The sequence below is a fragment of the Electrophorus electricus genome, chromosome 13 (assembly GCF_013358815.1).
Source record: "Electrophorus electricus isolate fEleEle1 chromosome 13, fEleEle1.pri, whole genome shotgun sequence".
Taxonomy (NCBI): domain Eukaryota; kingdom Metazoa; phylum Chordata; class Actinopteri; order Gymnotiformes; family Gymnotidae; genus Electrophorus; species Electrophorus electricus.
In genome coordinates, this window is record NC_049547.1 from 12,215,708 (window position 1) to 12,359,886 (window position 144,179).

The following is a 144,179-nucleotide window of genomic DNA, read 5'->3' on the forward strand; positions in this document are numbered from 1 at the left end:
CTTTAGATGTAGGCTTTTCCTGCTATTGCTCAAGTGTAAGAGCAGGTCACTAAACACTTGCCACTGTAGCCTATACAAGCTGTTTTTTAATACAGCAAACACATTTCCTGTATTTTCTGGTTGTATTTTAATAAAGAGATGGAAAAAATTATATATGGTCATTACCATTGCTAAAACAACAAATATAATGGTGGCCTAAGGCTTTTGCACAGTATAGTAAAAATGTGTGTGTGTGTGTGTGTGTGTGTGTGTGTGTGTATATATATATATATATATATATATATATATATATATATATATATATATATATATATATATACACAAAGAACATTCCAGTAGCAATTTACCTGCACAGATAATGAAGGACCTCTGTCCAAAACCTTGTGTATTTCACTACAATTTTGAATATAGGTTATACATACATAAAGCAGATGAAGGACCTTTGTCCAAACTAAATTGTCCTGTTTCTCTGATGTGTGTGTGTGACCACATGTGTTTTAATAAATGAATTTTAATATGAATTTTAATAAATGAATGGAAATGAAATAACATAGCTTATTCACTTTTTTTCAGTGTACATTAAGTATGTACTGTACATAGTGAGCAATAGCCATTAAGCTCCACTAATGTGACTCTTCTCTCAGGAGATATACGATGTAAGCAAATCTTGTACACTCACCTTTGAGCAGTATGACCCAGAATCCCTGGTTGAGGTTTCTGTCCTGAATATTTTGCTCCCGCTCCAGCACAACCCCAAGCGGGGGTGTGTGGATTCATGGATTTGTGATGTCCCAGCACTGTGGCAGGGAGTACTGGGGCTTTCATCCTCAATCTGATGATGCTGAAGAAAGCAGACAGTGATCAGACAGCTCTGCGGCGGCACGTCCCCTGTGTCGGGAACGGAGGGGCCGAAGCAGAGCCGCAGACGGCTGGAGACGCCCACCATGACACAGAGAAGAGCAGCAGACAGGAGACACGGTGGGCTAGTGCTCCACTGTGGAGTAGTAGATAGATGTGACATGGTCAAAATGCAGTTAGGTGGTGCAAGCAAATATGAAAAAATAGATTTGCTGATACATTCTCTTGTTTGTAATGGGGAGGGTGATCATCAGTAATAAAGTTAGAGCTTGATCTGTAAGAATAAAAAGGGGTCATGAGACATGCATTTGTGATTAATAGGTGTTTATTATAGACCCATACAAATTATTTTTTGTTTTAGGTATGAATGTATTAAAATAGGCAAGCATCTCAGGTAAGGTTTTCAGGATACTAGTATACATTTGAACCTCAGCAAAGATTTTGGGGCGTGCAGGTTCAACATTTCTTAACTTATCAATCAGGAGTAACAGCTTGTAGCTTCTCATGGTATGAATGATAATCATTGAAATTCTCTAGAGATTAAGTCATCTCTGAATATTAGGTCATGTCTAGCACAGGCGCCGTGACTGGAACTAGACTTACATATTGCGAAGCCTGAAACGGACCCTTCCTCCATTCGCTGCTTTTCTCATTCTCAGTCTCTCACTCCCTTTCCTCTTTCTTTCTTTCCTTCTGTTGTGGTGTTTTAAACACATTTCGCATTATCTAGAGCGTCTGAGATTATGTAATGCACAGTTATGTCTAGGTGCAATTCCACAATCCATCATTCTTCTTAAACCATATCTCTAGCTCCTTCTGAAGAATACTACAGCTCCTGCACTTTCAGCCCTCTTTACCTGACAAATAAAATCTTTGTAATTTTTTTACTTATTAAATGTATTAGTAGAGTGAGACTGAGAGAGGGGGATGAAGAGAGAAGAACCAGAGTTACTACAGCTCAGCCCTAGTAATGGTGCCAGCTACCACAAATGTGCAGTGCCGCCCCCCAGGGAAATGGAGGCTGGGAGAACGAAAAGCGTAATTAAAAAGAGGGGGCCTGACCGGGGCTATCGGGAAGCAGCAGCGCTACAGTGTTCCTGTATGCTGAGCTGGGTGGAGAAAGAGGCCCTGCTGTAGCGCACTCTGGGTGGAGAAGGAGGCACTGATGTAGCGCACTCTGGGTGGAGAAGGAGGCACTGATGTAGCGCACTCTGGGTGGAGAAGGAGGCACTGATGTAGCGCACTCTGGGTGGAGAAGGAGGCACTGATGTAGCGCACTCTGGGTGGAAGTGATTGATCGCCCTTCTGCACAAATGTTTCCAGCATAAATTGTGCACACAGGCTGCAAGACGGCGATGGGAGGGCCGATGGCACATGAATCACACGTTAAAATGGAATCCAATAAACGGGAAGGGATGATGGGAAATCTTAGTTTGTCCCACAGGCTCTTCATTCCATGCTCCAATACTGCATGAAACAACTAGTGCAGGATCGCAGAAGCCTGCGGTTTTTTCTCCTCCGAGAAAAATTCCGGGACAGGAATATGGGTGTGGTGGGAGCAGAGCCTCGGCCAGGCACACAAGGCTTAGATTCCTGTCCCTGCCCCTGCATACCTGGCGATGATGGACGTGTGTGTCCATGACATCCTTGGAGGTGAATTACATGGTCGTAACAGACTGTTCCCATATCTCATGGACTGGCATGAAAGAAGGGTAGGAAATAGTGCATCTCACATTAACCATGTGGAGTGTAGAACTCTTCTTGGATTTTGTAATTAAGATCTATAGTTCTCTGTATATTTCTGTATATTAATCGATATGAATTAATTCTACTTTCACAGATATTTACACATGCATTAAATATGCCATCATAACCCATATGATGCATGATCTCAGACCTCCCCACTCCCCTACAGGACTTGGCTATGGTGTAGAGCACAGTACTGTGGCACGGGCACATCTATAGCTGTCCCTGCTCGTCATGTGACCCCAAAGCCTCCTTTAGAGGGACTCCAAAGTGTCCTCATCTCAGTATAACCATGCTCTCTCCGTGCTTCACTTTGTACATTGTGAGCAGTCATTGACACAGAATGTCAGCAACTAGTTAAATGCATTATGTGAGGTGTAATCTTTAAATGGCTGTTTTCTCTCTTTCGCCCTGTTCCTTATTTATTGGCTCATCTTGTTCTTTGGAACGAACCTGGTTTATTAATATGTAAAGTGCAACTTGGTCATTTGCTTTTGGTGGAACAGGCAGAAATGGCCTGGGACCTACTTTGGGACAGACCACGGGACATGTGCATGCAAGAATGCCATGAGGGATTCCTGCAGCACTGATTTACACAGCTGGAGGATGCTGGTTTCAGCTAGAACGTGCCGTGTCCTTTCCAAACAACTTTGGAATGACTTGTCCTTCTTTCCCGCTGCAAAGAATATAACCTGTTCAACCTTATTACAGCCACCCTCTTTTAATTACTCTGATTTATTTTTAAGGACACATGACCATTCCACTGCCTGTAAAATACAGCCAAACTTGCTTAAAATTTACAACTGATATCATTGTGGATGTTGTTGTTTACTCTTTGAGACTACACATCAGTGTGCAACATTTATCTTAACGTGCTTCATGAAAACACTCCTTGATTCTACTCATACGATACTTTTATTTTAAAGCTTCTTAAGATGTTCTTAAGATAGTGCCAACTACTGTGACACAGTCAACAATGCCATCTCACCAAGGTTTTTTACAGGGCCTTGTCAGACCTGTCATGGCTCTAGTGTGAAGGATATTGACCACCTTAGACATCAGGCCATACTTGGACATTGGACACCTCCAATGTGGATGGTAGATTATCCTAATATAAAACAATATGGAATAACTTCAGTATTAATGCATCTTTTGGCAAGCTGAGTTGGTATTTTGGTCCTCTATTTGTCTTAATGTAATGTATTGAGCATATACAAGTTTAGTGTACAGTAATGTACACCAGATAAGTATACCCGCCTTTTCTAAGTCTTACTTCATTTTAGTGTAATGGTTTGCTTTAGTATAGAATACATACCTAGAAGTTGTACTATATGATTTAGAGAAATTTTCTATTCATCACTATTAATTAATATTAATAGGAAAAATACACAAAAGTGGATGTTAAAACATATATGAGTTGTATCTCAAATCAATATGAAATCTGTATTAGTTCTATTGGCGTATAAATTACTCTAGCCCTGTATATGTTCATGATATGTGAGGACGATAATTTGCCTTTATTTACAACATGCACACCAGTGAGAGTGAGAATATGTCAGCAGTCATAACCTGAGAGTAGCATCTGTGAAGTGTGATTTAATCAGCTAGCCAGTGAGTCCCACAAGAATAAAGATCTTTACACTACAGTGTCTTACACAAATTGAGAGGGAGGGGTGCCCTAGTTCCAAAAGAGTAGAGGGACAAACACCAGTGTCATACTTAGATTTTAAAAAGAAAAATCTCTGCTGGGAGTCTGTGTGCAGATCACATCAATCAGGAAAAAAAATGTGGAAAGTGCCATATGTTGTGGGCTGATTTTACTAGTTCATCTTTATGCAGTTTTCTAGCGCTGTTTGTGCTGCAACCTCACACTAACTGTCAGAGCTGTGCTAGTGGATAATTAAAGCTCTCCTGTGCGCTCTCTCTCTCTCTCGCTCACTCTCCTCTGTTTCATTTGGCTGTGTTGGACCTAATCCCATTGGACAGGGAGTACTTTGTTACTGATGAAGGTTTGTCGTCCGGCGTTTTTTATTGGCTGACCAATGGTGCGTAGCATATACATTTATCAGGAACAATTGGTTATCCAGCCAGGGGTGTCCACCCCACCTGCCAGTTGGGTTAGAGAGAGAGGAAAAGAGGTGAGAGAGAGATGGTGGAGGTAGGGATCCCAGTGCAAACAAGCAACAAATTACAGATGACATCAAAGAAAATCACTGACTTAAATTTACTGTGTCAGGGTTCTGATCCCAAGCAGTCTAATTGGGGACTGCCTGCCAGACACAAATTTTCAGTGTAATGGCTCAATAACAAGCCTTTTTTATTGTCTGTTTGTAACTAGATCTCTCAAATGCACTCACATATCCATCTGGAAATTCAACTTTAGTTTAGTGTTGTGAACTCAGTGTTTGGTAATAGTGGTAGATATTGAACTCTTCCGGTTTTCTGGCTTTAATCCAGTCTCTGAGAACAGCTAATACTGTAAAAAAAAAAACTACATTTCATCTACAGTAATATATAGAGTGATAATGTAAAGAATGCATTAAACAATTCATTCATTCATTCATTCATTCATTCATTCATTCATTCATATGCATTTAAATAACCAAAGTAGTTGAGGAAACACCACAATTTAAATGTAATAATATAATTATAGTATTAAATTGTGAGACTGTATTTATTTATTATTATTTTGTATCATATATATCATGTTTTTTATGTTAAATCTCCCCCAAACACACAGACATTAATCACCATATGAATTGAAAAACTGTCAAACCAAAAGAGATTTGGAACCAAAAGAGATTTAGAAATATATTTTATTTTGGATAAAGAGGTCAGTAACAGACACAGTAGAATTGTGTGACTTCCTGAATCATTTTGGATTGTGTAATGAAGAACAGGGAGGTGAAAAACATCAACTTCATCCATGATTTCTTTCTAATCTGCGGGTGATATTAAATGTACATGCCAGTATGATTATTCTACTGTCTCTTTCCTCCTAGTAAACACTGACAATCAAAAATCATCCAAACACATTATGAGAGAGACAGATAGAAATAGTGGAACATTGACAGAAAGGCAGATTAGGTGCCCTGAGATGACAGTCTCTAAATTTTGTGTGAAATACATTTTTTGTAGATGAACCTCCTTCTCTTGGAATTCAAAATAGAGATGTGCAGTCTGAATACATGAAGTGGGTTTTTCTTCAGAGGATCATTCACAAGGATCTGAGAAGCAGGAAGCTTCTACGTACTCTGCCAGTGATAGGTGACCACACTGCAGTGCTTGACTGCATTGTAAGCAGACAAATTTCATAGCTGCTGGCTCAGTGCATGAAATATACCAGCTTTGGATTTTTTTTGTCTTTTTCTGTTTGTTTGCAAAGCTTTGAAGAAACAGTGTGAAACCTGATCTGGCCTGGGAACACGTGTCTCCCTTTCAGTGAGTTTAAAAGCCAGACAGAAAGGGCAGTGGGGAATGGGAAACAACACTTTTCTTTTCATCAATGTTACTATATGATGCTGGCTTTTTACGATTAAAGACGCAAATAAATGAGCTGGGTCAAACCTAAGGTCAAATTTGAGGGTTTGAATACTTCTCTAAGGTGACTGGTTTGGTGACTGGCCATTGCAGAGTTTGGGTTGTGCCTTCCTTTACATGCTGAGTTACCACTGATACTGTTAAAGTGCAGCAGACAGTGCACAGGCAGGGAATGATCTCAACTCGAGTTGTGATCATTTAAACTAGCAAATAAAATGGCAACAGGAAATGTACCTGCACCTTCTTTATTTGCTAGATCTGGCTGGGAAGGATTTTATAAGCGAAAAATCAAAGATGAATAAAAAGTACTCATGACACGGCACCTGCCAGTAGCTGAGACATATGACATTATGTAAGAATATCAGTAAATATTTCTGTTATGGTGATCTAATCTCCAGAATGTATTGTAGACTTAGTGTAGAATAGGAAAGCAAATAATTTATTTTACATCTGAGAGATTAATTATTTAGGGATTATTGTTACGGTTTCCTAAAAAGTCCTATATAGGTGGAGTATAAATAGTCACATGACTGTATGTATGTGGAGTATAAATAGTCAAATAACTGTGCATATGACAAGTTTTCAGTGATATCTTGAAATCAAAATCAACCTCCACTGACCATAAAAAGTCATTACAATTTATTTTCACTCTATAGACTGCCTTGAACCTTCATATTGCTCCTGTGTCTACCATAATACCAATTATCATTTTCTCCTTTTTTTTAATTAACATTTAAAGGAACACTCTGCTTATTGTATGTTTGACTCCTACAGATACCTAGAATTTAGTTGTGTCTATGTTAGAGCACAAACGTAGCACACAATACTAAACATTTCCTAATATAATTAGAACATACACCAACAAAAAAGTATTTTTGATGGTTGTTTATATACTGCTGGATTTATCTTCACCAGTATGTAAAAATGTCTAACAAATTTGTATTTATTTTAATGTGCATTCACTTCCAAGTGCATTGTAATATTTGATGTAATTCAATTAGTTGCATATTGTTACTACGGTTGTATGATGTGAGCAGTAAACTATAATAACATGCTTTTAATTGAAAAATCAGGATTTAAAATAAATTAATAATCTGTAAATAAGCAAAAAGGCTTGATGAACATTTAACATTTCTGATTATAATAAAGGTGTGCTTGTCAAAAGGAAAGAAAGAAATAAGTAGTTTGTGCATTGCAGAGTTTCATCCTGTAGTCAAAAGAATCTAAGAAAGGTTTGTGCAGGAACTCGAGCACACGTCTTATGAAATGACACCTCAGCGCCACCATATGCGTTCTCATCTGTGAGAGCCTGGATTTAATTCACACTACTTCATTCCATTTACATTTACACAGATGTCTCTACACTTGAGTAAAAATGGAAAGGACTGGAGGCTTGGTTGCTTAGAAAAAGGACAGTGTAGTGCTATCCAGTGTAAGCTTGCAAGGCTCTTTAGATCAGAATTAGGATAAAGTTACACTAAGAACTCCCAAAGAGTACCTGCAGGGGTTTAGACATAGCTATTAGACTGATTTTCTTTTCCTTTAACATTTGACACAGTTGCTCAGTAGACAGTCTCTGGAATAAATGAGCCTGTTTAATCTCTGAAATTCTGTCATATTTTAGGCACCTGCAAATTTCAGATGAAATTGCTGGAATTCCTGAGGATTTTGTTTGCATCTTAAAAGAAATGGCATTTCAGGAAGTTTAATATCACTCTTGGGCAGATCAAAAGATAACAAGTGTTTTGAAAGAATGTAGTCAGTAGTGTTTGTCAGTAATTAGGATTTGTCAGTGTCAGGAGCCACAGGATCATCTGGCTGTGTGCGGGGGTGGTGTCCTGTGTCTCTATTGATCTGTCCATGTTAAGCATCCTACATTGTGCCTCACAGATATGAATTGAAATCTGATGCAGAGAAACAAGTAGCACGGATAGCATTAAATATATTTAACCGAGCCTCGCAACACTCACATGATGTAAAATGCATCACAGCATGCATAATTGCATTCATACATAAACCAATCATTTTAAACCATGAAAATACCAGGATGAATATTGCAGAAATCTACTAGGGAGAGAGAGAGGGAGAGAGAGAGAGAGAGGGAGAGAGAGAGAGAGAGAGAGAGAGAGAGAGACTGCAGTACATGACCCATGTACAGTTATTTTCACATTTGGCAGGGGGGTTTGAGTTTATTAAAGCTTTTTTTCTTTGTTCCCATACACAATGAAATTCTCTCTGCTCTGTTCAGTGACATCTTCCTTCAGCTCGCTTCCCAGTTTATCAGAAAAGTCTGCAAGAATCTCACAGATTCAAGATCAGTGTGCAGTCTTGGAATGTTGGTCATAAGACTGAAGAGGGGAGCAGAGACAGAGGACTCGAGTATTGCACTGCGCTGTCCGGCCAAACAGGCATCATGCGTTTTCTGTCCTTTTGGATAGTCCTGCTATGGTTTCTGAGTGTTGGCAGCTGTGGTGGTCCCCTCTGAGGTGCCGAGCGACACGGCCGTGTCCGGCTCCTCTGTGCTGAGGCAGACCCTGCAGAATCATCCCGGCAGCTGCTGCAGTGAGCCCAGCCCCACGTCATCCTGGACGCTCGTTTTGCAAGCTGCAAGCCACAGTGTGGCTACAGTGTTCATCACTTTTACTTGATCCTTTCTGTTTGTGTTTTGTTTTTCCTCCTGACCTTCAGGAAGGGCAGGCAGTGGCGCCCACAGCTAGAGCCACTGCTCTGTGCTCTTTCTCTAGCAGCAGATAGGAACACCAGCGGGAAAGACCAAGTCCCAAGCAAATGCAGTGTAGGCCCAAACTTTCTTGACAGCATTCAAATACTCTCTAATATACTCTCTTAAACATGCATCTCTTTACTTGACTTTAGAATTCTGAAAATCATACACAAAACAGGCCTGAAGATGAGAAAACAAAGAATGCAAAATGTTTCAAATAGGCTTAATTAAATCTTTAGTATCTCTGGGCACAATTATGGATAGTGTTTGGAATAAATGTAAAAAAAAAAAAAAAAAAAATTCAGTGAAATATTTTCATAACCTATACTGACAGTTAATGCAGCACTTTTTTCTCAGCCAAGGCCTTAAAAAGACTGCACGCGCCTGAGAAGCATGCAAGGTCATAGGGAGCACGAGGTGCTCCTGAGTTGCACAAAAGCCTTGGGTCTCAAAACGGCACTGGTTTGCATTCCTTCGGTTTTTATTTGGAAGAAAATAGTTTTGTTCTGATTTGCCTGGGTTACACAGACTCAGTGAAAAATGTAGCACCAGAGCAGCTTCTCATTGTCCATGTTTTTGCTTGTTATAAAATTATATTTGTGCCATCGTAATTGAGCTAATTTTAATATGGTGAATAAAGAGATTACTGTACGTATATAAAAAGACCAGCATTTTATTTCTTTTCCGGTCATTTGCAAAGTTAAAAGAGAGAAAATGCTGTATATAATTTTCATTTAAATCACAACGAATACAGTTAAAGCAAACCTGTGCGCCGTTTAGCATAATCCAAGCAAGGAATACGTTTTCATAATGTATATAATTATCATTATTAGAGATTGTTATATGTATACATATATATTTTATGTACAAGTATGGCACTTAATTACACGAAAGCAATAAAAGAGTTCACAGATGAAAGCAGTGGGCGCTTTGGTGTGTTTGAAATGAAGGACGTCACAGACCTAAGCGGCTGCAGCAAATCCACCCGACAATGGTTTGCAGGTTAGCGATGAAATGGTGACATACGTTAAGGTCAGTGGTACAACATAGGCAACAAAAGAGGTTTATTGTATTAATCTGTTCTTAATCTAGGGTGATCCACAGCCTAGATACCATCATAGGCTAGATTAAATTGCGATCAAGATTCTCCTTCAGTCAACCGCTGTGCGTTGTGTTGCTAAATATGATGGTGTGAAAAAATCGGTGGAAAATCGTTTAAAAACACCGTTAAAAGCCCATCGAGACGCAGTTGGCTCCCGGTGTTAACTTTTTTTTTTAGTGCAAAACGTATTTACTCTCTTCAAGTACGATTGAGATCACAAGAGTAAATACGTGAACACATCAATATGCTCTCTTCGTGTAGCGCTTTTGTGCTACAAGCGTCGCTAAAAAGTTGCATCAGTGCAAGTAATAAATCGGTTGACAAACGTGCCATCCATCCTTGTCGCTTAAGTCCTTTAAAAGACTATCAAATAAAAATCTAACCACTCTTTTAGCTGATGAAACGTTAGTGGCGAATGGAATCGTCCATCTTATTGTTAGATCTTTATACATAGCATATATTCATTCAGAGTTGTCTCCTCAGTTACACATAGGCAGAGTCACTCGACTGAGTGCGACCGAAATTAGGCACACTCATACGGGGCAAGTCTTTATTTCTGATCTCATAAATTGACTTCCTCCTGGCCTGCACTCCTCTTACGGCCGTTTTGATTTTCCTCCATCCCAAATGGTTAAGTTCGGCCAAATTCAGCACCACACAAAAACCACTGACCGCAAACATGAAGACGAGAAAAACCGTTTTCTCTGTGGGTCTGGAGACATAACACTCAACCTCTTTTATGCACGGGTATCGATCACACTCATACACTGCGGGGACATTGAATCCGTACAGGAAATACTGACCCACCAAAAACCCGATTTCCAGAACGTTTCTGAAAACAACTTGAATGATGTAAAATCTCGAGATGCCCTCTTGTCGCCTCATTTTGGACTTTGGAGGCTTCGTGTTCGCATTGGGAATCTCTTTGACTTCCAAACAGTCGGGCTCGGCTTCTTTTGTCGAATTTTCTGTGTTCTGAAGTACTCCGTTTACAATTGTGTTTTTTATCTTTTTGCTGTCCTCGCGTTTCAGTGGATCTTGATCCTTATTATCCACTGTAAGATACACAGTGGAATACCGTCGGTCCCTTTTTGCTGACTGATGAACAGAGTAAGTGATAAAGCAAAGACTCGGCGTGCAAACCATTATTATTTGAAATACCCAATATCTGATGTGCGAGATCGGAAATGCTTTGTCGTAACAAGCTTGGTTACAGCCCGGTTGTAACGCGTTACAGATAAACATGGTTTGTTCATCATCATAAACTGTCTCTCCAACTATGGCTACAATTAGAATCCGGAAGATCACCACCACAGTTAGTAGGATCCTAAAAACAAGCACAAAAGGGAACGTATAAATGTTTGACCTTTTACAATGTATTAAATCAGTTTCATTTATTTAAATGAAAACGAGCTCATTCAAGAAACACTGAGCTCGCGAATGTTTGGGAGCTGTCCAGTGCTGAAAGTGAAGCGCTCTCGCTGATGTGTGCCTGAACGCGAGGTATATGGCGCACGGATGCATTCTATTCTTTACACATCCGCATAACTAAAATAATTTTTATTCAATTATGAATTCAGTAAATGTGTGCGCACGTGTTTCTGAGAACAGATTTGATTTGTACTTCTCTCTTTTTCTTTCCAAAATGAGTGAAGCAGGCGTTATCGCCAGTCTTGACATACATACGAATGAAAAACTCCTACACTCTAAAAACCTAAGTGTGAAATTAAAAATGTATTCACAGTCACAGACAAATATGATGGACTTTTGTCTTACCTTCCTATCATAGTAGAGTGCTGCTGGACAGCAGCTTCCAAGAGCCTCTCGAGTATGGTCCATTCCCCCATGGCTGTTCATTCGGAGACGGGAACACACTGCACGAAATCCACGGGAAAAGGTACTATTTCCTTTTTTTTTTACTCTCCAGAGGGCTCGATTTGATCTGCCACACGCATCGATCGCGAACCTTTTCCCCGCGCTGTGGCAGTAGCAATGCCAAAGCAGAACGCGGCGATCCCACGTTTACTTATCTTCGAGTCTGAAGCGCTGATTAATATAAGCCCTCCTATTTCCGATCTTCAGATCAAGTTTATAGGTGGCGCGGAGTCTGGGTGGCGGTAGGTTGGGTTTAATGTCTTGCTCGTGCTAATCCCCCTTAAGTAGTCGCCTCCTGCGTCACGCGCAGACAGGTTTGTGGATATCTGCCAAAAAATGTTATTTGCAATGTTCTCTAGATATCAATGTAACATTTGATGAAACAGAAAAAGCGAGCGGTCTCTGACTGGCACTGGTAGAATTACTGAGTTCGGCACAGCGATGCTGAAACTAAATAAACTCAAGGATGCAGGCTACGTATTCGGGGCTGAGCAGTTATTGTTTAGAAGACAGAAAGCGTCCCGTTTTTCTTGAAGTCAAATACTTGTTGCTATTATGGACACGACTGTCAGCAAAGGAATAAGGCCTTTGCTTCTGCAATCCTCTCACGGATTGTAGTAGTCTAAGTTATTGTTACTGCGACCATTGATAATGCATTTGTTGGGCCACCGCGAGCGACTCATCGCAAATACTACCTGAGATTCTTATCGCTTTACCACTGCCTCTTGTCTAAAAATAGAAGCTTCATCTCTGACCCCGCCCTTCGTTTCCCACCCCCCACTGATATATTCAAGTCTACCACGACGTCCAGATCACATCCACATGAATTTTCATTGGGCTATTTTAGAGAACGAATAAGTATATCAGCTAATGTGATTTGTGATGGTTTTGAAGGTATTAGATTAATTGCCTAACGAGGCCTACTGTAATCATCGAGTGGGGGTACATTTGAAAACATTTATAGAAATCTGGGACACATAAAGGTTTTAATGAACACACATTTACTGTATTTATCACTGAATTTATACAAACGCTATCGACTAGATACTATCTGCATGGGACCAAGTGGAAAACCAATCCAGCAAACCATTTTTATGTGAGGACATTACCATTTCAAGGACAGTATTAAGGGTAGGGATTAAAGCAGCTGTTCACGTGACATTGTTTTCCCCCTGAATTAAAGTCTGAGGTCAATTTGTCATAAGATGGCTTATCCTAGCACAGTTGGATAATCTTTTATAAACTCAAGTTAAGTCTTAAGTTAAGTTTTAACCTCCTAGTGAAGGCATTGCTTAAAAGACTTCAGGTACATTAATCCAGGGATACCTGAAATTTAAATATGTACAAACTGCAAGTTTTCATCCACCTGTTTTTTGTTTATACCCCAAATACCTGCAGGTTTCTTTGCAAGAGACCATTGATTTCATGGAGTAAAACTCCAACCTTCTTGTATATGCAGGACATTATAAATCCATATGTAAAATTTTAATTCAAAATGACATTTATGTCTGTAAATGTTTAGTTACTAAATGATGATGATAACTGCAAATGTAACAGAGACCAAGGTGCTGACTGTAGTAATAAAGATTCATATGGCTTTAAAAAGCAATTTTGAGGAACTTTAGAAGGTGTGATAAAGGCTCAGAGCAGCAACCACACCATATAATAGTATTATATCATACAGTGATTTCTGTATTATGGCATAAGTTCAATTGGATGCAGAATGTGTCTGGGCTGCCTCCCAATGAAAGAGGGCTGTAAGAGAATCTTGGGACAGTGGAATCTCATTTCTGATGGAGATCCCCTAGCCATCAGCCAGCTCATAAATCTTCTCCAGGGAGGAGAATGAGACAGCAGGAGCTGTCTCATTATCCAGGTCCAAGGCCAAAGAGCAAAGCCTCTCCTTAATGTCTCATACAATCTCATGCTCAGCTATGAATGGTTGTGATATTTAAATCCTTTCATGTATAATTTGCCATACTGTAAAAGATATTTTCTGCTGCAGCTATGCATAGTCATCCTGTCCAGACAATGACATGCAACCTGAAGGCACAGTCTCATGATAGTATGACCAAACCCATAACCCTCCTAAATGAGTACACTGTAGGTCACACCATATCCTGAGTCAAGGACTATACTTAAAATAGTATCATAATAGTAAAAACATTAAATGTCTAGTAGTGAGGCTATCTTGCTCGAATTTATCCCAATCGTGGCAAAGCATAACCTGTTGTATATCCAGAAGCATAGAGGGAAACTCCAGCCTGGAGAGTGACATGCATGATTGGGATGTTTAAGTTCTCGAACATGATCTGGGTCGTCTTCTCTCTGTCAGGATTGGGGTTGAGTGAGGCCTTGATGGGCAGAGTGTGGCTCCTCAGGGGCCATACAGACATTGCTATAAAAAGTGTGGTGCCAGACATCCATCATCCCAGCTGATGAGGCCATGCTCAGTCGAATACTTCATTATCTCTCTTGCTCTGAGCCTCATGTAAGGATCGTTTTGCCCCAAAGGGCTTCTCATACAAATCAAATGGAAAACATATGTGGTCAGAGACAATTCAGTTAGGTAAACAAAGATGTGATTTCCAGCTGGTAAAGACTGAAGATTAAAACTTAAGATTTCTCTGAAGTAGCTTAGTTAGGTTTATGGAATGAGTGATTGTTCGAAATCATGGTGCAAATCAGTGAATAAGGCCTACAGCTCACCGTTTATTTAAGAAAATTGTTTTGTTTTGTTTTTTGTGAGATGTGATTGTATTTTGTATTGTACGTCACGTCACTTTTAAAACATGTTTTTTTTTATGCAGTAGCTAAATTTGCTACGTAGTCTTGTTTCTTTCCTATGAAATGTTTAAAAGCACAAACTCTGTATTCGTATTAGCGTTACGCGCAGATATTCACTGGGAATCCTGTTAAACGTTTTGATGCTGTGATCCCAACTAATGTACTCGGCGCACTCAACGGATAAGCAGCGACAAAAGCCTTTACAAAGGACTGCGCTTCCACGCGCAAGTTCTCGGTTTGTGCTCTGATACCCAGCCGGCGGGGGCGGGTTCACTTCATTTAATTAGTCCGAAGGCCACCAGAAGATTCGCCGTAATGAATGGGACGCCATTAGATTACTTTACGCTTGCTAACGTCTTTCATTATAAAACTAGTCTTCAGACGTTTCGTTTGCTTCAATTGTTCAATTCGACACTGGATCCAGATTTTGATTGATGTAGTGTGAATCGGTTTCAGTTTTCCGAAGGCAAATTTATATATATATATCACTGTTATTAAAACACTGCAGGGAAACGAAATTCAATACGTTTTGCGTATTCGGTGATAACATGTAATATGAGTTATTCGGGGAATAAAATTTCCTAATTATTCTTTGATTACAGCATCTAAGTTCCCGTTTTTATACACCAGAATGAAGCTAGTAGGTCTACAAATGCCAGAGTCAAGGGTGGTTAAGAAACGATTTTGAGTAGTCGATGTTACGGTGTCTGTTCTTGTGGCCCTCCTTGCTCGAAAGGTTATTCCAAATTCAGCGTGCTATAGCGTTCAGATATACACAGTGCATTAAAGCTTCACTGTGACATACAGCTGTGTGCGGCATGAAATTAAATCAAACCCCAGGGCCTGTCTGTTATTACTGTCTGTTATACTGTCTATCAGTATGACCTTTAAATAAGCATACGTATCCCAGTGCGTGATTTGACACAGCGTTTGAGTCGATATGAAAAAGATGCTCAATCATCTATAGAAAGTATGAATACATTTCGTCCTTTGCTGAACAGTACCTGTGACTTGCACCATGACGTTTCCAGGACAGAGCATACTGAGTAAAGACATATTTAAACAAACGCATATTTAAACAAACGCCTAAAGCTAGTCATATGACACATAATTGGGCAGAATCTTTTGCATTGGTCCTACTGTGTAATTGTGCTCTGGCCTGACCTACGGGTGTCTGTGGTTTTAATGCAAGGAAGTATTAAATCTGTGAAGGACACAGGGGGTGAGGTTTTATTTATGTAACACATGCTCACACACGTACACAGGAAGTAAATTCCATTTGAAATCAGTAATTGAACTTGGGTGTGTATCACCACTGCCACCCTTCACGGTGGAGATGGAGGCAGCCCTAAGATTCCCTGAGCCAGCATTACACGTGGGTCCTCTCCTTGGCTGGTGCGCAAGGGCCAAATTAGAAAAGCAGCATGAGGTTAATTGGATGCTGCATGTCCCATATCCTTCCTGTGAGTCCATCACATATTAGCGCAGCAAGGCGGCCGGTCCTTTCTCCACCCTTGGTCTCCCACTCGAAAGAAATATCTATAGCCAGGGCCCAGTCTTAGCTCCCGGTCACACATGGCTCCTGCACGTCACACTGGGCCCTCACTGCATCGTCTGCCTTCCACCAGCACTACGTGGGGGGGAGAGTGGTGGTTAAAAAAAGAACAGACTTGAAACTGGGATGACTTTGGCCAAAATAATCTTTGCTTGGAGTATTTGGAAGCAAGAGCTGAGTCTGCACGCATGCCATCGAAGGAAGGCTCACAAGGCGCACCCATAAATATTGAGTTTTGTAAAACAGCCCGAAAGAATCATTGTCACTTACATCATACAGTAGTGACACGGAGAAACTAATGTTAAACAGCCCTTTGAAATGATCATGAAATATTCATGGGTCATATATAAAAGGTTTAATCTACAGCTGCCATGCTGTCTGTATGAGTGCAGCACATGTTTCCAGCATATTCTGGGTGAGTCTAAATGGGGGAGATTTGGAAGCTGGAATGCCATACTTTCAAAATGGATAACATGGCAACGGGTCTGTTAAAGTACAAGAGTATTAATTTAACTATATGTTTTGTGTGTCAGAACAGCCTGAATAATAAAGGAACTGCAGTGCAATGGTCATGCCACACACAAGCCCTTCAATATGTACCTAAAATGAAGGAGTTTTGTTCATTTTGTGTATGGCCCTTCAAACCAGTGCTAAGGAAACTTGGCCATTTTCGTAATCAAAGCAGGCATATGGGTGAATAGAGAATCCTCTTTAAAGGGATGCAAAAGTGAGTGGAGTTGGGACGATAATTCCATGAGATTCTCTTGCACTCCCACCGGTCAGCTTTCTGCCCTCTGCCTCTAGAGGGCAGGAGTGAGTGAAGCTTCAGGAAGCAGTCACCAGGATGACGACCCCACTCCATAGTGCGCTGAAGTAAGTAGCACTGTGTTATGTTGGGAATACTTCTACATGCAAGCAATGTTACTTGTCAACATTCACAGAGATTATATTTAGTCTGGGACAGGGATGCTGAAGTACATTTTTACTAACAGAACATGATAAAAAGAGCTTACGGGGCAATCTAAGAGTCCTTGAGTGGCAACTTTGCTTCTTCTCTCTAGCAGCAGTGAAAGCTTCTCAGGTGACATTTTTTGGGAACTGACTGTTTCCAATAACTTTTTATAGGGCAAAACAGCATTTCAAAACCTCATCATCTAGACAAAAGGTGGGGGATTTTTGTATTATTAGGTATAACAATACACAATAAATCTCAGCAAATATTTTGCCACAGAAACGGAGAATTGAAGTAAATATCTTTCTGGACCATTTACATCCAGTCTTGGATTAATTTCTAGATCAATAGGCCAGTTTCCCACCAGAAGCCTACACCTCGAAATTCCAGTGGTGATGCAATTTAGTCTACACTTAATCCATGTCCAGGAAATGGGTCCCAACAAGAGTTCTATTTTCAAGATTTAATTGGAGATAAAGACATAAAACCTTCCTTAATTTAGATTATTTTAAAATTTCTCTTGGACATAAATATATATGCTTTTATTTTCTGTATATTCAAGGAAGTACAGTCTACAAGAAAGCTGATCTACATCGAAATCTTTGCTTGTATTGGATTATTAGTGTTTTCAGGTTTCATTTTAACATTCTGATCACCATTCAGCTGACTGTTTAAATAAACAAATGAAGTTCAATTTTTGCAAGTCAAATATAAAGCAGGTGGAGCAGGGATGTACAAGAAAGTCAGTACAATAGTAAACTGAAGGACATGAGCAAATTACACAATTAATGCTTTTAAATGCCATCACAGCTTGTTATAAACTTCAAACAATTTCTAAGCTTTTTATAGAAAAAAAAAAGCAATAAAAAGGCTCTTGATGGTGTGCCTCTAGGGTGAGTAGGTGGGCCAGGTGCTCAGCACAGAGGTTTGCCATGCCTCATGTTCTGGGCGCAGGTACGGCCTAGGTTGGCGCCCTCCAGCAGCAGGTCTGAGAGTCGGTCCAGGCCGAGGCAGGCAGTGAGGGGGACGATGAGACCATACAGCCCTCCCAGGAAGATGCTGAGTGGCCAGCCCAACACTAGTAGCACGAGCAGCCAGATGATGGCCCAGAAGCAGGAGCTGCAGCTTGCCATCCTGGAGAATGAAGCAGATGAAGTGTGCTATAGTTGCAAGCTCATCTGTGAGGGCATTCTAGCATCACTTTGTTCCCCTTTACTTCACAAACAGACCAGGACACAAACTCCATCATTTACGCCTAAACTCTCCCTATTAATTTCACTCACAAATACTCTGGGTGGGCATATGTTTAGTGGACAAGGCTTTCCTTTACTCATTGTGTACTTAGCACATTACATGTGATACAGCCTTTGAATACTGATCCTTCACAATTTTGAGGAACACCGTTTTGTTGTCGTTACATGAAGCAAGGCATTGTGTTCCTTCAGTGAGCTTGTTAAAGACATTGCGTGACTATTGGGCAATTCTGCACATGTGCACTATGTATGTGACAATAAGTTCAGTCTCAGTCTGTCACATTCAAGTTCCAGGGTCTTTAGGATATGGCACCTGGGGAGTTCAAAAGGTGTGATGGTGTCAAACAGAACATTTGGTTCTCTATGCTGGCCTGTTGTAATTCCATTGAGTGTCAACAATTATTGCCCAACCGTTGCTGCCTAGGCCGTATGTGAAGAGTTTCTGGAATTATATGGGGCACATGTGAAACCTTTATACATTACACTGTATCCACAATGAAACTGAACCCTCTGAGACAATTAGTATATACACGTGTCACTATGTCCTGAACCAAGGTGTTAATGCAGGAGGGTCAAAGTTGCAAATCAAAGTGAAAAGAGAAGCACAATAACCATCATCACGTTGCATAAAATCAATGTTGGGAAAGGGTGATTTTCGTCAGTGATGGAACAGACTAGAGAAGTGAAACTGCATGTAGTTAGCCACTGCTGACACAGTGCTGTTTGTTTACACCCACTCAGCGGCAATCTTGTGCTTATCTCGTGTTTCTGGTTTATGTTCATTGTCCTTCCCCCCCCCTCCCGGCAACAGCAAAAGTCCATTTTACGAGTTATTGCTAAACACTGAAAATAATTTAGGGGGGGATTTATTATATATATAAATTTAAAAAAAGTGTGTATATGTATATAACACGCATTATATGCACACACAATATATACACATAAATAACTAAATTAACTTCAACAATGAGTGAATGACAAATACTTAGCTACACTCAAACCCAAAAGACACACGGACATTTACAACACTACCAGCTGGATTAAAAAAAAGGTCAAAGTCCGAGAATATAGAAAGCAGTACAAACCTAGCAGGAGATCCTTCCTGAGTCAAGAAGAAAAATTTGAAGATAACCCGTGTTTGATAAGTGAATAATTTCTGATCTTCAGGATTTCAGGACCCTGTATCCCAGACCGTACATAGAGATGGCTAACTGGATCTGCCCACGTGAAGCCAGCAAATTCCTTCTGGTTATGGTTAATGTCTTAGGAGGTACTGGACAGGCACAGACACGGGAGGGGCAGTGAAGCAGTAACCGTACTACACTATAAGGAAGGAAGACTTCAATGGAAAGTTGCACAATTCACACATTCATATATGACTGCATTCACAACAAAATGACATTGATGGTGAAAATGACAATAATGGTTTGTTAAACTGGCCCAAATAAGGCTCCATGTGGAGCCACGAGAAGGCTCAAATTTCACAAACTGAGAAACAGTATTGCAATTAATCAGTTTTCCAATACTGCTTGATGCAACGTGTGATTGATACTTTTTTTAAAAAGAAAAAAAATTAGAAGACAAGATCAGTGAATACAATGGACTGATTTTACCATTTCATTTTATTACAAAAGATCATTTGCTACAAAAGTTACAAAAGGCAAAATAATCACTCTATATCATCCCATTTCTCAATAGTAATCAGAACGGTAGGAAATTAAAGACAAAACCAATCCTCTCCGGTGGATGGAATGGCAGACTGACCAATCAGAATCACTGCGACTGGGCTAATTCTGAGGCTCCTCCTCCTCCTCACTGTCCCCACTGTCGCTGTCTCTACCTGGGTGTTCAGGCATTTTAGCATGCTCCTCCACCTGCTGCTCCGTCACGCTGGGCTCCTGCTCCATCTTCGCCTCTGCCTCATCACCTGCGTCCTCAGTCTTCTCTGCGTTCTGGCCTTCCTCGGTCCCCTCATCCCGCTCCTCCCCCTCCCGCATATCCACGTCAGGCTCTTCGGCTGCCAGCACCTGGCGAGGTGGGGGCAGGAGCTGCTGCTGCTGCCATACGTGCACAGAAAGGAAAAGAGGCAAACCGCACTCACTGTGGGGAAACACCAGCATCCAGAGGACAGGCACTATACTGAAAATTACGCTCAGTGGGTTTTCACCTTGCAACACTCAACTCTGACCCCGCCCATGCCCCAGATGGAGTGAGGAAGTGAGTGTAGACGGTATATGGAATGGATATGTCTCACAGGCTGAGCGCTCCTGATTTGGGAAGACTAATAGCTGAAAACCATTAACATTTTGCTCCAATGTGGAACTATAAGGCGGGGGGGAGGCACAGTCTCCACAATACAGCACATACAGCACAGCATGCCTTCATTAGCACTAATTTATTCCTCATCTAAAACTTTATGCTTCAGCATGCAGAGCTAAAAGAATTGTTACATCTCACCCAGTTCCAGCTCCATTAAACATTCTAAAAAAAATTATCACTTCTTTAAAAAACAAACAAACAAACAAAAAAACCCAGAGATGAACATATCGGTTTGATCTGATGTCAGGGAGAGCAGAATGCGAGGGAGCCTTACCTGTCTGTACTGCTGGCTGTTCTGTATCATTTGCATGTACATATTGTACACCAGGTTAGCCATCTCAGGCATGCTCTGTATGACTCGATCAGGCTGGTTGGAGCGCTCCTCAGTCTGTGGGGAGACACAGGGAGAGAGCGCGAGACACGCAGTGCTCCTTTACTCTCATTTTCCTTCCAGAAATTCACATGAAATTGAACAGCCTGTCTGTGTAGTGTCTGATGAGTGCACACTGCAGAAGAGGGACAGGAGGACACATCAAGAGCAGTGCATTCGCTTCACTGACAGAGGAAGAGAAGGAAGAGAGATCTTCCCACTGAAACAAATCCACTCAAAGACTGTTGCAGCACAACCTCCTGACACAGCATAGAGGCCACCTAAATGCATTTATTCCATTTATAATGTTTTCTTTCCAGTCGTATTTAAAATGCAAAGGACAGTGCATCAATGCCCCCACCCCCAATGCCACGTTCACCCGCAGCTTGGTAACGGCCATCCCACAGTGGCCAGCTCACGCCGATCTTCACCTCTCAACAGTGGTTTTCACCTTCAGACATTCAGGAGAGTGTAGTTTTAAAGCACACCTCTTATCCAGGAGCTGCACATGTGCCAAGGGATGTTTAAGACAGGCTGGGTGAAGAACAAAAGGTGTTCACAGTGCTGAGCTAATCCAGCCTGCTTGTGCTATGGAGCAGTGTGCCAGAGAAATTAACTGCTCCTGTAATTAAATGTTCTCAAACAACTCGTCGGGGTCGGCTTCATTTTCACTGTTAATTGCTGCAGCCAATGCACATGCATGTCCGTGTGTCTGGGCGTGTGGATACTCACCGAGGCGTAGTACTCGTGAGGGCGAATATGCAGCTGCAGCGGCCGGGCGGTGAGCTGGTTGAAGGCTGGCGTCAGCTCAAAGCAGTTCTGGAAGAGGGAGACCCGGGCGAAGATATACAGGCCCAGACGGGCTCTGGACATGGCCACCACCAAGCGACGAACGTCCCTGTACGCATGCGGAAGAGAGGACAGAGAGAAGAGAAAGGTAAAAGTCAGGAAAGGTGGTGATGGAGAGGAAGAGAGAGAGAGAAGAAATGCAGAGCATAACAGAGCAGGTATTTTTCTATCCATGCAGAGGAATTAAAAGACGAGCTGGCCAGGGATACACAGTCTCTCCTAGTAATAAAAGCTAGTTAAATTAAAGATGTTTTACAGTCTGGACTGAGAATCCCCATGGACATCCCCTTTAATGAAGGTAATCCAGTTCATTTAAAAAGCCTGATAAGACTTGTGCCAAAATTATTTTAACCACTTACAGTCCACACAGCAGTCTGCTCTCCTGTACATGTTCTTGGGCTCTGCAGCCCCTTGCGCCCACGCGCACACACACAAGCACGCCCAAAGTACTACTACCCTTACTATATGAGAGGACAGGATTATCACTGCAAATTTCCGACTCATCTGTGTGTGTGTCCATGTCTGTCTATAAAATAAAAAACACAAATCACTGTAATACAATTCGATGCTGTCTATCAATGAAAGGTAAGGATGCCGTCAATAAAAAGCTTCCATTGGCCAGGGGGGAAAAAAAAAAAACACAACCAAAAACTAAAAGGTGCCGAAAATGGTATTTACTAATTTGCTTAGCTGTTAAACGGCTTGCGTTGGAGTGTATGAGTGTATACAGGGTCTCCTCTGCAGGACTCTTCTGAGTCACTTATTTGTATCTTACCAGGTCAGCGGCGCAGCAAGACACTCTGTGGTGAAACGCAACACTAGCATTAATGCACGAGCACACGGTGCCTCTGTGTCTGGACAGAGGCTGCTGCCAAACCACTTCAGCATGAGTCACTGCTTCCCCCATCATTCAGAGGCCAGTGGAGAAAAGGGCAACTCATTATGAATGGAGCTGGGGCAGGTGCAGTTGTACGGGATTAGCACTGCGCTGCCTGCTTGATGATAACAAGATGTCTCACAATGCTAATGAGCTTCATAGCCACAACAGCTCCCTGCCGAGAAAAGAAAAAAAAAAAAAAAAAAAAAAAAGGAAAAAAAGCCAAACAGACCTCTCGTACGGTTTGACTGCTGCACGGCTATGAAATGACTACATCTACTCAAGACATCTTCACCAAGTCCAAGCTAAATGGAGTGCAGTGGAAATCATTTGGCAGCTGGAACCCTGCGTCTTGGACTGAATTAGGCCACAGAGTGTTTGGATGGACAAAGTGGAGCCCCATTTACACCCCAAGATGGCAGTCTGGATTAGGACTGTATAAAACATTGATTGTTAATCGCTATGATTACACAATACTGGTACTGTAGAATTACTGATATAATTCTGGCATTATGTGTGGCTCTTTACACTTCCCTTTTGTCCTGCACAGGGAGCGTGCTATCTAAGCTCAGAATGTACATCATGTAAGATAAAGCATGCCCATCTTTAACCATGTCTTGGCATGGGTTCACCAATTGTTTTTCAATCATTTCGAGGCCCATCACATTCGTAGTATGCGGTCTTGTGATCATATGTGATATTTGTGTGTTACCATTGCCTGCATGCTGTGGTTAGCTGAATGGTCCAGCTTCGCTGACAGAGCCAGGTGTGCTAGGCACAGGAAAACGATTTCACTGGTTGATGTCCTGCTATTTCAGCTAGCTTTGGAGCTTATGGAAACAGCATACAAAACGGATATGTCCATTGTCTTTACTTGTGCAGTAATCCAATGCTTTCCTTCCATCAGCATTGTAGTCAGCTCCGTTTTCCCCATTTGCTTTGAGAGGTCTTCCTAAGTACCACTATTTCCATAGCAACCATCCAGTTTTACCTGAATAGTACTGTCACCCCACAAAGCCATCAGATATGAGATGAGAACAAGAGTAACCTATTTTTAGCACCAGAACCATAGTTTGTGGGGCTTTCTGGAACAATATGAATGATCTGTTGATCAGAACCTGTGGGCTACTACGTTTTCCCATATCAAGATAACATGAACACACTACAGTCTTGCATTATGCTTTCTAGAGTGTTTCTCTTTTTTTTTTTTTTTTTTTTTTTTAAATGTTGGATCAAGTGAATACTGAGAACACCTCAGAATATTCATCTGGGATTTGGTCAGGATACTTAAAGCGCACACAGACAGACACACAGACAGACTTACTTAAATGTTTTGGTTGCACATTAATGTCCTGCAATGTTAGTACCGCAAAGACAAATACCGAAATAACGATAATACATAGATATATTGTAGAACCCTGTCTCTAATACAAACACACTCTACAGACTACTTTTTCACCTGAGTGTCTGCGCCTGAGGTCTGATTCGATGTGAAGGAGACCATCTCCGGAGGTGGTCAGGCTGATGCAATTACATTTTCACCGAGGCCCATGCTGTGTACGCACTTATGTTTTTCCTTATCCATATAAAGTATCCAGAGTCGGATCACATTTCAACGCAAGGTGTAAACGGCGTCTGACACTCAAGGGCATGATGAGAGTTCCGCTATGTTTTTCTATGGGGCTCTTTCAGGTGTTCTCAATGGCGACGGTGCTTTTAAGGAAATGATGCTAGTGGAGCATAGATACAAGGCCATAACTTATTCATTAGGTAGAAACTCCATTTTCAGACTGCAGTTTCAGCTTGCGTGGCCGAGCCTCCATCAGCGGCTGCAGTAAACCAGCTCCTCTGAGCTACCAGGCATGCTCATTCTCAGGGGGGAAAAAGGCACGATCGCTCTCTCAGGGAACAAAACAGCATTAAGTCAATCTTGAGCCATCTATTAAATATGTAACGGATTACAATAAGAGTTATTAGTGTCACATACCCGCTTGGAAATAAAAAGGCTTTTCTGTCTGCATGAACGGAGAGCACACGCAGTCAAAGACACACACACACACACACACAGAATTATGAACATGGTTTTTAAGAATGGGCCTTACAAGATGGAGCTTTGCTTTGTTTGATATTTCAGCACAATCATCAAGATGATGACATGGAATGTTTGGTTTCCACCGTAGCCAACCGGCTCATATCATCCCGCTCATATCATATCACCCTGGTCATATCATGCCTCTACTTCTAAATGAAAACCTGCTTTTAAAATGCAGGCTAACGCTTCTGACTCTAAATGGGGTTCAATAAAGGGAGCAAGAGAGTGATGGCAGAGGGGGAACAGCAGTGAGGCAAGAGGGAGCGTCGGCTCAACGCCGCTGCTGCCTGCGAAGGTAAACTGCTTACCTCAAGTGTCCCACGGCTTTGGTGCGCACCAGTGAGAGAATGATGTAGTCATTCTGCTGACCCTGGAACCTGTCCACTGTTGTCACCTGCATGAGAACATCTAAATTTGTAAAGGCTTTTTAAACAACCCCCCCCCCCCCCCCCACACACACACACATACACACACTACTGCCAGCAGAGAGAGAGAAGCTGCTCCAGGCTGATAAAATCAGTGTAGGCATCAGGACAGGACTGCCAGAATGGTGACTGCCTCTGACTGATCAGGGCCTGATAAAAAGAGAAATGAGCCTATGTATTACTCCACTAAGCAGCCCTGATAGCCCTGCCCCACCGCACCCAGGCGGAGAGCAAATAAATCTTAGCTTGGAACTCGTCCTAGACATCCAACATGGCGGTGCTGGGCCTTTTCGCTGGACCACAGCAAAGGAAAATCAGCAAAGGAAATATAGGAACATCTATTTCAAGCTCCCTGTTGCTATATAGAACAGGTGTAGCACCAGGAGCAACAACATGTCACTTTACAATAGTGTGAGGTGGGGAGATCTGCAGGTCTTGACAGGCCTGTCCAGAGCTACAAAGCTGGCCTGGCACGACCCTCTCCCCTGAACAAACAACCCCAGGGCCAGGCGTGAGCAGTCATTCCCGACCCCTAGAGGATCAGGGGTCTGTCTTCAGAAATGCCATGAGCTAAATATGCCGCGCTGTCTCATCCAAAACGCTTCGCCCCGCTTTTTCTGGAGCCTGCGGCGCAGCAAAGCGGAGTGGGTTATTTTTAGAGGCCGGCGAGAGCTCTCCAAGGCGGAGTGTTTTCTGTTCCGCTAAGCCATTTGTGCGGAATGGACAGAAGTGTGGAGTCACAAGCCACAGCTCGGTGTCACCCTGTTGAGGAGCAAAGGTGCTCCTGGAGAGGCCCGGGACCTAACCCAGGCTGAGCTGTGGGACGGGCGGACCAGACAGGCAGGTGCCACTCATTAGCACCCTGGGCCTGCTCCGGCCAGGGGCCAGGGGCAGGCGTCTCCTCTTGGCAGATGGCTGTTGAAGGGGAATATGGACGTGCGCGCCAGGCTGTCTGGCTCTGCCTAATTAATGGCTTGGGCATTACGTGGGCTCGAAGCAGAACAGCTAACTGCTCCATTTTTTGCAGGCAGCGTGGTGTGGTGTGAGACAGAAGCGAGGACTTGTCACCGTGGTGTGGAGCTCCAGTGATATGCTGTATCCCTCTTCATGTCTCATTCCCTATCCTCCGACCGCCCTTCATACCTGCCATACTGCAGGGTGGTCCTGCGTGTGCGCATATATGTGTGTGTGTGTGTGTGTGTGTGTGTGTGTGTGCGCGCGCGGTGTGGCTGAGCTCTAAAGCAGTGGGAGGAGTCCCAAGGGACATGAGGCAGGCCTAATCTCCCCTGTGCTCTGTTCCACTCTCCTGCGCGAGCACCTCCACTGGCTTCGCAATGAATACAAACCAGCCTGACGCCCATTACCCACATCACATTCACAAAGGGCTCCATCAGTGTCCATCTCACTCAGGCTGCTTCTGTGTGGGAGAAGGGCAGCTATTGGTTTATACCCCCTTGGTGTTGATGCAGCTTTTATGCTCATCAAAAGGCTTCTTAACCAAGAAAAAGGGCCTGAACTGATGAGGAGGAAAAGGGCCTGAGATTGTGAAATAAACATTCCTCCCCAAAGGTAATGAGCTGAATTTCATCTCCATATTTCTCCCACTCCAAGCCCGCATGCATATGGAAATGTGGTGCCAATTTCCTCTGTGGCCGTGTACGGGGTGTGCAGCACCCCCCCCCCCCCCACCACACACACACACACACACACACACACACACACACACACACACACACACACACACACATGTGCAGAGTCTAGTATGTGTCTAGTTTGTGGACTTATGTTTGCTAGATTGCCTTTCTCCTCTAGCCTCTAATTAGAGTGCTGCTAGCAGCCTCCTGAAGAGGCATTTGTTTAGTTTTAGCAGGCATGACAGAGTCAGCTGAGTGCTGGCCATGCGCTGACCTGACTGACCTTTCTGCTGCTCAGCAGCCCTCCCTCCCTTCCTTCCTTCCCTGCCTGTCACTCAAACAAACCAGTCACTTTCATGAGAGAGAGAGGGGGGGGGGGGGTGGCTTTAAATACAAAAGTTTGTGGTGGTTAAGAAAAACGTTCACTGTAACATGGTAGAACCTGATTTTAAAACATTTAAACGTTTTTTGGTTGTTGTTTTAAATGTTGCAGATGTTACCTCGACTAGGTCCCCCACCCGCACACAGCAAAGAAACAATCCATCTGTCTGAATCCATCTCCTTTAGGTAACAACATTAAAATTTGTTAATCTTGCTTAGCTTTGCACATAAAATATACCAGTTGGGGCTCGCAAACTCTACAGGACAGCTGTAGTAATCAGTGTCTTTTTCAGTTTGCAACTGCTCGTAACTAACAGTAAATGAAATTTCTACATGAAACAGAGATTAGTAATAGAAAAGAGTAGATAAGCTTTTAGTCCCTGACTGTTTTATATGTGCTCTAAAACACTGTAGCTAGGTAGAGAAGTCGTTAGCATGCTGATATTTGTAAATCTAAGATAACACCAGTATTGTGGTCTGAAGCAGCAGCAAACAGACTGTGTGTGATGCACTGTGTGGGTGGAGTGGCTAGCAAGGCACACCATGGGAGAAGAGAACCTGTGAATGCTGGAATCATGCCTTCATCAGTGCGACGGTGGAAGTAACCCTTCGCCAAGCCCCCCCCTTACTGTTGCCTGTCAAGCTCTCACACCCACAATGTTAGTCTATTAATTTTTCAGTAATGCCAGTGAGTGATATTCCAAAGGAAATAATAGCAAATTTCTGGAATAATAGTTGTGAAATATCAGTAATAAGCAGACAAACACTACAATAAGAACACATCTGCGAGTCTCCCTCAAGATCAAAAGACAGGGCAGACTGCACAAGCATGGTGCCAAGGGCCAGGCAGAGGCGGAGACGTCATGCTTACCTTGCTTGGCTGACCGAAGAAGGGGTTGTTGGCACACCGCTGGTTAATGACGTCACGGATTAAGTGCTTCTGCCCGTTGTATGTGGTCAGTATGCTGATGCGCTCTGCCGGGTAACCAAGCAGACGCATGTACATGAACAGCGCAACGGAGTACTCAGCCTCGGCCAGGTTCTACACACACACACACACACAAACACAAACAACAAGCAAACAATGGACAGTTGTTCATCTGAATACGTCTCCTTTAGCCTGAGCTCTTGCTCAGCTGTGGACATAAAAGATGATTCGTGTACTGTACAGTTACAATAACTACAGTTCAGTTCTAATGGTTGCCGTCATTGATTTTGGAGTCTGGTACCTCAACATCATAATCAGAACAAATGTGTAACATTAGAACTAACAATGTACTGCAGAGACAACTGCAGAAAATACAAATAATGATTTAAAAAGCCTCTATTTAAATGTTTTGTAGCCAGTGCAATCAAAAGCTGTACAACAGCTAGAATTTATATCATATATGATTTAGCAGTTTAGTCTGAGTGTACCATAAGTGTGATGCACAACACTGGCTACACACATCCCTGATAGAGGCTTGAAGCATGGAGTCTCACCCACGTCCTGAACTTTGAACTGGAATATAAATTACGTGAGATGAGTTCAAACCACTTGCAGCATAGGGAATCACTGCAATGAAATACATCAGCGGGACTCTGGGAAATCATGTGTGCGCACACGACAGAGTCCGAGAACTTGGAAGAAGCGTCTAGCTGTGGCTTACTGACCTGCTGCTGAATCCCACACAAAAACATCTGACTTCTGACTGACAATACATTAAAAATGCAACAAACTGGTCTACGAATAAATGTGGGTTCTCAATGATGGCCTCTCTCTCTCTCTCTCTCTCTCTCTGTACACACATCTGGGCACTCAGCTGTGAACACCTGTTAACAGAGGGCTCATACTGCAAGAATGTATCTCTGCATCTCTACAAAGCCACGAATTAAACATGAGCACCGATACTATGTTCAAGAGGCTGTTATTGGTGTAACTTTCATCATCATAATAAAAAGAAATAAACAAAAAACAAAAACCCACTTCATAAATAATGACAAGCATCCCTTTTTTGAACAAGCCAGCATGGATTGTCTATTGTTGCCCAGTGTAGGGGCTTGAAGATATGACTGCCAAACATTCTGATGAGATTCAATTTCCATCCATGCATAGAAAGCCTCAAAGGAGCTGTTTATTTCAGAACAATTAAGATCCTAATTGAGAGCCATGCGTGTCCGAATCAGTATGATACCTGTGGTCGAATACGACAGCCTCTCAATGTGCATTTCACCATCACATTACAGTTCTTCACTACTGAAACAGACAGGTTCTTACTTCTTAGACGCCCATGGTCCTTCACTGCTGTTGGCTTTCAGCTGTTTAGCCACATTGTACACGTTGTCTAAGAACTGCAGCGCGGTATGGAGCAACATTCTACGACATTATCCAGGTTACCATGCATTACAGCACCACCCGAGCTACGCCACCACCGCCCTTCTCTGCCCTCTCTGTTGCACCATCCATTGCCCCCCCTGCTTGGCCAATTGCCCATGACCTCCTCCCAAGCCCTATGGGCAGGAATCACCAACCAGCAGCTTCATTTACTACAGCACCACTGCTTTGGAGAGTGACTCAGTGCTGTGGTACGGATGGCCCTTGGTCTAGGTGAAAACCAAAGGACAGCATTAGCATGTTTCATAATCTCCTCCAACTCTTACGCCGTGCTATAACGTAGAAGGTATGCAGTTAATTCAGTGACTGGCAATAAATAAAAAGGGCATTTCAGTATTGGGGACAAGAACAAATATCTGAGCAGCTGAATATTTAAAAGGCTAAACAACTGAACAACCCACTCTAAAAAGTACTTCAAATGTAATAAAAGCATACTTTCTTAAGTTTAACTATCCAATATCGCAAATATGGAAATAAAAGACGGTAGAGGACATCTGAGAAATTAATTATGCTTCATTAATAATTATTCTTCAGTGCGGACCATCCTTCAAATGTCAAAGGTGGTTTTATTTCTTAAAGAAAGTTTTATTTCTTAATAAAACCTTTAAATACCTCTGAAATGCTAACAAAACAGAACTCACACAAGCTAATAAAGGATGCAGATTTGTGCATATTTACTTAGCTGTCTCCCCATACCTCCTATACCCACTGAGTTATTGTGTTTACTTTGTCTTTTTCTGTACAAGCTGTTTCTCTTCATAGCGCACACACACACACACACACACACACACACACACACACACACACACACACACACACACACACACACACACACACACACACACACACACACACACACACACACACACACACACACACACACACACAGCTATGAGGAAAGCAGGCATTTTTCCTGTGGCTCTCTTCCACCTTCCCTCCTGTTCATGTCCTTATACAAACATGATCTAATATGCTGCAACTGAACAGACCTCAGTAACCATGGAAACAGTGTAGCCTCAAACCATGGCCTCAGTTGGTGCAGTGGCTGAAGACTGACACATCACTGATAGTGAGGAGGAGGAGGAGGAAGAGGAGATGGAGAGAAGCTGATAGTATATCCCTCTCTTCTTGCAGGAAGGAGGTTTCATTTTTAGCATCAACTTCACCACAGATGTCCATTCAGTAAACCAGAGGGCATATGTGAATCAGCATACATAGACAGACTGTCTCACAAACATGCACACGCACACACTTCATGCCCCCTCTGAAAAACCAGCACCTAGCCTAATAAACATAGCCTTCAACGACCCCGTAACTAAATCCTCTCAACAATTAGTTGGCCAGCGAGAAAATCAATACTTCACATTAGGCTTGATTAAGCGGAGTGAGAACGGCCCAACTGAAGTGTGACATTTTACAAGCGGGGGCGAGAGGGACAGGCCTTCATACTGCATCCGATGGGCTGGTGAACAGAGCCATTGGCAGCAGGTGAGGTGGAACATTAGTGTGAATGTACTTTGCCTAATGAGGTGGAGCTAATGGGCCTGGGAGTAAGTTCTGGCTGGCTGGGAGTGTACCAGCCCTGCGGAGGCCCATGGCGGTTTGCTCAGCTGGGCCAGGAGCCTTTAGTGATCCTCCAGTCACTACTTCTCCCCTATACTCTATAGTTCAGTTGTGTGTGCATGTGTGTGTGTGTGTGTATAAGAGAGGAGAGTGAGTGTATGAGAGGCAGATCTAATGAAGGCAGCTTCCACTAAATTCCTGAAAACAACATGAAGAAAGCATAGCAAAACTCATGTGATGTTTATGCCACATGATGTCTAAAACGCATGGTTACTAAACACTTAAGAACAATGACAACTTTCAGTGCTCATGCAGACACGAACATCCACGAACAGATGCACACACGCAGACACACTGACAACAATGTCTTCACTTAAGCTCTTGCCACGAAGTTGACTCACTCAGGCAGACATGAATGTAAGCTGTGTGCATGTCTGTGGCATGGCGGTCCACACACACACCTGGTAGAAGTAAGGGTTGGGCTCAGACTCGCCAACTCCGTTGAAGTCCTCCACGTTGATGAGCTGGAAGTCGTAAGTCAAGCCCGGGTTGGGTCCCTGGAACTCAGGCTGCCTCTGGACATGAGGCAGGTTCCCCAGCTGCTTGTAGCGCCAGTTGTACAGATTGCACAGGCTGCAGCACATAGGACACAGAGCCACAGGGTTTAGGAAACAAGCGCCCCTAGATCCCTCCATATGTACCCGAAGCTGCAGGCATCGGGGGAATGGTGAGTGGGCTGCAGACGGAGCTGTCGAACCTGGCCCGAGCCCTGCCCTGGGCATCCAGGTCCACCGTGGGCACGCCCAGGCGCACGAAACGTGTGAACAGCGACTGCTCCATGTTGGAGTACTTTTGGAAGGCCATGTTTTTAATGACGGGCGGGAGCTGGTGGTGATCGCCGATCATGATCCAGCGTTTCAGGCGACTGTAGCCGTCTTCTGGGTTCTGGCACAAGGAGAAGAGGGAGGGGAGTGATGGGTCATATTACATCTACAAAATGACATTAAGTTAAAAGACAGGCCATGTTTCAGAGCAGACCAACACAGGAGGTTCTCAGGTTCTAGTGGATGTAGTGGCAGACAGGTTCATGATTTACCTCTAACCTAACTCAGGAATTACTTCTAGAACAGGCAGATGCGGTAAATTATCCAAGACATCAAAGTGTACAGAATAGATGGTCCAAAGGACTGGAGGTGGGAGCCAAATGTGGACTCAGGTCATTACTCCAACTTAGCTGGGTAACTACATCAAGAGCCTTGGCTCTGCAGAGCATCTAGCCAAGCTGACCAGGTGGCCGGGAGCAGAAAGAAGAGCCTTTGACTGTCATCGGAGCCAGCCTGGGTGAATGGGGGAGCCTTCCCAGCCTGCTGCTTCACACCAAACCCCCCCCCCCCCCCCCACACGTGTCCATATGCTCTGACCTTCAGTGAGCTGCTCCATTTTTAGGCCTGACTCTTTCAATGGTTACTGCCTGACTCTTTCTGACTCCTCTTGCAGGCACCCACCAGCACATCTGTGTGTGTGAGCAGCTCTGCTGCCCGACAGCCCGTAACTTGGGCAAACTGGGAGAGCTCTTGGTGAGTGCAGTGGCAGAGCAGAGTGCTCCTCTCCCGCAGCGACGATGGAGGTTAGCCACGACTAATAAGGCTCAGCCATACGTAACGAGGGCTCGCCGCAGACACTGGGAACGTGCAGAAATTGTGTGTTGTCCAATCAGCTGTCGAGAGGTTACCGGGGGAAAAATGACCGCAGGGCACATTAATCGTGGCACGCATTAAGAGGCATGTTGGTGTGGAAACCAAACTAGCTGTATGAGAAGTAACTGAAACCCAAATGAACTGCTATGTCGACTTACGGTTAACAAGCCACCCCAAGCCCAGCTGAGGGGCAGTCTGAGAGTCAAGACAGACGTGTTCCTAGCTGAAGGTGGGGAACAAAGCGAGGACGTACCTGCAGCAGGAGAGGAATGAAGGTTTCAATCTCCAGGATCTGAGCTGCCTCTTCCATCAGGATGTTGTCGTACTGGAACACAGAGCAAAGTCGTGTGATGATGTGCTCAGCAGGGCGGCATATGTCGGCAGGCTGTTTCTCGCACTGGAGCACCTACCTTGAAGCCCAGCTCCACGAGGTCGTGACGCTTGAGGGCGGCGTGCGTGCAGGTCATGGCGATGATCTTGGCCTCCTTCACCAGCAGGTACTTCGATCGGTCCAGGCCACTGCGCAGAAGCTCGAACGCCCTGAACTCCTGCAGGAAAGAAAACAGGCAGAGGCCTTCACTATTACTACTGGCACACCTACAATTGGCAGGGGCTACAGACGCTTACAAAGACGAAGGCTGCATCAACCACTTTTTTTTTTGAAAAATCAGCCAGCCAGTTTTTTGCAGCTAGCCTGGGATCATTTTCCAATCAATTTCCTGTCATCTATTGTAAGTAAATGCTGTCTGTTTTCACTGACAGATAAGGGGGTTAATGCCCTCACTATCACAGCTTTGCCTTGCCATGTGAAAGGGGTTGGAGGAGAGGGGCTAACCAGCATGCTGGTTCCTGTGGTGGTCAAAACCCAGTCGTCTCTTAGGCCAGCAGGTCATAAATATTTGATATGTTACTATTTTAATATTAAACCGATCCAAACGTGCTGTATTGATGAGGATATTTTCTGCGCCGCACGCCTGTCCGTTCAGGGCCCACGGTGGCCGAGCTGCTTCCTGTGCTGGGGCTGGAAGAGCAGAAGCAGCGTTGCTGTAGCAGGCCGTCTGAAACACGAGAACCCCGTGTCCATTACAGTCGTGCCTCAGAGGCATCCGTCGTAGCAAATGAACTAAAAGGGACGTGCCGGCATGGGCTCCGTTTCAGACCTCCATGATGGAAAAAACACAGGCATGGATTATATGGTAATGCCAGCACTTTAATGCTCGGTTTAGGAGACACGTGATGCTCCGCTAGTTCAAGTTCGGTTTATTACAAGGAACCTCTGCTTTTTGGCACCCTTGCTCATATGAATGGATGGAGGCAGAGAGAAAAAATGGAGGATGAGAGTAATATGGGCGTAAAGGAATGGATGAATACAAACTAGAAGCTTCTGGATTCGTTGAACTGAAAACCCCTAGCATAGCACTGAGCACAAAAATAGAAGATGCAGAGAAGTTGACAGACATTTATATATTATGAATTAGTTTATCAATGTATTTCTCTTGTTAATGTGTCTACATAAAGAGAAGGTGGCAAGATGTTTTAGAGCAGGACTTTTGATTAGTGTCACTCAATAACAAGAAGTCTGTTCTTGCTATGCCTATCTATTCAGACGACCACGAGCACCCAACTGGCTGGTGACTACCTAAGGACTTGCCCAATGGCCTGAGACCATGCACACTGACCTCCAGCTGGGTGAAGATCTTGCGGATGTGTCGGTAGCAGCCTTCTGCTATGTCCATGTCCTCCTGGTATGTCTTGCCCTTGAACACAGGCTGGGGTGCATTGGAGAAGTACTTATGGAAGGGAAAGTGTGAGGCCACATCCTGCGGGGTCACCTCCTGGCCCGGCTTACGCCTGACCTTGCTCATGTACTCCTCCCAGCGAGACATCACCTGCAGCAGGAGAGGAAGGGAGGAGAGACAGACACACACACACACACACACACACACACACACACAAAGAGAAAAAGAAAAAAGTGAGATAGTAAGAGAGTAGAGAGGAAAAAAGGATTGATAGAGTGGAGTGTGAGATGTTTTACTGCCTGAGAATGTCACGGGCTCTTCCCAGCAGGATACCCTGCTTAATTACTACTGTGCATGTTTTATTGCAGGCTGTATCAGGCTTATGGCTCATAGGACACCCCCCCCCCCGACAGTATAGTGTGTGTAGCAAACATAGAAGGCACAGAGCTGAGACTAATGCAACGATGTGAAAACTGAGAAGGAAAGGTAAATAAATAAATAAATAAAAATACACCACCACCACCCACACAAGCAAAGGACACTGGAGTGCTGACATTAACTTCTCAGAATGAGGTGTCTGAAACGCAAGCATGCAGAGCTATTGTGCTCCATCAGGGCGGGGCTGCTATACCCACCCCCTCTCTAGCTACTCCAGCTGAAAGGGCGGGGCTACTATACCCTCCCCCCCACCGCCAGCTACTCCAGCGGACGAGGCTGCCCTCCAAACACTCATTATCTCCCTGCATGTTCACCTGCACAGGGCCTGTGCTGGAGGCAGCCCCTCAGTGGGCTGCCTTTGTCTTAGCCCTGTGAGGGACAGCTCTATTTTGGGCAGTGTTGCTGATGTAATCGGAAAAGGCCAAAAGGGTTTTGCGATTGAGCTGGTAATTCCTGCCCCTGTGCCTCGGTATGTGCGGTAATTACACCTGCGCTGGTGGGCTCGGGGACCGTTCGGGGGGCAGGCAGTACAGTACCTGGTAGAGGTAGAAGTGGCCGGCGGTTTCGCAGGTGTAGGACACATCCCCTGGGACGTCCAGGCTCTCCTGCAGGCGCGCCACCTCCCGCAGAAGCTCCAGTCTGCGGGCCAGCACGTAGTTCACACGCCCGTACCTGAGGGGCGAGACGCCGGGTTGTTAGGTCTCCACGCTGGCGGCTAGTTTGCAAAAATACAGCCATGGCTGCTGCTTGGCCTGTTGGTATATACCACCTTCAACACTCAATGCAAAACTGCACAAAGGGGAAAAAAAAAAAAAAGTATTTACTGCAATTCCTTTATGAATAAAACCAATATTTCCCACTATTCCCAAATGTACATTATATCAATCATATGGTAAATCCTGAGTGGTCAACCATGTCGCCACTATTCAGCCCTTACTAACCATAGAATCTCAGACCTAAGGATCCAATACTCTCAAAATGTTTGTGGAGAGTAATAAAGGGAGAACAGGAGTAGATACACACTCACTCATTGTGATCCTGACTGTATAAACCGGGAAGCTTAAGTACCATGTACACGTACACACACACACACACAGACACACACAGACACACACAGACACACACACTATTTATGGCCATATGCTGTGCAGCACAACTGAAGCCGAGTGTGTTCTCCCGGCCTGACACACTGGCTACCTTGTTAATCATGTAATGATCAGTACAGCTCAGGGCATGAGGGGCATGAGGCAGGTCCCCACAGCTAAAGCCAGGGAGCAAGCTGCAGGAGAACACACACACTGTGCTATGAACAGGGCTTACAAGCTGTCCCACTGTACTACAGTCCAATGTTTCCAATTAAAATAAATAAATAAATAAAAAATAAAAATAAATAGATTGTAGACTGTACCTCAGAGATTTAAAATGAGGTTGAGATTTTCAAATGCATTTTAGCTGCAAATATCTATAATGGAAACCTGACATTCTGGTGCAAATGAGAATAGGAGGTTTGCTAAAGGTACACTGGCCAGGTGGTATGAGGGCAAGGGGCTCCAGGAGTCACGCCGCCGTCTGCACCCACATAGAGTTACGGTCTACACCCATGTAGAGATACGGTCTAGACCCATGCAGTGAAGTGGCCTACACCCACATAGTGGACCCTTATACATCTCCGATCCTTAAACTAAACTGGATCATAACCTGGACCAGTCTGTACATCCATGAGGTCGTCTGCCTTCCAGCCAATCTGTCCCTGGACCAGTCTCTACCACAGCGAGGTTGTTTGCGTGCCTGACGAGGGAAACCCTTGTCCTTACAGAGCTGCCCTTCCACCAGATCTGGTGCCAGACATAGACACACTATTGGCATGTCACTCACGAGTATTAAAGACTATGATGCCACTATAATCCCCCCACTTGCTGTATTAGTTCTAGTTCAGATTAGTTATTTTTTGTTCTTTTCCATCCATGTCATAATGCTGTCTGGAGTCGACCAGAGGACCATTGGTCCCCTTTTTGAGTCTTGGTTCCTCTTGAGGATTCTTCCTCTCTTAGGGAGTTTCTCCTCTCCACTGTCACCTTTGGCTTGATCTACTGGGGCTTGGATGCGGACATGTATAAAGAGCGCTATATAAATAAACTTTGCTTTACTTTCCTTTACTCTACACCCCTGTAGTGAAACGGTCTACACTTGCATAGGGGTACAGTCAACACACACACACACACAGTCAAAGATTTTACCTAAGTATAGCGGGAAAAATAAATCTGGATCAGTTAAGAACACTGAACTGCCAAACATTTTTCTTTACTCTTATTTCGATTCTTTTTAAACGGTGTGGCTGTTAAATGATAATATATTTTTTTGCTGGTGCTGTAAACATCCCTTGCTGGACTTGGACAGGACCTTTCTTTTCTCATCTTCCACAGTGTTAATTATGTTCCACACTTTCTCCTTCCTCTTGCCACTGGGCCAGAGACCCAGTGGAATTTGAATATTGTTAGTCCTCCCCCTCGACATCTAGCTGGGCCTCCTGTTATCTGCATAGTGCATTCACGCCCCTGTAGAGCAGATGTGGTCGCACCATTCCCACCAATGCACCAACTCGTTTTCAGCGAAGTTGCGCATGTGTGGCCATCTGGGATTATGCCCTGCCTACCACCCTCACCTGCTGAAATCCTTCTCAGTCTCCAGCTCCTCCTCTCCATGGCCCAGACGCAGGAGGTGGCGCTCATCGATGTCCAGGGCCATAATCTTCTCAAACAGTTGGTTCAGCGCCTGGGTGGGAAGATTGCATACACAGGCTGGGTTTACACACATTAACTACAAGTGGGTTGTTCGCACTCTCCCGGCAGTGTGAAGTCTTTCAGAAGAGCCAGGTGGAGGGTATGATTCGAAAAGCGCCACAACAGACGCCACACTTAATGGAAAATATGTGGATGTAAACACGACGCCCCGCTGTGTAAGGACAGACTGGAATCTGTGATTCAACACAAACATTCAGAGCTGTTGGAAGAGGGACTGCTTTGAAATTTGCCTGCACGAGTTTGCGGGAGCATTTTTCAGTCTGGGTGACAGCCACCGGGTTTGAGAATTCCCTCGGCCCTAGCTGAGCATTTCAGGGTACAAAGCCATCACTGTCTTGTGAATACCATTTCAAAAACCCATCATGTGGTGAATGTGAATGAAGGAGTGTAGAGGGCTGGAGACATGGTGCAGCGGTAGGGAGGGGCTTGGCGGCTGGAGGCAGTGTCGGGCTCTACCTGATTAGAGTGAGTCACGATGAGAGTCCTTTGCTCCGGGAAATTGTGGTACAGGTTGGAGATGATCTGCACGGCCACATCGGTTTTGCCTGTGCCTGGGGGGCCCACCACCTGGAGACAGCGGGGGAGTAGAAGAGGCAAAGGAGGACAGTTAGGTAACGAACGTAGAAAGGCCCTGCTCAACAGGATGCAGGGCATCTGGCAAGCAGGCACTCGGCTCGCCAGACCACTATTATTGCCCTCCCCCACAGCTAGATGGATGGTTTCATCCAAGTAGCAGCAGTGTCAGGCACGTGAGGTTGCGCACCCTGCAATGGGCTCAAGGGCGGAATGCAGGAAGCCATCAGGCCTGGATGGGTTCAGTGTGAACACCGCACTGGGTGGGGGCTGGCGCAGAGCGTGACCAATTGGGATAGATTGGGCTGGTGTAAACACAAACACAGATAGGATGGAAAACTGCCATATTATTACGAGCGAAATGGCAGTGGCTGCAGCTCAGCTAAGGATCACTGGACCAGGCATCTTCCACACTGCATCCAATCACATTTTTCTAATACTAATTACTAATACTGGGGGCAAGGTGGGGAACCCAAGGCCTACAGCTGGATTGTGAACCAAGTGCGCGCCTCTTAGTTATACGGCTCCGCCTATGGCCCCACCTACAACACTATCTTCCGGGTTTTTGCACGGTAACAGCAAAGAGCCACCGTCAGCGAGCAATCAGCAGTGTGTGGACACCTCTCGATCAGGAAAATGGTGTCAGCCATGGAGGGGCAGCAAGGACACTGCACCCCACTGAAGGCCTCTCATGGCTGTACTTCAGCCCCACTACGCCTGCTCCCATGAAGGGTGGGGTTGTCCAGGAGAAATAGCCTCCATTTTCCAGGGATACATCAATCTGGGCAGATGGTGAGTTGAGGGGTAGATTCACTGTTCTCAATAATGCTGTAAAATGGTACCCGGTGTTACTGCCGAATTTACAACTGGTGAGTAGTCCAGGCTGCACGAGGGGTAAACCTGCTTTAACTGTTCCAGCATGGTAACCTGCATAGCAGTGCACAGGCAACAATCAACACTCTCTTAACGCAACAGAAATAAAAAGTTTGCCTGTGACAAATGTTCAACAATATAAGGTAAGGTGGTACCATGGTAAGACCAGGCTGCATGCCGGCACGGATGGCCTCGATCTGAGTCGGGGTGAAAGGGATGGTGTTCCTATTCAAACATAAAGCAATATCTGTATCAGATCAAGCTTTTAACACTCAAGCTGCATTCATTCATTTCAAAGGACAACTGAAAACAGTACATCAATATCAATATTAAATTAAGAGGAGGACTACAGAAATTTGTTTGATCATGCAATTCAGTAACAAACAGAAATAAATCTAGCCAATTTGTTTATAGTTGGTCCTAGTGAAGTTTAGGATATTCAGTAATAAACTTACTACTTCAGTAAACTTTAAATAATTGGTTTCTAAAGCTCTACAGCTAGCAAAGTCCAGAGACGCAGGAGATTGGCAGGGGGGGGAAATAGTGTCAGGGTTATTGGCCTGAACCTGACTAAGGGGTTGTGACCTCTCCTCACCGTTTGGGCTGATTATAAGGGTAAGGTCCCCGGTTTGGAATCACATGGGGATCCACTATGAGTGTGCAATCTCCCTCCTTCTGTTCTTCAATGTCAGTTTTCCGCCTTTTCCCCTTCGCATTCTGTACAGGGAACTTGATTCTGAACAGGCACAAAATATGCAGATTTCAAATCAAAGTGTGAATTCATTTTGAATCTGGACCAAAATACACGTCTAACTGGTCTTAGTGTCATGGAACAGCTAAGCGGTAGTCTGACTGCAGCAGAAGGCCTGCACAACTGACCTGAATGGAGGGACCTGCTTGTCTGGATCTTCCACTGTTACGCTGATCATGTAACTTGGGAAGCAGGACTTAAGATGATCAATGGACAAGAATGTATCGTTGAAGTCCAGAGATGAGATCTGATTGGGCATCTTGGTGTAATGGGCACTCCCAGGGTCACCGTATCCCAGGATGATGTCGTGCAGCCAATCAGGGACAACACACTCGGTGTTCATTAGATTACGGATAGTCTCCAGCACAGCCTGGAATAGACAGCATTTACTTAGACCAACTGTAACAATCCTACACTACACTTTAACAAAATGGACAATAAGGAAAAATAAAATGTCTAGAATAATAGAAAGTGGTATGTGCAAAAAACATTCTTCAAATGCATCTGTACAAAACTAACTAGCTGAGGTGAAGGCAGACCAAAGCTAATGATGAAAAATCCATTTCAATTCATCCCATGTTATAACCTTTTGTTAATTCTTACTTAAATTGATAATGTGGTAGATATTAGGCTTGTCACAATACCAAAATTTTGACTCTGATACCCTGTGTAACATCACAATTCTTGATACCAAAACAATACCTTGGCATAAAAACCCCACAAAAACATACAGGCCTTGCATTGTCTGAATGTAAAATGTTTGTTGGATTGAACGAAAAACATTACTGCAAAAGTTTGATTTGAAAATGCAACCCTGCTAAATAAAGCAAGTAAAATTACTATAATAAACTAAATACTTCAAACTATCTTCTTTAATTACATTAGGGAGTTTCTTTGCCTGTATAAGGTTCTTAGCTAGGAAATCCAGTGCGTCAGTGTGGTATCAGTCTTATTCTCCTTGGACTGCTCTGTTTAGGCTTCTTTGAAGACTTTGCCATATTTTGTCTCTAGTACAGACATATGATAGACTGAATGGATGAAGTTGTGTTCTGAGAAAGTAAAATAAAGGAGTAAGAACATTCATAATAAAGTGTATACCCTATGCTCTGTTTAAAACATTAAAACAATATTTTACGATTCAAAATTAGCCCACATGAAATTGCACAAATATATGAATAAGACGAGTAATTAGCATCTCAAAACCAGTTATATTCTCCATGAAACATTTCACTAATCACTTAAGAAAGCTCCCCCAGTGTAACCTTTAATTTTGCTAACCTGTTGTCTTTTCAGCTCTTTGTAGAGTTCAGGCTCCTTCTTGGTCAAATGTTTAGCCAAGTTGCTGGCATTGCTGGTTTAGCAGTGAGAGATTTAGAATACCTTTTACATACTGGTTTTGTCATATCGACTGGCTGGCCATCTTGTAGACAAAATATACCCACACTTACAAACTCACTGAGTCTGTTTTTCTCAAAAGTCACGGACATGAGAGATCGAACTTGCTAGCTTGGTTACCGCCTGCATAAAGTCAATGCTGCATTCTCGACGCACGAGCCAGCTTGCGTGTGTCGCCCATCCGAATCAAATTAGCACGCGTTGATTCGATTCACATATCCAGAATACTGATACAGTTCCTCAGGCTACATTCAGTACTGAAAGCATTGAATGCTACAGGATCGAATCGTTTGCTACATTGTAGTATTGAAAAAGCAGCAAACTTTCGTGCAACTCTGACATACAGAAGGGGAGTCTGAACTGCCCTCAAATGAGGCTGTGCTGTTAATAAAGCCTATGTCACTTCATTAAGAGCAGGCCCTGCTCCAGACCCTGAGGCTCTAACCTTGAAGTTGTTCTCCTTGGGCTTGCGCCGCATGATGATGTTGAAGGTCTCATAGGGGTCCTCTGCACCATTCTGGATACTGTTGGTCATGTCCTGTTGGTACTGATTGGGGTCCAGCCACACCCGGAATGTCCTCGAGTCACCTTTCAGTTTGGGCTTTGGATCAGGGCCTAGAGGCGAGCACAGAGATTATTTTAACATGGCTGACTGAGGTGGATGTGCACATGTAACACACCATTTGGGAAGCATCTGTGTGTGTAGCTGTAAAATTGTCAAAGTAAGCTGCCTGCTGATGTTTATTTGGGTCAAAGTTACCATTTGGCTTAACTGAGCATCATTTATTTGGGGCAGTACTGGCACTAAGATCAGAGAAGCTATTCTATCCTTGCTACATGGGTCCTGTGGTTATAGAGGGCAAGCCTGTCCATTGTTTCCATGCTGTACCAGGCTGTCTCCTGAGCTCGTAAAGGCTCAGCACTTTAATCCTGCAGATGGATTAATGCTGCGAACCTCAGTACAGCTACTCATGCACGACACGTTCTACTGATACCCCGGAGTCGCGAAGAGGCTTAGGTTTGATCCCCATAGGGGTCGAGACACTGGGGATCCTCTTGGGATGATTTAAATGCGATGCCTGAATATGGAGACACAAGTGACTCCACATGTACACCCACTGGCTTTTCACACATGTTCTTTCCTTTAAATCCTTCTTCACAGGGCACTTTGCAGGTTGGGGGGGGGGGGGGTGTTACTTTATATTATGTACTTTCACACTTTTTTTGAGTACCAAACAGTACTATATTTTATGTACTTTTGCACCCCCCCCATGAGTATTCAATTAATTACATGAATTACTAATTATAATTAATTCTAATCATTAATATAATAATTACTATTAATTGAGCCCATGAAGATCCATACATGTGACTTTCTTTTGTAAAAATCATTTAAACCTGATGTCCTACTTTAAATGAAGCAGTCACTAGTGTTTCTTCTGTTCCTTAGGCAATAAGGAACAATAAATTGAAATTTAGCTCCACTGCCACGAATTGATTTCAGTACTGGAGATGTACATTCTACAAAATAAGAAAAATAATATACAGCATTACTGTATTTTAAATGCCTACATGAATCGAGGCAAGTGCAAATTAAGCATATTTTAGCATTTTAAAGTACAAGGTTGAACAAAAAAGAATAAAGACTCAGCGCTCCTTAAAATACACATCAGTTCTACAACTTAAGTTGATCTCCAGGTAAGTAATAAGTTAAAAGTTTTCTAGGTTATAGTGGAGTCATTGTAATTATATGGGGGTGGAGCGCCATAATGCTGGCTCAACACGTCGATGTCCCTCAGCCAGAGACAGTGGTCTACTGTCCCCACCCCATTACCTGGGAGGCCTTCTGCTACATGCAAACAACCATGTAGGAATCTGACAGATTATCAGCCTCTGTTTGCTGCTGTAGCTCTTCAGTACAGAGACGCCACTTGTACTTTTGACAGGATAAGGTCAGAGAGGGGATGGTTCTGGAGACGGGACTAAACGCTTAAAACCAGACTTCCACAGGTGAGCCTGACCTCAGGGCAGGAAAGTGTTCTACTGTCGCACTTCCACAATTTCCTGCTAGCATGTGCGGTGCACTCTTGCACACCAGTGCAACAGCAGGTTAGGTGATGTCCTTACACCGCTGTGGAACGTTCTAAAGCAGATGCAAGCGTAAACCTGTACAAAGCTTATTTTCCACTGAACAATCTTAATTGGCCAGGATGTAGCTAAAACACTGTGACAGAATGAGGGTGATGGATTCAACATATTAGTTTAGGTAGCATGGCATCAAATGTCGCGCAGTACCAAAAACTAAAAATCCCCACGTCTGCTGAAATAAGGGGATGTCTTCAACCCCAAACATGTTACTCACCATTTATATGTACTCTTACTGTGTATGTATTTCATCTTTGCCTGCAAGCACAGCAACACAGCTGAAGCTAGTATGTGAAATGTTATGCTGGCCTAGAAGTATTTCTGCATTCTGAGAGAGATGGATGAAACTACTACTGAAAAATTCTTCCATATCATAGGATTATAGAACCCTTCCACCGGTTCAAAGGAACGTACTTGAACAGCTAGTCTGGTGAAACACTGGGGGCGATATTTATGCAGGTGTGCCCTCATCAGGTGTTAAGGCAGCAGTGCGGTGGAGAGGGGCGGGGCCTACCTTCCTCGATGACGCGGCCCTTCTCGTCCAGCATGCCTTGCACCTCGCAGCCCCGCACGTACACCAGGCCTGTCTGCTCCACGAAGGGCTGCCGACGGTCAAAGCGCGTGCCGTAAAGCAGCATGGGCCGCACCGTGATCAGAAAGCAGACGTCATGCTTACGCAGGCCTGAGGAAGGTGGAGGAGGAGGAAGGGGTGGGGGTAGGGGGGCGATCAAGGTGCAGAAAGGGCTCCGTCAGCACGGGCTGATCTTTAAAACATAAAGCCTGTAATTACGCAGTCGGAGGGAGGCAGGGAGGAGGACTCCCTCCCTCACCACCACTGCAATCCACACCTCTGAGACAAAGAGCAGGACAGCATACGAAGACGAAGACCGGGGTGGAAGAGCTGGGGAGACGCTGCCTTGTGAAGCTACCGTGCACCTGGGCAATTCTCAGTAGCTCGGAGCTCTATTTTTAAGGTAATGAGGGCTAGGAGCCTGATTAATGCTCAGGCAAAAATTTCTTAACACAAAACAAAACATCCTTTACTAGGATGTCCCACTGCAATGTCATACTGCCTTCATTGCACTGATGCATAACCCCATTGACTGTGCACAGCTTACGGACTGGACAACAGGCCGTGATGCATGGCGACTACACCACGGGTAACACTAGGAAATAAAGAATAAATAACTAATACGACATGACAGGAAAGGCAGCAAGGTCACAGATAGGGCAGAGCAAGTAAACGAGGCAAAGGGTGATTAAACAGTGAGCATAAAGAATTTAAAGGTCTGGTGCAGCCATTTTACGAAGGTGAGCAGGAAGCAAGCATGTGTGCGCGCGATGGAGGCAGCAGGGCGCCCTCACCCTCCCACTCGGCTTTGATGTGACCCTGCACGTTGAGGTTGACGGTGACGTCCGCCCGCACGCGGGCCGGCCAGTTCTCTCCGATGTTGGGCTTGGCCACCTCCACAATGGAGAAGGACACAACGGTCTGCGCCATTCGGGCCCACCCGCCGAACACCACTCCACCATACTCCGACTGCCTGCAAGAGACGCCAATCCAGGCAGGCTCAGTGATCAGACGTTTCTGGGACAGAGACAACCCTCCCCAAGTCGCACAGTGGGGGAGTGCAGAGGATGGGGGGGAAAAATAAAGAGGCGCTCCGATTCAATAAACTGAGCTGGGAGTATAACGGGGCTCACGGTTTACTAACCATGGCTTCATCCGCAAGACAATGTCCTCTATGTCCTGTCTGATCTCATAGGTGGACTCCAGACGGAAAAGGTTGAAGTTCCGCAGCAGGTAATCGTGAAGAGTGAGGAACTGCAGGTTTAGCTTTGGCAGAGCCAAACAGCCTGGCCATCACACGGAAAGACATTTAGACAGTCTGTTCCCCAATCACCAACTTTTCAATTATGTTGTAAGCGGTTTTCAATATGTACACTTGTCTTCATCTAAAGATGTGTAAGATGACAAAAATGTACATTTTTAACATTACCAAATAATTTGAATGAAATTACATCATGACATTTTACAAACTTGACTTGCACATGGACCTCTAAGAGGAAAAGATGACTTTGGGACACAAATATTACTTTATAAAGTCCAAGGCAGAAGAATGGCTTTCGTGTGGATAACAGGGAAGAAGAGAAGGTCTGACCTTCGCCTGAGTAGTATTCAGTGGGAACAATGTTCTCATCCCAAATGATCTTCTCAGTTGGATAAAGAGGCATCTGGTTGAGTTGCTCGATCTGGGAGATTCTTCGCTCATGGCGGGACACCTGGACATATGCCAGAGAGAAAGTGAGAGCATACGTGAGAGAATTTGGGTTAATGAAAACTCTCCAGAAGGCCTGTTATGTACACGCACACGCACAAACCTCCAAATCAGAGAGTGGCACAGACCAATATGTGCAGAATCATGTCAGAGTACAATATATTATCTGCATTCATCAGCAGCTCATCCTGAACCACTACTGTTGTGTGATATTACTGTTGTGTGATATTATTCCACTTTTCAGAGAGGGCAGCAGGTCAGACAAGAGCAGCTCCTCTGAACAGTGAGGCTAGCTGGAGTCAGGGTCTGACCTTGACCTAAACCCTGTCACGCTGCGACCTAAAAGGCATAGTAACCATAGCGTACAAATGCACGCTGCACAGGGAATCTACAGTTTAGCGTGCATTCACCACTTATACTGGGGACTGGGAGAGATTCAGTTCTGAGGCAATTCAGGAACTGAACAGTGTGTCTTTCTTAAAGAACTGAGTGTGTGTGTGTTGCTGCAGTCTGGTAGATGAAACAGCATGTGAGGAAAAAGTGAGAAATGAGGATGTGCGAAGCTGTGCCTGCCGAGCTGAGTGGTGGGTAAAGAAACCCAGGTAGCAGGCACCACTATTTCAGTCATATTATACACACACACAATCACCCCCACACCTGCACTGAACGCACGGTTAAAACACCAGGAACGGTGACAGCAGCATAGCACAGGAACGTTGTCATTTACTGCTGCTGCTAACCACGAGCACGCACAAGACCCTCGCAGGGACCAGGTCTACCCAGACAGGCACGGCATTTTATCCCAGTGCGTGTATGTATGTGTGTACATGTGTGTGTACTGACTAAGTGTGGTGGAAACCAGAAGCTTCCAGTTGTTTCTTAGGCCAAACTGCTGTGGTCAGCTTTTGACAAATATGCCGAGCAGTTGAAAGGAGCATTTTATAAAGGAATAAAAGTGGCACTTCTGTAAGGTTTTCCACACAATCAATTCTATTAAAATGTAAATAAATCTATTGTGATGATTCATATTTATTAGGTGATGTGTCTAACAATAAGGACACTTTTAATGACAGTACCATTATGAAAGTATGAAAATACTTAAAAAATAAAGCCAGTCAGCACAAGATGGCCCTTCCCTTGGGACAGCGTGTTTCTAAAATAAAATGAATGAATCAGGGAATGTGGCATGACGTTTATCCTCAGTTTAATTAAATGCTTTATTGCATGTGTCCGATCTCCACTGATGCCCATAGCACACGTATTAACGAAGGCCTAATCTTTGAGATTTCTATCGCTGTGAGCAACCCAGGCCACTTTAATTGGCTCCAACAACATTGTGAGTTAATTATGGCCAATTCTGTCCTGGACCCCCGAAGGAGGGCTGGAGAGTGTAATTACAGTCTGAGGAGAACGCAGTGCGGTGTGCTGATGAGTGCAACACCATGTTCGAGGACTGTTGTAGGACTGCGGGCGCTCCTGGAGAGGCTCGGCCGTGAGGAAGTTCAGGGGCGGTCCGCCACCTTCACCCCTACTCTCCACCCATAGCACTTACTCACCCACTCAGACAGCAGCCTCGACGCCTGATTGGATTCCAAAAATGAAGAGCCAACAAAAGACAGCTTCATCTGCATTTCAGGGTCAATGTCATAAATTCATGGCATACCACGCAAACACACACCCCCACCCCCCCAAAACAAAAACATTAAGTGATGTGGTTGCTGGGAAGCTGTTAGGCTAGACAAATTGCAGTTTTTCTGTGTCCTGCTTGGTAGCTAAAACGAAGGCTGCATTTTGCTTCAAAACCTACCAGAAGCTCCAAGAGAATCTCTTTGTCATAGGACGTGTCGGTTCCTTCTAGAAGCTCTGGCAAAAGGCACAGGTATGATGCCACCCGGTGGAGGGTATTGGAACTACAGGAAGACAGAGGTGAGAAATGTTAAGGGCACGTGCAGCTTCATGTCCACATGACATTTGCACAAGGCAATCGGTAAGCACAACAGCTCAAGGTCGCTGTAGAAACAGGTCAGCGTCAATATCCTTGGTTTAAGAAAATCGAACTCCTCAGCATGTGCCGGGGATGTCGAGGAATCACAGCTCTCTCTAAAGGTCATGTGAATACCTGTGAAGGATGCTGTTATTGATATGGCACAGGCTCCCTACAGGGTTTACATAAAACTAATCACGGTTGGCTATACTCTTACATGATACCTTGTTAATATTCAAATTATAATATCTCCATAATAATACAGCATACTCCATAACTTGAACCTCCAAAGCCACTCGTTTTTGTGAGTGAGAGCGTTTTGCAGCTATGGGTCTTGTTCAATTTGATCTGCACATTTGGAGTTTTCTGAGCTTATCAGCTTTGTGACTCAAAAGGCTATGACAAATCTGTGCCTGATTTATCCACTTAAATAGTCAGATAAAGACCTAAAATTATCTATCAAAAGACGACTCAAGATCATGGCTAATTTTACTAAAGCTTTCATAAGCTCATAACTTGCTGAAACTGAAAGGGGGACAATAAACATGGATTGAAAAAATTGTGCAAAAATAGAATCAGTTCTCTTCCACACAGACCAGCCACACCCAATCACACACCAGAAGAGCTGACAAATCAGCAGTCCTCTGTGGCCCTCTCATCAGTGCATGAGAGAAAGAGAGAGAGGCTGCTTAATAGAGGAGAAATTCATCCACACAGCTCCCTCTCCACTCCAACCAGCCCTCTCATTCACTCGCATGTTCGCCTTGCTTGCGCGCGTGCACACACACACACACACACACACACACACACACACACACACACACACACACACACACACACTTTAAATGGGTAAGCTTCTCACAATGACCTCGCTAACATGAGCTGACAAATCAGCTGTTCGAAGAGTTTATTGTCAAGCTCTTGCAAATCAATTAAATTAATGAGGCTCATCCCATCTTCCCATCTCTCTGCAATAAGTCCAGGTTCAGTAGCTTGAGTCCTGTCATTTGTCAAGTCAGTAAATGGTTGTAATTCAGAGCGCTACACGGTCACTTGCCCCTCTGATGGAATGCAGTAATGTGATGGACGCTGGGCTGCAAAGATTGCCTTCAATTGTGTTTTAAACACTTCGGATAATTAGAGCAGCAGGGTAAACGAAGTGCGCATGCCATCGTTAGGGATTCTAAATGTGACTCTTGACTTGTGCCCTGTAGTTGGGATTTCATGAGCAGTAGCTGCCGGCATCTGCTTGTTCACATTCTGGGAAAATGGGTGTGTGTTAGTGCCTTGCTGTGTTTTAATGTTTAGTCATTTAATTTCAGTTCAAAGTTAAAAAAAAAAGAAAGAAAGAAAAAAAAAAACTAGCTTATTCCAACTGAGCACTAAAAACTTAAATATTAAGCAGAATTGATCCATGTCCCTGTTTTCATTTCATTTCATCTTAGAGTTGCATCATTAACAGACGATTAGGACCTAGAAGCCTTTTCATACATTTTGGACGGCTATTCAAGTTTTATTTATCCCATCTGCTGCCAGTGATGCTTTGTAGATTCTTCCAACAGTCCAACAGGGTGATGCAGAGCTATAAACCATAACTCCTTAAACACAGACTCCATTATTAAAAATAATAGCTTTTACTTTGCAGTTTCAGTAAAATCGGGTGAGAAAGACCCTTTAGCTCGTTACCCTACTATTTAGCTTGTTATCCACATGTAATTTTCTACAGAAACAGCGGTAGTAACAGTGAAGCGATTGCAACCAGGTAAAAAAATATATATATATGTTGAGAGGTTTTTTTCCTTGGATAACTGTGGTGGTTGGTGACAGTACTGAACCTTCATCAAAAATGCAAGGACTTGATGTGCACTGAATTGCAGAACTCCTGGAAGGGCTGACTGCAGATAATACTGAACCATGCAGAGGAGTACTCCACCCAGAGCCTGGAAAAGCCACAGACACGCACCACTTCTGACACTCTTCTACTGGACATCAAAGGGTGATGACGGCCAGGAGCTGATAAACCAAAGCCAGCAGAAGCCAGAGCAGATGTGCTCCTCTTCCAGAACACCTCTGGTTGCTTTACGCTCGTCATTCGCAGTGGTAATCAGACCGACCTCTCCTCTTACCTGAGATCGCCGAAATGTTTGGTGAGCGACTCCCGAGTGTCCACGGCTGCTACGTTAGAGAGGGCGAAGTCTTGCAGCTCAGGAAAGTGGGCAAAAGCAGCTCTCTAAGAAACACACACACACAACCCTAGTTGATCTAGCATTCCACATGTGTATATAACCAGCACGGGCCCATACTAATTAAGCCCCCTGGAGTGCACTGATCCCAGGAGCCCCGCCCCACCAAGCCCTGGATCTGAGAGTGGCCCTGTTTGATGTGCCTGGGAGCAGGTGCAGGGAGCGTAACCTATCACAGTCCAGTATACGTCAGCCAGCTTTTTGATGCTGCTAACTGATGTGATCAGCACAGCGGCTATGGTGGTGTGGTGCAGGGCTGCTGTTACTGGGTTTGGTTAAACGCCGCTCTCGGCAGGCCTGATGAACGCCCTCAGAACAGACAGAGGGCTGAGCTGAATTGCTTTAAAATGGAGGAACACACACCGTGTGTGACGCGTGCCATGTTGAAATTTAGCAATGGCCAAGTAAGAAAACATTCAAAAGATGACAGACTTCATTTAAACTTAAGTCCGTTTTTCTTTTTCAAGACTCGTTCTGAGTTAAACGGGATTTAAGTGCTCAGCTGGCAGGTGCTCTGATAAGACAGGCCCTGGGGCACAGTTACCTGCAGAGAGGTGATCCTGTCATAGTGGAGTGTGGTCATCTCTTTCTCGGTGAGGGCGTTCCCAGTTTGATCGTTGATCTCAAAGCCAGTGTAGAATTTTAACATGTCCAGCAGCTACAGAAACAAAAATCACTGATTCAGCACATCCGAGCAGTCGTTCCCAAAGGCCTTTATATCAAGATTCCTCTTCACTCAGATATTATTAATTAATGCTTTGGAAGCAAGTAGTACAGGAGATTAAGATGAGTATAAGTCCCTAAAACTAAGCAGGAATAAACTTTTCTGCAGCTGTGAACTTCCACCTGGCAGAAAAGGTGACCCTCTTTCTCTCTCTGCATGAGGCTGGACAGGTGGCAGCTGACCACCAGGTGAGAGTCGTCCAGCACTGTGTTGAACCAGCGGCGGGTCGGGAGAAGAGCCTGCCAACAACAACAGGCGCTTGGTAAAGCCTCAGGAAAACACAATTCTCAAAGTGACCAAAGGAGGTCACATACAGATGCACTCAGATTAAAGTACTTTCACATATCCCCGTAACACAAGAGATGGTCAAAAGAGTCACCATAAAGCTCTTCGTGATATGCCAGTGTACATATTCTCTGATTTGGCAGGACTTTTCACATGGCTTGTGATCTTTACATGACCTGTTCAGTTCAAATCAAGTCAGCTGAAGACCTGCCGCGAGAGCTACTCTCTTTATGAAGGCAGGTGCCGGTGCAGGTGGGGCTTCAGCACTTCTCCCTGCCGAGCAGTCTGGTCTGCAGCCAGGAGGAGTGAACTACAACAGCGACGGCCACGACTGGACCACCCGATATGGTCCATTTTAAGAGATATGGACTGTAGAGAGGTCTATCAGCATTCAACTTCTGCAGTAATGCACCTCCCCCAGGACTACTGTAAACTGTTAACCAGAAGAAACCAGTGCTGGGAGCAGCATTGCACTCATGGTCTGCGCTGAGAGAATGTGGCCCACAGCAGGTTGGAAAGCTGAATGTGGTGAAGAAGCTACAGGCCAAATCATAGGGAGAACAAGGCTGCTGGGTGGCGACTGGGAGGCAGAGGTGCGACCAGCACAGCTGAACGCAGGGACATGAAAGGGCATCGTCTGCAGTTCACTCAGGATGTTGTCCCTGCCGCCCTTACCTCCAGGTCAATCATCAGCTCTATGAACCTCTCGCAGTAGTGCACCTTCTCCATAGCGATAGGGCCTGGAAAGGGAGAGGGGGAAAACGTCACACCCGCATGTCGTGACACAACCGACAAGCAGATCCTCATGCTGACCAATGCTAGCTGTCCCCCATGTAGGGCGGGGCACGCTGGCAACAAGACGCCTCACTCGGCCAAATGAACACACCTTTCAAAAGGTGAAACCAGTAAAGGGAAAGAGTTGCAGAAAGCATAAATTGAAGGGAAGCACTTTATGGGAACCGAGCCTGAGGGAATCTGAGCAGTGGGTCTAGCACAGCCAATCAGGCCTCACTGGAGGGGTCCAGTACAGCCAGTCAGGCCTCACTGGAGGGGTGGGTCCAGCACAGCCAATCAGGCCTCACTGGAGGGGTGAGTCCAGTATAGTCAGTCAGGCGTCACTGGAGGGTTGGGTCTAGTATAGTCAGTCAGGCCTCACTGGAGGGTTGGGTCTAGTATGGTCAGTCAGGAGCAGCAAAGAATCAGGAGGTGCAGGATGGTGCAGGGCCACAGTTCAGAATTCAGTCATGCCAATATGTATAATGGAGAGGCACTTAAAATACTTTAAACTAATTTATAGTCTACTTCAATTTGTTAATGCATGCAAATCTATTTGTTATGCTGGGGGGGAGGATGGGCAACAAAAATAGGCCTTTCCCCAAGTAAACTTCTAAAAGACCTTTGCTGTTATTTCTAAATATGAAGAAGCCAATGAGCAAACCGGGTTAGGGTATAAAGTAAATAATACAAGTTAAGTCAATAAATGCACAAACAAAACCTCAAAGCAAAATCAACTGCATCACAATTTTGCTGCTGTCATGAACTAAATAACTTTTCTCCACAAGCTTACCTGATGGAGGGATAGACATGAGCACAGCGAGGTACTTCTTTATGAGGGCAGAGAGGAAGGTTCTCTCCCTTTTGGCCCTGCAGGAGGAGAGATGGACGATGGGTTATACATTACACCAGCATCCATCTGCTCAAACAGGTTCAGTGAAAGAGGAAGAGAGCTAGGGAGGTGGAGCAGGAGAGAGAGAGATAGAGGACAAGAAGGGGCGAGAAAGAAGAGAGGAGAGAACGAGAGAACGAAACACGGGGAGGGTGTAGACTTAACACACGACGCATGCGGCAGGTTATTCAGGCCATCACCAATTACAGGACATCATCTCCTGCCTGTGACTGTGATGCCTCCCTTCCACATGTGCTGAATGACTTCTATGCACAGTTTGAAGCAGAGAGCAATGTCATGGCAAGAAACAGCACCCCAGCCCCCCCTACACAGGTGCTGTGCCTGACCGTGGATGATGTCAGGAAAACCCTGCGCAGCGTCAACCCACAGAAGGCTGCAGGACCAGACAACATTCTGGCCGAGTACTCAGCGGAGCAGCTAGCAGACGGACATCTTCAGCATGTCCCTGAGCAGCACCACCACCCCTACGTGCTTCAAGGCCTCCGCCAGTGCCTAAGTGTCTCCAGGGTCCTGCCTCAACGGCCACCGTCCTGTCACACTCATGCCCATCATCGTGAAGTGCTTCAGGAGGCACATCGAGACACAGCTGCCCCCCCCCCCCGGACCCCCTACAGTTCACATATCGACATATTACACAATCCCTACCACCCTTCATCTGGCCCTTACCCATCTGGACTATAAGGACGCATGTTAGAACACTGTTTATAGACTCCAGTTCAGCATTCAACACCACCATAGCTCAGAATCTGAGTGAAAAGCTGAGGCCACCGTGCCTGAACGCCTCCGTCTGTGACTGGAACTTTCTGACTGGAAAAGCCCAGCCAGTGCGGCTCAGGAGCAGCTGCTACAGCGCCACCATGCTGAGAACTGGGGCTGAGGACTGTGTGCCTGGTCCACTGTGATTCACTCTGCTGACCCAAAGCTGTACAGCAATGCGCAACTCCAACCAAATCAAGTGTGCTAATGACAACTGTGGAGGGTCTCATCAGCAGGGATGACGAGTCAGCACACAGAGAGGAGGAGGTGCAGAGGCTGACTGACTGGAGAACAGTGAACAACTAAATGTGGAAAAAACAAAAGAGATGGTTGATTTCAGGAAAGAACAAGGTGATGACTCTCCAATCAATACTGCATCCTGAGAAGCTCCGTCACTGCCTGCTGGGGAAATTGCTCCATTTCGGACTGCAATACCCAGCAGAGAAGTGAGGACAGTTGAGAAGATCATCGTGGTGTCTCTGCCCTCCATCATGGACGTTTACAACACCTGCTGTCTCCACAAAGGCACCAGCATTATGGAGGATCCCACACACCCTTAACACAAACTCTTTGCTCTCCTACCATCCGGGAGGAGGTACCAAAGGATTTGTGCCCATACAGCCAAACTGGGCAACAGTATCTTCCCCCAGCGGACTCCTCAACTCCAGGTGACTGACAAACAAATACTGAGTTCCATTTAATAATACTGTGTTCTTAAATTAGTGTACTGACTGCTGTATGCTGTATGTATCTGTTAAAATATCGCAATGTGGTATGTCCTTTGCACATCCACCTACTCTGTGGATTGGTGTTGCCCTATACATTATCTGTATTTTCATATTTACTGTCTACTCTTAAGTGCTTCTTTTGAGCCGTACCATGGTCCTGGAGGAATGTTCTTTTGTTTCACTCTATACCTGTATATAGCCAAAATGACAATAAAAAGCCTTCTGACTTGACTTGTACGTACTGCTCTGCTGCCTTCAAGTCCATTTTCTCATAATTCTTCTTTATGAGGTTCCAGAACTTCTGCAACTTGGGGACTTTCTTGAGTTCCTGCTGGAGTCTTGACTGCAAAAATGTCAGAGTTTATGCTCAGACTAAAATCTGGACACACTATCAAAATCCAAGCAAATCCAGTCATAAAAACAGAAAGCTATGTAGCTAATGGAGTTTCTTTTTCCCAGACCAGTTTATTCCTTGGCAATTTTCTTCAAGTTTCTTTGAAAAAAAACAAAAAAACATCTGTGCTTTATGGGTTTAAGCCAATACTAACTTGCCTTTCGCATTTCAAAATTTCTTCCGCATTCTAATTTATTACAGTTGCATAAATGTTGATACTTGATAAGTTAATAATAAGGTTAGTATAACCACAGTACTAACTTTATTGAATTTGTTTTTAACAAAATTAACTCTTAGCTGCTGTAGGAAGAGTTGAATGTGTATCATTCATCAAAAAAAGATATGAAGAGAACATCTTAAGCACAGCTGCCAATACTAAGTATCAAGGTTACAGAGCTGTAGAGTGAAAAGTGTGTGTGTGTAGTGCTGCAATGCTCACCGGTAGGAGGCACATCCACATAGGCAGAGAGATGAGCTGCTGCACCTGTTCTCGAATGAGATCTACCTCCTGTGAAGCAAGAGACACACACATACACACGCACACACACACAGAGGCATAAGAATCTTATTTTTCTCCACACAAGTTACATAAATGCCAGTATTAGCATATAATTATAAATTACCATATGCAATAATTATTTTAAATACAAGAACAGTACTGAATGCATCATTGCACTGTATATGTTATACTATCTGACTTGGATGATTACACTATAGCATAGCAGTGCCATCTAGTGGATGTTTAAAAAAATATAACGGTATAGGCTGCAAAAGCTACTCAAACCAACCAGGCTGTTGAAACAGTGGTCAAGGAAGAGCAGCAGAACTGTCTGTTCCCGTAGGGATAGGCCAAGCTGATCCCCTGTTAGGCACGCCTCCATTACACACTTAAAGAAGTAGGGGAAGTGGGTAGGCACTTTCTTAAAAACCTGAGTAGAGACAAGAGGGTTTCCACATTCCATAATGAAGAGAAAGAGTAAAAGCAGACCATAATAAATATCACCCATCTGATGACCTTAGATTCTGCATTTACCTCCCAAGCAGGTACATTCTCTCTGAATTTCTCATTTACTATGCAGCAGATAGACATCAGATAGCTGTTACTGGACACTTCGGGGCTGTAGTTGACCCACAGGTAATTCTCAAGGTACTGGCTATAATAAACAAATTAACACAATATGAATATCACATGCTTCAAAGCTCTAAAAGTCGAGATGACATGAGCCATGTCACTAACCTGAATTCCAACAGCATGATTTTTCTTATTGCAAATCTGAGAGCAAACAAAAAGAACAAAATCAATCAACACAATACATTTCAAATGCACCCTCAGTAGACAACATAGTTTTTGTTCATCCAAACTTACTCTGTTCAGAACACTTACTTTGATTTGAGAATCTCATTCTGATACACGTCTTGAATGACCTGAAGATAAGAAAAAAAATAATTTTAAGAGTAACTGTATATTGGTTGTACATGATTTGGTTTACAATCCTATTACACAAGGCAGGACAATATTGAAACAAAGCAGCGATGCCTCAATATAAATTTGATACCCCCAAAAATACTATAAGTATAATATCCCAGGTTCTGCAGTAATATATTCCAGGACTCTAGCAATTATTATAGGCAGTGGTTGCCACTAAGTGTTCTTTATTAGAATAGAAGTTTGCACTAATGCATGAGGTTTACACTTTTATCATTGACTCATCAGTGATAAACAATAAGGTTAATATCGAACTGAGCTAATTAAATAACGGCCTGTAATGGCTCAAGCTAATCACAATAAATCACAGTATTCAAAATGTAAAAACCCATTGACACTGATTCAGAACAGTAACATTATATTATAATATTATATAGTAATATTAGCAAACTTTCTTTGACGTTGCAGATGTGCTCTATACCTCAGAATCAAATGGCAGTTTATTCTTGGCATGGGGAGCCCAGTATCTGTTTGAGAGCTAAGAAATAGAACAGGATAGAGAAGAAAAAGAAACAATATAACATTCATCACAATACTTAACTTTAGAAAATTAAAAAAAACAAAAAACAAAAAAACAAACAAACACCATGTGGTGGCCAGGTTGTGGTCCACATTCTTCGTGTTGACAAACGTGAAAAGACACAACAGGTAGAAACCTTTCGTGTTTACAGGAATACTAGCTAATTAGCCTGCTGTTAGCTAGCAACACAGGCAATAAGTTATGCGTTACAGTGCAAACGTAAGATAAATTACTTTAGACTAGTAACAGGTTATTAAATTACAAGGCTACACATTTGGTTAGCAAGATTAACAGCTGGCTGAAGTTTTCACCTGGGTAACATATTCTGCGTTGATCTGAGACACCGACGGCGCGGCTGTCTTTTTCACCCGCGCGTCCTTCTCCATAGCGTCAAACCTGAAGTAATTTTAAAGTAAAAAAAAAACCAGAGAATACATATAGCTGCTAACAACAGCGCACACCGCAGAGTGAACTAATCTGCCTAAATATCTTAGTAATTCAGAATTTAGCAAAAGGAAAGTTAATGCGAACAGTAAACAAAATATGTAGCTAGCCTAGCTAACTAGCCTTAGCCACGAGCTGGCGTTAGCTCTCCCAGTTACGTGAATGGAATTAGACAGAGGTTGGCTAGCACTAGAAAGCTAACATCACGCCGAGTTAAAGCAAACTGTCTAGGTTAGCCGCTTTTAATCAGTGTACCAATTGTTGTGGTGAAACGTAGTTGATGGATTAAAAGCCTTATTTAGCAAGCTAGGTAGGTACCTATATTACCCAAACGTCATTGATACGTTATTAGCGAGCTTTCTTGTTGGTGTACTAACATGCGTGAGCCCACTAACGGACCTAGTGAAGCTAGTCATGATACGCGCGTTCTTCATTTTTTCAAAATAAAAGTCAGAAAATGCAGCTAGGTAATCTTAAATAAAAGACTGAAACGGACTTTTCTACTTTTATGTAATTTTATTTCATAAAAGAGCCTCGGACTAGGAAATATTCAAGGATAATCCCAGGATCTTTTGTTTATAGGTTTAGAGGGTAAGAGCTGGCTGTATTAATAGGTTAGCGTTACAATTTTATAGAAAAACTAGAGCTACATACAACCTTAGGTTTCGACAGGGATTACGTTTTTCTATATGAAATAGACATATTTTGGTGGGACCTTTTCACATTTTTGTTCATAAAGTGGGATTTATTTTCCTAAACCATTAAAGTCACAGATATGTCAATAACTGATAGAAGGCCTATATCTTACATTGTAGCACAGAATTCGAAATATACATATGAGATTGGGGTTTAATCTTAGAGCAACAACATTATAGAAAGACCATTAACATCCTCAGAATGTCCCAGTTATATTATATTAAGCAAAAACAGCAGTAAAACAGTTAATGTGGCAATTATTGTTTTAATTATATTTAGTATGAATTAAATAAATAGCTTATAACAAATGTAATATACAATACAATATACAATAGTATTTATATTATTATTATTTATTGGTTTTATTAGTAGTGCTAGTACTTAGGCAAATTTCATATAACAATCAATGTGTTGTATATTTGTGGATACTTGGAAACTGTGATTTCACACATGCTGGTTCAGCTTTACAGCTGCAGTTCCGTTTGAGAGTAATGTAGGAAATATTATTGCGCATGATTGAAGTTTCTTTTACTTGGGTTTTCAGACCCATCTTTTCATTTTAAAGCTACCAAGTAGCCTTTGCAACTTGTCCACAACTTTGCAACTTTGTCAAATATCCACAATAAATCTCACACTGTAAAATCCTAAATATAGGACACTTACAAATATCTTAAGATCTTTTTTCCCCAAACATGCTCAGCATGGCCACTTTATAATTCAGCCTGCTAATAAACATTTGGGGAAGTCGTAGTACATGTATACTTGGGGAAACATTATATGCATTGTACATTATACACAAGACAACCGACATTAAGGAAGTTCCAGTGGTGACATATATCTGGTCCAACAGATGGCAGTATGCACAAAGAAAAGCCATAGAAGGAATTAAGAAATTATGAAGTTATGGTAAAAGATTCATATTTGCTACAGTGGGAGTATCTTGTGTATATGACTAACTTTGCACCTCTTGGGTTTTAACAAATGTAGTTCAAACCAGGTTTCATTTTGTACTATGCAAGTTAGAAATATTCCAATACAGCTATTCTCTTTCACTTTGCCATCTCAGGCCTGAAAAACCAGGAAAAATAAACTTAAAACATCAGTTGAAAAAGCTGCATTGATATGCAATATTTTTAACATTACAGATATTATTAGTTTGTAAATTATTCCTTGGATATCGGGAAGAGAGAACACCATGTGTTTTGATGGGTTTCCACTGCAAAAGTTGAACCTGCAGCTGACAAAGACATACATAAACATCACTGAGGGATTTCAAATGATTGGGCTTTCTATGTTACAGTCTTGGACCACTTCCTGACAGTAACTGGCCAACACCAAAGACAAGCTGTAAATATCCAAAGTAGTTTTGAACTACCAACGCTATTATTTTCCTTGCAAAAAGGTTGCTAATATAACCACTTGAGGGCACCATACTCCACTCAATATACCTCCATCTTTTCTACGTAAAATATTCCTGCTGTGATTTTTATTTTAAACCACTTATCAGTCATAAAACAATACATTTAAAAGAAATTGTATTGCTATAGCACTCATACAGAATTGCTGAAATAGTTATTCTAGGACTTCTGATTTTTCAAACAGTAAACATAATTAAACAAAAAACAGACTGCTTGAGTTCTAAATAGGAGCCTGGCACCTAATCTCTCAGAAGTATTAACTATTTCCTGGTGAATTATATTTCCATAATAAAGTTAATTTACAGCATATTGTGGATCTTAAGCCTCTACCATAGTGCAATTCATGTATTGGGGGGGGGGGGTAATCTTTATTAAGCACAGCATATTTAGGTGTGTAAGAGGCAGCTGTAACGTGGCGTGTGGGCCGGCGCTGGCCCTCTGGGGGAGGGGTGGCTCTCTGCCTTGGCTCATGACTCTCACAACGACACAGCTGTTGACTGCACCGGCAGCCATGGTGGACTTGGCGCGGGCGGCCCTGAAGTGCAGCCAGCATGTGGGGCTGTCGCCACTACAGACACGGTGCAATCCTTACCCTTCTCAGAGCAGCACCCTACAATCTGTGTGGTCAAACATGCAAGGAAGTGTGTGCTTCGTTCAGGTTCCTGCCAAACACTTATGTTTTTTGTCTACGAAAAGAATACTGCGTTTGTAGGTAGCATTAATAATCAATTACTAGTTAATTATGAACCTACTACATTTACATTCATCAGGTCTCCCAGCTTCCTGAAACAGGGTGTACCAAGTATTCAAAAGCAAATTCTAGGTGGATAAAAAATATCAGCAAAGGAATACGTTGATAGTAAAGTGGACGCAGAAGTGCATAGCCTGTTTGTAAGGCCCTCCAGATTCTATCTAAGCTGTAAATAATTATATATAAATAATATTAATCATTTAAAATATATAATGTTTATGTTTGGGAGAATAGCTTGTTCCATTTCTAATAAGCCCATCTGTTAAGTTGTGAGCGCCACGTTATTGTTTACAATTGAAAATAAACAGAGAAAGAGAGATCAATAGTTGCTAACATGCAGTCATCCCAAATTAAAAAAAAAAAAAAAAAAAGTAAAGATGAGTAGCTTGAGTGAAGATGAATGCCAGTCCATTTCACAGCATCAATATAGTTCATGATCTTCAAGAAATAAATGTTCCAGGAGAAATGGATAATAGGTCTGTTTTTACAGAGCCCCATCAGAAACACACCCACCCCACACCCACACACTCAGGGCTCGGTACAGTTTACCCTGCAGCTCCTCTCCTATTAATCGCTCCCTTAGAATCAATGGAGGGCATGAAGAGACATAATCTCTTCTGGTGCTTGTCTCTGATAGCCCATTACAAAATAACAACACATTTCTCACGTGTGAGGCACAAGAGAAAACGCGTCTTAGTCACAAAGAGGAGAAACAGTGTTGGAATTCTGCACACTGTCCTCAGTTCAAAAAAGAGAGACAGGGCAAGAGAGAGAGAGAGAGAGAGAGAGAGAGAGCGAGAGAGAGGCAGTAGGCGCTGGTCAGACACTGCAGTGGGCGGAGTGGAGGCTTTCTGTAGCCATGTGCTATAGCCTCTCTCTCTCTCTCTCTCTCTCTCTCTCTCTCTCTCTCATGCCAGCTGCTGTTGGATGGCCTCTAACTCACTCTGATAAAGAACAGGACGTTGCACAACACACGTATGCCATGTGCTACAGACACACCCACAGAATACACTCTACCATTACACACACAACTGAGTGCAATCTCCTGTAAAGAGTATTTATTGCATCTTGATATTAAACAATAAGAAACAGCCACAGCTGCTGCTGGCATTCTGAACTTCTCTTGGGGCTTAGCTCTCTGCGCATGTATTTCACACAGTCTTGGTCTTTCCACAGTCTTTCCTCTCACTGAGCAACATGCTGGTGAGTGCAGTCTCGTCGGTCCAGCATGGGGTCGTGGGGTCAGAGGGTGTGGCCTTTGCCCTCGGCTAGATGCTGAGCCAGCAGGAGATGTGGAGGAGAGAACAGTCAGGGAGCTCCAGCACAGGGACCTGAACCAGCGCTGGCCTGCTCACACCGAGCACACTCTCCAAGCAGCCCTCCAGCCCTGCGAAACACACACACACACACACACACACACACACACACACACACACACAGATCATAGTGTGTTAATTCAAACTGACCTTATTCCTGCGAAGCTCTTCTGTGTGGGATTGAACAAGGCTACAGGAGCCCAACCTACAGGTGCCGTGCTGGAGTGAGTCACTGCACTAATCTCTCCTACCAGGGAGAACACACAGCTACTCCAGAACTGCACATGTCCTCAGCTCCTGGCAGACTGTAATGAAGCTCCATACATATTGTGTGTGTGTGTGTGTGTGTGTGTGTGTGTGTGTGTGTGTGTGTGCACGTTTATACATACTTGCACACACTAAGCTACAGGACATTCTCCACTGTGTATAACTCCCCCCCCCCACACACACACACATGCACGCACGCACGCACAGGCCATGGTAAGGGGACCTATTAGCTCTGGGGAGGATGGAGGGAGCTATTCTAAGTCTACAGTGGACATTTGAGATCCCTCTGACAGCAGTCTCTCGGTTTACTTCAGGCCTGCATCTGCAAACTCCTTGTTTGCGCCTGCTTCACACTGGGTAATTGGTGACAAGCGCTCCCATTGGCTGGCTGGATGTCACTGGCTGCTCTGCTCATTAGCAGGGTGGCGTCTGGGTGGCATTCAGTCCGTTGGCGGAATCCTTGCCTTCAGGTGCAGGTATGTCCACACTCACCCAGGATAATGCCAGTCAAAACCACTGGATATTTTTAACTCTAGTGTGACTACGTAAACCTGGGTGACCTCATACCATGAAGAGGTGAAAGGGGAAGATAAGTATAAAGAGTACTTAGCTGATAAACAGGAAATGGCTGACTGGCGCCACCGTGCACGTGAACAAGTGGGGATGAGAGGAGGAAAACGGAGACAGAAAGGTGAAAGCTTCCTTCAGCTCTAGTTGATAGGCATGAGTGTCTAATTAAGAACAGAGACACTGGGGCAACCAAAGACTCAAAGAGCTCATGCTGGATAATTAGCTCATGTGTGCAGACTCAGAAAAAATACTGATGAACAGAGGACTTCCTTTCATTCTGGAGCAAAAAAAAAAAAAAGGAGTAGTGTTCTTATCAAAGCGTGAGGTGCACCCTGGGAAGCTGAGTCCTCCTGAGAGCAGCGGAATCCCCTGCTCTGTACCAGGCAACATTACACACAAATCAGTGGGCCCAAAACATTCGTGCCGCCCCATCCGTCCCTGCCCACTCTTCCTTTTTGTACTCTTCCTTTCGCTTTTGGCCTAAAGAAATGCACCACTGCAACAGCAAAGGTGAAGTGTAGCAAGAAAAACCGGTGAGTTGACCCTAGTGCTCACATAGTTAGGGTTCTCCTTCAGCCCCTTGATTACCCAGAGCCACCGCACACATTATAACAGCTCCCGCATTAGCAGAGGATTGGGACTAAAGCAGAATGCTAAGGCATCTTGAGGCAGGAAAACCTGCAAACATTCTCCTAAATTGATATGGTTTTTTTGCTTTTGTCACACCGATGACAGCGACTTCCATAACAACCGTGAAACTTTTGAAACGACAAGCCTAAACATTCATATTTCTTTGTAGTACAGTTTTTGGGCAAAATTCTTTAAAAGCACAAATCACCCAGAGTCTTGCTGATTTTTTGTGTGAATGCTGGCACCTCTGGGCCTATGAGGCTCTTACTGAAGACAGCGCCTTGGGCCAGTGGGTTTTAGCCGTGCTACGGTGCACCTCAAACTGTCTCAAATTAACTGATAAACGGCACAGACATCAGCAGGCGTGGGCTCAATGAACACGGCAGGGACCCAGGCGAGCAGCGGGGACGCATGGACCGGTTTCACCACGGACACATCCACACCACGCGTGCGCTTATGTGTGAGTGTGTTTGTGCCGGAAAGGGAGAATTTGCTTCACACACCTTCTGTGCTGTTAAGCTACAGACAAAAGCAGGAGGCAGATGAATATAAAAATAGAACATAAGCAGTCGGCGGGAGCAGAGGAGCTGAGGAAGCCCGTTTTATAGTGCCTCCACATGACCCAGATTACAAATGCCATAACAACTAGCATGTGGAACATATGTCTAACATATCAACAGCAGACAGAGCCTAATAGACCTGCTCCCCCAGACAACTATGATGGCTGAAAGCTGAACGTGCCAAGATAACGCAGAACAGTAGCATGTGCCCGCTTGATGATGTAAAGTTGATGCCAGAGAAGGAAAGAAAAAAAAAAAAAATTGAATTGATGTGGCATCAGTACTGAGAGCCAGTGGTACTTATTCTGTGTGATGACACTGGTCTATAGCTGTAATGCCAAGATGCAGATTGTGTTTACACACCGTGTCTTTACGAACTGTTCTGAAAAACTAAGAAAAGTGTTCAACAAAATCTGTGCCCTTGTAGAAAACGACATGTTTTCCAAATATATGCCGCTTGTTCTACAGTATACTATCGCCACCATCGCATACTTCTGAGAAACAAATAATTGTGTGGTCTAGACACCCAGACAAGACTGTCCTCGTTTCTATTCCTCATCTGTGGCCATAATTTCATTTCCCACAATAACAAGTTACAGCAAGGCCTGAAACTGACGGTGAAATCTCAGAGCTGGCTTGTATTCAAAACACTAATTGATTGTTTCAAAGGGAAGACAACAATTGTGTCAAGTTGATGAATGTCTGGGCCATCCTTTTCTAGGGACGCGAGAGCTCTCTCGGGACGCTATAAAAGTTTTATTCTAAGGAAATGTCCTGGGTTTCTCTTGAAGTGGACCATGAAAGCCATGAACAAAATGTGGGATCATTTAAAAAGAAACCTTCATGGATCTTTTTGATCCATTTCTAAATAAAAGAAATACACTGTATATGGCTGCCTGCGAAAAGAACGACATTCACATTTATGCTCTGGGTTCAACATTACATCTGCGACATTGCAACTACGGGGTTTGTATAATGTGCTGAATCTCATGGTGTTGCTATGAGTACAGAGTGAGGATGTTTACCTGCGCAGAGTCCTGTGGCTAACTCGCTGCTGTCCTTGTAGAAGACTCTGGCACACAAAGGCGAGAGAGCCTTCTCCGTCTGCCCCAGAGCCTGCTGGAGGGAGGTGCCCAGGGCCTGCAGTACGGCCTGGGTGCACGCAGGCCCAGAAGCAGCTGGGGTCACGCTCAGGGACAGGCTGGCGTACTGCCCGCTGCTGGCCTGCAGCACCTGCCACTGGATAGCATTACCGAGCACCTCGGAGGTCCGTTGGCACGAGGTCCTCCCCGCGGGCTCGTCGCGCACGGCGATGACATGCAGCTCCACGTCTGCTCCTCTGGGTAAGGAGGGCACCACTGCCACTTCCAGAGGAGTGCTCAGGACCTTCTCCACACTGCTGCAGGACACCTACAAGACAGAATTCGCTCGGTCAAACACCCACACAAAGCACTCGCTCAACGCCCACATCTGCTGGGTCAAACACCCACAGAAACCACTCACTCAGCACCCACATCCGCCGGGTCAAACACTTGTACATAAATTACTCACTCAACACCAGCGTTCGCCGGGTCAAACACCCACACATAAGCCACTCACTCAACACCAGCTGCAGAAATGAGCATTTTCGAAGAGCTTCATCATAGCAGTCTTACTATATCAGATACACATCACATATAGAAAACACTCAACACATAGAAATCAACACACAGAAAAACCTTCTCCATAGAGGGCATTTTCAGAGTAGCACCAGACCTGCACAGGCCATTTTACCCCATTTCATAACACACCTCTATTAGAAAGCGGGCATGATGGCTTTAAATGAGGTAATCTATAGAGTTAAAATCTCCTTTCTCTTGTCTGGGTGCAGGCCATTATCACCTCTGAAACGTCTTCTGCCTGCACCCTGCACAATGTGCCCCCCAAATAACACTGAGACGGCCTCATCTGCTAATGGGAGAGAAATAAGCATTTTATAAAACAGTCGTTTTGTCTGGAGTCGATAGGGCAAAAACACTTAACCTCCTTTTCAATTTGCTGGATCAATTTTCATCCACTTACACCCCACTTCTGCAGTGCAGAATAATGACAGGTTACATACACTTTATTTTGAGATTCACTCAAAAAAAAAAAGCACCCTGACTGAAAAGTCCCTGACAGGAGAAGCATCATTTCAGCCCCCCCAATATGACCCAACCCAGCGTCTGTGTGAATATGGCACTTACCTCGAGATTAAAGTTTAGCAGGGGCCTAATTGTGTATTGACAACAAATTGACCACAAATCTCTTTGAGCGCAAGGCCACAAATAAACAATGCAAGTGTGTGAGCATGTGCAAGCGTGTCCACGCACGTGTGTGCGTGGGCGTGTGTGCGGGGATGCTGCTGGGGTTAATTCAGAAGACGTATCTGCTCTTAGCATTCTGACAATGCTATACACATTTTTTCACTTTTGATAAGTGTTAGGTTAGCGCTCCATGTGCGTGAGGTATTACACTGCAGGGGTCAATAGTCATCGAGCGGCAGGAGAGGAGGCGCCCACCGTGCAGCGCCCAGCTCACTCAGACTTAAAGGCCAGCCCCGAGACCTCGCCTCACCTGCCTTGGAGCTCACTGCCGCAGAGCACCAGCCCAATCCTCACGGGTCACTACCTTCAAAACGGCCCGGACTTTCCGGCTCGGTTTTCCCTGGCTTGTCTTAAGCTGTTATAAGTCCACTCTCGCTTTCCTCTGCCTCCCCTTTATTTTGTTATTTTACAGGACTTTGGAAGTGAGAGCAGCCCGGGCAAACCTGCCCCTCCCCCGAACCCCTCGACCTTTTCGGGGCGCTGCGGCGCAACTTCATTAGACCCCTGCAGCCAGATGTGAAAACGCTTGGTCGCCCAGTGCGCCCCTGGACTAGAAATGCTTTATTAGATTAATCCAATAAAATAAGGAGGTGACAAATGTTGATGTATGGCATGCCTGAGAGCGCCTGGACAGAGTGTGTCTGAAAGCGGAGAGGCCCCTTTAAGGCAATCAATCTATTAGTCCAGTGCAGCCTGCCCCGGTGAGGCTGTTCGCCCACTGTGCGCTCTCCCACTCCCTCCCCTGAGCCCACGCGGCAACAACTGCACTCCCATTACCTGACTGACATGAGCAGTATTTGTTTTGCCCATTTCTTGCCCCCTCTCTCTCTCTCTCTCTCTCTCTCTCTCTCTCTCTCTCTGTGGAGTGTATGAAGTCTGCCCGACACAGGGGGCTGGGGGAGGGGGAGGCATGTGAGCCGAACAGTAAACACCATAATAAGGAGCTGGTGTAAAGCGGGCTAGCAGCAGGGAGCTGATGGGGCCTGGATGCTTAGGCAGTTCCCCTACATTTCCTGCCCAGCAGGAGGTCTTCGTCAGGCGGGCGCAACGGCTGTGCTTCTGGCTCCCCACTCTCCCCCCGCTCCCCTCCGCACTTCCAGCCTGCAGAGCTGGTCACCGGTGTAGCGCAGAGCCGAGCTGCCTCCACGGCGCCCCCTGCCCCCCGTGCCGGGGCCCGGGCCGGACAAACCCCCCCAGAAACAGCACGATAAGAGTGCCAACAAGAACGTTTTAATGCTCAGGAACACGTAACGCAGCAGGGCATGGGTGGAGCCTGAAATCCAACCAAAATACATCTGCAATCATATAAGACTTTGAACATTTGAGGTCATATGTTTTAATGCATAAACCCATATTATAGTTGAGTATAATGAAGTTAATACCAATCTACAGGTGCAATTTATCTCGCATAAAAAGATTAACCTGGGTTTCACGTTCACAAGCGTACGTGTGCGCACACTGCACTCCATAAATAGTATTTCACGCACGTAGCGATGGTGCTGTGCTCCCAATTAACCCTGCGAGCTTCCTCCTCCACCCGATTAGAGAAATTATGAACGCAAGGCAACTGCACGGGCTGCTGGGCTGTGTAGAGGAGGACATCGTCATGTTTCTATTAAAGAGCCTTCCGCTCGGATCGCTCGGAGTGCGGCAAAGGCACCGGAGGTGAATGTGCTAAATGTTTTGTTGTCAATCCTTAACATTCTGTGCACTGGATTTTATAGTGTGAAGAAAAACAGCTCCTTTCTGCTTACCCATCCAAGCAAACGTGACAGGACACACGATATGAAAACAGTCATTAGTGATCGATACAGAACAGCTACAGCAAAGTAATGATTGGCTTTCTGTTTTGCCTGATTGATGTTACAGAAAAAAAAAGAAGAAATGAGACCTGTCTTGGTTTGATTTCAGCATCTCATGTGGCTGTTATTGGAATGTGCCTTAAATAAGGAAAACTGAAGGCCTGTATGATTTCTACATAGTTTTTGTTTTAGAACTATATGATATTAATGATTTATATTAACATATACAACTAAGAATATACAACCTTTTCTGTAAAACTCTTTTGAGATGGTGTTCATCACTTGTCAGACATAACTGTCTGCTCACCTTAGAGACAGCCTTTACCTGCAAGCAATGGGACATCATTTCAGTCTGTGTATCTCAAAACAAGGGCTCTGGGTTATTTTTTTTAACATCTATGTAGATTCACACACACACACACAAACACACACACAGACACACACAGTAATTTCTAGCCAAAGAGGGTGGGGCATAGCATTGCTAAACAGTGAACAGGTGGTCAGGTGGGGGACTGCACACCTTGGCTGGCTCGGTCAGATCAGGCCTGAACTGCTGCATACTTTTGTTCCTCGGCGGCAAACATAAATGACAGCGGCTAAAGCAGCGGGCCACCTGCAGGGAGGCGTCTCTTCTCCCTCGGCCCTGCAGCCTGTCAGTGTTTCAAACCTGTTTGCAGGGGTCACGGTGGAGGACAGGGTGGAGGCCAGGAGACGGCCAGGACGTGGTGTCACTGCCTCCTCCATTTAGAGCTGCTCCCTAGGCTCCAAAAATTACTGCAGGACGAGGGGCTGGCGGCCTTTATTAACCGCACGAAACTGGCGATCGCAGAGCAAAGGGGCCAAGGGGCGGGGGGTGGGGGGGTTTAAGCTGCTCTGGGGTTTCAGTGCAGCTCCGGGGGGGGAGATTAAGGAGACTCTGAGAAAGACATCTGCCTCTGTGCCAGCCTCCATATCCTCAAAGACACCAGCATTTCCCAGAACATCAACTTTTCATGAGAGCTCGTCCGGGGTAAATACGAGCCACTTCTGTGCCCTTTTTTTCCAGGAGGTGGCACAGGCTGCAGTGGATTCCATGAGGGTTACACACTCAACCTTTTCTCCATAAACTGTGGTTATGTATGAAACATTTGAAGCTGCCTTAACCACCGTCACTTGAATACGCAGGTTAGTCTGCACCAAGTACATTCATTCCTGTAAAAAAACAAACTGAAACGTTAAAGTATCGTGTGCGTACCTGCCTGTGCTCATCCAGCAGTCTGCGTTGCCAGACCCTCCTCACGGCGGGGATGTACGCGCTGTGGGTGACGTAGCAGTGAGCCTGCAGCGCGTGGTGCAGGTGGAGGCCTGGGCCCACAGCCCCCATCACTCTACTCATGTGGCCGTAGCACAGCTGGGCCTGCCGTGTCGGGCCGCCGTGCAGCAGCTGCATAGTGCAGGGCACCAGGGCTATCTGCCCCGCGCAGAACACCGCCTCATCCACCTGCAACGCAAACCAGCAGCCTGTCAGCGAAGACGTGTCACGTGTGCTCGTTATGCATATGTGCCATGTGGGTGTCCAAAGAGAGGGCTTAAGCCACAAGTCCCTGGCGAGAGTGTTCAATAATCCCAGAGATGTTTAAGGCTCCATGGTAGCGGGGGGCCATAAGGCGATGAATTTTCACAAATTTGACATTTTATAGAGAATAAATCCCTTTTTAAAATCAATCCCATGTGTTAAACTTTTGGAGTGAAGACATGCCACCACTGAGCAGTACTGGACAGTAAATCAGAGATTTTTAAAAACAGGGAATCATTTCAAGAGGACGCCTGTGCCTGCACAGGTCACTCTTCGCCATCTTACAGAACCAATTACTTTAAATCTTAAATTAAAATTGCATAATTAAACGTGGGTGACAAACATCAGAGATCCGAAAAGTGTACCTCAAAGCATCAGTAAAAGCTTTATGTGATTAGTAGTGTCAATTAAAAAGTTCCACTTTATATGTCACTTTAACACCAATAATTCATGTTTCACACCATCAATGAAAACATGCGCCTGTGTGTGTACTTCATAAACGCAATTAGCAGCATGATAATTAGCTGAGAAGGCCGGGGGGGGGGGGGGGGGGGGGGGGGGGGGGTGGAAGAAGAAGAAGAAGAAGAAAGAAAAAAAAACTTCTTCCGACAAAGTTCCTTGGCCCAGTAATCCTCACCCTGAAAATCCAATAGCAATCAATGCTATCAGCTATGCAAGAGCACAGGACAGGTCAGGCCCTGAGAGACGGATAACTGCTGCGCTGAACAAATGAAACCCAGGCTGCAGTGCAGTGGTCAGGGTAAATAGCTGCAGGTGACATGGTGTTAATTGGAGCTTGGGGGGAAGTACTTAGCAGGGAGGAGGTGTGGGCTGGATGGTGACCTCTGCAAGGATCACTGCACACCAAATCAATTGATGCATCTCGTGGAACAAGGTCTTTAGCCGATTAGCATACAAACATGGGTATCACGTTTCCAAACCAGATTACCAGGCTAAGACAGAAGCCTGAGCATGGATGCTTAGTGTCGACCACCCACCCCGCAAACACCACCACCTCTGTCTGCTGTAAATATGAACTAGAACATAATGTCACATGCAGGACAATCTTTCGTGCTAGTTCTTGGAAATTCAACCATGCCCCCTCCCCTCGCCACCAAAGAAATAAAATCAATGGTTGCAATTTGAAAACAACAGAACAACAACAAAAAAAGTGCTCTGCTGGAGGGGGGAAACAGTCACATCAATTTCCATAGTCATATGGGTTTCCCATGATTCCTAGCTCCTGGGTTCACTTGTCAACTTTGATGAATCTTCAGCATCTGCCTCTGCTGTTCCAAATTACCAGGGCTGTGGCGGAGACGGGGGGGGGGAGGGAGGTTGCTCCCCTCTCCACAGGCCGGATCAATCATCGGATAATTTACCTGCGAGCATTATTTGGCAAAGCGCAGGAACGATGCATCTTCACCGGCACAACCTCTGCATGTCACAACGACGTCCACGGCAAATCGTCATTGGCATCCCATTTATGAGCCATCAAGTGGAATCAGATCTCTGACCCAGAATCCTGGATCGGAATGGACGTGGAGCAAGGATCTCTCGGCAAGCTGGCTTTGTGACAACAACTCGCGGTTTCACGTTTTAAAAAGGGGGCAGTTATTTGTTGATTTGAATATCAAAAGAGGCCACAGAGAGGCTCCCAAGTTGATGTATATATATATATAAAAAAAATAAATAAATGTAAAAAAAAGCCCCCATAGCTTTAGCAAGCAGGTGCGTAATGATCAATTATTAAGTGGCCAGCTCAGGTTAGCCCTGGCTGAGGGGGCAGGGGCACGACTTTTTCACGGTGAACCTGCACGTGAGAGAGCGAAAGAACAAGGGGGAATACTATTTACATAAAATTAACAGTTCAAAAGAATGAGTTCACACACCAATCAAACTTGTTAATTGACTGTCAATGGCACGTCCCTGAATATACAACACAACTACATAATTCATCTTCCCTGTTGACAAGAAAGACAGTCCAATTTGCATTGGCGTCCAAAACCTGATCAGCAGCCACAATGCAACATGCATTTTTAATGGGGCATGGGGAGGCTATTAATATTCATAGAGGTCAAACAATTGCATATTTCATTTAACTCCCTATAACCAGCAGTGGTTTTCAAAAGATCAACTTCAGACCACAGGATGCAGAAAGAACGAAGGTATAAACCCTGTAGTTACATCTGGACAATACCACACTGACACTTTTTCTCCAGTGTGTACACTTTACTGTTGATGTATGTATGTGCAGGTAAAAATACGACACTCTGTACGTCATCCTGTGCACGCGCGCATGTGCTTGGACGGCTTCGGCAGCGGCCTTCCCCACCACGCCTCCTTCCGTTTTCTTAGCGTTAATCAAATGCGTGTTTCAGCCTGCTGCTTTATCGACCTTTCACTCTGTTGCTTAAACACCATCACTTCTCCTAAGGCCAACAAAGGGTCAAAAGGTCAGGTGGCGGCGAGTCCCCCGCCGGGATGCCGCCAGTGGCGCGTATGCAAATGCCCTCTCTCTGCGCCCCTGCGCGGTCACCTGCGAGCGTGCCTCGCGCCACTCCCGCATGTGCGGAGCATTCTAACGGTCGGCACGGGAATCCGCGAGGCACGGCCAACTTGGGGAAACCAGCGGGTGGGGGCTGGGGGTTGGGGTGTGACCTTAAAGATTTCGCTGAGGGTGTTGTTCTGGGCAGACAAGGAGGTGGGCACTGCAGCCCGGACCATGCAGGCTAAAGTGACCCGCTATTGATGAACAGTCAACTTGCACTCTCAGACCAAGGACACAGTAAGGGGGAAAAGGCATCACGGCACCATAAGATATGCTAATGGCCCTAGTCCCCCATTGAACCCATGCATAATTAAAGCCAGGGATTCAGCGGCAAAAGCTATGTGTACACTGCCTGACCACTCTAAACCACAATATGATATTACAGGGTAAGCACTCAACGCTTTTGGTTTTATAGTTAAAAGAGGCTCGCCCCTGCTTTTCTGGTGAGTGTGATAAGGAATAATAAAGAATTATATCCTGAGGCTGAAACAGGTTAAAGACGGTGCATTACGGTGGTACATGTGCCTTAGGTCACTTTTCAGGACAGCGCATAATCCAGTAAGGACACGGGAATCATTTTTTCTAATTCCAAGGTCCTGTATCCTTTAAATTGATGCCCCTGAGTTAACCACGCCATTTATGCAAATTTCATGGAATTTGTGCATTATTTGGGTATATGAATAAATAAGCGAGGAACATAAATATGAATAAATAAGACGTGAGGAGGTTAAATGGTTTAGAACTGCACATGCTGCCACTGACTCCACGTTTCCCAGGGTTCCCACTCCGTCGGGCCTGTGGCTGCAGTCTTGTCTTTGGGCTCTTTGAGCAGTACTGTGCTCAGAGCCACTCGTGTCTGAGGAGGGGACATGATGAGAGATGGACTCATCAGAAACCAGGCCCTGAGGAAACGTCTTATCCTCATTTCGATAAACACAAAACGTTCAGCGCGAGGCAAACCCTTCCCTTCAGAAGCGCTACTCGACACAAGTCAACACTTTTTAAAAATCCCTTTGTTATTCCCTTAGCTTTACCGTCTGAGCTCTGCTTCTAGCCTAACATATATACACACATATATACAGCACAAGGGCTGGCCGGCACGCTGAATGGTTTCCCGCATCCGACACAGCCTTTAAGGACTCGAGAACTACGGACCCGGCACACAGATACATTTGGGAAGAAATGTGGGAAGATGATATTAGGTAGGTTTGGAGACGAGGCAGTAGCCAGCTAAGGCAGGGCCGTGGGTGGTGACATTGGTGTTGCGCTGCTGTAAATACCCAGCTCCCCCGCCTGTCTAAACTCCACACGCCCAGTGGACGACTAACACTGTCATGTTGGCTTTTGTCAACTTCCTGTTGATTACTTTATTTACTCTCCTCTAGCTGGGCTACTTGGAGCGTGAACAGGGCAGGTGTGGAAGCTCAGGCGACAAAACATGCCACAATGCAAAACAGAGCCATAAACACTCATGGCCTGCAATCGACATCTTATCTTATCCTAAATGTCTTCCCTAATTGAGAAATAATATTAGCTCAGCAATACTACAGCAATACTGCGCACAAACGTTTTATCTAAAAAAAGAATTATGATGACTGCATTTTCAGCATCTAGCATGTTTAAAGAAAAAGCAAGTAATCAAGTAGCACGGTGCATCAGAGTGGAAATGGGGGCATGTTTCTCCTTTGTGTTAGGGCAAAACACCTCAGTCTCAGCCTTTTTTGACAAATTGGTTGTGAGGCTTTAGTGACTGATGCGCATATCGCAAAAATCATTTCTGCTAAGATTCCCTCTGTGACCTGCCCGTGGGACATGACAGGCTCCACGATGCATCACTCTATCAAACAGGATCTTTCTGGGACAATGCAAATTATGACAAATTCCATCACCCCGCGTGATGCGCCTTGCCGCTAATCTCCCTAATTCCAGGGACGGGGGAAGGTTTAGTGTGCTTTAGCTGAGGGGCATGTTATCTGACTAGACGACGATGGACCAGCAATGCCCATCCCTGTTCAGACTGCACTCATGCGTGTGTGTGTGTGTGTGTGTGTGTGTGTGTGTGTGTGTGTGTGTGTAAAAACCCCACAAAATCCCAGTTTTCTGTGGAGCCAGTCTGGCTCTGAGGCTCTGGTGCACACGGGCTTTTCGAGTGGCATGGCCGTCCAGCTTCCACCGGGCGCTCGGTCTGACACGGCAGGCGGAGGTGGGGCTCGAACAGTGCTGCGATGGAAATCCCACAGCTCTGAGGTCCCAGCCTCTCCAGGTTAGCCGGACGGACAGCACGGGGACAACCTGCGTGAGTCATCTCTAAAGGCAGGGAGAGGCAGGGAAACAGAGACACATGCCTTAAAACAGCCTGCAGTTCAGCAACCCGTCAACAGATGGCAGTATGACTGCATGAAAGCGAGAGAGCAGCAGCCACGGCACTGCCTGGGTAGGTTTCACAGCTCCTGCACCTTCACAAAATGCTCTTGCCTACATATAGCATTACTGTCTGGATCGGTATTTATTTAAAATAAAAGCCATCAGGTCACTTGAGTGATTATCTGATTACTATGATTTCATAACAGGAAACATCATTATAATCACCTGCACTTCCCACTTCCTTTTGTAATATTTTGTAAATCAGCAACTTTTTTGGGTTTGATAATTATAAAGAGGATTACCACACTATTTCAAATTCAAGGATTGTGCAAACCTGTGGCTTGGTCGTACGCTTTTTTGACGAAAAAGAAAAACCCTTTGCATTGTAAATTCATATTAGGGGTTTCTATGTATTCCAACTATTTTGCAAATATATGGTTTAGTACATTTCATCTTTATTGTTACCACAGTGTCAACACTGATATTCATATCACCAGACTCACTTATATTATTAATAAATCTGTGTAAAACTGAACATGGTGCCCTGGCAATGGCAAAAGGCAGCTTAAAAGAGGACATTGTCTATTATTCATCCACAACACTTTTATATCTGTACAATGGGCTAAAATGACAATGGCTAATGAAAAATGAATGACCAGGGTTAAAAGTTACAACTCAAACGAAGCCCTCAATGAGAAATTAATGACGACACAAGTGGCCAAAAGTAAATGGAACATAAATGTTAATATCATTGAGCCATCAGTTTTAGCTACTGCCATTAAAAAGTAACATCTCTTTAATAAATTAAGACAAAGCTGTGATGCTCGGGCACTGTTGCATGAAGGCCCAATAGCCATGTTTCACCGAGGACACTTACTGTCAGCCACACACAGAAAGGCTCCGGGAGATTACAGTGTTCCGGCCAGGAGAGGAAATGAGCTTAAAAAAAAAAAACCTCACTAAAACAAAAACAGCAGTCCACCAGCAGCTTCTAGAGACACAGTTTTCATCCTGAATACACTACGGAGGCCAATCCACCCAGTTTTCGACCATTCATTGGAATAACCTTTCAAGTCTAACACCATTTGTCTACCATCCCTCCCTCTCTGCTGCCTGATCCCTTTTTTTCAAACTCTCTCTCTCTGTGAGGGGTGAGTCTTTCTCTGCTTGTGTGTGCGATGCCCCTGCTACACACGTACACACGTGCACGTGCGCACACACACACACACCCCCGCACACACACACACCCTCCCCCGCTCGCCGCCTGTCCTGTCAGTTCTGGCCTCTCATCACCGAGAGCATACAAACAGTGGCATGCAGGAATAGAAGCTTTCGTTACCATAGTAATAGGATGGACACAGAACTCCTCTTTCAGACGCTGATCAAACCGGACAGTGCTCGCTGCTTTTCTTTTTATGTATGTATTTGATATTTACTTAAATATTCCAGCGCTAAAACACACTCATCTCACTCAAATACGGCATTTCTGTAGATAAATGAATTACTTCGAAACTGCACTGCACAAAATGCACTTGTCTGCCCAAACCCTGAATGCGAGCGTTTTCGTGAGCGCGTGATGGGTGAAACCTGTTTTGCAGACACACCAAGCGGGCGGCACTCGCTCCCTTTAGCTGCGCACCGCTGCCGTCTGACGGCTCTCCGACACGTGTCAGCACAGAGCGACCGTAAACACACTCATCCACATTAAATCCTCCATTACTGCCAAGCCATGTTAAACGCACAGATCAATCCGCTCTTTTCCAAACCCGACGTCACCTAATGTGTTCACAGCCCCCAAACCGGGCACTTCCGTCCTGATGAAAACGCCGGCTGGAGAGGCAGAGGACTGAGTGGAGCATGCTGTCTGGGATGATGGTGGGGGTTATTATTCTCAACGGAGGTGAGACAGAGTTCCTTCTGTGAGGTTTAACAGATACGTGGCTGATGCCCGCTGTCCTGACACACACGCACACCCACGCGTGTGTGTACAGAGCGGCAGAAGCAGGGCCAGCCCTGTCCTCCTGCCCGTGGCTTGTTGACGCGAACCGAGGCAGTCAGGCACCAATAATACACGCAAAGCCATTCCGAGGCAATTAGGATCAGATGTCAAGGCAGTGCCGTTAATGAAGGAGTGTGTAGCGAGGGGAGTACGGGCGGCGCAGGAGCCCGAGGAGGCGATGCGCTCTGACAGAGCTCCTTCCTGCGTCCTCGCCCAGGACGAGCTAATACCAGCCCTAATGATGTCGCGCGGTGGTGGATAGCGTGCCTAACGTGGGCTATGATTCCGCTAAAGGACTGCCTCCATAGCAACCTGAGCTCCACCAGCGCATGGCAGGTCACACTGGGGAGATGGGGAGGGGGTAATTACCCCCTCTCGGCGTGCAGTCTGCTTCCCGCCACAGAACCGACCTTCGGCGGGTCACAGAGGGTCTCTCACGCCCGCGCGGCAATCGCCTGTGCCGTCACACTGACAAATGCGCGCGCACACACGGAGGGACGCGGCGGTCCTCGTTACAGGACAGGCCCTGGACGCCGAGTGCTTGTCAAACCAGAGCCGCCGTAGGCTGCACGTACGGGCCATTTCCTGGACTGGCCCAGCACGGACGTCTCCCTCCACGCCACGCGCCGCCGGAGGAGGGCGGTCCGGCTCCTCGCGCAGTCGCGGCTAATCCGTGCAGCAGAGGCGTCCAGCCTACGCGCGGCAGCTTCCACAGATCCCCCGGTGAGGCCGTAAAAACCAAACGCTCATTTTTCTTGAAGCCAATTGCAGTCTAACATCCACCTTCCACCCCCCCCCCCCCCAACCCCCTTCGTTGTCATGGGCGACACTTTGCTGTTTTATTGGAGCTGATAGCATCCTCGCATTGTTTGGGCTCCATCGCTGAAGAGCCGTCCCACTGTTCTAGCCTCCAGCGGTTCAGATTATTGGTGCATTATTTCACGCGTGCCTAGCTCTTTTATCAACTACTTTTGAAGTAATGTTAATAGGCTAGAAAATTGAGACATTTATGAAGGATAGGCCGTGTTTATGAAAAAATCCATAAAGTACAGCATGGGTGAGGTGAGATAAAAGTGCTGTTTTAATAGACAGCGGCGAAGGGGGCTGGTCGGACGCCTGATGAGCGCCTCCCCTGACACCGCTCGCTTTTATGGAGTTCATTCTGTTGTATTGAAGCTAAACGTCTTCATTAATCCGCACACGCCACACGTCCTTCCCGCATCCTTCCACGGTAGGAAGCCCACCCGCACCACCTCCCGGTTCCAGCAACGCTTTCCACGCCGTGTTGCGAACGCAGATCTACAGGCTACGAGGGGGGAAATTACGTGTTTTTCACGCCGCTCGTGTAATCAAGGAGGAAACATGGCTACAACCTCTGCACGCTTTCTCTCGGGAATTTGTTTTTGTGTGTGTGTGTGTGTGGAAAACTGCTATTAGCAAAAGGAAATTGCGAAACCCTGGGCACTCACGCTGACCTTCTCCAACACTGAAACGAGGGAGAATAAATCCCACCTTTATTACAGGACCTTTATTACGGTTGCTCTTCCTTCACCATGCACTGTCTGTCAGCATTGGCCTATCACGCGCTCAGCGAACTTGACCCCCGAACCTACTAACAAGAAGGTCAGGCAGCCTAGCTCACTGTTTTAACATGTTTAACCCTCATAAGAAGATTATTACAATTACACCAGCGCGGAGGCAGCCTCCTCCGGCTCCACCCCTCTGACACTAATTGTGGGCGTCAGGTCCTCTTTTCCCAGCTGTGCAGTGGTCCACTTTGACAATTTCCAAAATTCAATGCAAATCCAATTGTAGGTCCACATGAGGCTTCTGTAGAATAAGCTGTCAGTCCCAGCGGAGCGGGAGAGCGTGTGTATTCCCCAAACTGGGACTCGAAGCGCTACATCTCCTTCTAGCCTGTAAATTGGATTAGCACAGAGAATTCCAAGGGTCCCATCCCAGGGCAGGCCATTCACCACGATCTCGCTTGGTTCGAGCAGCACAGCCTCCAGCGCCGCGCTGCTCCGCTTTGGTTTTAAGCTGATGGAGAAACCGGGTTCCTAGCTGCTCTACTGGTGGGATTCAGGAGAACAAGAGCCATTACATTTTGAAGGTGTGCTGCGATGGGCAATTTGAGACTCATGCTGTTAACTAATACTTTGGTTAATGAAGGGTCAACTCTAACCATCTGCCAACACGCAAGCTTAATCGTCTGTTATGAGGGAAAATTGATTTTTTTTTTTTTTAACAGAAAAATGCTGCTCCCCTCCATATAAGTGCTGCACTACTGAAAGATCAACAGTATTAGTGTAGATGTGTTCACTCATCGGACGCTTCGGGAAATACAGGGCGAACTAAGTCCTTTTACTACAATAATATCATCTTTACGTGTAAGGCTTTGGAGTCTGACAAATTCATCTGTGATCTAAGACTTATGACACATAAATAATAAAATAAAAACAAATTAGTTGGAGGAACCGACCTCTGACTCATATCTCAAGGCAATGACCACAACAAAATCTGTCAAGCACCCCAAGATTTCTCATTAACAACATCAGGGTTATTATGCTAAACACGACCTAAAACTAGGACCTAATCAACAGTGTAACTGACGGAAAAAAGGCATAAACAAACAAACAGCAAATGAAACTGTTCTCATTTTTCTGCCTTCCAGTCACCAAAATGAAACATACTGAGTGCCTACAGCGACACAAAAAGCACAGTATAAAGGTTAACGAATTGTGAAAATCACAGCTGATAGGAATCTGACAAATAGCCAAACATCATCATCAGATTCCTGGCAAACAGAATTATGGGGTAGCGAGCGGCACCTCAAGCTCCTACTGCCCAGCGTATCGAACTCCTCTCTCTCTGCCTGGAGGTGACCACCCACGTCTCAGCGAGGCCGTCTGCAGGGGGCCTGGCATTCAACACAAGGCTACAACCGAGGGCATCCCAACAGAGAGGAAGCCTGTACTTGTATTACACTCGGTTAATGACCACTCTTTTTTCATATATCCATTAAATTACGCAATTAAATACAAAGCAATTTCTCTTTTAGCACACAGAAGATGTTAAAATGCTGGAACAATGGGGGGAAAAAATATGACAGTTCCAGGGAAATAATTAAGATGACGGGGAGGAAAAAAAGCACTCAAGCTAGGCTAAGCTATTCTCCTCTCCTTTAAATGGGATTTAACAATTAATCACTAATTATTCCTGCGAACGGGGAGGAGGGCGGAGAGTGCAATTCCCTGAGCGGCTCGGCGCCGTGGCGGCTGGGCGCGGGAGCCACGCCCGCGCCCAGCCGCACGGAAACACTCGTTCTCATTACAAGCGGCGCACGGGGGCGGGGGGAAGCGCATCTGCATGCGCACAGCGGGGGGCTAATTGGATCAATATGTGAAAGCTGTCTACTGCATTAGGACACTGTTAATATACTTTTTTCCAATTTTGCAAATGCAACGCGGAGACAGTGGACGTTATGCGCAGCAGGGTGTGCGGAGCACGGCATTTTTATCCATGACTGAGCTGTTGAATTTCTGAAATGACGCTAGCTGGTCGCAGTTTTAAAGGAAATTAATGCAGAACAGAGCCAGTGAAATGCATTTTACACTATAATGCTTTGTTCCTTCATAGCTGTTTTTGGATGAAGAGCAGCAAAATAAATAAAAATAAATGTGCCATTACTGAACCGCACTGACTGTAGTTCAAATGCCCGTTTTGAGTTTGGGCCAAGATGACGCACAATGAGGATTTACAGGAACAATAACAGTTCACAGTGCATTTCTCAGGGAATTAACACAGGCCTAAGCCGTGCATTCCAGCACTGCGCTGGGCAGCACGGCCCGAACACGGCCGCGGCGCGCGGGAGAAGCTGGATCTGGTTCAGGGGCAGAAAGCACAGCACACATGTTCTCACTCACAGGGCCAACGCGGACCAGAGCTGGAGACTGCCGGCATGAGATGGACTCTTGCGTTGTTGACAGTAACTTGACAAGTATAATCCCCTTCCCTGGCTGGGTAAACAGTAGTGCCAGCCAGGCGTGGAACCACACTTATAGTTCCTGAGTCTGGCTTTGGAGTTGCGACGACTATTTGGTTTTGCAGCGAGGGGCGAGGTCACAGGAAAACCCGGCACGCCTCATGGCAAGCACATGTGCAGGAAGTCGGATATACGCGGTTCCGGGCGCCTCCCAGCTTGTTTCGGCACGTCCGGGTGCGCGCTCTTGGCAACCAACATCCGCTGAAAACCAAGTACACTCTCTGCACGCGAGAGTGCATCAAGAGGAATGGCCATCAGCTCCTCCCCAGAGTCATGTGACCACCGCATGCACCACATGCATGCATGTTCCTTTCACTCTTTGCTAATGAGCAGATCATTACACTCACATGGTATCTACAGCCAGCCACTGTGCAGAGTGTGAGGGTGTACGTGTTGTCGGGGCGATGCCCCCACTGTGAGTGTGCCACACAGAGGGCGAGCATGTGCAGTTAGATAGGCCTTACCCGCACAGCCTGGCTGTAGGGCCCGATGCTGGCCGGGGCCCAGTGAGAGAGGCTCCGCACATGCAGGGTGTCCCTCTGCTGGAAACAGCCCTCTTCAGGAGGCAGCGCCCAGTCGTGGAGCAGAACGTCCATCCGCAGGAGCTGACCCGCAGGCAGCCGTGCCTGGATGCACACCCTGGAGGGAGGCGCGCGTTAGTTCTGGAGGAGCCGGCAGAAGTGCCATCGGCGAACAGCGGCGGTGCTCTTTACCTGGCCGGCGGGCGGTGTCTGAATAACGATCCGTACACGGAGTTGACCTCGCTAAAGTCCTCCATGTCCTTCACGTAGAGGTGAACCAGCACAACGTGCTTTAGCTGCCATCCGCTCTTCTGCAGTTCACCTGCCAAAACAGAAGCGCACGTGCTCGTGAACACAGCAACGATTAGCTTCAGATTCAGAACAACTCACCATTCTGGCACGGATGGGATCAAACTGGCTCCGTACAAAAATAAAATGTGAGGGAAAAAAAATACTGGGCTCTAAAATATTAATTTGTGCCTTTCACAGTGATACAGCGAGGAAGGCTGAGAGCAGATCTGGAGGCAAGGCCTAGAGCCCCATAATCATTTCATACATCATCCAGTTTGTTTTCCCTTTGCAGACACTGGCATTCCAGTGTACTTCACAGGGTTCGCTCATACAAAGAAGTAGTGCATTAAATATTAACTTGTTTAATATTGTCTCACTTCGGTGAAGCCTGTTTGGCAATATGAGGCGATAAACATTAAATATGCTTTTCATCTTCCGCTGCTCTTTCTAAGGAAAAAACGCCCATTTTCCCCCAACTTTTTTCTTCCTTGTGTGAAAGGCTGCACTTTAAAAGTATGCAGGCAATAGCCCAATGCACAGCATACGTGTGGCTGTGTGTGTGTGTATGTTTACAGACGCGTGTGTATTCTAAAGTCTAATCTGGAGTGCCTGTCCTTGTTTGGTGAGCTTGCAGTAGGCAGGCAGGTGATGAACAGAGCCCCTGACACACACACACACACACGCACACACACACACGCACACACACACACGCATGCACACACACACACGCGCACACACACTCTCTCTCTCTGCTTAAAGGGTGTGTGCAAATGTAAAGTGCAGGGGGGGGGGGGGATGAAAGCGTCTATGAAACAAAGGGCTGTTTGCTGCTTGTGTTGCGCCGGGGCTGCTAGTGGAGCTGAGTTTTAAAAGCTAAAACTCCACCACAGTTCCCAGTGTCCAGTGGCAGATCTATTTGTCTCCGCCTCCACCACCTGCTCGTGAGATGAATCCCAGAGCCTCTCCTGCTGCTCTAGCTGGAATGGCGGGGCTGTGGTCCGGCCCCAGCCCTCGCGCGTCTGGGTCTGGCCGTCTCACCCTGCAGCAGCGCGAGGGCCTGCTGGGTTTGGCCCTGAACATCGGCGCACTCCGAGGAATCACCACCGATGCCCGTGATCCACTCATAGCCTCCACGGCTTCTGCCCGAGCTCCTGGGCTGGCACTCTGTAATGAAAAACACCAGCATCAGACAGCTAGCAAGGCTACAATGGGTGTGTGTGTGTGTGTGCCTGTATCGACTATATCGCATTGGTGATCCAAGGCAGTAAAGAGAAACAATGACACACACAACACCACGAATGTTTTCATGTGTGTAATTGGAACGCTGTAAGGAGGACGATAATTCCAAACAGACATGAAACAAGCCTGCTGACACAGGCCATGCTCTGGCCATAAAGATTTAAACCAGCACGGCCCTGGGGCCTGGGCCGGCTTCATGGACAGATTACTGTAAGATCAATCGTGAGAGACACCGACGTGACAAGACCAATCAGGATTAAATGCAAAACCATCAGTGTCATCCTGCTCATCTATATAAATCAATAGAGTAGGTCTTCAATGGAGAAAGGAGCTGAAAACTTTTTCCTTGATGATGGATGTCAGAATACATGTCCCTGTCATTCTACACAGACGGGAGGGAATTGCTCCAAGAATGAACTGACAGCCCAAAAGCTCCAACGGCAGCTTTCAGTTACAATCACTACAGGTAAATAATTGGGATTATTCTAGTCTGAGAAAGCAGGTCCAGTTTAAGCACTAGAAAATACTATGCTAAAAGTTATGCATTTGTGAGGAGTTGGGACACCTTTAAAAACACCTTAGGAGGTTTTACTCATATTGTGCAAAAGTAATTAAGCCATGAGGACAACAGGCATATGAAGCCTGTGAAAAAAGAACCCCACTGATCTACCCTCGCTGCATGATCCATACACTCCCACCACACGCACCTGTCTCAGGGAGGACCCGCTCACAGATAAGGTCGCCCACTGACGCAAGTTCTGGTCGCAAGTGGTGGTCGCAGGTTCGATCGGCGCATGGCACCTCAGCAGTCAGCTCGTCTGCGTTTCTCAGGCACGGGCAGCCACCACGGGGCAGGAGGGTGTGTGCGGAGCCCTGGAGCCGAACCCGGGCGAGAATCAATCAGAGAGTAGGGGCCAAGGAAGCACTCCAGCACAACCAGCAGCAGAGCCGGCGTCGCTGCTGTTCCAGTAACCCCGCACGCGCGCTGCATGAAGGTGTGCAAGCATGGAAAAGACGCTAACTTGTTGGTGAATTACATGTGGGGGAGCGTGGGTTTTTTGACACAGGAAACACGGTTATTACAGCTGTCACTCAAAGGCGCTGTCTCGGGCATGACATGCTTGAAGTTTCTCAGGAGCACTGCACTCTCTCTGTCTGCTTACCTCTAATCCTCGCCACTGCCTTCTATTTAATTGCACACAAAAGCAGAAAAACATTTGGCCTTCCCAAAGGCACACATATTACCTGACAAAAGGCAACTGAGTGTCACACATATTAATAAATATTTCAGATCTCTTTAATCCCCTGCTGTCATCTGCAGTTGGCCATATGATAATCAAGTTAATTACACTCTAGCTGCTCTTAGCTACAGAGAGAAGAGCCTGACTAGCATTAACGCGGGACAAACCCGCCCCTCCCCGCCACCCCTGCCAGTGGCCCTCGTCCTGTCTGTGCCCCCCCCCCCTCCCCTCGCCCCCCCTCGCCCCCGCCCCCGAGCACCAGGCCGGTGTTTCCTGTGAGCTGGTGTCAGTGTGGATCTGTCAGGCAGATGGAAAGTGCTTTAGACTGCTGGAAGAGGAAGCTTCTCCCCCGGACCAGACCTGGAATCTTCTAACCCTGCACAACAACCTGCAGGGCCGGGGCGGGAGCACACTGATGTGCTCATAGGCACAGGCTTTTTACCAAACAAACTTCTCACACACACACACACACACACACACTGTATTAAAAGACAGAAGGAAAGAAGTGTCACAGCGAGTCCCTGTACACTGCGCAGCAGCCCAAGGGCCTAGTCTGCGCCTCCCTCTGCGGCGACAGAGCCACGCATGTCTGAGGCACTCGTTACAGGCTCAAACATGTGTCACTCAGGAACTCTCAGAGAGCGGCACTCCAGCCCCAGATGGTGCCGTTTTGTGCTGCTGTTTGTAGAGCTCCAGACGGCCCAACGTTGATCTGCCTCCAACAGATATCGAAACCCATCTGACACAGAGCCGTCAGCAGAGCGTCGGCCGGCTCCAAACATGCCCGGTCTGCCCTGGTGTTGTGATAGACTTTGAGGCCAGGCTTATTTGGTGCGTCTGGTATACTTCACTCCTCGTGGCAGAAAGCTGGATGAGGTCCAGCAGATGATTGTGATTACCTGGGTTTACCTGAGTGAGAAGAGCCTTAATTTGAGCAGACATGTTTGTTAAGCTACGGCAAGTTTTGGGCAGGAGCGAATATTGGAGTTGTCAAAGTAGGCAGTGAGGAACACACACAGTGAAGGAGAAGAAAGAAAGAATAAAAAGCACGAGAGAGAGAGAGAGACAGGGTGTGTGAGAGAGAGAGAGAGACAGGGTGTGTGTGAGAGAGAGAGACAGGGTGTGTGTGAGAGAGAGAGAGACAGGGTGTGTGTGAGAGAGAGAGACAGGGTGTGTGAGAGAGAGAGAGACAGGGTGTGTGAGAGAGAGAGAGACAGGGTGTGTGTGAGAGACAGGGTGTGTGAGAGAGAGAGCGAGAGAGAGACAGGGTGTGTGTGAGAGAGAGAGACAGGGTGTGTGTGAGAGAGACAGACAGGGTGTGTGAGAGAGAGAGACAGGGTGTGTGAGAGAGAGAGACAGGGTGTGTGAGAGAGAGAGAGAGACAGGGTGTGAGAGAGAGAGAGAGACAGGGTGTGTGTGAGAGAGAGAGAGACGGTGTGAGAGAGAGAGAGACAGGGTGTGTGTGAGAGAGAGACAGGGTGTGTGTGAGAGAGAGAGACAGGGTGTGTGAGAGAGAGAGAGACAGGGTGTGTGTGAGAGAGAGAGAGAGAGAGACAGGGTGTGTGTGAGAGAGAGAGAGACAGGGTGTGTGTGAGAGAGAGAGAGAGAGACAGGGTGTGTGTGAGAGAGAGAGACAGGGTGTGTGAGAGAGAGAGAGACAGGGTGTGTGTGAGAGAGAGAGAGAGACAGGGTGTGTGAGAGAGAGAGACAGGGTGTGTGTGAGAGAGAGACAGGGTGTGAGAGAGAGAGAGAGAGAGAGAGAGAGACAGGGTGTGTGTGAGAGAGAGAGACAGGGTGTGTGTGAGAGACAGAGACAGGGTGTGTGTGAGAGACAGGGTGTGTGAGAGAGAGAGAGAGACAGGGTGTGAGAGAGAGAGAGAGACAGGGTGTGTGTGAGAGAGAGAGACAGGGTGTGTGTGAGAGACAGAGACAGGGTGTGTGTGAGAGACAGGGTGTGTGAGAGAGAGAGAGAGACAGGGTGTGAGAGAGACAGGGTGTGTGTGAGAGACAGAGACAGGGTGTGTGTGAGAGACAGAGACAGGGTGTGTGAGAGAGAGAGAGAGACAGGGTGTGTGTGAGAGACAGAGACAGGGTGTGTGTGAGAGACAGAGACAGGGTGTGTGAGAGAGAGAGAGAGACAGGGTGTGAGAGAGAGAGAGAGACAGGGTGTGTGTGAGAGAGAGAGACAGGGTGTGTGTGAGAGAGAGACAGGGTGTGTGTGAGAGACAGAAAGTGATAGAGACACAGAAACAGCGTGATAGACACAAAGAGAAAGAAGGCTAGACAAAGAAAGAGATTGAGAGAGTGACATTGGAGCAAGATCTCATGAATGCCTTTTTTTATGAAGTGCTCACGCATGGACAAAGGTGACAGTTCAAGGTTTTTAAGATTTGCTAGTTGTTTAAAAAAGAATCATAGTCTACAAACACAATTACTATTAGAAGGTATAACAGGACATATCTTCTGAAATAAGGGTCTCTATTTTTTTGGATTTTACTAAATGACAGGCTTTGAGAAAGCTTGTTAAGAAACAGGCTTGCTAAGAATATACTTTTCACCTCCTATCCAATAAAAATGTGTGCTTCACCAAGATTTGACTCATCCAGCTGAATGCCAATCTGGAAAAATCATCAGCTTTAAATGCTCACTGAAGGGAACTTACACAGTTGAATCAATAGCTGCAATTATCTAAGCTGCTATATTGGCAAAGCTAAAAGGTGGAATGAAACATGGGACGACACAGATCTACGCTTACGGCAGTGAGCCCACTCCCCTTGTCCTCTGTGTGCATCTTTGTGAAGCGCAGGTATCCGACAGGCGCGAAGGCGTCCGCCGAGTGGACGACCGTCTCCATGGCGTCACTGCAACGACACCGACATCAGCGCCAGGGCCATCTCCTAACGCGACCCAAACGTACGTGGCCCCGGGACGACGCTCTAAGGGGCGGACTGGTAACGTGAACCCAAGGCTGAGCCCACTAGCGTTGAGCACAAACACACAGACAAGCAAGAAGCATGCTGCCATTTCTCCGCCCGCGCAACCCAAGGCGCTGCGCTCATGCCACTCACATGACTATCCTCCTGTTGAAGAGCGGGCAGTCGGTGGTGAAGGTCTCGTACTCGCCGCCCTCTCCACAGACGTGCACGCCGTACTTCTCGGAAAGCTGCCGGAAAGTTAGCGCACATCAAAACACAGCACCACAACAAATTTGTCACACAATGTACTAACAAAACAGTTTAAGATCGGAATTCCTGACAAAGTGCAATACGATTATACTGTTGCACACCAGTGGCACTCTGCTGTCTGTGGGAAGGGGGACTCACGCAACAAATGGCCAACATATGACAGCGAGTTCATTCGGGGTGAAACGACTGCACAACGAACACAGTTTGTGGACAGGTACATGAGTGTGTGTGTGCGCATTTGTAAACCCTGACCTCTTGCAGATAGGACTCCATCTCTGCTAGAGGTTTTCCTAAATGTGTTCCAGGATCCAGGCCTGCCGACACACAGATCACAAACACAGCAGTGATTGAGAATGACAGCAAAAAGCCTGAGTTGACAGTGTTTGTGTCTCTCTCCCCCAGCATTTCTCTTTCTCTCGCTCTCACACACAAACACGCACACACAAACGCGCACACACACACACCTTGGCCCCAGCTCCTATTTATTTGACTTTACAATTGTGTACATAGATCGCTCCGGGAAAGGTTAACAAATTTCAGTCTTGCTGAAAAGTGAACCCTCGCCTGGTTCCTGTGAGCCTAAGCGGGGGGAGGGCTTGTTTATTTGTATGTTCTCTTTAAATATGGTGCAGGGAAGTGAGTCAGGGATCACACATGTGCTCAATATACAACAGGATAACGGAGAGATGAGAGAAAATGAGAAAGAGTCAACGATGCACTGATGAGCTTAAGTGCTTCTGAAGCAAGTTGTGTCGGATATTCCAGGTCACCGTATAGTCGGCCGAAAGTGTCTCGGAATCCTTAGGAATTACCTGGATATTTACGTGGCAAATAAAATGCGACTTTATCAGCGATTAGGTCACAATGATGAATAAAGATGGGAGTATATAACAAACGCGTCACACTGCTGTCTCTTCATTAAACATATGGTTTAAACAATCAGCATCACTGATGGAAAAAGGACGTCAGCCCTCATCTTTTGTAATGAGTGTTACTTCCTTTATTGGCAATAACTCCAACCACACGCAGTCATGCTCCTCAGCCGTGCAGAGTGGTTAGGAGGTATTTTGGCATATTCCTCTATACAAAACTGGTTCAGCTTATGTATAATTTTAGCGTGTCTTGCTCAAAGAGCCTGCGTCAGCTCCCCCCCGCAGCAATAGGATTGAGGGCAGGACTCTGACTTGGCCAGTCTAAAACACAGAATTTCCTGTTTGAGCCACTCTGTTGTTGATTTTCGCCTGTGTTTGGGATGGCTGTCATGATTCTTGCCCCTAACCTCTTCGGAGGCTTAGAGCTGAGACAGACACTGCAGACTGCACGGATCTCTCCATACAGTTCGCTGTAGCTGCGCGGATCTCTCCATACAGCTCGCGATCGTCGGTCAATGACTGCAAACCATCCGAGGTTGGAGGCGAAAAGCAGCCCCACACTCCCCCCATCACGCTTCACGGATGGGGTGAGGGTTTGATGTTTGATAGTATGGAGAGCGTTCAAGTATAACTGTGTACAGTTTCCTAAAAGTAACAAAAAAATAGTGTCATCTACAAAACATTGTGCCATTAGTCATGTGAAATATAGTAATATGTTGTTGTTTTTTTTTAGCTAATTACTCCCACCTGGTTCTGATCTCCCACCCATGGCTTTGTTCTCCTGTCTGATAAACATGTGCTTCCTTCATGCCAGTACTTATTGAATAAAAACCACAGCCCAGCTAAGCTACATCACACGCAGACACATGCTATTCTCAGTACACTGCACTGTCCTTGAGAAGGACAAAGAAGGCAGAGTCTCAGTCGTCGTTTTCAGAAAGCTGTAGTAAAGCCCTTGTCTTCATGTGCCCAAACCACATCACTAGACAACATACAAAGCAATAACAGCAATAGCCACCACAGCAGAATCAGTGGATCATTATTATAGACTTTTGTCTATAGACTATAGACAAGAAAATTAAGTTGCAACCCGAGTTCCAGGATGACCTCAGAATTCTAAATCTTTTCCATAAAGGGGAAAAGTGATTTCTCCTGGAGCAGTGCTCAGAGACCAGGAACCATGGCCCATAGCTAATATCAAACTATTAAATGGTTCTGAATAACCACCAAAATATGTCTGTCTCTGCTTTCCCTGGGACTGTCACTGAGCCTAACAACGTGCTCATAATACCATATTTGTACTGGCTCTTCATATTTTCATGAGCATTTATTCAGCAGCTGATAAGTGGAGCAAAATAATACATTTTTATAGATTTTGGGAACCGTTTCATGCATAAAAAAAAAACAAAAAAAACAACAGTTCATTGACAGGCTGAACCCCTGACAAATCAAACACACACACAAAAAAATAAAATAAAATCAGATTCCCCAGACACTTGACATCAAACCGTTCATTCACAAGCCTTCCATTCTAATTGTCTCCAAACGCTGCCCATTACAAGAGTCGACTGAACTGGGTGGAAGAGAAGTTGTAGGCCCTTCTTTGCTCATTTTCCACTCACAACATAAGTGGTATGGGTCCTGACTGTGGGCCCTGAGGGAGAGAGTGAGTTAGGCGGAGCTTCTCCACCACGTCACGCTGCAGCGCTTTCAGAGGCTGGGGAGAAGGGACCTCCACCCTAGCCCTGGGGGGGGGGGGGGGACGGGGACGACGACACACGACTCTGCTCGTAATTAGTGTGAGAATATCTAATCTGCTCAGCCTCTCTCATCGTAACCCTGCACAAAGGTAATAAGGAGAACGCCATTAAAATTCAATATCCTTTTTTTAATTAGACATGCCCTTTTAACAAATCTTGATGATTGGCTTCATTTGGCTTTTATAATATGTTCATTAAGATCCTTCTCTTAAATAAAACATCCATGATTTGATATTTACTGCTAGTAATGTGATTCAAAAAGCATTTGATTGGAGGGTATAATAGTAACGATGCTGGTCAAAAGGAAAGTACATCTCAGAGGCAATGCTACACAGCATTTCAAACGCCCATGAATTCACAGCGGCTGCCATTCACACGCAGACAGGCTAATGTCCTCTGCCGTCCACAAATCTCTGGCCTCCTGATTCATTTCATGTGAGGTTCGCATTGCTCTCGCTCTCCAACCACCCCCCCTCCGTACCTGTTATTACCTGACCTGAAGCCAATTACCTCACCCCATTATGCCACATTAAACGCAAATAAGCCCACTTCAATTCGTCTGCCAGCAGCGCGGCCTCGGTGCACTTCAGACAGACAGGGCTCTGCCGAAAGCCCACAGAAACGGCCGTCCTCTAAAAGGCTTTCATCCAGCAGCCTATAAAAGAGCAATTAAAGTCAGTGAACTTTCAAACCAGCATACTGTGCTGCAGCGAAATGGATTCGGAAGCTTCGCTGTTTGCGCTGTGAGTGCTCCGGGTGCACTTTTATACTGCGCGTTTGCTGGGTGTAGACAGGGAGGTTGTAGTCCCATCTCTCAGAATGAATTGGGAAAAAAGATTTCATGCTGATGACAGCACTAAACGTTACCACTAAATGTGGTCTTACTTTGCAAAAAGTTATATAGGTGAACAAAAAATGACCTTCAATATTAATTCCCAAATCACATGGTTGACATATAAAATAGTACAACGGCACAAAAAGATCCTCAAAATCGACCTCAAGCCTTCCTATAACGGCGGGCTGGTCAGGCTCATCGCCATTAAACTAATTCCAATAATATAGAGAGTCTCGCACTTTAGATTTTATCCTGGTGATTATTTCTGTTAATCACAAACAACTACCAAACACTATAATTAACGACCCCTGGAAAGCACACTTTCTCTGGCTACGAATTTAATTGAAAGTAAATCAGGCCAAAATCTTCTCTGACGCTATTATGGAGAGCGCTGAAGGAAAGCCTGGGAGATCCCAGATATCGTCGGCACTAAGAGCGCCGGCCTCGCACGGGTTTGTCTGGAGGTCTGGCGTTGCCATCTGACAGCTTGGCTTTAATCCCTGCCTCCACGAAGGAAAGTGAGGAAAACTTTAGCTTTTAAGTGAATGAAAAAAAAGGATCTTGTGCTTGGTGTGTCCTGTGAACAGCGGTCCCAAAGTCTGAAGAAAACAATAGCGCTTTATCATCACCCCATCAAAAGGAGACGCCAGGCGGGGGGGGGGGGGATGAGGTAAGAGGCAAGAGGCCAGGTAGAGACATGAGATGGTGAGATTAAGGTGGATCTGAAAATTTGCTCGAGCCCTAATCTGAAATTCAGAGGCTGTACACAGAACAATAGACATGGAGTGAATACAATTCCGGCACTTCAGGGATGTAATCTTTTGATCCAATGAAGGAAATAAGGGAGCGCATGCAATTATAACCTCATTTGATGTTTATCTCATGGAACTAAAAGGGCTTAATCCCTCCTGAGAAGGTGTAATACGGACCGCTATCTGGAAGCCATACAGCAAATATATATAATAAAAGCATTACATTTTCAAATTACAGATCATGGCTTGAAATCTGAAATCTCTATGCAGTAAAAAAAAAAAAAAAAAAAAAAGACAATGCAGATTGGCTTAGCTCAACAGGCAGCACAATGACTTTTAGAAGATTTCTGAGCATGTCTAGCCAGTGAGTAATCCCTGTTTCTCACTGGAAACTTAGATCCTTAGTCACAGACACCTGCGGCAAGGTGGCCTCGCTCAAGGTTACGCGGAGCAACCTGAGGGCACGCTCATCTGTTTACTGCCATTCTGTTCAGATCATGCCACTTTAACTGTATCCCTCACCTTTGCTTGTTTTTGGGTGTTTGCTTACGTACTGATGACTGCGACGTCATCGGCAAATTATGAGTTCACCTTCTGGATTATTTGGGTGAGATCACATGCATGGCATTGAAGGCGCTCGTCTTCGTCGCGATGAGGCAGCAGGAGGTTGCTGCTTTAAGTGCTGCCTACAATCTGCTTCAGATCATCACTATGAGTTATCACTATGAGATACTGTTTATGAGCTGGAAAAAAAGCATTCTTTTACACTCAAAGCATATACCCCTTTATATGTTGAGGATGAGGCTAAGTTAAGGTTAAAAATATTACATAAAATGGCCAATTAGGTGAGAAAACTGCAGTGCAGAATTAGTAACTGACTCATGAAGACTGTGCTGAAGGCAGGATGTGAAAGACATGCCCAAGCAGCAGACAGACACAGTGTGTGGAAGAGCAGCCTCTCAGCTTCACGTGCAACTCAAGTCCAGCTCAAGCCAGTGGAAATCGCCTGAGCATCTTCACTTCTGCAAACCAGGTGATTAACTAATTACATGAAGGCTATAACATAAAGATGACGCCTTCTTAGCATAGCCAATTACTGCAGTCTGTGATCGTGAGGAATGTGGGTTAGAAGTGCATGAACTGCAGCTCGGGCCGTCTGAATGACGCCTGCATAAACGCACTGGCCGTGGTACCAGGACAAGTGCACGAACGCATCTACACTGCTACCATGACGACCATGCGTACGTACTGGCCATGCTACCACGACGACCCTGTGAATGCACCGGCCATGCTACCACAATCGGCGCAGCAAAATTGTTTGCGGTTGTATAACTGTGCTGTGCATGCACAGCCATTCCAGAACAACCCGATTTAAAACTACTGCACCCAGACACACTGGGCCAGAGGTTCCCTACAGGAATATTATTTAAGTGTGCGATTACTCACTTGTATCCTCCATTTAACGGCCATCTAATATCACCCTACATCTCTCAGAAGATGCCTCAAGACCACAACACACAAGTAATCCATCAGAAACAAAGCCAGAGATTGTCACCCTGCATCCTGTTTTGATGCTGACATGGCAGAGGAGGGTTCTTTAGCTTCTCCTGTGGTCCGAGCAGGCAAAGCTCGCCCTGCGGCTCACCTGGACGTCGCCCCGGTGCCGCCTGGGTGTGACGTGCGCAGCTGATCAAGCAAGCAGCGTTGGCGCCCGGCTGGCACCGCAGGGTCGCTCTGTTCCCTCGCTACTAATTACCCACGCCCAGGGGCAGGTGAGCAGTCAGTGCCGATAACATCTCGCCATTCTCCCTCGGGCCAAGGCGGGATAAAAAAAAAAAAACAACCTCAAACTTACTGGTGTTAGTTTTCCTGTCTAATTATGAGCTTCCAGAAATTTGGGGAATCTGCTTTCAGAGGCCTGCCTGACGGGTGGCCGGGTGGGGCACAGCCGCGGCGCATGGCTGAGGAGGGCGAAAGCCTCCCGGCGTAGGGCGATTTCGACATCCCTGCATGTACAAAGGGCCTTTGTGTTCGCGGGCAAACCAAACCAGCGTCATCAGCATAATTCCCTCCCTGATGTCCTGACTCCGGGCTCCTGGCATCGTGCCATCCCTCATATCGAAGCTCACGGATTTCGGCTTTTGCACGAAGAAAGAAGACTCTGCACATGACAACAGAAGAGAGAGGCCCAGAGAGACTGGAAACAGAGAGGCAGTGTTCAAAGTAAGGCAGCATCACATCAGCACTGTAAACAGACACGCGTTTTTAAGAACCACGTTCTACATACTTGTTCGCACTGAGTTCTTATACAAAAAGAGGTGCTATTAAATTTTGACAATTCTAATGCCTTCACTTCTTTGCTATGTCCCATTATTTTATTTTATTTTTCTTTGTTTTTTGTGTTTTATTTAATTAAGACTGCATACCGTGTAAGTTTAGGAGAAAACCAGCAAATTTGCCACAGATTTAGAGGAAACGTATCAGCAGTCTACCTGTAAAGCTTTTCAACTGGTGCCTAACAGAAAGTGACAACAGGCTCTTAAGTGCACAAAAAAAGCATTTGGATGGTGATTTATTGCTGCCAAGTAGCTGGAGAATAAAAAAGAACCATTTGTGACCTAATTATCATTCATCATTCCTGCTGTCAGGCAACTTGGGTGTCAGGCAGACAGACTAACAACCTTCACACAGAGAGCTAGCCGCAACAGGAACAAAAAAAAAAAAGTTTCTCCTCCTCAACTTTTTGTGGGCAACTTGATATGTATCTCGCCTTAGGCAAGCAACACACAACAGGTGACAAGACACTAACCTTTCCTCTGTCACCCTGCCATTTAACGGCTTAAATGAGACATACAAGATTATAATTTGAGCTACACGCCCCACGTGCTCTGAGGTACGCGTTAACCCAAAACACACCTCGGCTCCCAAACAAGCGCTGAGGCATGCAATTACCGAGGGCTTTCATTAATGGGCCACACATTCATCTGCGATCTCACTTCAACTGTCAGATTCCCTGCCTTATCTTCTCACTGCCTTTTCGTGCTACGTGCGGACTGATGATTTGGGTTTTAGTCAGAGATCCTCTCGTTCCCTCTCCGGTTTCATCCGCCCCAGCCCGGCGGGTTTTCTGCCCCAGGGAGGGCTGAAGGGGCCAGCCCTAAGCCTTCAGTGAAAGGGGGGGGGGGGCGGGGCCGCCGGACTGCTCTGACCCTGCCGGCTGAGGGTTCTCACCCACCCAACGCTGCCACTTTGATAAGGAGGGCGTGGAGGCCACTGGATATCATCTCCCTCAGCAGGGCTGCCTGCTCCCGCCGCCACAGGTAGGCCAGGGGTTGGAGCTGCAATCTGGAGCACCTGGAGGGAGGGTAGCAAAGAGAGAGAGAGAGCGAGCGAGACAGACATTAAACTGCCTGAAAATGAAAGACAAATAAACACAAGTAGGGAACGGCAGCCTGAGAGGAAGGATAAACGCGGAAAGAGATGAAAGTGTGTGAGAGAAGAGAGGCGCTGCCACAGGAGCTCAGAGGGGAAGCAGAGGTGCTCAGGGAGCTGTGACAAGCTAAACTACTTCAAAGGCGATTAAGGCTTTCTGCGTGCCCGGGCAGTGTGCCACCACAGTGCTCGGGCGGGACACACGTGGACGCCCCCACAATGGCAGCTCGGCTTAGGCCGGGCGCGGAGCTGGAGCGAGCAGCGAGATTAGTGAGGGCTGGCCACGTCCCACGGCGTTCCTGCCTCTTAGCGCTGTAGACAAGGCAGGTAACCTGAGCTCAGAGCTCCAGACCAGGCTGTTCGCCCTGAGGAACTAGACCAGGCCCTGGAACAATGGCTGCCTGACATCTGTGTGAACTGACTGACACAGAGAGACAGTCAACACTAGGGGCTAGGAAGAGAGAAAAATGTTTTTAAACTCATTAAAAGCAATCATTCTATCTTTTGAAGAGAAAATACTAAGAAATGAAGACATGTTGAACATGGGTTTATGAGAGAGAGTTAAATCTGTTAAAATATCAGCCCAAAATGCTTACTGCCACACTCTTAGGGAAAACCATAAATTAGGGATAAATATATTATATATAAATATTCCTGCTCATAGAGTCTAATGTTAAAAATGCACAAGTTACATATTCTATGTCTCAATGCTAATCATTTGTATGTAGCTGTCTATCATTAACTTTCACGTGTAGAGCTGCTGCTTAAATAACTGCCGTAGGTTAATGAGCGAAGCCAACAGAGGGAATATGATGTGGTTTACTTACACATGTTCCACCCGAACTCTTTGGTAGTCAGACAGAATGGCCCCAACTGACACAGCTTCAACACTCTCCTTCTCCTGATAAAAACACATAGGTCCATTTGTAGTAAACACATAGGAACATTTGTAGTAAATGTGGTGTACATGCTAACACTAATCTAAAATGCCTTAGTTTCCAATAACTGCAACTCCATGTTCAAAATCAGTGCCCCACCCACCCCACCCCACCCCACTTATTCTTATCTGACTGTGCCATCATATAATTTACGTACTGGAAATCTTGGAAACATGGCATCAGAAATAGGAAAACGTGAAGCAACATTTAGTCTCGCCCTCGATCGCACATATAACAATGTCCAGCTTTAAAACAGAATGGAGCTCAATAGCAGATCTCTTCCTTTATCAAACAGGCAGAGGGGATGTTTACCCGTGGCGGGTTGGATCAGGGTTTCCTGACAGTCTGCGTGTCTGAGATGGCGGAGGATATAGGGGCTGTGTTCTCCACGTCATGGCCTGGCATGCTACAGCACCTGCAGACTTCCCAGGAGCCTCCAGTGCACCGCGCCACTGACCGCACTGATCACGCACCATCAAACCTCTGGCCACGACGGGACGCCTCGGCGAGCCGCAGCTCCTCCAAACCGCTGCCACTCGCGCGGGTAGCCAGACAGCCCCAGCCTGACCGCTCTCTGGAGCTGGAGCTCATGTGAACGCCCAGGGCACACGTAAGTAATTAACGCTGGCAAAATGATGAAATGTTATATCCTAACGGCGCCATAAATACGCGGACAGCCAGCCACTCTGGAGGGACAACGAGACCCGCCTCGAGTGCTGAGGTGAGTGCAGTTTCATCTGCAGAAAGAGGACCGTTTACAGGAACATGGGCACAGAGGTGTCTGTACGCACACACGTCCGCGCGTACACGCTCACCCTTCCATATATGTACACACACCCCCCCCACAACCTCCCCCCAACCACACCCTTGCAGCTTCATTAGGACATTACATGTGCTGTAATTAGAAGAGGGGCAGCGGTATGAGTCGGGATGCACAAGTTGCCAGTAAATTACCTTGTAGCCATTATCAATTTCCCAGGCTACTGGTGCTTAAGATAACGCCCTCCCTCCCTGTGGTCCTTCCTGCAATTTTTCTCTGCCTGATAAACATGCTGATTAAAAAGAGCAGCATGTAAACCTTTGATACTTTTTTAAATGAAATCCATGGCCTGCCTGGGGCAGACTTCACACACAAACACCTCAGCTAATCAGATAAAGAGTATATACGTGTGGGAATGGGAGAGCAGTGTTGGGGGTGTGTGTGGATCAGGCACATGGAGATGGGGGTGGGGGTTGACGCTTTGTATGTGCGTAGAGACTTGGTAGCCCCAGGCATGGCTACAACAGGAGAGAGAGAGCGTGGTATGATCTATCCAGGCACACCACCATAAATAAATATTATATATCACACACACACACAATATCCCTTATATGATTAAAATAAAATTTATGTGTAGCCAGTACTGTATAGTTGTCCTCCCTATCTAACACTGCACTATGAAGACTGATGACTCATGATGGTAGTGTGTTCACATATTTCAATTACCAAATTAGTGCAGCGTAGGTCCAGAGACGTAGGACCTGACCCCCACGAAACCTGGTGGGAAGCATCCCTTATGCCACACAAACACTCATCCCAGAGGAACACCACTGGGTTAAGCAGTGCATCTGATTGCATTCCTCAGTGACTCTACTCACAGAATGGGAGTGTCCTACCGATATTTCCAAAACAGAAATGTAAATTATAAGTTATAACGAGGTCTCGGGGCGGCTGTGAAGCGCAGAACTCCCCACGCAACCCACAAAATAAACAAACACACACAGGACAAACCCATTAAAGCCAAGCAGCAGCACAGCGGCTCACTTGTGAAGTCGGACACAGCTCCGGTGACGATGAAGCCATAACGTGCACTGTCACCCAAGTGGCCTTGATTTGAAAGTTGAAGAATTTGAATTGGCTCTCTGACGGGAGAAGCATGCAGGCATGGTTGCCAGGGCGGGACTGGAAACGAGCGAAACCCAAAGCTCAGCGTCATCCAGCAACGGACCCGCCTTGTGTCCTGGATCGCCGGTGAACTTTCCTAACCATTAAGAGAAACCTAATATGGCTTTGTAACACTAGCACGCCTGTGTCCAGCCCTGACATGGTGGAGCTGGAGAAAGGTTCTCACACCCGTTTCTTTCTACTCTGCGTTGGGAGCCAGAGAGCGTTTATAAACAGAGCGGGGGGCCGACGGGGCTCGGGCGGGAGCCTATTTTTGGAGACCGCTTTGTTTTTGGCCCCGCTCGTGTCATCACGGCGAGAACGACAGCAGCGGGGGAGGCCAGGCTCACTCACTTAGCAGGACGTAGCCCAAGCTCAGCCTCTACCATTTCCCACATTCTTCACATAGTTTCTCATTCTGTGCGGACGGGGGGGGGGGGGGGGTTCGGGTTAATCGCGCACAAGCAGAAGTCTGGAGTATACTGCTACTGCAGAGGCATACTCACGGTTGTGCAAAAACACGATTTTATTTCACACTGTTTAAAAGCTCTAGCTACCTAATAATACAGCTTTATTTCTTACAGTTTTAAGAAAATCACTTCATTTTAAAAATTGCCCATGATTGCGGTTGTGGTGTAAAATTAGTTCTCGATGGATCTTTTCTTTTGCGTCTGTTTTCCACCACCTCCGTGTTCCCACCCGGTAGGTCCAGGGAGAACCGGGAAGCAGCCGTGCTGCGAGGCGCGCTGTCCCTTCAGTCGTCCTTTGTCCTCAGCCTCATTCTTGAAGATCTGCGTAGAAGAGGCAGGAGCTCGGCTGAGTCCCGTCAGTGCAGCTGCTTAGCCCCTAATACCCATTAACACGACTCGCTAATTGTCAAATTCATTAACTCGGAGCCCCCGATGTCTTTCATAAAAATGAGTGCACCAAGCTGCTCGATAAAGATGCACAAGTGATTAAAGCTCGCAGGTGTTCCAGGAAGAAAAAAGAAATCATTAACCACAGCAAGACGAGTTGCAGTTTTTCAGGAATCTTGTTTTAAAGTAATACATATATCATAATTCCCTTCCTGAAGTCAGATTAACCCAGCTCCTGCACGAGAGGATCTTCAGTAGGGAATTCTCGGTTACTGCACGTATCAGGTGAAGACTAAGAGTGAACGTGTCCATCAGTGCCCATTACAGATGCCGTGCAGGTTCTCCTTACACGCAGTCAGCTGTGCAGTAGCGGGTGAGGCCTGGGAATCACAGGACAAACACAGCTCTATATGCTGCTCCACTCACTGGGCATGATTCAGCAGAAAGAAGCAGAAAATTAATTAAAGTGCTTTGAATGACAGTTTGCTCAAGGGCACGCAAGTGCATCACACTCTCTCTCGCACGCGCTCTCTCTCTCACACACACAGACACAAACACACACACACACACACACACACACACACACACACACACACACACGATCATCACACCGTGAGGCATCTCTTCCATGTCAAACACACACACACACACACCCGAACACGCTGTTACCCGACCCTTTCGTGAATCCATCAGTGAGTGAGTGGACAAGACATGATTTTAATGGGACCCTCCATTAAATCAGCTCTTCGAATGTTTGTAATGGGATTGGTCCCCTCCACACACATGCTGGCCAGATAGAGGGCCCTGTTGTGACAACACATGTAGGGTCAAACAATTTGTGCTTAATAAAATCCCCAAACACCTTCAGGGCCGGACGCGCACGCGTGCGCTCACACAAACAGCGGCTGGAAGACCTTCTGAAGACATGAGCACCGTGGTTTTTTTTTGTTTTTTTCACTACCATTTACCTACCAGCACGGAGTCTTGCCCAAGGTGACACACTCCAGCGCTGGCAACAGAAGCCTGGACTGAGCGGGTCACTGCTCAGGGTCAGACACCGAGTGCGATTCTTCAACAAGCTTCTTCAACAAGCTTCTTCAACTGCAAAGCAGGACTTGTTGGTCCACTTACACCAGTAACGTTAAATCCAGTGTCACAGCCAAAGTGAAAGCACCTGACCAGAGGTCCCAATTACTACAAATAACCACCTACAAAGCCTAAAACAAAACATTTTTGCCGCGGGACCGCATTACCCTTTTGCTACAAATTCATCAATGCATGGCTACACCTTTGGGAAAAAATCATTCTAATTGCTAGTTTTCAACTACAAGGACTCTACAGGGTGGGACGTATTGTCCTGAGTATCCCCGTGTGCATTACTGAAATATGTAGTACACACTACAGAATTCACCATTACAAGCAGTCTTAAGATTATGACAACATGCTAAACACCAGTAGCTGACCTCATACTGACCACTGTCCTATAGCCACAGAACAACTTCACAAGAGAGACGCTGCACTACGGCCTGCTGGGGCTGAGCAGAGGCGTCTGCCCCCTCACCCCGCAGAACGGCTTCCGGACCCAAAGCCTGCAGTGCAGGCAGGCTGACCGGGAAGCACTCCCACCGACCTGTTAGCGCAGGCGCTAGCTGGGGGTTTGGGCATAAATATGCCGCACTGCAGAGCTGGAAAATGTAGAAATTCATCAAGGCTTAAAAGCAGGGAGATTAACGTTGCACGGGTTTCCTCTTAAATATATAAGGTTACGCAGACACCAGGCCAGACGCAGGCTGAGCCGAACCAGCACGGGGCCAAAACAAGCACGGGCCACGGGCTTCACTTCACTTTTGCAGCTGAGGGAAAAAAAGTGAGATTTTACCGTAACAACATGCACAGAAAACTACAAAAAAACCAAAACAAAAAAACAAACTGGAAAAGTGGAACAGACTGCGCAACAGAGTGGTACTGAGCCAATCCACTCTCGTACCTCCGGCGTTTTAGCACTGAGCTGATTCTGCAGCCCCACAGGACGGGGGTTAAAGCCCCTCTGTCTCAAACATTATTGGTTGTTAGACAGGCTACATCTTCTTGGAAAGAACGAAATAATCCCCCATGTCCTGACATGACTTAAACCAAAGACACAAACAAGCAGTAACCGGCACCCAGCCCTCTCTCCCTTCTGAGGCTGCCTGACACACTCGTGCTACCGCTGGTAAGGGGACAGACGCCGAGCCTCATCTGTTTCCTGAGGTTCACCGCAACAATGCCACTTACTAGTGTGTGAGCGAATGCTTTTTTTTTGCTCAAGACTCAGCACGGTGGAACACAAAAATCCATCTTCGGAATCACCGTCAACGGCTCTAGAGACTCAGACATCTTCTTCCCCTGTGGGTGGGGTGGAGCTGCAGGTTTGACACACCGTCCAGACTCCAGACTTTGTTTTTGCAAGGCCGCTCACGGCTTCAGCGGTGGGGAGTCCCGGGCCTGGCCCGAATAGTTCTGCCATGGAAAGCATGGCAAAACAAAACATTAAAAGTCATGAGAGGTTCATTTATTCTTCTGTTTCTTGTTCAGGTGAAAGGAGCTGCTCCAGAGGAGAGGAGAGGAGAGGAGAAAGAAGGAGAGAGGAGAGGAAAGGAGAAAGGAGGAGAGCGGAGAAAGGAGAGGGGAGGAGAGGGGAGGGGAGGAGCTCCTTGTCAGATGGGTGCCCAGCTCCAGGACCTCCAGCCCTTGGACTTGTGTAGCCTCTTTATTTCTGCTTTAGTGAGCACATGCTGTTGTTGGCCAGGCTCCAGTTCAAAGCGTTTTATTGGTAACCCCCTCATCCCCTCGACCTGCACTGTCTGCCTCGCAGCGCCATTGGGCAGCCAGGCTTGTTTATCCAGCCTAAAAATGACATATCAAGGTAGGACTCCCCATGTTTTTTTCTGATGTCAATGAGGTCTCTCAGGGCAACTTCCTTTAACTCCGATTCCACCTAAAAGTCAGGCATCATTGTCGAAGATCTCTAAGGTTCCTTATCCTGACTTGCACATTTTTCCTTTACATTGATTGTTGGATATTTTTTCACACACACTGGATCAGACTGAGACCATCAGTGGGTCAATCACAATCCGCCGGCAATCCTGTCACCGAGCGGCGAAAAGAAATAGTGTCTGAACCTGGTTTACAGAAATCTGATGCAAATAACTCCGAGCTATGTCTTCGGCTCATCTTAATGGCCAGGCTCCTTGGCTAAGACCTGGTGGGGGAGGGGAATGACCCCACTGCAACAATGTTTTACTGTTAGTTGTTCATGCCCTTGGCAAAGCAAGATAAGGCCTATCTTTCGCCATCATCACTAAACAAGATTGAGCAAAGTACATTAGGCAGAAAAATACAAACAAATTACAAAGGCTTTAGGCAAAGCTCTTTATCTGCTGGTCAGGGGACTTTTGGCTCGGACGGGGAAATGACTCTGTGTGTCTCGCGGCTTCCACCCCACTGATTCCACACGGCCGTAGAACAATGTGAGTGGCCATTATCTGAGCTATCCTTCCTCGCATGGAAAAAAGAGAGAGAGAGAGAGAGAGAGAGAGCGGACGCCTTGCCTATTCCCAGCTCTGCGGCAAATCCGGAGAAAGAGAAATGACGCAGATGAGCGTAAACGCACAAGAGCACTCTGGGATGCTGTCTGTGCTCCACTTCAGAAAGCAGGCGGCGAAGTGTCCCTCTAGTGAGAGCACCTGCCAGCTTCTCTAACGCTGATGGAAATAAGGCATTTTCTCAGACTAATAGATGAAGGTTAGTAAAGAGAGTAAATGGGTTTGTATGCTTTGCTGACCCATAACAGGTGAATGTTTCCCCCCGACTGTATTGACCCAGAGCATCCTGGGAGGCACCTGAGAGGTCATCATTTATGTATTAAGCACGATTAAAGGGATCAATTTCTTCTTTTTTTATAGTTACGTTCCTTTTTAGCAATAATGTGGCAGTAATCAGAGAAGGGTTTGAATTTCGTTCCACACGGCGGCACAGTGCCCCTGACATCTCGGCGTGGGGATGCGATCGATCGGTGTGACCACGGAGCTGGCAGGCCAGTGGCCAGGCTCACACACCCTCACAGCAGGAGCTGCCGCCCCCCCCCCCCAAACCCTTTGAAGGCTCTGGATAAAAGTTGTCCCCTAGCACCGAGGCCCAGAGACACACAGGCAGAAGGAGAGAAAACAAGGATATGTTTGGACTGGCCTGATGGAGCCTGATCTCAGGAGACGCCCGGCGCTCGTCTGATGATGTCGATAATGGAGCGCCGCTCTGGCCCAGGAGTACACTTAAATGCCAGGGTTAGCTCTGCTTCAGCTACTGTGTTTTTAATGCTTAAACGCCAGTTAGCTCTGCTTCAACGGCTGTGTTTTTAATGCTTAAACGCCAGTTAGCTCTGCTTCAACGGCTGCGTTTTTAATGCTTAAACGCCAGGGTTAGCTCTGCTTCAACGGCTGCGTTTTTAATGCTTAAACGCCAGGGTTAGCTCTGCTTCAACGGCTGCGTTTTCAATGCTTAAACGCCAGGGTTAGCTCTGCTTCAACGGCTGCGTTTTCAATGCTTAAACGCCAGGGTTAGCTCTGCTTCAACGGCTGCGTTTTCAATGCTTAAACGCCAGGGTTAGCTCTGCTTCAACGGCTGCGTTTTCAATGCTTAAACGCCAGGGTTAGCTCTGCATCAACGGCTGCGTTTTCAATGCTTAAACGCCAGGGTTAGCTCTGCTTCAACGGCTGCGTTTTTAATGCTTAAACACCAGAGTTAGCTCTGCTTCAACTGCTGTGTTTTTAATGCTTAAACACCAGGGTTAGCTCTGCTTCAACTGCTGTGTTTTTAATGCTTAAACACCAGGGTTAGCTCTGCTTCAACTGCTGTGTTTTTAATGCTTAAACACCAGGGTTAGCTCTGCTTCAACTGCTATGTTTTTAATACTTAAACACCAGGGTTAGGTCTGCTTCAACTGCTGTGCTTTTAATGCTTAAACACCAGGGTTAGGTCTGCTTCAACTGCTATGTTTTTAATACTTAAACGCCAGGGTTAGCTCTGCTTCAACTGCTGTGCTTTTAATGCTTAAACACCAGGGTTAGGTCTGCTTCAACTGCTATGTTTTTAATACTTAAACGCCAGGGTTAGCTCCGCTTCAACGGCTGTGCTTTTAATGCTTAAACGCCAGGGTTAGCTCTGCTTCAACGGCTGTGCTTTTAATGCTTAAACGCCAGAGTTAGCTCTGCCAGGGTTGACTCCTGTTTTTAACATGCGGCAATGGAAGGAAGCATTTATCTGCAAAGGCGACAGTGAGCTGCACGTCTGTGGATTTCCATGACATGTGAGGCAGGGTGAGGAACGAGAAGAAGAGTATATATCCTGCCCCTGGACATTACCTATCAAAATGAGTCCCCTTTTCAGTGTCAGGGAAATCAAATATGAGGGAAAAGGGATCTGAATTTTCTAACACATGGGAAATAGATTTGCCAAAAATATTAGCCTGATTCTGGTTTAAAGTTGCAGAACCCAAAGTGGATACCAAATCGTTCATTCCTTCAGGCTAGTGGTCATACATATCTGTCCTCAGAGAGAGCTGGTATGCTCTGTACACCACACAGAACCCGAGCAATGAACTATGTTTAGAAGACAAGCTTTGTTTTTCTTTCTTACTTTTCTCTCTATTGAACTTGAAACAATATAAAATAATGGCACTGATGTATGGAGTTCACTGGTCTTGCGATTAAACTGGCTGGATCAAAAACTAATTTTTTTTCCAATCGTTTTTCTTCTGTGAAGTGCTTTTCTTTACAATAAAACCACAGTGGTTGATAAAAGAATATCAGACTACAGTCACTCAAGAAATTCTTAATATTGTAGTACCGCATTACTTGGACATACCGCATTACTTGGACATTTGTTGAAAGCTCTTGGAATCCAAGGCTGTGGTTTAAGAGTTTCAACACTCGTTAAGGGCTCAAACACCCACAAGAGCTTCTCCCTTTAATGTAGGAAATATCAAGGCTTGTGTGGTCAGTGAGGTAAGAAGGAAACAGATGCTAACTCTCGCAAGAGAGAGTGCTTCTGACCTGACCTTTCAGCTGCAGACACACGGAGAGACAAGCGCACACACGGGTGAGGGCACAGCAAAAACTACTCCTCTCATATTCTAGCCACGAAGAGAAGATGAGGCGCAGGATTTGAGCTGACTAAAGGAAGCCCCGACAGCCCGAGGTGACCGACACAGCCGAGTTTAATCACGGGCAGGCTTCCACCGCGGCAGTGCTGCAGGACAGGCCGGCCATTCAGCAAGTAAACAAACCAAAATCAGCTTCATTTGATATGACATTATTCATATCACTCCCATTTCCTTGAAACCACTGGTAAACATGTCGGAATGAGAGAGGCGCGAGGGGCACGGCACGGTTCCCGGTGTGCCACATCTTCCCTTCCTGCTCGGGAACGCTTAATCCTTTTACATGGCCAGTCAGAGCCGACGTCGGGCCAGGCCGCTGATTTATGAGTCATGCGCTTGAAGGAAAGAGCACATCAATCTGTGGCATGTCCGTGCAATCAGCACACACAGAGAAAACGAAAGAAACCCCCCCTGTAGTTTACCCTCCACACCACACTACCCACAAAACTGCTATTCCTCCCTCGGAAAGCCAGGTTTAAAGATCGTCTTCCTGACTTGGCTGGCCAGGCCGTGCCATGCCTCATGTCTCTCAGATTACACACATCAAAGGCTGAGGGCCTTAGACGGTGACCGAGGCGAGGTGTGGGCGCGGAGGGACCGGCGCAGAACTACGGTGTCACGGCACGATTAGCACCACTGCAGCACTGCTGAAATAGATGTGTGAAAGGACCTTTTTCCCCCCATTGACAACGGTGCCAAAGAAAATGATACCATCTTTTGATATCTGAAAAGGCAGACAGATTCTTCAGTAAGAAGAAACCATGAGGACGAGTATAAGTACATCAACTGTGAGCTGGCAGGACCTATAGGTGGCACTGTTGTACCACAGTACAGATGACTTCACACATCACAGAGAGCGGAGGGGCGTTTCAGCACGCCACGTAAAAATATTCTTTCATCTATGTTCAAGTGTCATTCCCCAAAAAGATTCTAATAACGTCTAATTAATTCAAACTGCTAGGATGAATCTTTCAAAATATCGCACTTCCCAAACAGAACACATTTTTGATGCTAAAACTGCTCTTTTCCTGCAAGGGCGATTCAACAGCTAATTATCATAGGAGCTTTTCCCCCCTCATTCCATCCACCACAAATCACACTCAGGCAAATGCCGTGTGGAGCACATTATACACTCGGCACAAGGCAACACACAGACATCAAACTTACTGATATTGTTGGCCAAGCATTTAAAAGTCTACATAAAACACATAAAATGGCTAATTAAGAGGAAAGAACATATAAAGGCACAGGACATTATTCCATTTTCCCAACTTAATTTACTAAATGCCAAACCTTTGGACAAAAGAACAAGAGGGCCTGTCAAATGTAAAATAGAAGACAATCTCTCTCCTCAAAAACAACGAAACAAAATTAAACAATTACAACATTTGAGAGAAAGTATAACATTTTTGTGTTACAGCTTACAGTTAACATCTCATCACTGAACTGATATAACTCACTACATCATAAGCAATATCAAAGTAAGTAGCATTTCCAAGTAGTATTCCCCCAACAACTGAGTCTCTACATAAACGTGCCTATGTAGAATGAGTGAATCCAGATGGTCAAACTGAGCTATCTGTTGCTCCTCTGAACGCAGAAAGGAAATTAGTGTTTATCATACGGCCTGGTAGCATGAGTCCACAGACGACTGATAGTGTGCTAGGCAGTATTCGGGAGGCATAGCTGAAGTCCCCAGTGGCACCACCAGAAGCACCCTGTGGGACAGCCAGCCCTGAGCACAGCTGGGGGGAGGCAGCCGCACTGCCGCGGCCCTGGAAGTGGAAAATCTGAAGAGCTCAGCAATCGGCAGGCTGGTGCGGGGCTGGGAGAGGCCTGGCAGAGGGGGGGGGGGGGGGGGGAGGAGGATGGGCCTTTTGGAGGTTGTTAAAGCTAAAAAGGCAGAAAGAGGGGAAGAGAGGATGGTAGGATGTGAGAGGAAGAGAGGCCCTGAGGCAGGTTCACGCCCCCCCCCATACCCTACCCCCATCAGCTCTGCCCGTCTCACTCAGACCATGTCTGGAGAGGGCCCTGCACTGAATGAACATGTTTGCACAGACCTACAGGGAGAGCCCTTTCCCTCTTCCTGTTTACACGTCAGGCCATCCATCCACCCCAGCGCACCCAGCCACCCCCAACACCAAAACAACAAGGCCTAAAAAACGCCGCCAAGGTTCCAAGTGCAGGGGAAGGATGCGGCATGGCGTCAATCGCAGGTGGGGGATGCGTTTCGCTCTGTCATGGAAAGAGCACGTTCTCCTGAAGCAGAGACTGGTGAGCTCTCTGCTGCCAGCAGGAAGCTTAGTGAGAGGTGTCAAGTGCAAACTAAAGAAAAGCATCCTGACGGATGCCTCCTTAAACGCAACACATGCGTCAATTATTCAGCCCCCAATTAATATTTTCTGATCAGACTGGGAAAAAGACACCGAATAATATATTCGTGTCAGAGTGCGTTTTCACTCTACATGACAGGGGTGGAAGGACAGGACATCTACCTGCCTCCTGACAGCATGTGCACTGAGTCTCGTGAAAAAGAGATCCTTTACCACACTTCTAGTAACTTTTCACCTTATAACAGAGTGAGACTCACTGAAGCCATATCATAACTTGAACCCTAAACACAACAAATCAGACACAAACCATAACCTAATAAGCTACTGCTTTTTATTCAAAGACATTTTCAGTTAAAAACAAACCAGTGTAAATTGTCCAAGCTAAATTATATTCAGATTAATTTCACTGTTATGGAAATAAAATCATTTTACAGCTGCTGTAAAATGGCAATTTTATTTAAAATGTATTTACTTTAAAAAAAATCATGTGTGTGTGTGTGTATGTATGTATTTCTCTCTCTCTCTCTCTCTTTTATATAAGAGAGAGAGAGAGAGAGACACACACACAGTGCGCTGCACTTACTCTCTGGAATCTATGTGTGGGCTTGTGTGTATGCAGCAGTATTAAAAATGACAGAGTACTACATACACACGGAGAGAAACAGCACAGCCAGAGGTTCACCTTCAGCTATGCTCAGTGAGAAGCGCTTTGTTTGCAAAACCGAAACATCCTGTTTCTCTGGAAATGTGCCGTTTTTATTACATTATATATATAATTACATTTTGCCTTTGGTGAAAAGTTACCTTAACAAGTTTAAGTAGCTGGTAAAGGTCTTCGACCTCATCCCCGTCTTTTTGGCTATATTCTCGCTCAATGTTCAGACTACAGCCCTCTATGGTCCTCCTATACAGCGGCAGACCCATAGCCTCTGCATACAGGTCAATGGCTTGGTGGCCAACGGTTTGATACATATAACTGTCCATTTCATCTGGGGAACAGAGGAAAGGAATTACTCGTGCTCCATCTACTCAAGGAAGAAAACAATATTAGCGACTGGAAAGCCCCACTCATTGCAGCATTACGCACTTACCCGTGTTGGCTGGTCGAAGGTTGGCAAGCGCTACTATCGTGTGCCCTGCAGCAACGCACTGAATCATGTTGTAACAGCTGTCTTTGCCACCACTGCACCATGCAACACAAGATAAGAACGTGAATACAACCTGACACTGCACTGCATGGAGCACATAACTTGGCAAAATAATAATAATAATAAAAAATAGAGTTTTTCCCCTTCCTTCCTTTTTTCTGTCTCAAGTCTGTCTGTTTCTCGCTGTCTGGTAGCCTGTCTGTCAAGTGTAAAAGACGCTGGGCGCAGGAAAGCACACGAAATGTGCAGAAGTATAAAAGCTGGCCACCGCAGCGCAATTACAAACACATTGTTGTGGGTATAAACATAAACACCTTAGCGACGGCTAACTTTGTGTGTTATAAGTTTCAGCTAATACATGTCGATGGATTGGCAATGAATCAAATGGAAGAATTATAAACAGAACAGCACCTCGTTACCTTATCAACGCAACAACTTTCATTTTCTTTATTTAAAGTTTACATAAAAAGCCCAGCATAACGTCTTGATTTAGAAGGCTCGTGAACAGCCCCGCTACGCTGACCTACAAGCGCTCACGCCGGTCTGCTAGCCAGCTAGTTTGTAAACACGAGCCGAAAACGTGCAAGTGGTGTCTTCCGGGAGAAGAAAGGCCCCCTAAAATGAGTCGTCCTTTGAGTTGCCTGTGCACAAAACAGCAAATCTTTTGTTTGATATTTTTAAAACAGCAAAGTGCTAGACAGTGTTTTGGAGACTTTTGTAATATGTCGTGTATACTTCATAGAATTCTAAAGACTATTTACCTTGCGGATAAGAGTATTTATTTTCTGTCAAGCTTTTAACTCACCGTACTAAATATGGTTCAGAGAAAAGTCCTTGCGATGCGACGTAATACAGAATTAGTGTGTCTATTCCGCACATGATTTTGTTTGCACTACGGCCGCAGCAGCAATAGCAACCACAACTACTACGAAATTATTATTATTATTATTATTATTATTATTATTATTATTAACACCAACAATAATAAAGTGCATTTTGTCAAATACAGTTTATTAATGCAACGTACCCCCCACTTTCCTGTTCCAAATTAGGCCATAAAAGAGTAGATTAGAGTAGACTGAAGGTGCAGTATAAATCTTGTGTAGTGTAATGGAATGCCAACAGCGTTCAACAATCAAGTAGCCCACTTTAGAGGTAGCTGTAAAGGAACTGCAGTCAGGGTGCGGGACGCTGTTCGGCGGTGGTACGTGGACTCTGAGCAGCCTATCCAGTGGTGTTTGCACAGGCACTGTTTCCCTCTGAGGAGCTGCTGTGGCTGAGAGCAAAGCCTTTTGATGCCCCTTTTGCTCTCAGTTGTTGTGCCAGAACAGAATAATTGCATTGCCTTCATGCGCTTCCCTCACCTCGTGCCCCTAAGCAGGCCAACGGCAACCGATTTTGTCAGAATGTACAAAATTGAAAGAGACATCTTCTAAGCCTTCTGCTTTTTTCCAGTGTTCTCTGCTCTCGGTGGATTATTTCCTTATTTAATGGGGGCCCTTTGAAATTCTGCTAGCCCCCTGCCATAGAGTGTATCAATAAAGGGACTCCAAACAAATGAAATTATTTATTTATTTATTTTTGCTTATTTGTCAATTCATTCAGGATGAAACTGAAAACTCTTGACTTCTCTGAACCTCCACATTTAACATTATCATTTGATAAATCTGTTCATGTCACAGGCAGACTGATAAAGGATTCCATTGTTTGTTTTTTTATTTGCAGCAGTATTCCAGCGATTTAGAATAGAGTGTTACATCCTTTGGTAGGCGCACGGGGAATAAAAACTCTTGATGGATAGCACATCTGAGGCGCAGGCAATGAAGTGAATATGAGAGGCATAAATATGGAGGCAAGACAGAGGAAATCGAAAGGCACCCTTGGCCTTTCCTTTAAGGAGTGTGTGCATATGACAGTTGATTTACACAGATACACAAACTAATTTTTGTCACGCAAGGACACAAAAACAATGACAAAGTGTGGCGTGAAATCATGGTGCAGACGTATCGAACAGCAGAATAGGGCAGTCAAGGTTGATGCTGGAGCCAGAAAACTCTCACGCACTGGCTTTATAGCTAACTTCTCTTTATATTGATCCTTCAGAACCAATACAGACTCCATTACAAGTCATTCTTTGTTGTTGTTGTTTTTTTGTTTCCATTTCAAATGAAATGATACTGAAACATTATCATGTTGGCAGACTGTGAACAAATAATGCTAAGTTATTGTCTTTTTTTTGTCTTGAATGACCTTTTTCTTCAATGTGGGCTTTATTTCCATAAGGATCCAGCATCATTTAAGGCCTGAGAGTTCTTATATTAAACAAATCTTCTGCTCATTTTTCCTATTAGAAATCATATGAATTCTGAATAGATCAGCATTGGCTTCACAACTGAGCACAAAAAAATACTGAACATGCATTACTCAACTAAACTCTCCCCCTGAAATTACAATATGATTTAGTTATAATTCCAGGAAGCTCATTTACATCATTTGACAACTAATTTCCCCTCCAGTAAGAGGGCATTTGTAACTTTTCCTATACCTGAGCTCTCCAGGGCTTCAGACACTGAACTTCTGAAGAACACTGTTTGCGTTCTAATTGTTTCATGTGGACACTAACATTGAGCAGACCTGTATGGTCATTTGCAGACCTGTTCAGATGCTGTACAGTGTTACTATGCCTTATGGTGACCTGGCAACCTTCTCATAGTCACCAGGCAGCAGTGCAGTCTGGGTACAGCAGGCAGTGATGGATACAGCTGTACATTATCCTCAACAGTCCTTGCACGCTAAATACCAGATGTCTCTCTGGCCCAGCTAATGACAGTGAATACTTCAGGGGAAGTTTGGGAATCAGTTGGGAATAATTGCTTGTGGTTTGATTAGGCATTTCACTGGATCAAGGGAAGCATGAAAGAGTCTGACTTTTCTATTATTTTTTAAATTGCTGCAGCTCATGATGGAGTTTTTGCACTTCCTTAAAAATGTTATAAGGGTCCTCAACATCTATCACATACATTGTTTTAGTATACCATAACACTGTAAGATGTGGATCTCAGAGGCCTTAGACACCCTCATTTTGTTTTCATATCCAGTGTTATGGTTCACCGCGTTGCTTGGATACAGTACTTGACTGCTGGTAAATGGGATGTAGACCACACAAATCCCCTGAGGAGAAGGATGTATATTCTCCACACAAATCTACTGTTCATGTTTACGCTATGCCCAGGGATAGTGCTTTATTTTGGACATCAACTTCATTGCCAGTGGTTAGAGTAAGTACAGTGAACTTTTCATGAACGGGGCTTGCATCTGCCCCATTTTAAAAACTGATACACACATCACAATGAGCATTATGTTGACTCAACGTTTTAGTTCAGAATTTTCATTTTAATACCATTTGTTAATAACTGAAGTAATGAATATAATGAACATTTTAGGGCATGGAAGTCCATGGCTGTGGCTGAATGGGTAAAATTCGACCACTTGCCCTTAGAGGCCATTTGTCAGTGGTAGGCTCCCCATAATAAACCTTTCAGTGACTTAACCACATCAAACGTGCTTTATAAACAGTGTAACCAGGAATCTGTACACATTTTCACAGACATAGTGATGGAGACATGAATGGCCTGAGTAGATGATTTGGGCCATTAATATCTTAAGCTAACAGAACCTTCATTAGAAAGTCAAGAAAATATGTAAACAGTGTATCTGTCTTCAATGTACATTAAATCCTTCCTCTTTGAACAGTTACTTCTTCTGGTGCTCATCTGCGCAATTTTATTGGCCACTTTTTATTCTGGCTCTAATCCCAACATTCAACTTAATTTATCTATGTTTTAACTATTACTGGACTCCAAGACAGTTTCTATAAGAAAGTACATGACCAGACAAGAGTCCATAATACATTTATCACTTAAAAATGTGGTTAGCCTCAATAATTTTTTTCAATAAATGTGATCTTCTTGTTTAAAATTTTGTTGTGTTTTCAAAATCCCACAATCAAATTACAGCTTCTTTATTCACTCTGAAGTTAGAGCCAAAGGGATATGGTCCATTAAAGTACATGATCCCTTAATTCTACAATATCTTAAAACAACCCCGCACACATACATCCCCCCCCCCCCCCCCCCACCACCACACACACACTCTTAATCCAGGTGTTATCTTAATCATTGGCGCTAGCCGAATCTTCCTCTGGTAGAGAAAACAAAATAATGAAATCCAGTATAATAAAGCACCACATTTTCCATTTTTACCAAGCCCTGCCACTTAATCTGTCCAATAGCTTAGTCACTTTTTAAAGATGGATTTAGCTGTAATGCATGAATAAAGTTGATACAAGTTAATACTGTTTGCACTTTGTTACCGTATTTTAAAATCAACTTGTTTCTAGTTTAAACTTGGTAGAGTACACCTACCCTAAACTAGACCAGAGACTAGACTCTGATCATAATTCATGTCTTTTTTCTTTGCTGTCACAGCTGCATGCAGAGGCCAGTGTTCGCCAGCCCTCGGTGGCTCACAACACTCCTTTTATTTATTTCTCCTTTGTCTACAAAATGAAGTAAGATGCTGCAATTAGGACGCGTGCCCTCTGATACACAATGCGAGGAGGGTTTAACTCTTTCCTGACAAACACAATTTTAATCTGGGAAATAGCACACAATCAGAATATTGGATCTGACATGAGACGCAGCCACAGAGGCTCCCCCCACACACCCTCCCCGAGCTTCAAAGCTCTTTCTGCGCCTGTTATGGGTTTCCCCCCTGATGAAGTGTGACACTCTGCAAACACAAAAGTCCAAGCACTCTTGTGGGCTGTGCTGCTTGTCTTGGAGCACGCCAACCAGCCTGATGCCAGCCCGGCAATCCTGTTGTCAGAACAGACCCCCCCCAGCTCCACCACCACCACCACCACCACCACCACCACCACACACACTCAACCACGAGGTGCATGTGTGTCATTGTGTCGGTGGTTGCGTGCACCTTGGCGGCCTGGGATGATGTAATCAAGTACTGTAATCACAGCCACCGCCTGTTCTGCATTGGTGTGGTTGTGGCGTTAGTGGTGGCGTTGGGGAGGGGTTCAGGACCTAATGCCCACTTCCACTCACTGCTGTCTCCATGTGTATCTGAGACCCTCCTCTCAATGGCACTGGCTTTAAGGTGCTCCAGTCCCAATCTCGCAACTGCCTGGACCTCCGCCCCAAAAGAGCCTAATCTACAATCACCCTAGAAACCAGTAGACACTGTGAAGGATTATAGTGCAGTTATGTCATTTTGTGCTGATCCCAGCATAAATAAAGCCTGAAATAACTGTGTCCCCACCCCCAGTTTCCCAGGATTACAGCGCTCCACTGACACACAGGATAAAAAAAAAAAAAAAATCAGCTTTCTGATGAAGGCTATCAGCCTCTCCAGAACTCCAGCCTGCAGCCTGGCAGCAGTGAGGCACTACTACATTCTGTACAGGGCACCATGCAGGGCCTGGCAGCCCTGCCGTTTGTCCGCTGGTTTGAGCTGCAACTGTTTCTCCACACTGTGTCCAATGTCAACACAGCCTCTAAAAATATCTCCCACACTGTCAAAGTGGGCCTCCACTGGGACTAGTGCAAGCAAATATGTAGAAGACACAGAAAGAGACAGAAAGAGAGAAAGACAGGCACAGAGAGAAAGCCAGAGAGGGAGATTTAGCTCTTGATGTGTCTGGTGACTGGCTTCTTGGACACATCTGGGCTCTGTCAGAGGAATTAGGGCCAGCACACTTACTGCTCATCCTGGGCTTAAAGACCACCGAGCCACATGGCAAACATTATTTTCTTACGACGATCAAAGTTATTATCTGTCTGAATCACCATCAAAAGCTTTGAAGATATATCCTAAAAAGCTCATCTTAGCCCTAGCTCATACACACAAACACATGCGCACACACACTCAGACACACACACACACACACACACACACACACACACACAGATCCAGCTAATCAGATTCGTTCAGATCAGCCCTGTGGAATTAACACTTTTCCGTTAATTTTTCAAAGAAGTTCTTTCCATGTATTCAAAAGGTTCCCTTATTCAAACCCTAAAACTAATTCCATCCGTTATTAAACCTTAGTTGCTAATCTAGCCTAAAAGCTGGAATCTCATTTTATAATAGATGCAGATCTGCTATCTTTATTATTTGGTGCAGTGGTGTATTGAGTACTCTTTATGACATGGTGACCATTTACTGCTAGCGTTTGATGTTTTTGAAGTCAGACATTACAGCATGGGTTCAGCCTTGAAAACCTCACCAGGCACATATGTGTGAGCTGAGAGAAGTATTTGTTTCTCCATTCCCATTGTCATGATGCCTATAATCACAGGCCTGCTCGCTGCACTCTACCACAGATGTCTCCTTTCTAACGTGCTCTTTTTATTAACACCAACACATGCTTCTCTTTTCCAACAAAGGAACAATCTCAGTTCAAACAGATCACAATTACAGCTATTACCACTGAGACTGCAAGATCCAGAGTTATGCAACAACTGACATTTGGAAGAAGGACCCTGCCTGAAACAACTTCTCATCATATTCTCACGTTCCGTTCTGTTTTCCCCCATATCCCATGTCTCCATCTCCTCCCTGTTTCTCCTTGACTTCTGTGTCTCTATATCTCTTGTTTTTTTCCGCTGGGAGATGGGGAGGTGGGGGAGGGGTGTCCCGTGGCTTGGAGTTCCATGCGGAGTTCTCGGAGCACTCGTCACAATCCGTGTCCCTCGTTCACTCTTCACACGACGACTAATTAATGCAAACAACGTTTTCAAACAACTGTTTAACTGGACCAATGTTACAACATGGCTCAATATGTGCATAAGGGCAGCTTACCTAAGCTCATAAAAATGAACAAATCTAGAATTTTCTAGAACAAATTTTACCAATGACATGGAGTCAATCAGAACCACAAAGGATATCTTTATTCTTCTGATGACCCTAAGGCAGTTCACACAAATGGAATATTATGAGGCACGTGGGCTACACTTCACTGACTGGAATCCTGGTTCATTTTCGTCCTGGCTTTGCACTGAGGGCACTTCTGAAAGGGTCAGTGGTTTTAAAGCAGTAGTGACTGTTTGGTGAAAGATGGCCTCCGATCATTTCAAACAGCACTGAACCTGTGACTAACCGTTAATAAAAAACAAGCGCCAAGGTCTTGTGTGTGCGCCCTCTCGATGCGCCCATCTCCTCATTCCAGATGAGAAACTGTATACCATCCAGGATATGACCTCAAGTTTACGGCCAGGACCTGTTGCCGCTGAGCGATTGATTGTCGGTGAGTAGGAGCGGCTCGGCCCTGCCTCAGCACTGCCTCAGCAAGAAGCTAACGAGCTTCCATCCACCTCTCCTCGCTGCGGCAACCTCTCCTCCATGACAACCTCTCCGCCGTGAGAACCTCTCCGCTGTACCTTGCACCCACTCTGTTTTCCCCTCCATTTTTTTATTGCTGAATTCCATACGCTGGCTCAATCTTCCCTTCGGCAGGAGTTCTGTGATTAAAGTGTATAAAAAAGCAGGCAGCTCCACTAAAGTATCGTGATTTACTGAGCTGTCGCCCCCGTCACGGCAGGGCACGAAGTTCAGGCCGCAGCAGGAGAGGCCTAATGAAAGCGAAACAAGCAGGGAGGCACCGACCTGTGTTGGGTGCACGTGTGTGTTTGTGCGTGTGAGTGTGCTGGGGGGTGGGGGCCCAGGCCAGTAAGTCACCTCTCTATGACCTCAACCCCTGACCCTGTCATTTCCTGTCAAGCAGGATTCATCTGGCTTCTAAAAGCAGGTCCGATATCTTAAGTATGGGCTAGCTATAAATGACATATCCTGGTAGACCTTCCTTTGCCTTGTGTTTATTAATGCCCTAACCTCCACACCCCTCATTCTCTCTCTCTTTCTCACTCATACACACGCACACGCACACACACACGCACGCACACTCTCACGGTCACACCATCCCACCACACCCATCCTATCCTCTCCATTAGCCTCTGGCTAACCTTTCTTACTCAGAGTTCATGGTCAGGCCAAGTGCATGTGTGCCCAGAGAGAGTGTTCAGGACGCATGAGACCGAGACCCTCTGATGTTCTCAAGAGTGTCCAAGTGGGAGGATTCAGACTTTGTTTATGCAAAGTTATGATGGGAGGACGGGGGGTTGAATTATCAGACATCTCTGCAGATGTCCCGTGTTCACGCTGCCCTGTTTTTTTCTTATATTGCAGTCAAAGGCCATTATGTGAGGAAGCACAGCTGGAGGGAAGGGGGAGAAAGAAAGAAAGAAAGACAAGAATAAAAAAAAGAAAAAAAGAAAGGAAAGACTGAAAGTGAGGGAGAGGGAGGAGGCGGGACTTAAATGTGCCCCAACACATAAAAGAGGTCTCTGTCCTGCATCCATAATAGGAATGGCTGCCAGGCTATGCACCCAGGACGAAGCTTCCTTCTGGCTCTGGCTGGGAATGTTGAGCTTTACAGAAAGTCCCTCCTGCAGTGGTAGTGAGGGAGGCTGTGCGCTGCTCAGCCAGGCCAGATGCGCCCCAGACAGGCCATGGTGCCTCCAGAGGCAAGGTCTGCTGGCCTGGAGACAGCTGAGCGAAGAGCCCAGTACCAGCCACATCCTACAGCAGGAATGAGCTAGCACACACAGGCAACCACCGCTGACACTCTCCGCACCAACCAGGCCCTCCAGGGCTTTCAACACACACACACACACACACACACACACACACACAGAGGGAGAGACAGACATGGACACACACACTGACACACATGCCAAACCCTGTCATGCCAGGTTTTGTGTTTGTCCAGCTCTCTGAGGCTGCGTTTCCCATCAACACCTCTCACCCCCTCCCGCTCGCCTCTAGAGTAGAGAGGCCTGCACTGCCAGAATGTGCAGAGAGACACCCCCCCTCCACTGGCCTATGCCAGTTTTAAGCATGCGAACGCACTCCAAGACAAAGGCATGTGTGATGGACTTCTTCAGCATGTTGTCCAGACTAATGCAGCCTGCTTCACCCTCTGTGTCTCCGTTCTCACCCTAAACAACCCACTCATTTTTACTGCTTAGCGGTGGGCTGCTGTTTCATATTCATGCTGTCGTGATATATGAGCTTGGACTATGATGTCAGTGAAAACACTTTCAATAATTGCTATGAGAAATATCCTCAACCTTCTAACACCTTTCCACGTCGAGCCCTCCCCCGTCTCTCCAAACTTCATCTATCAGCTCAGCAGCAAGCCTTTAGGTGATGTGGGTGATGTATGGCCCCCTGCCATCCCTGTGTTCCACGCCACACTATTTACATTTCAGCATGTAAGCGGGCTACCAGGCCTTTGTGCATGAGATTACCATAAATTAACCACCCAGTCTATGAGCTAAGCAGCTCAAAGAGTCCAAATGGGCAGTGCAGAGACGTTTTTAATTTGACGAAGAAAGTGTTTGCCACAAATACATGTGTACTTATCTGTGCTTCTCCTAGCGATGTCTAATGGACGTAAACACCGGGGAGCAAAAATAACATTTGTGCTGCTGCAAAGACATCAAAACGTGTCCTGCAGGAAGTTTGACAGTGTTCCACAGTGAGAACTTTGAGCTGTGAAGGCAGTGAGGAAGTGTTCCGTGGTGTGGAGCTGGAACCAGGCTGACAGAGCGCTGTAGACATGTGCTGGGAGATCTGTTCTTGGTCCTCCTCTTCGTGCTGCTATGTTTGGGGTATAGATTGCAGCGATTGGTGTCATGGTCTCAGCGGTCTCGCTCTACACACCTCACCAGTCAGAAGGGGAAGTGCTCCTTCCTGGCCCTGAATTGTTCTGGTTCAGGTGAAGCGGATGTGCGCTGTAAATAGGAGGAGAGACCAGCAGCCAGCCTGGGACAGTAGCTCAACCCCGGTGTGCGTGAAGGGGGGGGGGGGGGGGGGGGTGCAGAGCTTGCCGTCTGACAAAATAAACTCGCTTCCAGGTCATCGGCGGACAAATGTAGGTGACAAAGGGAACTGGGTGTCCCGTAGCCAGCGGGAACATTCTGTGAAATGCCTACTCCGACCCACCATGCCTAACCCCCTACTGACCCGGGGCACGGCTCACACGCCGCGCTTTTGGCTGCTTTGCATATCATGATGTGGTTGCATAACTGTCTGAAATGCAAGAAAAGCTCTGAGCCTGAGCGCAGAGCTGAAACAGACGCACAAGACTGAGACGCTTCGGGTGTAACAAACTGATAGAAGTCATTTAAATGTCTATAATTAACCTCCTATGGCTCACTGTCAATTATCTGTCCCATTAACTCGGTAATACAGTCCTGTGTATGTGCTTAACACTGAGAAGAAGCAACATGGATACCGTCTCATCCGTGCTCATTAGAAAGGTACAGAAATGATGACTAAAATAAATTCAATTATATTTGATTAAGCAGTTAAGGTCATTTGCACCTCTACTTCCAGCACTGAGATGATTCATGTTCATAATAAGGTATATTACTGCTGCTTTTATATAGATTGATCATAAATTCACTGTCCTCATATTACTGTTTAAAACCCAGTGTGCAAAGAAGCTCTGTACATCATAATTATCATATTAACGATGTTATCATTCTCCACTTTCATACTGAACTGGAAATATCTGATGAAAAATTAATGATGACTTTAAGGGCAAACCTATACACCGGACAGCCTGTGCTGTAAAGCATGTGTAACATAGCCAACAGCACCCACTGTGTAATCTCCTGCCATGATTAATGTGAGCAACCTGCTGAGTGGTCACAGCCATGCTGGAGGCTACTGGATAAACTTTAGTCCATTCTACCTTTCTTTCATCATGCAGTGTGACTCATTCACAAAAATCCATAAATACAAACGTGAACGACTATTAGTGTGGTTAGTGGACGGCCGCGCCGGAGCAGTGTGAGGGGGAAGCGCCAGTTAACAGCACGTTCCCTCATTGCCTTGCATTAATGTGCTCTGAAACAGTTCAACCTGGCTCAGCCAGGTGTTAGGATGATTTGGTGTGTGTCTCAGAAAATACTTACCACAGCTCATTACCTTCCAGTGTTTATTCGGCTCCCGGTAATAATTCCACTGGCCAAGATCCCCACTATCCAGTTGTTGGCAAAATAAATAAATAAATAAATAAACATCGCATAAATGTGTATTTTGGGTAAACTTTTTTTAAATCAGGCATTCATAACTGTAAGCCAAATGCAAATAGTTTTGTGATATGCCTTTATTTTCTTTAAGGCAGTTAAACTTTCCTGTGTCAAATAAAATGAACATTCTGCTTGTACCGTCCTGCTTGTTTACACAAGAAACCTCTTAAATGCTTTAAATGGGATGTTGGGCTGAGGCCTCGTCCACAGCCTTCCCAGAGCTGCCCATCACAGTCAGTTACAGGCCTGCCAGATGACACAAACGACTTGGAGCTTCGTTGCACTACGAAGAAATGCGCCGCTGTTTGTCATTAGGGACTCGCGGCACACTGCTTTCGCTGGCTGGCCACATCATTATCATTTAGTCTTAGCCCTCCGGTTACGGCCAAATCAGCCCTTTTGTGGAAACCACTGTGGTTCCTCTCGCTGCATGTCTGTGCAGCAGCGCCGTGGCTGATGGCTAGGATCACCGGAAAGGCTAAAAGTGCAACAATTTTGTTTAAAGAGATAGAGTTACAAATTTGTCAAAGTAAAAACAAAACCCGACCTCTTCATCTCTAGATAGATGAACAGCTGTATTTACAGTGCTTTCTTTAGTGTTAGCACACGGGTTTAGCCGCTGTAGCCTACGTCTGCACTCTTGTGTATCTGTCCCTGTCATTTGAGCTAACGGCTCGTCTCCAAGAGATTTACGGTTATCAGACAAAGAACAATTAGCAATAGGGACAAGGGTGCAATAGGTAGGTTTACGATCACATCAGAGACGTTACTTTTCTCTGGAAGTTTGATTGAATGCGTCTGGAATATACGAGGTGCTTCGATTAGGGGGTGGGTCAGCCTGGGTTGGAAAGCCTTATTTGTTTACTGGTTCGCAGTCTGTTTTTGCCTGGACAACCAGAACAGACAGTATATATACTTGATGACTCGTTGGCTATTAAACTGTCAATAGCAAAGAATCTAAACTTTGTGAAAGTTAATTCTCCCAGTGTTAGATCAGCTTTAATGGTTTTAGTGTTCCATGTCTAAAAGAAACGCACAGAGTAGGTTAGCGTTTTAGAGCCCGGCGAAGGGCGCAGACTGCAGAGCTGTGTTTCTGTGAGAGGAGGGGTTAAGATGCAGCCCGGATGGCTGGTCGACGAAACAAAAACGGACAGGAAACCTCTTATGAAACACCAGCGAAGGAAGGTTAAGAACTTCCGCTGAAAATGATATGGGTTCAAATAAAAATAAGGATTTTACTGTACACAGAGTCGCAGTGAGTTCACGCAGGACAATATATTAGCTACGTTCACAGACAAATGCTGGAGTACAGGGAGAGTTACTGTTTTCTGCTCGACAGGGACAAGACAAAATGGTGGTAAAGAATCTTTTTTATGTCTGATATTTTTTTAGGCATATACGTGCCAATTTTAGTTGCTTTATTTAGCTCTTTAGCATTAGCTCACTGTGTAAAACATACAGCGCAGAAGAGCAGTGAGGAAGGGCAACTGTTTTCCATTAATCACTTGAGAAAACACAATTCTTGGGTTTTACAGTGTAGAAACTAGGAACTCCCATTGTCCAGATAAACTAGAAGATCTGGTGTTTTCACTCCGCTACGAGTGTTTTCTGCCGATGCTTCAAAGAGCAACGCTGTTGCAATCAATCAACGACTGCAGTCCACTTTGTGAGCGTTCCGCAGCGCCCCGTCAGCCCGAAGCATTCCTGTGGTAACGCGGGGCGGCTGCAGCTCCGGTCCCTGCGCCCAGGCCACGCAGCACAGCACGGACCCCATCTGCTGGGCCCAGGCTGCGGGCTAGCGGCCCACGGAGGCCCACATTAGCGGCTGTTGGCCGTGGCCCCAGGTCCCATTCCGCCGCGGAAACTGTGATTATGGAGCGTGATTGCGGTGTCTGCGATGATGATAAGAGGCCGGTTGAGTGCGCCAAGCAATTTCATCGTTAAAAGGGAAAAAAAACAAAAAAAAACTCTAAAGAGAACACAAAGAAAATTAATGCCGCTTCAAATGCGGCCTGTGTTTTGTTTTGGTTTTTTTTGTTTGTTTGTTTGTTTTTTTAATATATTGATAATATCCATCCTGAGCAATTTGCCACAAGTGGGGGCATATGGGCTTGTGCTGCAATCTGCGTAATGCCAGAAAGAATAAAATCTGAATAAAACAGCAGGTTGGGGAAACAAATGTACACATAAAGGAACTGCATGCACGGTTAACGAGGTGCGTCAATAAACACATATAATGAGCTGGATAAAGGAACACAAAAAGCCCTCGGCAATAGAGGTGTGGCTCCGGCCTGCAGCCAAGGAAGGTTTTGACGAAACCTGGTTAAAGGATGTTGTTTTGGAGATGTCTGGCCCACGCAGGCTGAAAGAGGTTGCTGGCGGGGCCCTGCAGGGAGGCCTGGCCTGCGGTGGTCTCTTCTGCACTCGTGTTTTGAGGAGTGCTTTTTCACCTTTGTTTTAGGCAAATGCCCTCGCCTCTGTCCCAGAAGCCCCCGCACTTGCCCCTTTCTCCCTCTCCTCTCGCTTTTGCCCCCTTCTACTTCTTTCTTTCCGTCTTCCAGAGACCTGGATCTCTCTCGCTCCTTGGGGCCCCAGCTTTGGCCCTGAAGCCCCTCGTTGCAGTAAGAGCGGATAAGCTCTCCGCCACAGGGCTCCACCTTGCCCGAGGATAAGGGAGGCGTTATCCAGGGCCGGGGGGTGCGTGGCCTGACCGGCTGCCTCAAGACCGGGCTTTAGTGACCCCCCCCGATCCAGAGCAGAGCTGACAGGTGAGAGGCCATTGCGCCGTCTAACAATGAGTGCCGCAGGGCAGGGCCGGGTGCGCACCGGAGTGGACGAGAGCCGGGCAAGAGACGAGCAGAGCAAGATGAGAGACACGAGGAGCAGGCGGATCCATAAACCACGGCAGCGCGTCCGGAGGCTGCTCAGCCAGCGAGCACGGAAGCTGGCCTTCATCTCAGCCGCCTCAGATCCTCGCGGCTGAGCATGCAGCCAGGACGGATGGAGGATGCACGCGCTCCACTGGAGGGCTTAGCCTGCTGCGGGCTTTCGCTGCAGAAAGCCGTTGTGCGCTTAGAAATGCAGCTGTGTGATATTTTTAACTGACTGCTTTCATCAGCGGCGTGACTGAATAAGGCTCTGAGTAGAGATTCATATCGCGTTCACCATAATGTGCTGCAATTTGCAAATTGTACATCCATCAGCCTCACTTAGAATGACTGATTATGTCTGACTAAAACCTAAGAAGAACATGCACAGGCATACACACACATACGAAAGCACACACAGGCCCACCCATGGTAGTTCACTAAGGCTAGTCGTGCAGATCCCTTGTATCTGTGGGCCCCTGTATTCCGTCCTCTGCACAGGGGCCGGGGAGTGTACACAAACAGTTGCTCTGCATTGGCCCACCAATTAATCAAGGACAATCCTGCAGCCTACATGCTCCTTCCTGGCTAGTCTGTGCATATTTATTTAGAGTAACCCATAACTGGGCACACTTGATCCAGAACTACCAGGAGCAAATACGGCTGCGCCCAAGCATAAACACACACACACACACAGACACACAGACACACACACACACACACACACAATGTATAATGAAGGTAAGGCTGAAGGAGAGAGAAGGCTCTCTATTCTTAGAGATAGCGATCTGCAGCTTACGACAGAACTCCAAATCACAGACACAGAGCAGGATATAGCTGCCCTGTGCCCTGTTGTTTATTTCTCATCTGACATGGGAAGGGAAATCATTGACCTCGGAAGGACAGGGGTGGGGTCAGGTGGGGTGGATGTGTGGGGGTTCCATCCATCTCCCTTTCTGAAGTCTTTTAGAAATCAAGTCTGTTTGTTCTATAAACTTCCCTTCAATACATATTCCACTAATAAGTTTGTGATAAATCACTAAAACAGCAGATTAAGATGTTTTTCCTGGACATTTAAGTAATAGATAGGTGATAGAACACGTGGGGCAGATAACTAAACTAAAATTAATATGTGGGGCAGTTACCTAAAATTTATTTTTATGTATGTGAGCCTCCATGCCTTGTTGAGGTATATTAAACTGTAATCTAAATGAAAACAACCCTATACATCTGAAATTCAGGATTGTCTTTTTTACAATTTAAAGTATGTGATTTATAAGATTGAACACACACTTTTACATTAAGTAAAAAAAGAGAAAAATAAAATAGAAAATGTTTGATAATCCAAGTTCTTTCAACCCTCCATAGTTCTGTATGCATGTTTGCTGTACCATCAGATCTCCTGTGATCAAGTATGATACTGGAAGAGCACTGTAAGCCATCCCGCACGGCTGACGAACACAGGGAGTAAAGAGGCTGCCTCTGCTGTGTCATTGCACACTAAAGTGAGGCAACAGTGAGAGTGCTAGGGTTCGCAGGAGCGAGGGTCTTGGGCTGTGTGTGTGTGTGTGTGTGTGTGTGTGTGTGTGTGTGTGAGAGAGAGAAGGAGAGGTAGAGAGAGAGAGAGAGATGCTATTGGAATATCACAGCTGGCTGCTTGGCTGTTTATTCATAAACCTGCAGGACCATGTCATAACTATTCAAAGGCATTTTAAAGGCACATCCTGAGTGAAGCTTATTTGCTTGCATATGTGTGTGTGTGTGTGTGTGTGTGTGTGTGTGTGTGTGTGTGTGTGTGTGTGTGCGTGCGTGCGTGCGTGTGTGTGTGAGTGCTCACGCGTGTGTAAGCATACGTATGGGTGTAGCTCATCTACATGAGTCAGTGAGCAGGGTGGCAGGTGTACCACCTGGGCAGTGTGCATGCTGCCCAGCACGTGGGAGCCCCTCTCCAGGCACAGCATGTTGGGTTTTGACCTGCCCCCCTGCCCCTCTCCCACCCCCCCACCTGGAGCACTGAGGATGCTGACCGAGGAGCCCCCAGAGCGGGGACGGCTTGGCACAGTGGCCGCAGAACAGCCATGGACGCTGAGGAGAGGGAACACAGGAGTAAACAACGGCACCTTTGCTTCAGCTGCTGTCTGCCTCGGGAGTCCTGGGGTGTGACGGACAGACTGGTGTAAAGTCACGGCTTGTCCCCGAACAAGGGGGACAGAAGGTCCCAGTTGCCCTCGTCAGTGAATGGACAGCTGTTTCTAAGTAACAGCCAAACTTTTCAACAGATCTTTTCCATTTAACCTAAAAATTCAATGATCTTCATACAGGGTAAACACAATGGTACTTGCAATATTTGCAAGAAGTATAACATTTGATTGTCATTTAGTTATTTAATATGCTGTAATATTTTAATCTTTTCATTTTTAGAGCCTTTCTCCTATTTTGGTGGTAAACAGGTTCATTGCTCTACTCTAAGGCAGGAGGTTAAAAGCTGTCATGTGTCTGCCAGTACCATATAAATATCTCCACTGCAGCTGTTCAGGCTCCATGTCCTGCGGTCCTGTTGATCACCTGATGAGGGACAGCTCTGAGCCCAACACTAACATGCCCCGTGGGAAAAGGGAACCTGCTGTCTTTACAATGGGAGCACAACCAATTGAACCGCATCCTGGACCAGAGATGACACATATCAAACCTGATTCCCATCTATAGAACAGGCCATTGTGCTCAGCAAAGTTTTATCAGGGGCTTGAATTATTTCTCCATATATGAAATATTTTCCTGAAAATAACAGTATTTTTTATTATGGTATATCATATAGTGTAACATTTGTTACTCGTACTAATCTAGGATATCCACATCACCAAAGATTACACTCATGACAGAATTTAAAACCAGATTAACCCTGCCTGGGAAAAATGCAGAGGATATTAAGTCTACAGAAAACATGCTAAAAGATTTCCCATCAGTGTTAATACTAGGAGACAGCTCATGCTGGCAAAAATAAAATGAATGCACATCCTTTGACATTACGGTTTCCATGGATTTAGAGGTCGACATGGCAGATGTAACAGGATGTTCCAAAATGTTTCTTGGCAGATATAGGGAAATGCATTATTAATTTCACAACAGCTAGCATTCTTTACATGGGACATACTAGTTAACCTTGAGCCATCACTCCTGTAACCTTTCTACTATGAAAAGGTTGGGGTTATTTTTCAAAGTGGATCGTCAGCACTGTCAGATTAGAAGAGAGGAGAGGAAGGTAGAGGAGAGGAGAAGAGAAGAGGAGAGGAGAAGAGAGGAGGGGAGAGGAGAAGAGAAGAAGAGAGTAGAGGAGAGGAGAAGAGAGGAGGGGAGGGTAGAGGAGAGGAGAGAAGAGAGGAGGGGAGAGGAGAAGAGAGGAGGGGAGAGGAGAAGAGAGGAGGGTAGAGGAGAAGAGAGGAGGAGAAGAGAGGAGGGGAGGGTAGAGGAGAGGAGGGTAGAGAGGAGAAGAGGGGAGAAGAGTAGAGGAGGGAGGAGAGGGGAGAGGAGAGGAGAGGAAATAAGTTATTGGGAGTCTGGGTGGTGAGGGAGGACTTCATAATGTCCCTCAATAATCTCTGTCAGTGTTAAGCAGACATGTGCTTACAGCTAACACCAGCCTAATATCTCTATGCATATTTATGACTTTCTTCCTTCTAATACATTTCTTGTTAATGTCAGAACTTCCATACATTGATAGACTACGGATTTCTTTAAAAAGTAGAATAAATAAAACAGTTTTTAAAGGTGCTAACCAGCCTAAATGTGTCACATATGTCCATAAATACATCAGACGTACCCCTGCCTCTTTCATCAGAAAGATGTTACCCGGCTTAACCTCGTTCCTGTTCCCCTTCTCCTCTCATTTTTGGGGATTATATTTGGGTTTATCCTTATTTACCTCCCTCGTGCATGTCTCAAAGTTTGGTGAGAAACGGCCGGCTCAGAACGGAACGCTCTGGGAGTTGGAGCAGGATGTGCAGTGAACTGCTGCATCTCGTCACTGGAAAGAAGGGAAATGACTGGATGGTCTCTACAGACTTCAGCCTTGATTTCTCCCCGAGTCTCGCCTCTCGCTCACACTTCTGAAATCCTGGCCCTGCTCGCCAGTCAGCACGGAGTGAAAAAAGGAAAAAGATAGTGGGAAAAAGGGAGGGTGTGGAGAGATGTGGAACGGTTGAAGTGAGGCGAGTTTCTCTCGAATCGAAAAAAGTGAGGTCTGGCAGGCACGTCGGAAGTGAGCTGAGTCAACCGCAGTTTGCGCTAAACAGAACTGAAAAATGTGTGGGAAAAGTAAAGTGCTGGAAATGTTCCGTTTGTTGGTGAACGTGTCGGCACCTTTCAGGCCTTGTAATGGGAGGTTAATATATCTCAAATCTATACCTCAAATCTCCAGAAACATGGAAAAAGAATTGCAAAGGAAATGAAGAACTACGCAGGAAATCAGAAGAAGAAGAAGGGCAGGAAACGGGACGCTTGGTGGCTATCGGACACGGCTGAAGCTCTGTAACCAGACTTTGAGGATAAATCTCCACAAATGGGCACTTCTTAATGCTTCTATTGCCCATTTTCTGCCCTTGTGTCCAGTGGGGCTTTACTGAAAGTTGTATTTTCTTGATGTAAAATATCTCCTCTCCATATCTTTTTTTTCCATCTTGAGCTTCACTGATTGTTCTTTAACACTGGAGGTATCATTTATGCAACACTTTCTAGGACTTCAACACTCTTCATTAGTGCGCCATACTGTTCCTTTGGTCTGGCTCTCCGTGTTTTCTATTTTGTGTATTAGTGTGAAACCTTTTGATCCGTGTGTATTTTGCAGCAGTCGATGGGGTCTCATGTAAAGAGCTGCCAGTCACGCAGGCATCAGACGGGCTGAGAGCCACGGAAGTGATAGGACATGAATAAAGCATTGGGGCCCGTGCCCACACAGCCCACAGGACCCTAGAAAACTCCTGCAGGCTGCGTCGCGAATCAGCACTATAAAAACATCCAGAGATACCACCAGATAGACGCGTGACTTGTTAATACAGCTGTACCAATTGCATAATTGCCATCTCGTTAAAAAGGTTATCAGATTCGTGGGCTGTTTTGGCTGGACAAGTTAAATGAGCACGTTTCCTTTCGAAGTCAAAGCTGAGGAGAGCCACAAGCCGATGCCCTTCATAAACGTTCCCGCCTTAATTACATTCCGGCAGTGTCGCTGTTCATGTCTCACTCTGCCTGTGGGAGCACCCGGGGCCCCAGCCGTTAGCAGCAGGCGAGGGTGGGGAGGTGAGAGGAGGACAAGTGAGAGGAGACGCCACGCCTGACAGGCATGGGCCTTTGGGATGCATCGCTCAGGGAGCAGATGCTGGGCCCACACGCGGCGGCCGCGGCGGCCGCGGCGGCCGTGGCGGTACCGAGAGCCGTCGGCACGTGGGCTTGGCGGACGGATGCGCGCAATTACAGGCCTTCCCCTGCGGAGAAGATGACACGTGCCCACCACTCTGCACTGTCACAGGGGTATAATTAAAGCTCCGGTAACAGTTGTTAATAGGCCAGCCGGATAAAGGTAGTAGCATGGGGAGAGTTTTGGGGAGGGGGGATATTCATCCCTCTGAGTCTCTCTCTTGTTCTGGCTCCTGTGCTAGGACCTTCCCGAAAGGCATTGGGAACATTTGGAAAAAAAGATTTTCATGGGACAGTCCAAGGGAAGGACAGCATGTTTGATAGCTTAAGATGGGATGGGAATAGGAGGAGATCCAGCATGCCTGTTACTATGACAATGACCTTCAGTGCATAGCCAGGTCCCAGGCGCTGACTGCACTTTTTAAACTCTGCACTGTAATATGAAACCAAACTTGGCCTCCGTCCCTTCTAAAACATTTCTGAAGTAGGTGCTACAAGATGTATCTTTAGAACAATTTTGCCTCTGTGACTCCTCCCGGGGCAGATGCGAAGCTGTAAGTACAGTGTTCTTCCATCCCTCTCTTCAGCTGTCCATGGAGTGTCTCGTGTTGTTACCCATGGCAGCTGCTTTTCTCACGGCTCCTGCCACCTTGTCGTCACACGTTTAAGTAGCACGTGTTCCTTTAATCACAGCTCCTGCCGCCTCGTCGTCACATGTCCGTGATTTCATCACATCGCCATCATCACTCAGTCTGGTCTGTTCACCTGCTTCCTCTTGTCATGTTTGGCTCATTGTCATGTCTCAGGGTGAAACTACTAGAGTAAAAAATTCCGAGCCCAAAAAACAAGCGGTTCACAGGCTCGCTAAGAGTTGGAGTGTGTCCTGTTCCAATTACGAACACTCACGCCTGCCTGGGTGACGAGCAAGGGCAGCTGTGGAGGAGCGAGCCATCGTGTGAGTGAAGAGCAGGCCCCGCTGTCTTCTGGCTTTCAGGACAGCCTGCACAAGCGCAACAAGACCCGTCAGTCGCTGGCGTCTAAATGTCATTTAGGACCACTGACAAACAAAGGCCTGGTGACGGGGGGGAACAGACCCCGGCTGGCTGTAAGTGTGGGGTATGTCACACTGGCCTTCTAATTACTGCTGGAGTCGTTACCGTGTGCAGTGAAACGGAGAGACGAAGGACTATCACAGCAGAGATAATGTATAACTTTGCCCATCAGTGCTGTCTTGTGCTGTCGGGGGGTCCCACTGAGCTTTACCCACACAGAGCATGACACAGAATACCCCCCAGATAAATGGAGGATTTGGGCAGGACATATTTTTAGCATTAACTCGCTGACCCCCCAAAAAATGGTGTCCGCAAAATGAGGTCCCCCGGGACCTGTTTCAGAACGAGTGACAATTTCCTTACATCCTTTAACTGTGCGTATCACAGAGTGGATTCCCCATCTCCGCGGCTGCCCTTCAGCTTGACAAAGGCAGGAACGCTGTCTTCAATCAGGCAAAATGGCTCACGCGGCTCCACTGCGTTGAAGATTGACTCTCACTGGCTCTGCTGCGATTATTAAGTGAAATCGACCAACATTACTTTCAGTGCAGCTCAAGCAATTCATTGCAGGCCACATGAGCTTTGGTGGAGACAGCCATCATAATGTTGAGCGGAGAGCCTTCGCTTCCTGGAAAGTCCTCCTCTGTCCGACAAGAAGAGACGCTGTCCCAGCACAGAGCAGAGGGCTCTTCCATATTAATCTTGCTCTGCCGTTGAGCAATAATTGTTTTGGTTTCCAAATTCATAAAAGCGCACTCTGCACTTTCCCATATCCCTTCTTGTGTGAGCCTCCTCATTTCCTCTTTTTCATGATTTATTCGCTCACTTTATCTTAAGCAGCAATATCTTAAGGAGTAAAATCTTTATGAATGCGTAAGGGAGTTTTTCCCAGACTCTAATCGAGAATTAGTGGTACAGAGGGCAGGACCTGCTGGACCCCTGAAGCAATAGTGTTTCACTGGTGTGGGAAAGCAGGCCCAGAATGCACTGCACTCAGGAGATGCAACAGTCGACTGCCAGAGAATTCTAATTCAATACATAAGTCTCTGCAGCCCATAAACCATCCACACCACACACAGTGTAGGCCCAAAATTCAACTTTAAGTAAACCTAATGGAACCATCGCCACCAGTACATTACGAATGTTGCACCACAGTTGCCCAATTATGAGCTTAGCAGCTCACTAATATTGGTGAATTCCTGGGCAGATGTCTGCTGAATCGAATCCAAGGGTAAGGTCTATTGAAATGTGCAGTCATACTCCTTTTGACACGATGCACCTAAGCTAATTTGCCCTCCTTTTGTTCCTGTTAATTTGGTCAGATCAATAGCAGTTATCCCCTCTGAGCTGAGGCGGCCTGCCCAACCAATATGAATAATGATCAATAAGTGATCTGTGATGCGTCGATTTTGGCCTGAAGGCCCATGCTGAATGAAGCTAATCACTTTAGACTCCAGGGCTGAGGGGAGGCGTGAGATTCTCATGAACACTTATGCTGGGCTGTGTAGAGACCCACACCCTAGAGAGACCCCAGGCTCCCTGGGGCTACTACACACAGTCATACTGAACAGAGGCTGGTCAGCACTTCTGGTTCTATACTCAAGGACAACGCGGCTACTCAGGGTTATTTACACTGTCCTCCGGGCTTGTTCTGACCCACTAGTCCATCATGATATGTGCAGTCTTCACTTTGCCGTGCACTGCACACCGGCTAACGGTTTCATGTTTTATGTTCCCTATAAAACAGGATCAGATCGTCCATATTAGAACTCTTTCTGAGTTGCTTTGAACACTTTTTTGTGTTGATATTTACATTGATATTTGTACTAAGGCTACATTGGAGGAGCTGAAGCAGTATTAGCAATCACACATGATTGCTAAGTATTCTATTTGTACTCTACTTTAATGCTCTTTTCCTTTACATAATTATAACATAGTAGTTGAGACAATGGAAGATACACTACTACTACTGTTACTACACTACACTGCTACTACTGTTACTACTCTACACTACTACTATTGTTACTACTCTACACTACTACTACTGTTACTACACTCCACTACTGTTACTACACTACTACTACTGTTACTACACTACTACTACTGTTACTACACTCCACTACTGTTACTACACTACTACTACTGTTACTACACTACACTACTACTACTGTTACTACTCTACACTACTACTATTGTTACTACTCTACACTACTACTATTGTTACTACACTCCACTACTGTTACTACAGTACTACTACTGTTACTACACTACACTACTATTACTGTTACTACTCTACACTACTACTACTGTTACTACTCTACACTACTACTATTGTTACTACACTCCACTACTGTTACTACACTACACTACTACTACTGTTACTACTCTACACTACTACTATTGTTACTACACTCCACTACTGTTACTACACTACTACTACTGTTACTACACTACTACTACTGTTACTACACTACACTACTACTACTACTGTTATTACATTACACTGCTACTACTGTTACTACTCTACACTACTACTATTGTTACTACTCTACACTACTACTACTGTTACTACACTCCACTACTGTTACTACACTCTACTACTGTTACTACACTACTACTACTGTTACTACACTGCACTATTACTACTACTGTTACTACACTACACTACTGTTACTACACTACTACTACTGTTACTACACTACACTACTACTACTGTTACTACACTACTCTACACTACTACTACTGTTACTACACTACTACTACTGTTACTACACTACTCTACACTACTACTACTATTACTACACTACTACTACTGTTACTACACTACACTACTGTTACTACACTACTACTACTGTTACTACACTACTACTACTGTTACTACACTACACTACTACTACTACTGTTATTACACTACACTGCTACTACTGTTACTACTCTACACTACTACTATTGTTACTACGCTACACTACTACTACTGTTACTACACTCCACTACTGTTACTACACTCTACTACTGTTACTACACTACTACTACTGTTACTACACTACACTATTACTACTACTGTTACTACACTACACTACTGTTACTACACTACTACTACTGTTACTACACTACACTACTACTACTGTTACTACACTACTACTACTGTTGCTACACTACTCTACACTACTACTACTATTACTACACCACTACTACTGTTACTACACTACTACTACTGTTACTACACTACACTATTACTACTACTGTTACTACACTACACTACTGTTACTACACTACTACTACTGTTACTACTCTACACTACTACTACTGTTACTACACTACTACTACTGTTGCTACACTACTCTACACTACTACTACTATTACTACACCACTACTACTGTTACTACACTACACTGCTACTACTGTTACTACTCTACACTACTACTATTGTTACTACTCTACACTACTACTACTGTTACTACACTCCACTACTGTTACTACACTACTACTACTGTTACTACACTACTACTACTGTTACTACACTACACTACTACTACTGTTATTACACTACACTGCTACTACTGTTACTACTCTACACTACTACTATTGTTACTACTCTACACTACTACTACTACTGTTACTACACTCCACTACTGTTACTACACTCTACTACTGTTACTACACTACTACTACTGTTACTACACTACACTATTACTACTACTGTTACTACACTACACTACTATTACTACACTACTACTACTGTTACTACACTACACTACTACTACTGTTACTACACTACACTACTACTACTGTTACTACACTACTCTACACTACTACTACTGTTACTACACTGCTACTACTGTTACTACACTACTCTACACTACTACTACTACTACTACTATTACTACACTACTACTACTGTTACTACACTACTCTACACTACTACTACTGTTACTACACTACTACTACTGTTACTACACTACTACTACTGTTACTACACTACTTTAAGTGAGGGCTGCAGCCAGCATGCAACATGAATGTTAACACAGGTTGGGCATGTTTAACCCTTTAGGGAAGTAATTAGTGTATAGATCTGCCCTTTCACTCTCAGCAGTTCCTCACACCTCCAATTAAGGGTTCTAGTCTCACCCACACCACCCACTCTAAACTTGTGTATGCACCTCCACCCAGCACGATGCACGTCAGAGGAGGAATGAAAAGGTGAATGGCATTCAAATAAATGAAAAAGGCCCCAACACATAGCCATGTGAGGGCAGGACAGAGGGTCTCCATGACAAGTACATGTGAGAAAGATATGATGGCGAGAGATGGAGTGAAAGACAGAGAAGGGGGGGGGGGGGGGGAGCGAGGGTCAGCCATGAGCTTTTCTGAAATCCCTGTGTGGACCTGGCCAAGGTAGACTTCATTTCTTGAAGGTATTTATAGAAGCGATTTTCCTGAGGTTAGGCTGAACGAGATGCCACTTCTCATTAGCAGGAGCTTCCTACCTGCACCTCATTTTACAGCTGGCTGAGCGCAGGTAGGGTGGGGCACAGCAGCTGGGGCAGGGTCACCTAACACAGGGGTGACAGGGGTGAGCACAGCAGGGGCAGCTTGTGTGTGTGTAACTGTGTGTGTTTATGTGTGTGATTGTGTGTGTGTAACTGTGTGTGTCTGTGTGAAGCAGGGAGATAAAATTGCTAAGGGTGCTCCTCTTTGAAGTGCACCTTGTCTGGTATCTGGTAACATGTAGAGATTACCCATGACCCCTTGCTGAGTGCCGCTATGGTGAGCAACTCACCTCAGGCCAACTGGCATTGTCCTTCTCGTGCCAAAAACCATTGGCAACAGCCACTGCCTGTGAAGGTGTGCATTACTGCAACAAGCATCCGCTACATGCTCACTACACACACACACACACACACACACGCACACGCACACGCACACACACACACGCACACACACACACGCACACGCACACACACACACACACGCATACACACACACACGCACACACGCATACACGCACGCACACACGCATACACGCACACACACACACACACGAACACACACACACACACATGCATACACGCACACACACACACACACACGCACACACACACACACACGCACACGCACACACGCACACGCACACACGCATACACGCACACACACGCACACGCACACGCCCACACACACACACACATACACACACGCACACACGCATACACGCACGCATACACGCACACACGCATACACGCACACACACACACACACGAACACACACACACACACATGCATACACGCACACACACACACACGAACACACACACACGCATACGCACTCGTGCACACACAGTAGTAGCTCCCAAACCAAGTGTGTGCTTCATCACTGCAGTAATAAGTCACTGTGGCAAAGCACTTTGGGCTCTTGCACAAAAGGCTGGCAGCCTCAGCATGGGGTCATCACAGCCCAGAGACAGTGGGAGGGAATGTCAAACCAAAGACAAAGCCCGCGCAACCCGCAGCTAAGCACCAACCGCTCGCTAAGAATAAAAAGCCAACTATCCACAGGAGAGAGTGGGCCAAACGGAGGCGGTGCGTGCAGCCACATGAACGATATCATACACATTCACAAAATGTCACTTGATGCTGTGTTGACAAGTTTTTAGTCCTGAGTTAAGAATTCAGAGTAAAAAGTTTTTTTTGCTTTTCATTCGCTTTTGCGAAAGGTGCAGGAGAAGACGCGTGTCACAGACAGTCCTCCTAACAGTTGTTTTTGTTGCTGAGCCACCACAGTTCTGATTTAAAAACTCAAAAAGGCTTCATGGTTTGAGAGCTGTTCTCTGTCACTGTCTGCTGCAGGCGAGAATATGAGCCCTTCACTACTGCTCCATCTGCACGCACTCATCAGCCACGCAAGCAGCGCGGCAGCCAATGGAGTTCAGAACTTCATATCCGGCCAGCGCCATGCTCATCACTCACGCCCTGCCCAGAATGGGGATCTGATCCATGTCTGATCCCGCTGGAACCTTTGTCTTCCAGAGGGATTTGGAGCGATTGATGCTGCTAGCTCTACTGGGCATAAGGAACAAATCACTCCTAGGCAGGTGTCAGATACATATGTCTTCCCCTCCAGAATTGCCATTTTTTATGAGTGCTCTGTCTGTATAATGGCCTTTGGCTGCACTCAGGATACAGGCCATCTTTGCAGGGCTAATTTTACCTCTCTTATACAACTGGGTTACAGGCACACAGTGCCCTTTATATTCAACATATTTCTTCCTCAAACTGGCCATTCGCTAATATTTTGGATGCTTTGTCACCACAGTGGAAAACAGCAGAATGAGTTGGCACTGATTACATTGTTCGCCAGCTTCTCATTTACAAGTTGTAGCTCTTCACCCCAGTGGTGTTTGTGTGTGTGTGTTGGTGTGTGCGCATGTGTGCATGCACGTGTCAGACCCTGTCAGGTGAGATGTCATTAGAGGAGCAGCGTTACAGCCCACTATAATGACCTGAGACGGAGGGAGGGGCCCGAACGTTTAGCCGATGTCCCTGAAGCACTCGAGGGGGGAAGCATCTGACCTTTCCTGGGATCAAGACAGATCTGGGCTGCACCTGCCTGCATCGCCATATTCCCACCAGTCCTGCATGAGAAGTCAGTCACATGACACTATGGAATTATGAGGCGTTTAAAAACAGCAGAGCCGACATGGAACCGTTAAGCCCACGGCAGGACACGAGGGCTGCGTGTTAGTAAAAATTTGGATCAGCGCTTTCCTGAGGCAGACTGGGGCGTGTTTGGCTCGGAGCCCACGGCCCTCCTCAAACGCTCTGAGCGATTACAGTAGAGTACGGCTCCGCTGTCTGTTGCAATTTCCCCCTAGTTGAGAGAGATGTTCTAGCAGAGAACATGTCAGGGTCCACCATAAGCAGGGAACTAATCTTTATGTTCAGCGAGGCTCCCATCATCTCCTCAGCAGGAGCAGAGCAGCCGGCTCTCTATCCCGTCATTAACTGCTCACTGTCTTTCTGATTGGCTGCGTTGCTCTACTGTAAGGTTTTAATTCTTTCCAGTCTGCAAGGCTTAATGACATTACAGACAAAATTGTTCCTGTTGATAAAAATCTTGGCAGAAACATAGAGATTTTGATTTGTAATATGTGCTATAATCAAGGAGTGGTAATCGGCGTCTGCGACTGAAGAAGCCTGTCGTGTCAGTGAGCGCGGGGCACCCCTGATGCTCGCGCTCCTGCAGCCCAACAGAGGATTTCTTCATTAACACCGACCTGGAAGAGTTACACTCAAACACACCCTCAGAGCACTGACCCCAGAACAGTTGCCCTAAGGGCACTGATCCCAGTGCGGTAGCCCCAGGGCACTGGTCCCAGAACAGTTTTCCCCCGGGGCCTGCGGCTCACAGGTGAAGTCCATGCGGCTCGTAGGTGAGCTCTGTCACAGGTGTGGTGTGGTTCTGCCTGCCCCACCTGTCTTTCTGTCTGACATCATTGTGACACTGATCTCTGTGTGCAGTGTAAAGATATGACAGTGTTCATTTACACTGTCAGGCCTTTGAGAAACATTTCCCTTCACACACTGACAGCAATCTCACATTTCCAAATTAGCAGAAACATTAACCTTTACACTGAGGCTAATGTGTTCTGAATGGAGTGCATTAACTTTTATTTCATAATGTCATTTTGATTTTTTGTTGTTGTTACAAAAATGTTATTTTATTTAGCGTCATTCATCTCAATAACTAATGCATTTACATAGTATCTTTTCCTTAAGGAATCTTACTTAATCTAATCTATTCTAAGTATTTTTTCTACATGTAGAAGGTTTCTGCATTTCCTGTGCAAAACAATGATCTTTCAAGCAGTAACAGTACATGGAGTATAGAAAGATGGTTGCAAAGGAAAGGAGGCAAATATTTTACCATATGTATATCGCACAACAGAATAAAAATACGAGCGTGAAGTCATAAGTCAGTCGCTGTGAGAGATGAATGTGAACAACTAAAATGAGCAGCAACTGAGAGCAGAACGGCCCTGACACGTGTGCAAAACAGCTTGTCATGTGAAACAGTTGCCTTAATATTTGTGGCCATTACACTAATTAGGCAAAAGCACACAGATGGTGCTGTTTCACAAACTCTCAGGCTGCGAATCAAAATGTCATCACTGCCAACATTAGACATGGAAAAAAAAAAACCTGACAAATCTTTCCCCGCTCCCATCACTTTCAGAACTTTTTTTTGACATGAAAAGGCAGCACTCTGGAGATGAAAACGAGGGGTATTTAGCGGCAAAGCAATAGTATGTGAGCACCATATGCCGCTTTTAAATGTCGTAAGACAGCTGCAAAAGCCAAGTGTTCCTGGAGATTGGCCAGGTCCCAGAAGAAGATTTCCACCCGGTTGAAAATGTTTCCAGTTATCAGGAAGAAGCCACTTTTCCTGGACTTGCTTCCAGATGCAGGCCAGCCCTGCATGTGAGGCAGCTCGGAGCGTCGTCTGCTCCGCCCGAGCGGACCTGGGCACCCGACAGTAAATGAGCGCCTCACGTTTACGCCAACAGGAAGGGTGCACTGTGGATGTGCATGCATGCCAGTGACGGCGCAGCTCCCGCAAACTCGGGCAAAGGTGCTGCTAACCCTGCTAACGCCGAGCGGAAGGGTTAACCCGTCCTGCGGTCTACCACCACCAAGCCCACCACCATTTTATTCCTCTGGGCTGGAAGCTCCCTCTCCAGCCCTGCACAGTTCACAAGGCTGTTAGAGAAAGCATTCCTGACCTTCTCCTCGCCTCCTCGCCTTTCGTGAAGCAAAGCTATTTCTATGACTTTGTCGTCATCGCAGAAAATGACAGCGGATTAGGAGGAAGCCATTTTCTACTCTAAGAAACAAAAAATCGAAAAGCATCCATTAGAAGGAATTTCGAATTATGATCCAGATTTACTTTCTAGATATGGTCGTAAATCCATGTACTACTTCTGCTTCGTTCTCTTGCAGGGAGTAACGGTTGTGACGAGTGTTCAGTGTAAGATATCTCTACTAAAGAGTCTAAGACTCTAGGTTGTTTACTACTGTTAAGACCTTCAAAAATGCAACACTGTTCAGAGCTCATTCTGTACGGAAACATATGAGATTCAGTAACAGCCAAAAGAACAAAAAACTTTAAAGAGGCTGCGTTCTGAGGGGAGATCATTTTCAGGGCTAAAAATGATGTAAAAAGGATTTTTTTCTTTTCCTAGCTTTTTTTTTGTTTGTTTATGATTTTTGGTGTTTGTTTATTTTGATAACACTAATATGAGCTTATGCGTTATGCTGGATCCGGGATCTAGAGGAGTGAGACATTTTCCGTAACTGTGTGCTGCCTGTGGCAGGGATGAGCAGTGCTCCAGGAAGCAGCTTCAGATGTTAGACGGCACACCTCGCCATGGCTACAGGGTGGCAGCTCACCTGAGCGTGTGCCTGCATGTGTCTGCACACTAGTGTGCGTTTGTGTGTGTGTGTGTGTGTGTGTGTGTGTGTGTATGCGTGTGTCTGCATACTTGTGTGTGTACGCGTGTGAGTGTGTGCATGCAGGGGCATGCTTCTGTGTAAGCATAGACGTGTGTATGTGCATGAACGTGTGCGAATATAATCCTTTTTGTGACAAGCCCAGTTTCTTGCACATGAATTCAGGCTTTACCATGCAGCACACTAATAAGATGATACGTTATTAGATTTGGTCATAAACGACTGGAAAAATAGCACGCAAAAACCAGCAAAATAATGATCGCAAAATCATGATGGTTATTACTGCCCAATAAAAGTAACCAGCACCTGGATTATGGTAATAGTCCTACGTTTCCTTGCGGAGGATGTTAGAGCGTACTCCTATGTGCTTCAAAGAGGAGGAGAAAGACGAATATTTTATTTATCGCAAACGTCGTGAGAGTGAGAAACACGATAGTCCAAAAACAACCTCCAGAAACCCACAAAATCAATTATGCTTCAAAGCAAATGCTTCAGAAGTTCAAAACTTCAGAAGGCATGCACATCTGCACACATCTGTCCTCACCTCCACCTGTGGAAGATGTTGTGTGCGGCAGGCGTTTGATTCATTGCTTTTGTTTGTTTGAAAACAAAGTGAGACGGACGCGTCAGAGGGCCTGTGGATATACTGGAGTTGTAGCCTTTCTGAGCAGAGGCCGCGGTTTTAAAAGAGAATGAGATCATTTCAAAAGCGAGCAGGACCGCATCAGACGTGTTCCTCTGAGCTTAAATAAAAGGGCTCAGTCAGCCTCGGCTCATTATTATCCTATGAGTATTGACTTTGGCCTACAGTCATGACCAGATAAAACGGTGTAAGGGCTTGTCCTAAGTGATTACTCGGAATTACAAATCACCGCATGTACGTCTAGTGAGCCAGGCTTCCTGGTACCCCTACTCTGCTCACCTTCTCACCTGCTGCACGGGCTGCCACGTTCAGGCCACATATACAACACATCCACAGGATAGGGGCCTCGCACCACAAAGGAACAAAGGCACGCACACACACACACACACACACACACACACACACACACACACACACACACACACACACACATACACACACACACACACACACACACTGAGATGCACTCAGACACACACATAGAAAAAAGCATGTACTCAGAGACAATCAGAAACACATATGGAAAAAATGCACACACGTGCATACACAGATGCAAACAGAAATTTATATTCGCACACACACACACACACACACACACACACACACACACACACACACACACACACACGCATACAGTGAAAATAGAATTCATGCATTAAAAACCACACATATTTGTAATTTGAAATGATGTGCTGCATGTGTTCCTGATGCACGCATATGCACCCACACACATACCCTGCTGCACACACTTGCGCGCGTGCACACACACATACACACATGCAGACACGGTGTGATATAATATCCCTTCCTGACAGCTGAGTTTTAATTGGGCAGACGGGTGTAGCACGGGCCGCTGTCACACGCCTGGCGGGTTGAGGCTTTCTGGGACAGGCCCCACTGTGGGGGCTGTCATGTGGTCCTGGCTCTCTGTGGGGACCCCCTCCATGGGTGTCCCAACTCATTTAGGAGTGCACAGACAAAGCACCAATTAAAAAGGGGCTTTAAACAATCGAACCGAGCCCCTGGGGTGCAGCAGACAGCCTGCAGGCCAGTAGACAGGGCAAAAAGACACAGCCTATGAATTCCACATCTATAAATATAGCCCTAATTCTTACAGTCATATATCAGTGTCTATTTAAATGAGAGCAAGAAGAGATTTTCTGTCCAATGCAAACATTTGTAATCAATAGTCATAGTTATATTATAGTCATAGTTATATTATAGTTATATTATAATTATAGTTATACTTATAGTTATATTGTAGTTATATATTAGTTATAGATATAGTTATATTGTAGTTATAGTTATATTGAAGTTATGGTTATATTTTAAAAAGCAATATGCTTGGTATGTTTGCTTGCGCATAAAGAATCAGTTATTAATTATTTATATAATACTGCTTTTTATTTAACTGGGCCTTATTGATATTTATGATCATGCTTTTTGCTCATAACCAAATGATGCGACCATGATCTAATAAACTATAAAGTGCGTATCATCAGTTTGATATCTGAGCTTTCTCTTGATAAATGCTTTCTCTAATTTTGCACAAAATACAATTAAGCAGAAAATTGTGAAAGCTGAAAGAACTAAAATTACATTCATTTGAGTAGATTGGTGCTGCAGCTTGTTTGAACTGATTAGGGTATGGGAGAAACTGAGGCTCAGTGGGAGGGGAAGAAGGCAGCTCCCGGTGTCAGAGCAGAAGTGCCGAGCCGCGCATCTGCACGGGGCTGGTGCGGTGCGGTGCGGCAGAGGCGCTGAGTGGTGCTCTGCACCAAGCTGATGAACCTTGCCTTTAAGAGCAGGAAATGTCTTTAATGTATATCTGTGTCAGTCCCCTTCTCCGGTACTATCATATACACAGGGTCCATATGCCAGTCCCATATGGGCCACCACCTTCTCCTGCCAGTCTCACGGAGAGCTGCCATCCATCATGAGAGGAGCAGAGCACTCACTTGTTATTCACCAGGCCGGGGAGAGGACGCACACACAAACACACGAACACACAGACACATGCGCACGCACACACACATACACAGACACACGCACACACACACACACACACACACACACACACACACACATGCACTCATAGCTCCTCTCCAGTCTCAGCAGAGCTGGGCTGAGACAGAACCATGTGCAACTTGTCCTGGAGGGGGTGGTACAGGCATGTGATTCCAGCTCAGCTCTCTGAGGATGTGGTACACACACAATCACACACACCCACCCACCCATACACACACACATAAACACACTCATGCACACACTTCCTCTGCCATGAGCTGAGCACAGCAGCACAAACAAATCACACAAATGCATGTACACACACATTTCTATATCCCCCACTATTTCATCATGAAATTATTTCTTGCTGAATAATGTAATTGACTGAAGCACTACTAAAATTATGTATTAACAACTATTTGAATAAGATTTGTTTTTCTTAAAACCCTCAACTCAAGGCAGGGTGCTACCTTGCACCATTAGCTCTGTTCACTTTCCAGGAAAAAAAAATTCTGCAGAAATGTGAAATAAAAAATAACTTTGCTTTATTATATTTGACTAAAATATTTAGCAATTATTCCTAACAGACACATATCTTATATAGTATATACTGTGGTTTTGGCTTTTCTAAATATTCAAGTGCATATTATAATTGATCTGCTGGGATGTTTCTTGCTGGAGTGAAGAGAAACACAATGGAATTCCTTACACATTCAACTGATATTAAACTCCTCAGCCAGTAAAAATACTGGATATAATTTTCTTCTGAGAATTCAGGCTCATAGCTGACAGATTCACACAATCGCTTCCTGACAGATAGGAGACGAGCTTCAGCACGATTGACACTAAGGTAGCACCGTTGCAGGTGTAATGCTATGTAAACACTAATAGAGATCTGTAAACAGTGTCTGGCCATCACGAGCCACCCCCTCCAACAACACACGAGACACTATATGTCTGGGGAAGAAGGGCAAAACACCTCTTATTCCTATCTCTGCTTTTTCTGAAATCTCAAGGCCAGAGTGAAATGTGAGCAGAAAGACAGATTTTTTTCTCCACTGAGGGAAAGGGCGTAATGATTACAGGTCCAGAGTCTGTATCACTGGTGCTAGATTCACCCTCTGAGGGAAACCAAAGCTTCTGTACTCTTGTATGTCATGACAGTCACACAAGAAGGCGGCTGGGGAATATGAGGATGAGTAACCTTAAACCCCATTAAGAATAATCATATTTATTCCTCAGCTGCGGTGGGGAGTCACTGCTGCACACATGTGCGTGCTCGGACTGAACCCGAGGACAGATGATCCCGTCTGTGGCAGCTGGAGACACGGTCGCCACTTCCTCATAGACTCTTCCACACCATGAATTATTAAGTGCACGTAAGAGGAGCAGGCGACTTAAATGGAATATGTGGCCTTGTTATTTGCCTCTACCTTTTGTAACCTTTCAGGTTTAATTAAGGCTGTGGAATGGGGAGAGGGAGAGAGGGAGGGAGAGAGAGAGATAAGAGACAGATCGGGGGGAGAGTACTTCCTGCCCCATCTCTGATGACCTTCTGAGTCATTTTACCTATTCTATCCGCGCTGCTAGTCACACCCAAGTCTTGTTGGGTTTTCCAGAACTTATATTCTGCAGTGATTTTGCACTAATCTTTTATTTGTTGTTATTTTTCCATATTACTACAGAGAATATATAAAACTAGTAGATTTCTGTATGTATACAATATATGTTAATAAAGAATGCCACACATGCAGCATAGTTTTAATAAAAATAAATAAATATTTTTTTTAAATTAAGCAAATAAATTGAAATAATAAAAGTGATAAGTTGTCAGCCATACAAAGTAACTGTAAAAAGTATACTGAAAATAAACGTTGTATATGCATTATGCATATACATTATGCATAAATATACATTATGAATAAACACTTATTGGTTAGTCACATAGACGCTTGCTAGAAGTGCAGTGAGTGCTAATGAGTGAACCTGCCATCGAATGCGAGCACGATCATGGTCCAAACCGATCGTGCCTGGCCCTAGCCTGCCTACAGCGCACACGGGCGCCTCCCACAATGATGTAATCCATTAGTACGACCCAACGTGCTGCAGGAATGACAGACAGGCCCGTGTAAATATACACTCCAGGAGTGGCTGTGGTCACTGTTGTCCAACACGTGTCAGGAAAGATGAGGGCGAGTGGCGCGTCTTCGTATGACCTCTTAAGCAGCGCTGGCCAGCGGGTGTCGGGCCGACCACAAAACGTGTGCTCTATTGATCAAAGGGCGGTGTGAAAACAGCCTGCCAGCTAACGGCGCACTCGGACAGTAGGGTTTAAACAGTCGGGCAGGCGGCACAGATGGAGCGGGCCAGGGATTGTGTTATTCACATGAGAGAGTGACAGGATGTTGAAGATTGACGAGTCGAGGTTGTTTTCCACCAAACCTGGAGCAGTCATCTAAATCTTCAGACGTACGTTTAATGAAAAAAAGGAAATAGATGTCAAATGTTTTTTTGTTTTGTTTTGTTTTCCCTTCTGTTGTGGTACTAAAAGAGAAAAAGGAAATTCCATGTTTTGCATGTCTGCTGCAGGCTGAAGGTCTTTGAGGGTGATATCAGACCTAGACTCATATTCTGGGGGGCAGGAGGGCACCTCCGTAGGGGATATACTTCACAAAGGAGAACACTTTATATCCTTTGCTCAGCACTGTGGCAGCTTTCAAGGGCTTGGTGTTGTAAGCACTTTTGCTTGTGGTTAGTGCTTCTGCTTTGGTATGCCATTGGCTACCAGTCTATTACCACCTTTTGGGGCTGTTTTGTTGTTGTTGTTAGTGTTCACTCTAAGACCTGGTATCTTTCCCTTGTATGCACTTCTTCAAAGAGTTGTCTTGTTTGTTTCCATCTCTTTTTCTAGCAAAAACAAGCCAGACCAGCAGAACATCTAGGTTACTGTCCAGCTGTTTTATCCAGGGGGCAGGTGTGTGTGTGTGTGTGTGTGTGTGTGTGTGTGTGTGTGTGTGTGTGTGTGTGTGTGTGTGAGTGTGAGAGAAGAAGGAGATGAAAGATAGAGGGTACGTATCACTCCCTCGCAAGCAATGGCTCTGAGAAATTCACTCTCTTATAGGTATGATGAGAGAAAAAGAGAGGAAGAGGAAGAGAGAGAGAGAGAGAGAGAGAGAGAGAGAGATTGGTGGGAGGGACTGAAGGCATTCTCATAGCAGGTGGTCTGCCTCACAAACCATCTGGAGGCAGTGATGGCCAGATAACCTCCGCTATTTACAAACCCCAAACTTTGTTTAGACAAAGCCTCTAAAAGCCATTCAGCTTCCAAAAGCAACTTCTCTTTCCCTCTCATTCCTAAGGCTTCAGACCTGGGAAACTGGAGAGCTAAATCCTCCCCAAATGAATCATGGGAATACCCTGGCCTTATTAAAAGACTGTAAATAAACACTACATTTGAATGAAATTATATGCTCAAACTCAGAATTTGGGCATTCCAAAGTCAGTCGTCACAAAATGGAATGTGTAGGGCTGTATTTTCGTATGCTGTGATTGGTGGTTAAAGACAGCAAGCTATTATTCAACAAGCTATTATTCATACAGTTGCAGAGATTTGGCTGGGTGGATTCTACAGCTGAATGCCATATATTTATTCAGTGGAAGCTAGGTTCATCATTGTTCAATGCTATACTGTAAAATCAGTTATGATTTATCAACCTTAAGGTTTAGTCGCATGAGTGAAGTCAGCTGTACTTTGAGGAAAAGAGTAAAAACAAATTTTCCAAAGTCTTCTAAAGTGTGAAGTGTAAAGTTGACAATGTGGAGTGGAAACATAAGTTCAGCTTGCTTTGGACGTGTTTCAATATTTCCCCAGTAATTCATTTTTAAAGCTCCATTATTGGAAGTGTAATCCACTA

The 144,179-nt window shown here is 45.6% G+C and overlaps 3 protein-coding genes and 1 pseudogene across 7 annotated transcripts; all 4 read right to left on the minus strand.

Annotated features, from left to right (window-relative positions):
• Window positions 1-5,402: 5,402 nt before the first annotated feature.
• LOC113572635 (gap junction protein delta 2b) lies at window positions 5,403-12,072 on the minus strand. Its single transcript, XM_027002368.2, has 2 exons — window positions 11,745-12,072; window positions 5,403-11,295 (listed from the first exon to the last, which is right to left on the minus strand). Exons 1-2 carry the CDS (start codon window positions 11,813-11,815, stop codon window positions 10,452-10,454), a joined length of 915 nt encoding a protein of 304 aa, XP_026858169.1. The 5' UTR covers window positions 11,816-12,072; the 3' UTR covers window positions 5,403-10,451.
• A 1,466-nt stretch (window positions 12,073-13,538) lies between these two features.
• On the minus strand, window positions 13,539-14,310 carry LOC113572659 (annotated as a pseudogene).
• Window positions 14,311-19,993: 5,683 nt separating this feature from the next.
• aqr (aquarius intron-binding spliceosomal factor) lies at window positions 19,994-57,620 on the minus strand. 3 transcript variants are annotated; one of them, XM_027002385.2, is made up of 36 exons: window positions 57,535-57,620; window positions 57,084-57,168; window positions 56,674-56,730; window positions 56,151-56,191; window positions 56,004-56,039; window positions 55,800-55,920; window positions 55,555-55,695; window positions 55,206-55,274; window positions 54,615-54,715; window positions 52,769-52,845; window positions 51,877-51,941; window positions 51,039-51,155; window positions 50,737-50,850; window positions 50,076-50,179; window positions 47,773-47,875; window positions 45,849-45,969; window positions 45,402-45,543; window positions 45,052-45,230; window positions 44,201-44,368; window positions 41,987-42,156; window positions 40,275-40,516; window positions 39,991-40,131; window positions 39,551-39,620; window positions 38,406-38,516; window positions 37,811-37,920; window positions 35,685-35,820; window positions 34,651-34,860; window positions 33,382-33,519; window positions 33,225-33,296; window positions 32,032-32,219; window positions 31,736-31,907; window positions 28,209-28,379; window positions 25,206-25,291; window positions 21,812-21,977; window positions 20,984-21,097; window positions 19,994-20,447 (listed from the first exon to the last, which is right to left on the minus strand). In XM_027002385.2, the coding sequence occupies exons 2-36, from the start codon at window positions 57,156-57,158 to the stop codon at window positions 20,178-20,180; spliced, it is 4,398 nt and encodes a 1,465-aa protein (XP_026858186.2). In that variant the 5' UTR covers window positions 57,159-57,168; window positions 57,535-57,620; the 3' UTR covers window positions 19,994-20,177. The 3 variants fall into 3 exon arrangements, with proteins under 3 accessions (XP_026858186.2, XP_026858188.2, XP_035388468.1); XM_027002387.2 differs by having other exon boundaries at window positions 57,472-57,609; XM_035532575.1 differs by having other exon boundaries at window positions 19,994-20,444; window positions 57,084-57,609.
• A 2,657-nt stretch (window positions 57,621-60,277) lies between these two features.
• dph6 (diphthamine biosynthesis 6) lies at window positions 60,278-108,182 on the minus strand. 3 transcript variants are annotated; one of them, XM_035532778.1, is made up of 15 exons: window positions 108,029-108,182; window positions 107,553-107,644; window positions 107,266-107,450; window positions 95,041-95,114; window positions 94,017-94,135; window positions 86,815-86,876; window positions 86,446-86,540; window positions 86,151-86,238; window positions 82,844-83,009; window positions 81,936-82,061; window positions 80,799-80,928; window positions 80,550-80,724; window positions 68,806-69,051; window positions 64,450-64,834; window positions 60,278-61,468 (listed from the first exon to the last, which is right to left on the minus strand). In XM_035532778.1, exons 1-15 carry the CDS (start codon window positions 108,049-108,051, stop codon window positions 61,350-61,352), a joined length of 2,085 nt encoding a protein of 694 aa, XP_035388671.1. In that variant the 5' UTR covers window positions 108,052-108,182; the 3' UTR covers window positions 60,278-61,349. The 3 variants fall into 3 exon arrangements, with proteins under 3 accessions (XP_035388671.1, XP_035388670.1, XP_035388672.1); XM_035532777.1 differs by having other exon boundaries at window positions 86,133-86,238; XM_035532779.1 differs by lacking the exons at window positions 60,278-61,468; window positions 64,450-64,834; window positions 68,806-69,051 and adding an exon at window positions 73,784-73,984 and having other exon boundaries at window positions 86,133-86,238.
• Window positions 108,183-144,179: the final 35,997 nt, after the last annotated feature.

Coding starts and splice junctions, on each gene's coding strand:
- dph6 (XM_035532777.1), bottom strand. CDS start 108,051: ATGAAAGTTGTTGCGTTGATAAG. Junction 95,115..107,265: donor AGCTACTTAAACTTGTTAAG/GTAACTTTTCAC, acceptor TGTTTTTATCAG/GAGAAGGAGAGTGTTGAAGC. Junction 82,062..82,843: donor GCGGGTCCTCCCTGAGACAG/GTGCGTGTGGTG, acceptor TTTTCATTACAG/AGTGCCAGCCCAGGAGCTCG.
- LOC113572635 (XM_027002368.2), bottom strand. CDS start 11,815: ATGGGGGAATGGACCATACTCGAGAGGCTCTTGGAAGCTGCTGTCCAG. Junction 11,296..11,744: donor CACTCTACTATGATAGGAAG/GTAAGACAAAAG, acceptor GCTTGTTTTTAG/GATCCTACTAACTGTGGTGG.
- aqr (XM_027002385.2), bottom strand. CDS start 57,158: ATGGAGAAGGACGCGCGGGTGAAAAAGACAGCCGCGCCGTCGGTGTCT. Junction 51,942..52,768: donor CATGTCTATCCCTCCATCAG/GTAAGCTTGTGG, acceptor CTCCCTTTCCAG/GCCCTATCGCTATGGAGAAG. Junction 40,517..41,986: donor CCAAGGAGAACAACTTCAAG/GTTAGAGCCTCA, acceptor TGTCTATTCCAG/GCTGTGCTGGAGACTATCCG.